This window comes from Lemur catta, chromosome 1 (genome assembly GCF_020740605.2).
Source record: "Lemur catta isolate mLemCat1 chromosome 1, mLemCat1.pri, whole genome shotgun sequence".
In the NCBI taxonomy this organism is placed as follows: Eukaryota; Metazoa; Chordata; class Mammalia; order Primates; family Lemuridae; genus Lemur; species Lemur catta.
The window spans coordinates 223,487,958-223,617,879 of NC_059128.1; the positions used below are offsets into that span (position 1 = coordinate 223,487,958).

The 129,922-nt window shown below is 40.1% G+C and overlaps 1 protein-coding gene across 2 annotated transcripts; it reads right to left on the reverse strand.

Annotated features, from left to right (window-relative positions):
• Positions 1-55,306: 55,306 nt before the first annotated feature.
• On the reverse strand, positions 55,307-119,839 carry CD86 (CD86 molecule). 2 transcript variants are annotated; one of them, XM_045540157.1, is made up of 8 exons: positions 119,720-119,839; positions 97,756-97,817; positions 84,751-84,803; positions 71,359-71,694; positions 68,719-69,027; positions 65,848-66,000; positions 58,277-58,322; positions 55,307-56,977 (listed from the first exon to the last, which is right to left on the reverse strand). In XM_045540157.1, the coding sequence occupies exons 1-8, from the start codon at positions 119,720-119,722 to the stop codon at positions 56,878-56,880; spliced, it is 1,062 nt and encodes a 353-aa protein (XP_045396113.1). In that variant the 5' UTR covers positions 119,723-119,839; the 3' UTR covers positions 55,307-56,877. The 2 variants fall into 2 exon arrangements, with proteins under 2 accessions (XP_045396113.1, XP_045396114.1); XM_045540158.1 differs by lacking the exon at positions 97,756-97,817.
• Between the last annotated feature and the right edge of the window lie 10,083 nt (positions 119,840-129,922).

A 129,922-nucleotide genomic window follows, 5' to 3' on the forward strand; every position in this document is an offset into this window, starting at 1 on the left:
TGTAGTCAGTTTACAATAAAATAAATAAATACTGTTGCAAATATAAGAATTCATCTCATAGAAAAGAGGAAGATAATGTCTTAGGAGAAGGCGTAAGGAAGGGTTGAGGAAGCTGCGTTAGGACAAAATGCCCGAAGATTAGGAAGGGCTGTGTAATATGCACTTCCAAAACAGAATATAAAGCCAAAGTGAGCCAAGAGGAAGAACTTGCAGTGGGTGAGTTGCATGAACAGAAATTCACAGCTTGCTGCATTCAGCTGTGTTAATGGACTCTGCAGTCAGCTGTTGCCCCTTGGTGGTACAGGACATTTATGTATTGGAAAAAAACCTTGTATGGACAATGTGACTTCCATGTATACTGACAGAATTCCCTTATTTACTGATTGTTTATGAACTAATGTGCATTACAGTTACACAAGTTTTAGCATAATGAACTGAACATATATATTTCATAAAACTATGAAGAAAGGGAATATGAAAGTCAAATTTGAGAGCAGTTGCCTCTTTGAAGAAAAGAGCAGGAAAGACTTGATTAGGGGCACACAGGGGCTCCAAAGAATTAATTTCCCTAAGCTGAATTATGGGTACATAGGCAGATATTTTATTACTATTCTTTAAGCCATACATATATATTACATATTATCTCTAGTATGAATGACGTATTTCATAATAAAAAGTCAAACAAATCAAGTGCTCAAGTATTTTCATAATAAAATGTTAGGAAGATATAAAATGAACAATCAAAAATTGAAGTTAATTGTCTAATTTACTAAGAAAAGAAACCAGGATTTTTTTTTTTGGTTTTAAAAACAATATTTGCTAACTGTAAAATATACAAGCGATATAAAAAAATAGCAAATAGCATTTCAGTTACCCTATTTTCAAATAGTTCTTTAACATTTGTCTGATTATGTCCTTAAGATTAATTCTGAGAGGTGGAAATGCTATGTCATGAACTCTATTTTGGGGATGGTCAGGGATAAGTTGCTCTTTATAAAAATAACTTCTTTTTTATTTAAACAATATTTGGGTTTTTAAATAGAAGAAATGCTAATTGATGCTTTGTTTCAGTATTTTATCTTCTGAGATTAAACTGTCCCCTCTATAATTGATCATGCCCTACAGAAAAAGGCCTGAGTCAGAAAGCTCTACACAACTCCCAGGAGTCAGAGTAGTAAGGCTTGCTTTTAAAAGGTCTGAAAAATGCTTCAGGGAAGGCCCAAATCAAAGGCTTAAATGATTAGACTCAGGATTACCAGATGGAGCTGCTAATGAAGAATATAAATAGATAAGGGACAGATACGTGGACTGTCTAGAAACAGAAATGGGGAATGAAAAGGGATCAATGGAGGAAGCCAGCAGGGAGACGATCAAAGCAGTGAGAGCAGACAGAAAAGCTGAAGGCACTTTTCAAAGACACCGTGAAACCAGAAAGAAGGGGAGTCAATGTGATGAGTACAGGAGATCGATACGAGTCTGCAGCACAAGGCAGTTGGGGGACGACCCAGTTAGGAAACCAAAGCACACCGGGTCCAAAGAGAAAAACAATGAATGTAAACCTGCACTAAATAAAAAAAAAAAAAAAGTTGCTGAAGAAACTCAAGAGATAGAACAGGATGTGTTTGTAGAGATGCTTGCTTTGTTATGGGGGAAATAATAAATATAAAATGAGAGCCCTGGTAAATGTGAACATTGATCAAAGATCTTGTAATTAAAAAAAGTGTAGAATTTCCTTCACAGTGTGAGTGAGGGTAAAGAAAGCTAGTTACTCCTCTGGAGGAAAAAAATAAGGTCTTCCGAGGTTCATAAAACCAGGTAGTGGAGGGAGGTGGAGAGGACATTTAGTTAGTTTAGATGAGGAAAAGGATTTTGATGAATTTCTGACCTGAGCCAAGAATACCACACAATGCCAAATAAGAGCTCAGGCCTTGTGCAAATATTTCCTGCACAGATGATTAGCTCTCAAGCTCAGCCCAGCGGTAGGTAGGCAAAAAGACCAGCCGAGGAGTCATTAGCACAAAAACACCAACAGAGGAAATGACCAAGATGGAGGTCTATAAAGGTCATATCTAAATGGGGAGATGTTGGTTAAAGGGTGCAAACTTTCAGTTATAAGATGAATGAATTCTGAGGCTCTAATGTGCAGCCTGGTGACTATAGTTAACAATACTGTATTTGTACATGAAATTTGCTGAGAGTAGATCTTAAATGTTTTCACCACACACATAAAAAAGGTAACTAAGGTGAGGTGATAGGTAAATAACTTGATTGTAGTAATTATTTCAAAATATTTACATATATCAAATCATCACATTATATACTTTAAACTTATGCAATTTTATTTGTTAATTATACCTCAGTAGACCTGGGGAGAGAAAAACAACATGCAGACATTTTTCCAATTAAAAGAATCCCCCAAACCAAAAAGTTTTTAAGAAAACCTACATGTAAATTAAAAAGTGATGATTACATAGTAAAAAATACAAAAGAAAATAAAAATAAGTTTTAATTTCAACCCCTTAATCTCACAACTCTTTACATGCTTTTAATATATGCTGCATATCTATGTCTTTAGCTCTATGTCATCTCTCTCTTTTTTTTTTTTTTTGAGACAGAGTGTCACTTTGTTGCCCTGGCTAGAGTGAGTGCTGTGGCGTTAGCCTAGCTCACAGCAACCTCAAACTCCTGGGCTTACGCAATCCTTCTGCTTCAGCCTCCTGAGTAGCTGGGACTACAGGCATGCACCACCATGCCCGGCTAATTTTTCCCATATATATTTTAGTTGGCCAGCTAATTTGTTTCTATTTTTAGTAGAGACGGGGTCTCGCTCTTGCTGAGGCTGGTCTCAAACTCCTGACCTTGAGCAATCCACCCGCCTCGGCCTCCCAGAGTGCTAGGATTACAGGCGTGAGCCACAGCGCCCGGCCTGTCATCTCTCTTTGAATCTATTTTGTACTGTTTTTACAAAAATGGTTGTAATCTGAATCCTATGGAATGTTAGTTACTATGTCATAAATACTTCCTGTTCTTTTTCCACGTAATTTATAATGACTACTTGGTATTGATTATGTACCACAGTTTATTTAGCCAATTCCCTTCTGCTGGACATGAAGCCTGTTGCAAATTTTTCATATTATAAATACTGCTGCCCTGAACTTCCTTAGGGTAAAATCTTTGCACATATTAATGATTATTTCCTTAGCATAAACTCAGGCATGGGAATTGTTAGATTAAAGGATAAGAACATTTTAAAAGCTTTTCATTTGTATTGCTAAATTGCCCTCCAGAAAGGGTATGTTCATTTATACTCTCATAGCAGAGAAGAGAGTACTATTGGAAAACTCATTATATTTTTCAAAGGAGAGGAAAAAAGATCCTAGAAACTACATTTTCAACTATGGACTTTGGAATTATATAAACTGAATTTGAATCTAAGCTATTCCACTTACTGGCCATGAGACCTCAGCAAGGTACTTAACCTCATTCAATCTGTTTCCTCATGTGTATTGGGATAACAACTACCTAAAGTTTTTTTTATAGAATTAAATAAAACAATGTATAAAATGCCTAGCACAATGCCTGACACATTGCTAGCACTAAAATAAGTAAATGGTATTCCTCAGAATAATTTTTTTCCCTAGGGTTCTACTATGAAAACTACCAAGAATAGCACGGAATTAGGCACCAAAGAGAAGGAATTCAGATCACAGGACCCACGAAAGGAAAGCATTGAGAGCACCACAAAGCTGGTTCGTACATACCGGTCAGAAAAAAGCCTTCTGGACAAGAAAATTAACTGAATCTAAATTATTCAACAGTGGTGGTGCGAGTGTAGCAGTGTAGCTGCGTGAAGCTGTAACACAAACACAACCAGCACTTTCATGCTAAATGGATGGGAGGAAATGAAAGCGCCACAGGAAATCTCACTCTTTTGCTGTGAGGCTCAGCTGCTCTGTAGACCTGTTACAAGCAAATAATGACAAGTTTTGGAAAAATTACAAAAGGAAGGTTGCAAGCCCTGGGATGTGTAAGCTGGGTGTTGTCACAGTGAGTTGATAACACTACCTAAGCAATAATAGGAGTGATGATCTCAAGAAGAAGGGGGAAGGCAGAGATGGGGGAAGAGGAAAGAGAGAGGGAAGAAGAAAAGGAGGAGGAGGAGGAGGAGGAGGAAGGAAGAAGAGAAAGGAGGAGGAAGAGGAAGGGAAGAAGCAGGGGAGAAAATATCCAAAGTGTACAGACCAAATGAATGTGTCCAGCGTGCTGGCCCCAATAGATCTCACTAGCGGGGAGCAGCACCACGGAGGTACAAGCTGCGAATGGGCAGACGAGAACTCCTGGCTTACACTCGGATGATGACAAGGATCTATAGTGAAAGTGGGAAGTACAGTAAGGAACATGGAATTTGAATAGACATGGAAGGATGGAAGGGGGTTCTAGAAACCCTCAAGAGGAACTAAGGATTATAAGACAGTGCTGGGACTTCTCTGCCAAGTGCAGAACAAGTTCCTTCTCATGACACTGTGGAACCACAAAACCACAAACCTAGAATGCAGAGAGGGAAATTAAGAAGGTTTAAACCTGGCCTCATTTTTGCCTTCTTGTCGGTGTGGCTTGATTTCACCAAGGTAGGAAGGGACAAGTGGCGGGGGTGGGACAGGAAGGAAGAAGAATAAGAAGTGTGGAGTGAAGGAGGCCACCAGTCCCCACCATGGCTGTTCCCAGGGTGACCCAGAGATGCATGAGATGAAACCTTCTTTCAAGGAACTCCAGATCCAGTTAGGAAGGCAAAATCTCCTGGTGTGAAAAAACAAACAAATGTGATAAATGGCCTAGAAGGAATAACAGATACGGTTGGATGTGGGCTATGGGCAGGCATAGCTGGAAAAGCTTCCAGGTGTAGGAAGCCCGGATTGGGGTCTGGACAGGTGATAAGGAGAGAGGAGATTCTAGATGGGGGAATCTGCAGGAACTAAGCAGGAGGCAGGAATGAGAAGGGAGGTAGACTGGGGACATGTACTACCACCATGTGCAATGGGCAGGACAGTCAAATGCAAAGAGCCGGGGCTTTGGGGTCAAGAGGACTTGTTTCCCCCACTCACAAACAGGTAGGGCTAGGACCTCAGTCTTCTCATCTCTTAAATGAGGATAATACCTCCCTTCCAGAGTTGTGGAAAGGATTTTTTTAAAAAAGAAAAAAAAAAAAAAGGACTGTACTAACACAGTTCCTGGCACATAGTGCTCAGAAAGTGATAGATAATTTTATTATATTACTACTTCTAGAAATAAAAGCATAGCATAGAAACGAGAGGATAGGAAACTGATAATATAAAAAACAAGTTGAAGATTTCCAGAATGAAAGGGTTCAAATCAAAAAGGTATAATTCAAGGGGGGATAAAAATTAAAGAAGGAGTGGATTAGAGCCAGGCTACTTACAGGTGGTCCACAGATCAGCATCACTTGGGAGCTTGTAGGAACTAGACATTGGCCCCGCCCCAGACCTCCTTAATTAGAATTTCTGGGGTGTGGAGCTCAGCAATCTATAAGTTAATAATATCCCTCACCTTGAAGTTTGAAAGTCCAGGGTTGGAGGATTTGGAAAAGTTTCTTGGCCATGAGATTAGTTCAAAATAGATATACTTGCTTTCCAGTTAGCTGTGACCTCAAAATTGATCTTTTCAAGAGGGTTATTAATTTTTAAAGAAAAGCTTGGAGATTCTGCAAGAAAAGTAAAACTATGGGAAAGGATTAAGGTTGATTATAAGCTGCCAATTCTAGTCACAGTAAATGGAATAAAGTAGATTTTTGTCAGTTCAATCATTGTTTTGCTGCTAATTAAGTTACAGAAAACCTTTAGGTTTTTAAGAGCTTTGATGATTTTGGAATTTGAGATCTATATGGACTCATTTAACCCACATAACAACCCTCTTTGGTAGATACTCTTACCATCTCCATCATACAGATGAGGAAAGTAGGGCATAGAGAGGTTTCCAGGGTTATAGGGCTAATAAATGGCAGAGACAGGATTTGAACCCAGGTGGTGAGACTCCAGAGTCCGTTATTTTAGCCACTAGTCTGTGCTGCCTCACACTCACCATAATATACTGAACCACTCCCTTATTATTGGACACAGGTTTTTCCTAATGTTTCAAAAAATACACACTGTGAAGAACATCTTTGGGCATAAGTCTTTAACCATATTTCTGATGATTCCTTTATGAGAGTCCCAGAAATGGAATTCTTTGGTCAAAGGCTGTGAAGTTTTAAGGCAATTGTTTTCTAGAAAATTTGTTATGAGGATAACCACTGTGTTTCACTCCACCAGCATTAAGTTTAAAGTATTCTTGATAAGGAAATTAATATATCATTTAAAAGATGCTTCTTTTATTCAAGTATAGTTAAAATACTTTTATTTTTCACCATCCATATGCTTTTGCTTATTTGAAAACCATTACATCCTTTGGCTACTTTTTTGAAACCATAGTCTTGATGATCTTCCTATTAAATTCTATGAGTGCTTTATATATGGAAAGTTTAAACCTTTGGCATATTTGTTGCAAATTTTTTGGAGTTTGTTTTCATTTTAATTTCATTATGACTTTAAGTATTTAAAATGTTTATATGATAAAATCTATCACTATTTTCCTTCACAATATCTGCTATTTTCATACTTAACAGCTTCCTTATTCTCATAAAATATCTACTGCTCCCCACTCCAAAAAAAAAAAAAAACCTTTCCAAACTTCAAGTTATAACTTGACTGAGCATATTTATAGTGAGAAGTTATTTCTCTGGAAAGCTAAATAAGCTATGTTTGTTCATTTTTGCTGTGAAACCTGTCTAAGCTGGAGAGGCAGCCGGACAGTGGGAAGAGCAAAGAGCCAGGGGTAAGTGGAGCAGGCAACCTTGACCTTGTCTGTCCTGCACAGCATCCCTTTCTTTGACAAGCCACTCTCCCTTCCAGTGCTCTGGTTGCCTGATTTGTAAGATGGAGATAATACCTTCCCTGCCCATCTCCCTCATTTATCTCCTGACGTGGTCTGAGAATCAAGTGAGTTAATGATAGGAGGGTGCTTTTGTTGATCACTGACTGCTGTACCAGTCTACATATTGAGATTTGCTCACTCATTAAGTCACTTATTTACTTGTTCATTCACTGATTGATCCATTAAGCTCCTCCAACGTACCAGGCACTTTGCTGGAGTCCAGGGTTTCAACGTTGCATAAGACATGCTGCCTGCACTTGATGAGCTCAAACAATGTGTATTAGTGCATATAAATCTTTTAACAATCAACAAGGTAGGTAATGTTAATAACCCCAGTTTATAGATAAGGGAAACGGGGCACAGAGAGGTTGAACAACCTGCCTAAGGTCACACAGCTAGTAAGCTGTCAAGCTGGGATACAGGCCTGGGCCATCTAACTCCAGAGCTCAGGCTTTTAACCACTGTACTGCTGTACTGCTTCTCAAAAGATGAGGGTGAAAATTGGCTGATAATTACAAAGAGTATGAACTTTATTTGGAATATTTTCATTTCTAAGAGTGTAAAAAGAAAATGCCACCCCACCTAGCCTCCTCATTACCTTTTCCCCCAATCTCTTTTTTTAAATTTCACAATATTATGGGGGTACAAACGTTTTGGTTACATGTACTGCTTTTGTATAGTTTGAGTCAGTTATAAGTGTGCATAGTACTCATTAGGTGTGAATTTACCCAACTCCTCCGGCCCCTTCCTCCCCCTGACCTGTTACTCGACAAACACTTAGCATACAGGCTATGGATGTAGGGATGAGCCCACCCAAATCCTGACTCAGAGGGGCTCATGATCTGATGGACTGGAGGCCTGAGGGTTCCCCCACCCCATCCTGGCTGTCTGAGATCAGTTGGCACCCCTCTTTGTCTTCCTACTCATCCTCTCCCACAAGGGCTACCAGACTGGAAATCTGGGCACCACGGCTGTCGTCTGCACAGTGCCAACTCAACGTCTGACACACAGTTGGAGCCTAATGGGTGAACTAAACTAAACTAAGGCTTATGTCAAATGACATAAGTTTTAGAAAGACTCTATGAAAGACATAATTCTTTCAACCATCAACTTCTATTAAGAGGAGAAAAACAAAACATTTTTCCTAAGGACAAAGAATTATTGAGGGGAACAATCACAATCTTTTTGAGTCTGCTTCTTTCTTTCTACATGAAAAACAACAAATAAACAAGAAACGTGCTTGTTAGGAACTCTCCTAACAGAAAATATGGGGAGAAGTCAAATTACTCCACTTTTCCATCTGTTAGTGATTTTGCTTGTGTATGTGTGTGTGTGTGTGAGAGAGAGAGAGAGAGAGAGAGAGAGAGAGAGAGAGAGAGAGAGAGAGAGACTTGTTGAAGGAAGGATAGCTAAAATTAGCTTTCTCTCTGCAGGTATCATATTACCTTTGCCCCCATCATCACCGATAAGCATTCACTGAGGATGGAGGAAAACAGGCTTCCACCCTGATTCCCAGGGAGGAAAAATCAATTATGGATGAGAAACACATAAAAACAAATTAATTCAGGTTACTTAACCTAAGAAATCTTTGCTCTTCCTGCTTTTTCAATGTAAGGAAAGACCTCAGGGACGAGCTGAGCCAAAGGATATCGGCCACTTAGGCACCTACCACGCACCAGGCACTGTGTTAAACACTTTCCACATACAGCTCATTGAAACCTCACAACCATGCTGTGAAGGAGACATTACCTTAGTTTTACAGATATCAAAGGAAATGTTCTGTAGTAAAAACTGAGGCTCAGATACACTAATGTCTTGCCCAAAGTCAGAGATGGAAAGTCCATTTTTAACCAACTGTCTATGGCAGAGGCTGACCTTTTTTCTGCTCATTTCACATTTGACTACCTCACTCATTTGGCTCTGCCTAATTATAATGTCTGTTCATTTCTGTGGCTTCAAGTAATAATACAGTTGTTTGAGCAACTGAATCCAAGAGTACACATTTAATCAGCATTTCCTAGTAGCAGCTGGAGTGGAAATTGGACTAAAGCTCTCTGCAACTTTTCAACAAACACTATCACACATGTCTGGGTTGTTTCCTGCCTGAAGAACAGGTGACGTGGTTACCAAGACTGCATTGCATTATGAAATAGGAACCACCTAAATCCTCTAATTCTCACTGACTTTAATAAAGTTCTTGTGGGCACCTCAATCAGTGCTTACTGGATTTGGAAGGACATGAGCAAAAAGGAGAAAAAAGTCTATCAGGCTGGTGTCAGGCAAGGGTTGAACCAAAACTTGGCATCACACATGAGTGAAGGTTATGACAAATAGGTAAAGTCTAATCTCTGTTCACCCTTAACTGAAAGGCTCCCGGAGATGAGAGAGAGGGAGAGAGAGAGAGAGAGAGAGAGAGAGAGAGAGAGAGAGAGAGAAATTATATTTGGTATGGATCAACTGAACCTTCCTGATCCTATTTTATATTATGCCACAGAAGTTGTCAAGGAGTCTTCTAAATCAGAGACAGCTATTTTGTCACCAATCATGAAGTTCCTGCACATAGTACTTCCCAGGTTACTGATACCCAGTCTTGGTTGATGCCCAGCTTCCTTTTGTCTATCTCAAGATCATTTGGATGATAGAGCCAAAGGATGACAGACCAGAATCCCAAGTCTCACCTCTCCATATCCTCTCCCTCACTGCCCACATCTAATGGGTAACTGAGTTCTGTGGTGGAGTCTACCTGGGAGATATCTCAAGAATGGAGCTGTTTTTCTCTATGGCCACTGCCACAGCCACCATGATTCAGGCCATCATCACCACCACCATAATTATAATATCTTTAAGTGGTCAGTCTGTTCCAAATGAACTCCCTTCAACCCAGCATCCACATGAAGCCAGAATGATTGCACTCTAAACAAAAATGCCACTAAGTCCCTCCTGTACATAAAACCCTCCAGCAGCTCCCTTTGCCCTAGGATAAATAATGAAAATAATAGCCAACAATTACTAAGTACATACTCTGTGCCTATCTTATCTCAATCTTTGCAGCAATCCTATGAGGGAGGTGCTGCCTTCATTACCGTTAATTACTGAGGCTAAGTTACTCGACTGAGGTCTCACAGCTAGAAAGTGATAGATCTACCACTGGGTCTGTATGACCTAGAGTGCATACTTTAACCACCTGGCTGGCCTGCCCACCTCTCCAGCCCCATCTCTCAATGAATGCCTCTTGATCCTTAGGCTTTAGTTTTCTGAAACACTTGCAGGTTCTAGAACTTGACATGCTGTTTCATGCCTCTGGTTTGTGGTTGTTTTTGCACACAAATCTCTCTCCTATTATGCCCTCTTCCTTTTGTTCATCTGCTGGAATGTCTCATCTTTCAAGATTCAACTCAAGTGTCACCTCATCCATGAACCTTTCCTTGACCCCTCTCCCTGTTGTGTATTACTGTTCCCTGCTTATGGTTCCATTATGACAAACACAATACTTTACAGCCTGTATGTGAATGAACATGACTCCCTCTCTTAGACATCTATGAATTCCTTAAATGTTGAGACTGTGTTTTAGCAATCCATTTTATCCGTAGTATTTAGCACAGTTCTGGGCACATAGAAGGTTTACTGTAAACATTGTTGAATGAATAAAAATATTTGTTTGAACATGAACTATGTTGGTTAGATAGAGGATCCCATGCAACTACGTTGTGAAATTTACATTTCTTTTACTTACAGCATCAATGATTGGTAATATATTTTTTCTTTACTAAGGATATATGAAGCTTTGAAGAGGTACTTTAGGGTAATTAAAAACGATTGACATCATCCCAATTAGAGCTGTGGATAGGGATGGAGGTAAGATATTACAGCCCACCTGCCACACCAGTTTTCACCTGGGACACTTTTCAGTGGTAACACTGACATGTCACTGGATAAGCCAAATTTGGTGTCAGGGTTATATACATATTTACCTTATCAGTGGGAGTATGGATGATTCACATTTGAACTGCAATGCACACATTTTCTTGTACACAATAAAATAAACTGAAAAGAATAAAGTTAATCAGAACATTTAATTTAAAAGCAAGAATACAGCAATGGAAGACCATGTCCAACTCATGCCAACACAAACAACGCTGTGATAACACAGCATTCTTTCCTAAAGTGCCGGAAATGCCAAATCTGCACCTGTGCACACATATGGCAAACACTATATGGCAAGCAGTCTTCCTGGTGATGAGCAGCCAGGTGCAATTCCTAATGGATACACCTGGGCCTACCTCAAAACCAAATATATCCTCAACACTCTCATACATCCTTGAATCTTGGCTCGAGGGAGGTCTCTTTGAGAAAGCCTTCGCTGGTCTCACAAACTGTAAACAACCTCAAAGAACTTTGTTTCCTTTAGCGAGCTTATCTTAGTTTGTAATTACATAGGCAATACTTAGTTATTTTAGTAACAGCTGCCTCTCCAAAGCATCTGTAAGCTCCAGGACCTTGTCTGATTTTATATACCATTTTGTGGCCAGTGACTGTCACGTAGCCAGGCACTCTATGTAAATATTTTGAATGAATGAATGATGATTTATTTTTTTACCTCTTACTCATTACCCTGTTCCCTTAAGAATCATACACTACTCCTCACCAGTCTCAAACTTGTAGTCAATTCATTCCTCTTCATCATCCCCCTACCCTATCACAAAGATCAGTCCTTATTTTCTAATCCTCTCCTCCCTGCTTCTCCCCGCCCCCATTCAAACAGTCTTCCTAGAAGCGGCAGCATCTAACCATCCTGAACTTTCTGACAGGGTTGGGATCCAGTTCAAGATTATGAAACATGAAAAAATGAACAAAATAAAGGAAAATGTGGTGACTGGAGTAGCTATTAGGTTATTTTAAATAATTTATGCAGCTCCTAAAGAACCTGTTAATTCAGTAAAAATTCCAACCACTCTGTTTTATCATATAGACAAAACCAGGTTGATTTGCTAATTTTTCACTTCTCAATATGTTTTGGCTTGGCACAGAAAAAGTCTTGGAGAAGAGCTGATTGTGCTGATAGTTGGCAGGAAGTAAGCCACATGTGTGGTCTCTTAGCAAAATCGTCAGGCAGTTGTTCCTAAGTGACAGGGGCCTGTGCTCCAGGATTCTTCTCCACTCGTGGGTCCTGCCCTGCTCCTTCCTTTCCACTTCCCCTCAGCTTCCTCTCCTACATCTTCCCCTCCCACCTTGTGTACCACAAAGCTATGTCCCTGAACCCCTTTACAGGGCCGCTGGGAGGCAGGTATAAAACATCCACTCTCCCAGGTTCCTACAGAGGAAAAATCCTAGGCATGCCATGCTGGGGGTCCTAGGGTAAAAGAGGGAAAGGCAATGCAAAGGTGTAACTGGCAAAGTTCTGCTTTAAGGAATAGGAACAAGTACGGTGTTAAATTCCGGAAATCTGCAGCATTGCAGGAACTAGTTCCCCTCAATACCAGACTCTACCTAGACTGCACTTGGAAAGTCCAGTTTAAGGGGAAAAAAACAGGTAAGTATAGTATTTGCCATGGGCTCTTTCCCAATGCGCCTTTTTTCAAATTCCCGGTAGAGTTAAGGCAAGTAAATGAGAGGTATTCTCGTTAGCAGGCTCCCTACCCTGAGGACCACGTCGGTGAGAGACATTTGAGGACCGGAGAGGTGTTGCTAGAAGGGAATATCCAAGATTGAGGGATGTGAGCAGTGGTGGTGACATTATTTTCTTCTGGTACCTTCATTAGGCAGGAGGTGGATAAAGAATTAAAAGGAGGGGACAGGACGAGTAGAGCAGGAAAGGATTGGGTAAAAAAGAAGAGAGGGATAAATAGACACGGATGCTAGTATAGGCATTGTCTCTAGAAGACAAATGCTTGTATCGTTTGATTTAAAAAGAAACCCACGTGCATTTATTATCTATTGAAAGCGATAATCTTAAAATAATAATAATAAAAGACTCCATCAATCTGGTACTCTTTCTTTTTGTCCCCAAGGAATATGGAGGCTGGTGACCACACCAGGGACTGACATCCTAGTTTGGTGCCACTGAGGCTAGGTCCCCAAGGCAGCTGGTAGCTTGGACCAGAAATCCTGCGAAGGGACTCACGGCCCCAGAGGACGGGGCGGACGCTGTGGCCCTCCCTTCCGTACACGTACGCTCTAGAGAGCTACCTGTCCCCTTGCGGACGCATGGAAAGACAGTTCTTTCAGACAGTAACGCAAGCAGAAACAAGGCGGCACAGGACACTACCCGCAGCCGGCTTGTTACTGTGCGCTCCCGCTTATCGGCATGGGCGACCTACTTCCCCTCCGGGGGTCGCTCAACAGTCCAGTCCTGCGCCGAGGAAACCCTTGATCCTGTAAACCTGGGTACTCACTTCCCCCACGACCTTCACTCAATGCTCCTAGACCCGAACTGCTCGGGCGTGCGCCCCCCCGCTTGGCCCCCGAACCCTTGACCCCCAGACCCCGCCACAGCCCCTCCCCGCTGGGGCGCTTCACCCCGCCCTCCTCGAGCCCCTCGGTCCTACCTGCGCCCCTGCCCGGGCTCCTTCGCACAGGGGCAGCTCCCGCACCTCGGTTGTGGGTCTCCACGAGGATGGGCTCGGGTCTGAGCCCAGGACGGCACCCGGGCCCTGCTCTCAACGCCACGGTCACGGTCTCGCAGAGGCTGGCGCGGCTCGCTGGCGCTCCAGCGCCCGCTCCCGGGTCCGGCCACGGCAGCCCCCGCAGACCCTCTGGGCGGCCGCGGCGCCCCCGCCCCGGAGCTCCGCCCCTCTCCCGCTCCCCGCCCGCCTGCCCCCTCGGGGTCCCCGACTGCGGCGTCCAGCTCCCCTCGGAGCCCACTCGCGGGCTGCTCTCCAAGCCCCGCCGCAGGCAGCACCGGCTCCCGCACGGTCTCCCTGGCCAGGACAGAGCTGAGCGGACTCCTCTGGAGCCGGGCGCTGAGGGCGCCTCTGCCCTTCCCCGAGGGCCACGCGCCCCGTCTGGTCCCCGGGAGAGGGCAGGCCCAGCCCTCAGGTCGTCTCCTGTCCTCTCCCGTGCCGCGCCAGGGGTTCCGGCTCCCAAATCCTGCTCCTGCTGTCGGGGAGATCTCCTTCCCCCAACTCCCACTCCTTGGAGGTGAAAGGAGGCTTAGGGGGCTTACGACGCCACCAACAACGATCTCTGTGCCGAGGGTGGGACAATTTTTTTCTGATGTAAGGCCAGAGAGTCACAATAAAATAAATAAAATAAACCCGGTGCCAAAACTCTTACTCATTGTGCAAGACTCAGGTCGAGCGTTGCCTTTGCCGCAAGACCTTTTCGGTGCGGGCAAACAGCCCCCTCCTCCCACTGTCAGGCGCCAAAGGGCACGGTCCCCCGTAGTCCTCCCTGGCCGCCGGCGCTTGTTGCCCGAGGTCTCTGCTACCCGGCCCCGCAGTGCGCTCCTAGGAGGCCGAGATCCGGCCTTGCTCATCTCTGTCCCCAGCCCCTGGCGCTGTGCCTACCACCCATCATCGCACTCGAATATTTTATGAATAAGTGGAAAATTAATTTCTTTTGCAGAAAACAAGTGTTTTACTGTTTACCCTCAAATAAAACATACTCCTTTGGGTGGGCAATTTGCCAGTCTCTATAAAGAACCACCAAAAATATTAGTATTATCCCCTTTAATGCAGTATTTTGCATTTGGGGAAATTTCCAGAACAAAATAATACTTTGTGCAGATGTTTGTAGCAGGATCATTTATTACAGAAAATAATTTTAAAGACCACAAAAAGCAAACAAAGCCAAACTGTCAGCAGTAGGAAATTGCTTAAATAAATTAGGGTGACTTAATGGGATATTATACAACTGTTAAGATGATAACCATCAAGACAGAAGTGCTTCAGATTCTTTTTAGAACAAGGAGGGAGTATGTATTTATAAATCAAAAAAAGAGAAAATTATGAAGTAACATGATGAAGCATTTACAAAATAATATTGAGCAAAAATGTAGAAAATTGCATCCTTCCTACACTTAATAACTTCAAATAAAAATGCAGGTTTCTTCTTTGCAAAATGGCCATAACACCTACCTCAAGGGGTCCTTGGAATGTTAAATGAGATGTTAAAGAAAAGTGTCTGATACACAGTGTATACTCAGCAAAAAGTTTCCATTTGCTTTCTTCAAAGGAACATGGACTCATATGTGTCAAATACATCTTCATCATGGCCCTGTTTCTGCCCATTTGGCTTCCTTCGACTCAAATGCAGGATAGGAGCTGAGCATTTGCTCAAGCACCAGGGTAAAGTGAAGAGGGAGAATCTAGTTAATAAGAATAAATGTCATACTCTCCCTCAGGCCCAAACACCAAGCAATACAAGTTGGCAATGGGGGATTTGGCTCAATAGCAGTACATGTCGAAGTGTGGTAGAGTTTTGTTGTTGCTGTTGTTGTTTTCCCCCAGGCTAGCCTCAAACTCCTGGTCTCAAGGCATCTTCCTGCCTCAGCCTCCCAAGAAGCTGGGACTGTAGGTCTACATCCTCGTACCTAGCTCTATCTTAGAGATTTCAGTTGGCGATAAGCACAGCCTGGTCAGCACCCAAAGGCTGAAATAATTTAGTCCAAAAGCTGAGTGAGGCCATAATGTTAGAGTGAACTAATCCTCTTCAATGGTCAGCTCACACCTGGGAATAATGTTCAAATCTGGGCACTGCCTTTAAGGAAGTGTCACTCTCAGAGCTATTATTGTTCCCATTTTAAAGATGTATTAATAGAAACTGATGCTTACAGAGTTTAAGGGATCTGGGATTGGGCAGCTGGGAGTTGGCAGAGCCAAGACCTGAACCTGATAAGCTTGACCTCAGTCCAGGTGTTTGGTCACTTCACCAGAGTGTCCCTGTGTGTGCACCTTCCATTAGGGATGGTTTTGAGTGGTACACAGACAATAACAGTAAATAACAGTGGATCACAAGGTGAAAAAGCTAAGTTCTTTTCAATTCTCTTTTTCCTGTGGAATATGTCAAGGAGGAAGTATCATTTTGTATAATAGTGTTTGTCTTCACACCCTTCTGACACTTGCTAATCTCCTGTTTTCACAAAGAGAGAGCTTGCCTCTTCCTTAGAACCTTTGCTAGGCAACAGCTCCTAAGTAGAATTTAATATCATCATTTTCTCTTCTGTCTATTATTCCTCCTGCTGTTAATTTCTAACTGATATAGTTTTCCACTTACAAGGCAGTGTAGTTTCCAATTAAGGTAAATTTTCTTACGTAAGAAAAATGACTAATTTCAAAGAAAGATATTAAAAAACTAATAGGACTGGTGATATTTGAAATTTGGAAAATACTGACCCACACTCTATTATGACCAGTGGCTGGAAGGTATAGCAGGTTTCAGTCCAAAATGAGTAAGAATTTCCTAACAATCAGAGCTGTCTGGGAGGACACTCAAGGGCTGCCTTCAGGCAGGGAGTATTAACCACATGCCTTTTAGAGGTCTGAAGAAGATTGGAGCAGAGGTTGTTAGATGCCTGTTTGTTAGGAATGATGCCATGGAAGCCCACACACTAGATAGGTTAGAAGCTTTAAACTTCCTGCCAACCAGGAGAATCTGGGATTCTTGACAGCAGATCTCCCAGGGATCTGACCTCTGAAAAGACAGATTTTGGAGTAAGTTATATTAGCTCCTTTTGAGGACAAATCCCAAAGGAGAGTTCCAAGCAGGCTTTGAGCAAGAGCAGCACCACTGTGACAATGGTATAACTGAAAGAGCACTAGCAGATTCTCTCCAAGGTAACTGTTCTGAAAGAGACACCATTTGGGGGATATAAAATGTTAGGTTGTTTGTTTACAATCCAATCATTTACTCCCTATTGATACCTTCTTCAGGTGTAGACTCTATTACTAACCATCCCTGAAGGTCAAGAGGATGAGGCTGTTCCTCTTTCCTTTCATATGTCTGCATCTCCCATGGCCAGGGTCTACTTTGTGTGGCATTTGTTCCCTACAAGGCAGCTGCCCCTGCTGTCCATTTAAACTGTTTGGACCAGTATAAAAACACATGTGTAGTTAAAAAAAAAAAAAAATAAAGGTACATAGCGTCTCCAGCAGTTAAAAAGTACCTTTGCTGTAGGAAATTTATTTTGCAACTATATAGTCTGAAAATCCGTAATGTTTGGAACTATGGTCTGATTGCCTTATGGTTCACGAATATTTGGTGCTTCGAGATCACCTGGGCCCCTGACTGCTAATAACAGAAATCCCCCCAGGAGCTTACTTGGCAGGTAAGCTAGAGGGAGAAGAATGTTCAGACAGCCCCACGGACGGACTAAATGCCTCCACTGGAATAACTGCACGGTAGGGAAACTTGTTCAATTGTTAGACAGCTCTTTGGCTTAGGAAGTCCTTTCCTAAGGCACCCCTGATGCTTCTCTTTCCCTCACACACCATAGCCAACCCATCTGCAAGTCCTACTGGCTCGACTTTCAAAATACACCCAGATTCAACATCTTTTCCTCACCTCCACCATTCTCTTAGAAAACTTTCTAGCTATTCTTTTTGCTTTCACCTTGCCTTCCCAAAGCAACTGAGATGACTTATTTAAAATTTAACACTGATTGGGTCATTTCTCTGCTCAAAGCCATGTAATGGCTTCCTGTAGCACTCAGAGTGAAATCCAATAAAATCCATAGCCTATTAAGGCCTCTGGCTATTTCTCTAATCTCATCCCCTACAATCTTCCTTGGCTTCACACACACTGGTTTCCTTGCTGGTCTTTGGATGTGCCCAGCATGTCCTGCTGTGGAGTCTTTGAGTTTCCTGCTCTCAGTCTGGAACACTCTCCTCCCTCCCTTCTTTTGCTGTCCATTCAGAGAGGCATTTCTTTGGGATTCCTATCCCATAATGATATAGCTCCACTTTCACCTGACTCCATCATTATTTCCTTACCCTGCTTTGCTACTTTTTTAGGGTGTTGTAAACTTTACTGATGGTTTGTGAACAATAAATTTGGGGGTGGGGATTGGGTCACAGAGAAATTAGAGCAAATTGCAGCACAGAAAACAACTTAAGAATGAATATTAAATACTAACATCTGGAAATCCAGCTACCATGAATTTCTCATTGGCTCTCTTTTCTCCTGGGTTTTCAGTCTCCTGTCTCATTACTGTAGGGTTTTCTCACCCTCTCACTACAGCCCTAACTCCTCTCAGATTACCCTAAGAAACTCAAATGGGGGCCTATCTTTTTGGTTTATTTTTGTTTTAATTGACTTATTTTATTGAAATATAGCATACATTTAGAAATTGGTACAACTTGAACAGCACTGTAGAAACTCTCCTTATACCCTTTCCATTCTGTAAAACCTGCAAAGAGTAATCACTAACCTGATTTATAACACCATAGATTATTTATACTTATATTAATGGAATCATTCAGTAAATACTCTTTTGTGTCTAGCTTCTTTCAACAACATTTGTTTCAACCATATTGTGCAGTTTTTCCCTTTCCATTGCTGTATAATATTCCATTGTATGACTACAGCACAATTTATTGATCCATTTTTCCATTGATGGACATTCAAGTTTCTTCTAGTTTTGAGCTAATGCTGCTATGAACATTCTTGTATGTGTTTATTGGTGTAAATGTGCTTACATTTCTGTTAGGCAATATATAGAAGTAGAATTACTGGGTCAAAAGGTACGTATGTTTAGCTTTAGAAGATATCGCCAAACAATTTTCCAAAGTGGTCATAGCAATTTATATTTCCACCAGTAGTAAATGAATATTCTTATTTATCCATCACCTTACCAACATTTGATATAATATTTTTAAAAAATAATTGCTTACTCTGTCAAGTGTAAAGTGGTATCTCTCTCACTATAGTTTAAATTTGTATTTCCTTGATGACCAGAGAAGGTGAGTAGCTTTTTGTATGTTTATTGACTATTTGGAGAGTCTCTCTCTTTTTTTTATTTATTTTATTTTTTTGAGACAGAGTCTCAAAAAGAGCGTAGTGGTATCATCATAGTTCACTGCAACCTTAAATCCCTGGGCTCAAGTGATCCTCCTGCTTCAGGCTCCTGAGTAGCTGGGACTACAGGCATGTGCCACCATGCCTGGCTAATTTAAAAAAAATTTTTGTAGAGATGGGGGTCTCACTTTTTCACCCAGGCTGGTCTTGAACTCCTGGCTTCAAGCAATCCTCCCACCTTGGCCTCCCAATGTGCTAGGATTATAAGCACGAGTTGTGACCAGAGGGATAGTCTCTTTAATGAAGAGCCTGTCTTTTTCCTCCTCCTTTACAAAATTGGGTTATCTCTCTTTTTCTTATCAATATGTAAATCTTATTATACTCTAGGTGTAGGTTCTTTGTCAAGTATAGATATTTTTATTGTAAATTAATAATTTATAATTATGTACATTTATGAGATACAAAGTGATGTTATAATTTATTAATACAATGTAGAATAATTAAATCAATTAAATCAAGCTAGTTAATATATCTATCACCTCAAACACTTAACATTTTTTGTGGGGAGAACATTTGAAATTTACTCTCTAATTGTTAAAACAATGATAGATATTACAAATACCTTTTCAAATTCTGTGGTTTGCCTTTTCATGAACAGAAGTGTTTATTTTTAATGTAGTCCAATTTATTCATCTTTTCCTTTATGGTTAGTGTGGTTTGGTCCTGCTTAAGAAAACTTTGCCTACATCAAGTCATGGCTATGTTCTCCAGTGTTATCTTCTGGAAGACTTCTTGTTTTGCCTTTTACATTAAGATCTACAATCCACTTGGAATTTATTTTTGTATGGGTTAAGTTTTGTTTTTTTTCCAATGAATATACAATTAACTCAGCATCATTTATTGAAAAGCATCCATCTTTCCCTACTGTTCTATGTCACCTTTGTTATAAATAAAGAACTCATATATGTGTGGATCTGTTTCTGTTCTCTCTGTTGTGTCCTGTGGGACTATTTGTCTATTCTCTTGCCAACATATCACTCTGTCTTTTTTACTGTGGCTTTAAATCTTCAAATCTTGTACAGTAAGTAATCTCACTTTATTTTTCTTTAGGATTATCTTGGCTCCTCTTGGCTGTCTGCATTATTTTCATGTATATTTTTAGAGTCATCTTGTCAACACAGACACAGAGACACACACACAACTAAATTTTGAGGGAATTACATTGAATCTATAGATCAGCTTTGGAGAAAATGGAAATCCTGATAATATTTAGACTTCCAATCTGCAAACATGCCCTATCCTTCTATTTATGTAAGCATTCTTTAATTTCTCTAACTAATGATTTATGGTTTCCTGTATAGAAGTCTTGCACATATTTTGCTAGATTTCTTCCTAGCAAGAAGAATCGTGATGCTTTTGATGCAATTGTACTTGGCATTTCTTAAAAATTTGTTCTTAATTGATTTTTGCTGGTACTTTGCTGTATTTTTCTTGCTGTGTTTGTCACCTCATCACATGACATATTACATATTTATATGTTATTGTCTATCTCTCTTGCAAGAATGTAAACTCAGTGAGAACAGAGCTTTTGTCCATTTTGGTTACTGCTTTATCACCAGTGCCCAAAACAGTTTCTGACACATAGTAGGTGCCATCAATATTTATTGAATCGAATTGACTTACATTGAACTGAAATTTGCTTCTTGTAACAACTCATGCTTCCTCCCTCTAGAACAATACAGAATAAGTCGTCTTCTTGCACATGTTGGCTCTTCAGTCTCTCCTGGCAGCATTCACTTCCCAAAGGCAAATACTCCAGTTCTTTCTGCAGTTCTTTCCTTATAAGGCAGGAACATCTCTCTCATCATATTGTCTGCTTCCCTTAGTATGTAAGTCTGGTTTGCCAATATTCACCTTCAAACTGAGCTGTCAGGACCAACTTGAGCAATGCATATGTTAAAGTTAGAATATTACCTGCCTAAGCTGGCTTATTTTTATTTTCTGTGTCACAATATTAATGCATGGTAAGGCTGTGGTCAAACGAAATTCCCGTTTTTTGTTTTTTTTTTTTTCACACAAGTCTCTCAAAGCCAGCCTTTCTTCATTCTGTATTTTAAAAAAGAAATTTAATCATTTTAACATAAATGCAGAACTTTTGCCAGAGGTAATTAAACTCTGATGCTAATAAAACTTAAGCTTCAGAGTTCTTCATTTGTGTGGCCCCTGTGAATGCTCAGAGAGGCTGGGAGTTGTAGAATGCTCTAGATGGGGAGTAAAAACCAGATTATAATCAAGAAATGTTTTAAAGTAAGCTTCTCTGAATAAAGGGACTTAATTCCAAGACTGTGGTGATTTCTTTCTCATGATAATAACATTTCAGTTTTGTATTTGACTTTTTCTGTTTTTCATAGGGTAGTATTTTTTTTGTTGTTAAAGAGAGGACTCCAAATTCTATAGGCTTCAAGCCCCACAAAACTTAAATCTGCCTCTGCTAAATTTTGGTGGGTTGTTTTGGTTTTCTTTCTTTTTAGAGACAAGCTCTTGCTATGTTGCCCATGCTAGAGTGCAAAGTCTATTCACAGGCATGATCATGGTGCACTATAGCCTCAAACTCCAGGGCTCAAGCCTCAAATCCTCCTGCCTCAGCCTCCCAAGTAGCTGGTACCACAGGTGTGTGCTACCGCATAACTTGCCCCTGCTAAATTTTAACCTAGCATTCTAGTTCATTGAGATTATTTTGAATCTTGATCATTGTTTTTTGCTGTATTGTGCTTTCAAGATACTGCTTTTTTTTTAGAAACTGAAGGTTTGTGGCAACTCTGTGTTGAGTAAGTCTATTGGCACCATTTTTCCAACAGCATGTGCTCACTTCATGATTCTGTGTCATGTTTTGGTAATTCTCATAATATTTCAAACTTTTTCATTATTGTCATATCTTCTATGGGGGTCTATGATCAGTGATCTTTGATGTTACTATTATAATTATTTTGGGGCACCATGAACTATGCTCATAGAAGATGCCAAACTTAATTGATAAATGTGTGTGTTCCGACTGCTCCACCAACTGGTCTTTCCCTGTCTGTCTCCCTCTCCTCAGGCCTCCCTATTCCTTGACACACCAATATTGAAATTAGGCCAATTAATAACCCTACTATGGCCTCCAAGTGTTTAAGGGAAAGGAAAAGCCACACATCAGTTACGTTAAATCATACAGTTAGAAATGACTAAGCTTAGTGAGGAAAACATGTTGAAAGCTGAGATAGGCTGAAAGCTAGGCCTCTTGTACCAGTTAGCCAAGTTGTGAATGCAAAATAAAAGTTCTTGAAGGAAATTAAAAGTGCTACTCCAGTGAACACATGGACGTTAAAGAAGCAAAACAGACTTACCGCTGATATGGAGAAAGTTTGAATGGTCTGGTTACAAGATCAAATCAGCCACAATATTGAGCCAAAGACTAATCCAGAGAAAGGCCCTAACTCTTTTTAATTCTCTGAAGGCTAAGAGAGGTGAGGAAGCTGCAGAAGAAAAGTTTGAAGCTAGCAGAGGTTGCTTTATGAGGTTTAAGGAAAGAAGCCATATTTATAACATGAAAGTGCAAGATGAAGCAGCAAGTGCTAATGTAGAAGCTGTAGCAAGTTATCCAGAAGATTTAGTGAAGGTCATTGATGAAGGTGGCTACACCGAGCAACATATTTTCAATATAGATCAAACAGGTTTCTATTGGAGGAAGATGCCATCTAGGACATTCATAACTAGAGAGGAGAAGTCAATGCCTGGCTTCAAAGCTTCAAAGGACAGGCTGACTCTTTTGTTAGGGGCTAATGCAGCTGGTGGCTTTAAGTGGAAGCCGATGCTCATTTATCATTCTAAAAATCCTAGGGCTTTTAAGAATTACTATGCTTATCTTCTATAAATGGGACAACAAAGCCTACATGACAGCACATCTGTTTATAGAATGGTTTGCTTAATATTTTAAGCCCACCATTGAGACCTACTGCTCAGAGGAAAAGATTGCATTCAAAATATTACTGCTCATTGACAATGCACTTCATTACCCAAGAACTCTGATGGAGATATTCTAGGAGATTAATATTGTTTTCATGCCTTCTAACACAATATTTGTTCTGCAGCCTGTGAATCATAGAGTAATTTTGACTTTCAAATATTATTATTTAAGAAATCTATTTTTTAAGGCTATAGCTGACATACATAATGATTCCTCTGGGCAAGTTCAACTGAAAATCTTCTGGAAAGAATTCACCATTCTAGGTGCTATTAAGAACATTCATGATTCATGGGAGAAGGTCAAAATATCAAGATTAATAGGAGTTTAGAAGAAATTGATGTCAATCCTCATGGATGACTTTAAGGGGTTCAAGAGACTTCAGTGGAAAGTAGCTGATGATGTAGTGGAAATAAAAAGAAACCTAGAATTAGAAGAGAAGCCTGAAGATATGACTGAATTGCTGAAATATCATGATGAAACTTGAACAGAGGAGGCGTTGCTTCTTATGGATAAGCAAAGTAGTTTCTTGAGATGGAAGCTATTTCTGGTGAAGATGCTGTGGATATTGTTGAAATGACAACAAAGGATTTAGAATATTATGTAACTTAGTTGATAAAGGAGCAGTAAGGTTTGAGAAGATTGACTCTAATTTTAAAAGACGTTTTACTGTAGGTAAAATGCTATCAAACAGCATCATGTGCTACAGAGAAATCTGTCATGAAAGAGAGAGTGAATCTATGCAGTAAATTTCACTGTTGTCCTATTTTAACAAATTGCTACAGCCACCCCAACCTTCAGGAACTAACATGTGATCTTGATCAGTCAGCAGCCATTAATCTCAGGCAAGACCATCCACCAGAAAAAAGATTAGATGGTTAACATCTTTTGGCAATAAACTATTTTTAAATTAAGGTATGTGCATTGCTTTTTTATGCACTATGCATTGCACACTTAATAAATTACAGTGTAGTGTAAGCATAACTTCTGTATGCACTGGGAAACCAACAAATTTGTGTGGTTCACCTTAGTCAGATATTCACTTTATTGGAGTGGTCAGGAACCGAATCCACAATATATCCCTGGTATGCCTGTATTTAGCCTGAGGTAGTAAAAACTAGCTATTAAAACATCAGAAATTCTTACAAATTTATTATATAGCTGTGTGCCTCTAATATGTCTTAAGTTAGGTCTTTGAAACCCAGGCATATACAACTCAAAAACTTTTAACTCTGATATTGGATTTTCTTTTCTTTTGTTTTTCTGTAGCAGTCTTCCTCCCGTGAGATATGAGTGATTCAAGGTCTAGTTTGAATGGAGGAAGAAGCACTAGGAAAAATGACATTACCAAGAACAAAAAGTACATAGCTAATATCCTAAAAATTACTCTGAAACACATAAAAGAAAATGTATTGGAAGTACAAAGATAATTGTCAAATTGACACTCATAGGGGGAGAATTAAGACATCTTTTTTAAAAGATTCAGAGATAAAGTAGATTTAAAAAATGAATAAGGACATAGAGTATATGAATAATACGATTAAGACTGATTACACATATACATATAAAACTTTGTATTCCACAGAGAATACTCATTCTTTTTATGACTTCTATAATATATTTTAAAAATTTGCCATGTATGAGACCACGAAGAAGATACCAACAAATTCTCCAAAACTGACCTCATAAAAACCACATTTCCTAGATACAATACCATATTATCAGCAAAGAGCAATAGTTTGACCTTTTCTGCCCCCATTTGGATACCGTTGATGTATTTCTCTTTCTTGTCTTATTGCTCTGGCAAAGACTTCCAACACTATGTTGCATAGAAGTGGAGATAGTGGACAACATTGTCTGGTTCCAGTTCTAAGAGGTAATGTCTTCCATTTCTCCCCATTTAGTAAGATGTTGGCTATGGGTTTGTCATATATAGCTTTAATAATTTTGAGGTATGTCCCATCTATGCCTATTTTTTTAAGAGTTCTTACCATAAAAGGGTGCTGAAGGAATTTTGTCAAATGCCTTTTCTGTGCCCCAGTGGTGGCAACAATAGACAGAGCATGCTTGTCCTTGGGCGCTAGGGCAGTGTATGCTGGCACTGGTGTTAGCAGGTCCAGGCAGGCTGATTTTTGGGCCTCCAGGTGGCTTGCTTGGGTGCCAGGAATAGTAACAGTGGGCTGGATGTGTGGGCAGGTTCTCAAGCCCTGGGCATTGGGTGTGGTGTGGGACATGGAAGTAGCAGTGGTGAGACAACCCTATGGGACTCAAGCAGTCCATGCTGGTGTTGGAGGTGGCTGCAGCAGGCTGGACATGTCAGTCCCCAGGCCTGCAGGCACGACTTGTGGATAGGTGTCAGTTGTGGTGGCAGCCGCAGATGGGGTGGGACTGATGTCAGATCCCAGGAGGAATGCTCAGGTGCCAAGAGTTGTGGACTGGGCTGGTCCCCCTCAGGCCCCCCAGTGGTGCATGCAGGCACTGGCTGTGGTAGACAGGGATAGGGTTATCACCAGGTTGCTTGTGGAATGCTTAGGTGGGGGTAGCAGTGGCTGTACTACAGCCCTGTTACTGGAGAAGGTGGGGTTGCTTTCCGTGAAAGCAGCTATAAGCAGGTAGTTGGGGGTGTGTACACACTTTGCTTGTGCAGCAGTCTGCAGTTGTGGCACTTGTGGGTAGTGGAGTTTGTGCTTGGGGTACATGAAGATGCACAGCCACCTCTCTGCTGGGGAGCAAAGTTGGTGGCAGTGGCTCCTGGGCATTGGCTCTGGTGGCAGTGGCTGCAGGTGGGGAATGTCAATGGGGCTCTAGAGATGTGAAGATGCAGGGGCTGTTGGGCCCCAGGGTGAGAAGCAGTCTGCTGGGGGCTGGGCTCTCAACATAGTGCCATGCTGCAGCTGTTCAGGACTCAGCATAAACTCCCTCTCTGGAGCAATGTCATTGTGAGCACTCTAAGCTGTATTAGTCTCAGGGCCCATGAAGGTTGAGGGGCTCTTCTGTGGCTAGGATTGTAGGAGTCCATGGTGGGAATCTGGACCATTGGGGGGTCTCTCACTGACCCTTCCCAAGATTTGGGAGCCTCTCCAGGCTCCTAGCCAGTCCAGACCAAGCAGGCTGCCTCATTTCCCTCTCCTTCCTTACTTTCAGTGCTTCTTATCATTTCTGTTAAATTCCAGTGTTCTCGCTAAGATGATCTATCTGAAGTGTGATTATCTATTCACTGTTTTGGTTCCTCTTCATGGAAGAGGCAAGTACCAGATGCATCTAGTTATCCATCTTGAAGCCCTTCCCTCCTGCTTTCATTGCCTCTATTCGACATTATTCTGAAGGCTCTAGCAAGGACAGTAAGGCAAGAAAAAGAAATAAAACTATCCAGGTTAGAAAGAAAGAAGCAAAACAATCTTCAAGACATGATCTTGTATATAGAAAATCCTAAGAAATCCACAAAAATATTATTAGAACAAATAAACGAGTTCATCAAGGTTTCAGAATACACAATGTAAAAACTTTAAGTGTATTTCTGTGCACAATGAACAATTTGAAAATGAAATCAAGAACAAATTCCATTTATAATAGTATCAAAAAATGAATTACTTAGCAATACATTTAATGAAACGAGTATAAGAATTATACCCTGACAATGACAAAACATAGTTGAAAGAAATTGAAGAAAGCTTAAATAAGTGGAAAGGCATTTCCTGTTCATGAGTCAGAAGAGTTCATATTGTTACTATGGCAATACTTGCCAAATTGGTCTACAGATTCAATGCAAACCCTATCAGAATCTCAGCTGACTTCATCATAGAAATTGAAGAGCTGATTCTAAAATTCATATGGTGTTGCAAGGCACTCAGAACAGTTAAAACAATCTTCAAAAAGAAGAACACAAAGTTGAAGACTTATACTTCTCAATTTCAAAACTTACCACAAAGCTATAGTCATGAAGATTATGTAGTGCTGTCATAAGGATAGTCATATAGATCAATACAATAGAATGGAGAGTTTAGAAATAAACCCATGTATCGATGGTCTACCGATTTTTGACATGGGTGCCAAGACCATTAAATGGAAGAAAGAATAGTCTTTTCAATGAGTGATGCTGGGAAAACAGGATGGCCACCTACAAAAGAATGACAGTGGATCCCTACCTCACACCATATACAAAATTAATATAGATTATAGACATAAATAAGAACTAAAACCATAAAGCTCTTAGAGGAAACATGGGAGTACACGGTTAAGCAGCACCTGAAAGATGCCTAAATCATTAGTCATTTGGGAAATGGAAATTAACACCACAATGAGACACAACCTTATATTCATTAAAATGGTATAATCAAAACAATAACAAATCTTGGTGAAAATGTGGAGAAATTGGGATCCTCATAAATTGCTGGGGAGAATGTAAAATAGTATAGCCACTTTGGACCTTTGGACAGTTTGGCAGTTCACAAAATTTTATAGAGTCATTGTATGACCCAGTAATTCCAGGTATAAATAGAAATAGATATACATATATCTCAAGAGAATTGAGAACATATGCTCCCCAAAAACTTGTACACCAATATTCATAGCAACATTATTCATAATAGCCAAAAGTGGAAACAACTCAAATGTCCATCAACTGAAGAATGGATAAACAAAATGTGGTATATTTATATAATGAAATATTATTTGGCTATAAAAAAGAGTGAAGTTCTAATAACATTCTACAACATAGATGAACACTGAAATCATTCTGCTAAGTGAAGGAAGCCAGATATAAATGGCCACATATTGTATGACTTCATTTACATAAAATGTCCAGGATAGACGAATTCATAGAGAAAGAAAACAGATTAGTAGTTGACAGGGGTTAGTGCAAGAGGGAATGGAGAATGACTGCTGATGGGTATATGGTTTCCATCTGAAGTAAGGAAAATGTGGAAGTAGACAGTGGTGATCAATGCACAACTCTATGAATATACAAAACACCACTGAATTAGACACTTTAAAAAGGTGAACTTTATAGTATGTTAATTACATCTCAATAAAGCTATTATTAAAAATTTAATCAATATAAGGTTGTTGCTTTTATTTGTGAGGCAAATTGCATTTATAGATTTGCATATGTTGAACCAGCCTTGCATCCCTGGAATAAAGTCCACCTGGTCATGGTGAATTATTTTTTTGATGTGTTGCTGAATTCGATTTGCTAAAATTTTGTTGAGGACTTTTGCGTCTATATTCATGAGGGATATGGGTCTGTAGTTTTCTTTTTTTGTTGTGTCCTTTCCTGGCTTTGGTATCAAGGTGATACTGGCTTTGTAGAATGGATTAGGAAGGATAGCATCTTTCTCAATGTTGTGGAATAATTTCTGTAGTATAGGTATGAGTTTTTCTTTGTATGTTTGGTAAAACTCTGAAGTGTAGCCATCTGGTCTGGGACTTTTCTGTTTTGGGAAATTTTAAATTGCTGCTCCAATTTCTGAGCTTGAGATTGGTCTATTCAGAAATTCTGTTACCTCCTGGGTGTACTTTGGGAGGTTGTATATTTCCAGGAATTTGTCCATTTCCTCCTCATTATGTAGTTTTTGGGCATATAGGTTTTTATAGTAATCAAAAATAATGTTTTGTATTTCCGTGGTGTCTGCTGTGACCTCTCCTTTTTCATTTCCAATTGAGTTTATTAGAGTCTTTTCCCTTTGAATTTTTTTTTTTTTTTTTTTGAGACAGAGTCTCACTTTGTTGCCCGGGCTAGAGTGAGTGCCGTGGCGTCAGCCTAGCTCACAGCAACCTCAAACTCCTGGGCTTAAGTGATCCTACTGCCTCAGCCTCCTGAGTAGCTGGGACTACAGGTATGCACCACCATGCCTGGCTAATTTTTTCTATGCATATTTTTAGTTGTCCAGATAATTTATTTCTATTTTGTTTTTAGTAGAGACAGGGTCTCCCTCAGGCTGGTCTCAAACTCCTGACCTCGAGTGATCCACCCATCTGGCCTCCCAGAGGGCTAGGATTACAGGCGTGAACCACCGTGCCCGGCCCCCTTTGAATTTTTGTCAATCTAGCAAGAGGGTTTTCAATTTTGTTTATCATTTTGAAAAACCAGCTTTTGGTTTTGTTGATCTTCCTTATAATTCTCTTTTTATCAATTTCATTTAGTCCTGCTTTGATCTTAGTTATTTCTTTTCTTCTACTAGGTTTAGAATTGGTTTGCTCTTCCTTTTCCAATTCCTTGAGACTATTTATTAGATTGTTGATTTTTGAGCTCTCTGTTTTTTTGATGTGAGCATTTATTGCTATTAGTTTTCCTCTCAGGTATGCTTTTGCTGTATCCCACAGGTTTTGATAACTTGTGTCTCTGTTATCATTTAGTTTGAAGAAACTCTTGATTTCCTTCTGTATTTCCTCCTTGACCCAATAATTATTCAACAATAGATTGTTTAATTTCCATGACTTTGTGAGATGGTGAGTATTTCTGTTGGAATTGAACTCTAATCTTATACCACTATGATCTGAGAAGATACACGGTATATAATGTCTATTTTTTGAATTTGTTGAGGATTTGTGGCCTCAATAGATTCAGAAAAAGTATTTGACAAAGTCCAGTACAACTTTATGATAAAAACTCTTAATAAAATATGCATGGACAGGTCATACTTTAAAATTATCAAGTCCATTTATGACAAACCCACGGCCAATATCATACTGAATAGGGAAAAATTGAAACCATTCCCACTTAGAACTGGAACCAGACAAGGTTGCCCACTATCCTCACTTCTATTCAACATAGTGCTGGAAGTCCTTGATAGAGCAATTACACAAGAGAGGGGTATTAAGAGCATCCAAATGGGGGCAGATGAGATCAAACTCTTGCTCTTTGCCAATGATATGATATTATATCTAGAAAACCCCAAGGGTTCAACTAACAGACTCCTAGAATTGATAAATGAAGTCAGTAATGTCTCAGAATACAAAATCAATACACACAAATCAGAGGCATTCATATATGCCAATAACAGTCAAGCCGAAATTCAAATCAAAAGCGCAATAGCTTTTACAAGAGCCTCAAAGAAAATTAAATATCTAGGAATATATTTAACGAAAGATGTGAGAGACATATACAGGGAGAACTATGAGACACTAAGAAAAGAAATTGTAGAAGATGTAAACAGAGGGAAAAATCTACCTTGCTCATGGATTGGTAGAATCAATATTGTTAAAATGTGCATACTACCTAAAGTGATCTACAGAATTAATGCAATCCTATCAAAGTACCATCATCATTATTTACAGATCTAGAAAAAATAATTCTACACTTCATATGGAACCAGAGAAGACCTCATACAGCCAAAGCAATCTTAAGCAAAAAGAACAAACTGAGAGGTATCAGTCTACCAGACTTCAAGTTGTACTACAAGGCTGTAGTAACTAAAACAGCATGGTACTGGCACAAGAACAGAGACATAGACCTTGGGAACAGAACTGAGAATCCAGAGATGAAACTATTTGCTTATGGTAATCTAATCTTTGACAAAGCAGACAAAAATATACACTGGAGAAAAGAATCTCTTTTCAATAAATGGTGCTGGGAAAACTGGATAACTACATGCAGAAGAATGAAACTGGATGCCCACCTCTCACCTCTCACAAAAATCAATTCAAGATGGATAACAGACTTAAAGCTAAGGCATGAAACCTTAAGAATTCTAGAAGAAGATGTTGGAAAGACTCTTTCAGACATTGGCCTAGGCAAAGAATTTTTTTTTTTTTTTTTGAGACAGAGTCTCGCTCTGTTGCCTGGGATAGAATGAGTGCCATGGCGCCAGCCTAGCTCACAGCAACCTCAAACTCCTGGGCTTAAGCAATCCTCCTGCCTCAGCCTCCCAAGTAGCTGGGACTACAAGTATGAGCCACCACGCCCGGCTAATTTTTTCTATATATATATTTTTAGTTGTCCAGATAATTTCTTTCTATTTTTAGTAGAGACGGGGTCTCACTCTTGCTCAGGCTGGTCTCGAACTCCTGACCTCGAGCGATCCACCTGCCTCGGCCTCCCAGAGTGCTAGGATTACAGGCGTGAGCCACCGCGCCTGGCCTGGCCTAGGCAAAGAATTTTTGAAGACCCCCAAAGCAATCACCGCAGCATCAAAAATAAATAAATGGGATCTGATCAAATTAAAAAGCTTTTGCACAGCCAAGGAAACTATCATTAGAGTGAATAGACAGCCTACAGATTGGGAGAAAATATTTGCTCTCTACACATCTGACAAAGAGGTGATAACAAGAAGCTATCTAGAACTTTAAAAAAATCAACAAGAAAAAATCAAACAACCCCATCAACAATTGGGCAAAGGAAATCAACAGAAACTTTTCAAAAGAAGACAGAATAATGGCCAGCAAACATATAAAAAAATGCTCCTGAGTTGAAAAAATCCAACAACCCTATCAAAAAGTGGGCAAACGACATGAATAGAAATTTTTCAAAAGAAGATGTAAGAATGGCTAACAAACATATGAAAAAATGCTCAACATCTCTAATCATCAGGGAAATGCAAATCAAAACCACAGTGAGATAGTACTTAACTCCAGTGAGAATGGCCTTTATCAAAAAGTCCCAAAACAATACATGTTGGCGTGGATGCGGAGAGACAGGAACACTCATACACTGGTGGTGGGACTGCCAACTAGTGCAACCTCTGTGGAAAGCAACATGGAGATACCTTAAACAGATTCAAGTAGACCTACCATTCGATCCAGCAATCCCACTATTGGGCATCTACCCAAAAGAACAAAAGACATTCTATGACAAAGATACCTGCACCTGAATGTTTATAGCAGCACCATTCACAATTGCAAAGATGTGGAAACAACCCAAATGCCCATCAATTCATGAGTGGATTAGTAAAATGTGGTATATGTATACCAGGGAGTATTACTCAGCTATAAGAAATAACGGTGATATAGAATCTCTTTTGTTCTCCTGGAGAGAGTTGGAACCCATTCTATTAAGTGAAGTATCTCAAGAATGGAAAAATAAGCACCACATGTACTCACCAGCAAATTGGTTTCCCTGATCATCACCTAAGTACACATTTGGGAATAACACCAATTGGGTATCAGACAGAGATGGGGGGTGGGGGGAGGGGATGGGAGCATACCTACATGGTGAGTGTGATGCGCACTGTCTGGGGAATGGACATGCTTGAAGCTCTGCCTCGGGTGGGTGGGGGGGCATGGGCAATATATTTAGCCCAAACTTTTGTACCCCTATAATAAGCTGAAATAAAAAAAATGCTCAACATCTCTAATCACTAGAGAAATGCAAATCAAAACGATAATGAGATATCACCTAACCCCAGTGAGATTGGGCTCTATCAAAAATCCCAAAACAACAAATGCTGGCGAGGATGTGGAGAGACAGGAACACTCTTACACTGCTGGTGGGACTGCAAATTAGTGCAACCTCTGTGGAAAAGAATTTGGAGATACCTCAAAGAGCTAAAAATACAAATACCATTCGATTCAGCAATAGCACTATTAGGCATCTACCCCAAAGAGCAAAAGACATTCTATAATAAAGACATCTGCACCCAAATGTTTATGGCAACACAATTCACTGTTGCAAGGGTGTGAAAACAACTCAAGTGCCCATCAATTCATGAGTGGATTATTAAAATTTGGTATATGTATACAATAGAATATTACTCAATTATAAGAAACGACAGTGATCCAGCACCTCCTATATTTTCCTGGATTGAGCCTGAGCCCATTATCTGCAGTGAAATATCACAAGATTGGAGGAATAGGCTCTACATGTACTCGCCATCAAATTGGCACTGACTGATCAACACTATGGTGCTCACATGGTAGTAATATTCTCCAAGGATTAGGGGGTTGGGGGGGTAGTAAACTCACAACTAATGGACACGGTGAGCATTGTAGAGAGGAAGGGCATGCCTCTAATCCTCGCTTGGGTGAGGCAAAGACATAAAATGTAACCAAAATGTCTGTATCCTCACAATATCCTGAAATTAAAAAAAAATAAAATAAAAAGACATATGCACTGGAAAAAAAATAGGTGAAAAACTTGAAGATATCAATAGAAACAGAAAAAATAGAAAAGTAGTCCAGTAAATAAATAAATGGAGAGTAATGCCATGTCTTGCACGGAAAGATTTAATATTAACACAAAGGTATCAATTAACCACAAATTAATATATAAATTCAGTATAATGACAATGAAAATTAAAATTAATTGGTTTGAAAAAATAATCCTCTTCAAGATGATTCTAGAGTTCATCTTTAGATTCCCATCTAAACACTGGGATTACAGGTGGCTCATGCCTATAATCCCAGTGTTTTGGGAGGTCAAGGCAGAAGGATCACTTGAAGCCAGGAGTTTGAGGTAAGCTTAAGCAACATAGTGAGACCTGCCCTATCTCTCAAAAGAAAAAAAAAAATTAGCTGGGTGTGGTGGCATGTGCCTATAGTCACAGCTACTTGGGAGGCTAAGGTGGGAGGATGCTTGAAACCAGGAGTTTGAGGCTGCAGTGAGCTATGATCATGCCTCTGCACTCTAGTCTGGGCAACAGAGTGGTAACCTGTCTCTTAAAAAAATAAATAAAAATAAAGTTCATCTGGAGAAGTAAATGCACAAGAATAACCAATAAAATTTTAAAACAAGAAAACTATGGAGTGCCTTGGTTCACCAGAACAAAATCTATTATGAAGTTAATGATTGGAGAGTGTAAAACTAGATCCAAGAAGACCATGAACTTTTTCGTGATAAGTGAGCAACTGAACAATTGCAAATCTTTTTTGGAAAAAAAAATGACTTCACAACATATACAAAGACAAACTTCATATGGATTAAATAGCTAAATATAAAAATAAAAACTATTAGAACAAAACTTTGGAGAATATTTTTCATAATCTTGGAATGGGTAGGAATTTCCACACAGGTACCAAAAGGGAAGGACAGATAGGTCTAAATATATACAAATTTAAATTTTCTGTATAATAAGAGGCATAAATATAAACAAAAAAGACAGGAAGGAAATATTCACAACATAAATGGCAGGAAATATATTTTGGTAATACAGGATTTCTACAAATCAGTAAGTAAAATACAATTAATCTAAGACAATAAAGGGCAAGGTATATGAACAGGAAATTCACAGGTGAAAGATACTAGTGGCTAATAATTTGAAAAGACATTTCCTTTAGCAATTGCAGAAATATAAATTCATAATAAGATACTTTTGACATCATATTGACCAAAAAAATTATTTTAAGTTTGATAAAACCCATGGTTGGTGACAGAGTCCATACATGGTTGATGGGACTTTAAATGATATAGCCTATTTGGATGGTAATTTGACATTATCTACCAACAGTTCAAATATACATACTTTTTGACTTAGCAATTTTACCTCTAAGAATATAGCCTCTATAAATACCTGTCAGTCTTAAGAACATATCCTTCCAGAGAACAAATGGTACTTAATAGAGAATTTTTCTTGTGCAGAGAAACTGGGATTCTCATCAGTACTGATGGAGGTGAAAGCCGCTTTATCAATATTTATCAAAAGTTCAAAAATTTCATACTATCTAACCCAGTAAATTTCATTGCTTATCATGAAACTTATTATGAGGAAATTATCCTAACTTTGATAAAAGCTTTCTGCCAAAAAAGATGTTCATAATATCATTATCCTTAATAGCTAAAATTTTGAATTCATTTAAAAGTCCAAGTCAGGGAAATGTTAAATAAACCATGGCAAATCTGCCCAATAGACCATTATGACAACCACAGAAAATGATATTTATGAAGATAATGTATTATTCACATTAGAAGTGCTTCTGAGATTATATTTAGCAAAAAAGTCAATGTATTAGATTATGCGTGAATTATCATTGCAGCTGTGTCGAGCAAATGCTAATTGAACTTCAAATGTCTACCACTTGGAAGCCCCTTCCTTGTAACAGCAGCCAGGCTGTCTACCCCCATCTAAGTGTTCCTCCATTCCCTGCTGCCATCAGCAAGGTTTCTCCTGTGTCTGCAGCTCCGAGTTCGCCCACCCTGAAGCCTGCCTCGGCCGTTTCCGGCTTCTACCATTTCTTTCAGCATCTGCAGCTGCTCTCCTGTCTGCACCACCCTCTGCCTTCATTCCCCAGGCCTTCAGGCATACGAGGGGGTTGTAACCAGACTCTTACTGAGCACGGAGGGATAATGGGTGTGTATGTGTGAAAACAGCACTGAAAAGAGCATCACAGTGGACGCCCGTTACCGTTGCTAGAACTCATTGTTCTCTTTCCTCAGTGGGGTTCTGGTGCCAACCGTCAAGATAGGAATGTATTTTCCCCTCCTGGTGAAAAAATCATACCCATCTTTGACCTGAGGAAATCTGTGGTGGTTTTAATCACTCATGCCCGCTGTAGCTGGCGGGGCTGCCCAGGGCCCTGCTCTCCGAGGTGGGGCCGGTTCCAGAGCGCAGGACTCGCCCTGCCTGCCCCGCGGGGACGGCCTCGCGCCGGCCATCTTGGGCGGGTTAGTGCGAACGTTTGGGGATCAAACAGGGCCACGGGCCGAGCCCATTTCCAGAGGCAAGAAAGGAAATCAAATTCTCCAGCCCCAGAATACGGACAGATGTGCTGTCTCAGAGGCACATTAGACAAAATAAAACCCAATTGTGCTTTCCTGGGAAACGGTGCTGGCCTCCCGTCCGTGTGCTGGAGGAAGGATGGGTCACGTGGCTGTGTGCCCTGGTCAGCCGTGTCCGGGGGCGGCGGCTGCGGGAGCGCGGGACGGGCAGGAGATGACCCTGCGCTGCCGCTGGAGGGGAAAGCCGCCAGTCTTCAGGATATTTAAAGGGGCTGCAATCTTATTAAGCTCCTCTTAATCAGCACGACTTCCTTATTTATCAGGATGATGGGATCTGGGATTAGAGAGCCTCGTCTTTAGTATCCAGGAAATAAACTATTTTTTTTCTCAATTATCCCACAGCTGTGAACCCAGGATTAACCATTTTACTGTCATGGTGTTGACCTTAACTGTGATGTACCAAGCTCATTTGAGTGTTTATTTCTGTCTCAATTCTTGATTTTTAAAATTGTTGATAGCTGATTATTAAGTCAGCCATAGTTAAAAAATACCGAACTTCCTTTCCAAATAGCGGCTCAGGTACTTTTGAGAAAAGACATTTTGGCCTTATTTTTCTTTGTGGTAGAAAGTGAATCTGCTTGGATTTTAGATATCTGTTGATTGAGTCCTTCAAATTTTCCAGTCCTTTGTAGGATGAAGCTTACCCTTTCAGGTAGAAAACCCCAAAATATCTGTCTCTTTCCCGGAGAACCTCTTCTTATTCCATGTCACAGACTATTCTGGGACTGACTGCAGTTCTGAGTGAGCCCCCTTCCACCCCAGTCTCTGTGAGCAGAGTGCACCAGCACAGCTTAGGTTGGCGTTAAATGCTCAGGGAAGTTGCCCGCGGTGGTGGCCCTGCAGGCAGGCCCCACTCCATCATCAGACAGTTTATAATTTGGGATTTTGCAGCTGGGGGAGGTAAAGTGGGTGACAGAATAAAAGAGATAGTTTCTGCTGCTCCATTGGGAGAGTCAAAATATGCGAGTTGACTCAAGACTGCCAGAGCATGAGCTAGAGCTCTGGTCGGGAAAGAGAGCTCCAGAGTCGGGTGGGGGGCTTGGCACCAGGCTGATGGCCTACTGGGTAAAGCTAATGCCATGCAACCTTGTGTGTTGAGCAGTGGGTTGGTGAAGGCTCTGTGACTAGCTGCATGATCCTGGCAGGTTGTTTACCTCACTCTCTCTGCCTTGGTTTCCTCATGCGTTAAATGTGAATAATAATAGGCCTCCTAGAGTTTTTTTGAATGCTTAATACACAATAGGCATTATAATTTCATAATGTATACTGTTTTCCTTTTTGCTGAATTTGACAAAGAAAATGCTCATAAGCATTATCCAATACTTTATTTATTTAAACAAAGAATATCCAAATTACTCTCCACCTAGGAAGGTGGAAGTCAACAGGTCTAGCAAGGAACTTGGGCCAGGTAAATGGAGGAACTCCTTTCCTTTCTGGGCTCAGAGGCCTTAGCTGGGCTCGGCTGTCTTAGAATTCTCCAGGTCCTGGGTCATTGTTTGCAGAACATATTGCCGAGCCTCTGTGGGGCCCTAGAGACCACTAACTCATTTCTCTGGAAGTTGCATCCTCACTACTTGAGGGGAAGCCCCATTATAAAACCACTGATAAATAATAAAACATTTTTTGGACACCTACTTTTGTGCTAAGAATTGAGCTAGGTTCTGATAAAAACTATAAATTATAAAATTATAGTGCCTGTCATTTATTAAGCATTCAGGAAGACTCTAGGAGTCCATTATTATTCACATATTACCCGTGAGGAAACTGAGGCAGAGAGAGTGAGGTAAACAACCTCCCCAAGATCATACAGCCAGTGGAACAGAGATTTGGCTGTAGATATAGGGCCCCGAGTGCAAGGAAGGCAGTGGGAGGCCTTTCTTGCTATTTTAGGGCTTCTTCTAAGATCCTGAAACCCTGAGTATATAATGGCTTATTTTCCAGATCATGGTGATAGGGGAAATGTGGGTTCATTGACTCCATGCTCTATCTTCTATTTTTCTCATAGTCCAAAGGTTTAGGTTTGGTTTTGTGAGAAGATCCCTATTGTTATTGTGAGGGACTTTCTCAAGGTATAGGAGGTGTTTACATGTCACTGTTTCAAACAAGTACTCCAAATGTACTTTTATTTATTTCACTATCTGTTTGTTCATCTAAGCATAGAATATTTTATCTGGATCAGGTTCATCTGACAACTCCAGAGAGATTTTTCCACCCCTACATGCTCCAAATCCCTTACGCTAGGAGTTTTATTTTTCTGTCACTTGTTTGTTGGCTCAGTTTTCTCAGAACTTTGTTTCTCAGAGCAAGACTGACTCATACCATGCTAAGTCAGCAGGGCAGTCCAGAGAGAAGGAGGCGTAGTTGAACCTGGAGTCTATCCCTGTTAGCGATGATGGCTCTGGGGGGAATGGTGTCAGACAAGGTGTTGGTGCCCAAGGTATAAAAGCCACAGGAATCAGAAAATTAGAATGCAGCACAACGAGAGCTGTCATGGAGGTAAGGTAGGCACAGGGGAAGTTCCAGCACCCATTCTCTCCCATAGCACCCTGTTCTTCTCTTCCATCATACCACAATATGCAATGAGTATGCATGTTTAATTACTTACTGTATCTTTTTTTTTTCATTAGACTGTGAGCTCCATGAGGGGAAGGGTCTTATCTGCTTATTCACAGCTGTATACCCAAGACCTAGCACCGTGCCTGGCACATGGTGAATACTCAGTAAGTATTAATTGAATAAATAAATGAATGGCAACCATTCCATCCTGTGAAGGTGCAAAGATTGCATCTCACAGGAGATGTGCTGAATGCTGTAGGGTGGTTAGTGATGATCAGGTAATGCTTAGGAGGAAAGAGAGAATCAGTAAGGGATTTATAGGCAAAGGAAGTCACACGTGGCTACTGATTTCTGTGCAATAAATTTATATTCTGTAGAGAACACCTTTTTCAATAAGACAGTACAAGGAAGCAAAGGAAAAGACTGATAAATTTAACTACATCAAAATGAAAAACCTTAGTTTATTACCTGGTGCCATAAACACAGCTAACAGATACAACAAATTTGAAGAAAGCAATTATAACATGTATAACAGGCAAATGATTCATATTGTGTATATATATATATATATAAAATAATTCTTATAAAAATAATTCTTACAAGTAAGTAAATAAAAGACAAACAGCTTACTAAATAATGGGTGGGAGAGGTAACATCCATGGTCACTGAAAATGAAATAAAGGTCCACTTCACTAATAATCAGGGAACTGCAAATTCAAGCAACAAGATACTATTTTCATCCTTTTGATTAAAAAATTGTTAAAATATTGATAATGTCCAGCATTGCTAAGGGGCTAAGGAAATGGGTCCTGTCATCCACTGCCTGGAGAAGTGTAAATTGGTGCAATCACTTTGGAGGGCAATTTGGCAGTACTCATTAAAAAATTAAAAGTTCGATCTAGCAATTCCACTTCTCAAAATCCACAGTAGAGAATCACTTGCTCCTGCACCAATGAGGCATATGCAAGGGGAGTAATTAACAATATTTGGATTAGTAAACAACCTACATGTTCATCAGTGGGGGAAGGAAATAGAATGAAGTGGATTTAGAGGTACTGACCTGGTTAGAAATTCAAAAAACACTGTCAAGTGGAGAAATAGAAACACTGTGCAATTTTTATGTAAAGAGCAATTGGTACAAAACAATATCATATATGTACTATATACTATATATTTTCTATACATAAATACATGCAAGTGCAAAGAAGTAATGAAAGAATACACCAAATTGCTAACTGTGATCATGTCTGAAGAGGAGAAGACTAGGAATGAGGACGATGATCAAAAGAGACTTTTACTTTCTCTACATTGTTTCAACTTTTCAAGAACAATGTCATGCATTACTTATGGTATTAAATGATTTTTAAAAAAAATATACTTACCAACCACAAGCTTTCCATTGGCCCATGTCCGTGTGGAGATGGGATATCCTTATATTAAAGCAAAGGTTTTGATCAGAGTTCTGAATTTTTTAGGAAGATGGCAACTTCACTCCTTTGGTTGAACATCAAAATACATTTCAGGTTCTTGTGAGAGCGTAGAACTTTAAGTTGTCCATCAGTCAATTCTTATTGAAAGTTTAATTTTGAGAGATAATAGTCATAGAACATTGCATAGAAGACATACAAGCCATCTATTTTTCAGATGGTTTATATTTTATCCTTAGCTTTAGTTTGACCATCAGAGCACTTAATTCCAAGATCACACTGTTTTTGCCTATGTAAAATTGCTTCAGTTTGTGTTATTGTTCTCTATCAAGGTCATGGAATTTATGATTGTATTTACCACTGAGATGTTATTATATTAAGGACACTATCTGATACACTTCATGATAATTCCATTTTAAAGCCTTGGGAAAATTTTTTTCGTGTCTCAGTATCAAAACCAGATTATGTACCCCCAGAATAGTTGGTTTATTTGTACTTTGTAGACATGGTAAATCTTTTACTTAATTGTGTTCTTGACTTTGTTTTTTCAGTTATGAAGCTCAGATTTAAATTACAGCCTTTCTCTAGCACCCAAAGTAATTCACACTTGCATGCATTTTGTGAATTATTTTTACCTTTGATTTAATTTTATTTTGCATGCTTTGATTTTCCTTGTATTCTAGTTTTCTCACTTATGGTAAGAGATTTTGTAAAACATTTTAGAAATGCATTTTTAAGCTACTTTAAAACTTTTGTGCTTTAAAAAATAAACAAAAGCACAAAAATGAGTAAAACAAAATCTGTGTCTTCTACTGGAACCTTAAAAATAATCTAGAAAATTGGCACGTTGCTGTTAGACAAAAGAACAATGTGAATAGAAACTGATATGATAAAATTTTACAGATATCACAATTTTGTCTTCACACACATATATGGGTCTTGGCTTCTATTAGAAATAGCACAAATTCAATAGATAGTCCTGTTCCTCAAAAACAAGCTTAAAGAAAAAAAGGAGGTCAATGACTAGAAAAGAAAAATGATAAGTGTAATGGGGTGAATGGTGGCTTCCAAAAAGATGTGTCCAAGTCCTAACCCCCAGAACTTGTGAATGTGACCTTATGTGGCAAACGAGTTTTTACAGATGTAATTAAATTAAAAGATGAGCAAGGTAATTAGGAGATGAGATCATTCTGGATTTTCTGGGTGGGACTTTAATGACAAGTGTCTTTATAAGTGACAGAGGAGAAGACAGACACAAAGGAAAAGCCTAGTGAAGACGGAGGGAGAGATTAGAGTTATGCAGCCACAGGCCAAGGGAAGCCTAGAGCCACCAGAAGTTGGAAGGGGCAAGGAAGGACTCTCCCCTAGAGCCTTCCAGGGAAATGTAGCTCTAGTGACAACTTGGCTTCCAGAACTGTGAAAAATTAAATTTCTGTTGGTTTAAGCTGTCCATTTTGTGGAAATTTGTTATGGCAACCCTAGGACACTAATATAGTGAGTGATCTGGCAAATGGGTCATTTCTATATACTAAAGAGATAAACTTACTTTTCAGGTTTAAATGAAGACATTGCCCTAACATAGACTGATTTTTTTCCCCAGAAGTCCTGAAGATTTTTCCTTATATGTATGAAGAAGTGAATTGAGACTTTTAGGAAGTTTCTCTGGAAGCCAAAAATAATACTGGATTTTATGTCCTCAGATGTTATATATCCTATTCAAAATTGTCACAGAAACTTTACTTTTTGAGTGATAGAGTGAGAGATAAGAATATATGGCTTTTCCAGGTTGCTTAAATCCTAAGAGATATAAATAGAGGCCAACTAATAACATCTTCAAAACATGTAGTTGAAGATTTCAAGAGCTATGTCCCCAGGTAAAAGGAGAACCAGAAATAATCAATCTCATGTGGATTTGCAGCTTGAGTTCATATCCCTTGGGTCATCCAGGGAACCTTTGGCAATCAATTTAATTAAAGGTATTCTTAGTAAGGGCATTTTCATTCCAGGCCATAACTATTTCTATAAATTCAAGAACAATGAGCAGCACAAAGTCAAAGATAACCATGTACAAAAAGGAAACAAGATATATAGAAACAAATACATACAGATTTTGTATATTGGCATTATCTGTCACAGTCTATAAAAGAACTATGCTTACTATGTTTTAAAAAATAAAATACATGCTTAAAAACATCTTCTATGGATTGAGTATTTGTAATCCTCTTCTCCAAATTCATATGTTGAAATGTAATCTCCAATATGTTGGTATTTAGAGGTGGAACTTTTGGGAGGTGATTAGGTCATGAGAGCAGAGCTCTCATGAATGGGATTAGTGCCCTTATAAAAGGGACCCCAGATAGCTCCCTCATCCTTCCTGCCATGTAAGGACACAGTGAGAAGATGGACATCTGTGAACTAGATGTCACTAGATACTGAATACCTCACCAGATACTGAATCTGTTGGCACCTTGATCTTGGATTTCCTAGCCTTTAGAACTGTGAGAAATAAATTTATGTTGTTTAAAAATACCTAGTTTATGGTATTGTGTTATAGTGTATCAAATGGGTTAAGACACATCTACAGGAAACAGGAAACTAAAAATATTTTTAAAAAACTATAGAACTAATACAAATCAAAATTAATAATTAAAATAAAAAAACTCAGTAGAAATGTTCAACAGAAGATTAGACATAGGTAAAGATAGTAAATTACAAGAAAGGATGGAAAAAAATGTCTAAAAATGCTGGGGAATACAGATGAAAAGTTGAGACAAGGAGAATAGTGTAGGAAGGTCTAAATCACTTAATTAGAGTTGCAGTAGGAAAGTAAAGAGAAACAATATGGAAGAGATAATGGGTGATAACTTACTGGATATGAAAAAGAGACACTAATACACTTGCTTAAGAAGCTTATTGAAACCCAAAAAAACATAAAGGAAAAGAAATCCATACCTAGAAGCATCACAATAAAAGTTTAGAACTCCAAAGACAGAAGAATTTAAAAGAAGCCAGAGAGAAAAAATTCAGATTGCTTTCAAAGAAATAACAATTTGTCAGTTGACTTCTCAACATAACAAGGAAAACTAAAAGCAGTGAAATAATATCTTCAATGCACTAAGAAAATAATTGTCAATATATACTTTTATATCTGTCAGGAAGAAGGGTAAATAAAAACTAAGAGAGTTTTCCAACAGCAGATCCTCACTGAAAGATTTTCTAATGTGTATACTTTAGACAGACAGAAAATAATCCTACAAGGAAGTTCTGCCATGTAAGAAGAAATAAAGAGCAGCAAAAGTAGTAAATTATGTGGGTAAATCTAAAAGAAAAATTGACTATATAAAACAATAATTATGCATTATGAAAAAAGATAATTACATGACAAAAATAATATATAATTTGGAAGGGGTTTAAATGATATTAAAGTGTTCTGTGGATCTTGTATTGTCCAAGACATAGTGAATAATGGGAGAATTGATGTTTGCATGTTGTAATTTCTATAGTAGCCTTTAAAATAATAGAAGCAGAATGTTTAATTTCATGCCTAGTGGAGGAAAAAACTAGAATGTTTAAAAACCATCTAAAAGAAGTCAAGAAAAAAAGAGAAAAATATACATGGAACAGGTGAGATGAATAAAAAGTACAAATTAAATGATAGATTTAAGCTGAACTGTATCAGTAATTACAATAAATATAATAATAATACTTGATAAACAGGTACTATGATTTGAATGTGTCCCCCAAAGTTCATATGTTGAAAACTTAATCCTAAATGAAACAAGTGTTGAGAGTTAGGGCCTTTAAGAGGTGATTAGGTCTTGAGGGCTCTGCCCTCATAAATGGATTAACATTGTTAATGCAAGAGTGGGTTCATTATCATGAGAGCAAGCTCACTTCCCCTTCTCTCCGCTTTCCATGTATGCCTGTGCCTGTGTGCTTGTGTGCTCTCTTGTCCTTCAGTTTCCATCATGGGATGATGTAGCAAGAAGGCCCTCGCCAGATATGGGCCCCTTGACCTTGGACTTCCCAGCCTCCAGAAGTGGAAGAAATAAATCTCTGTTTTTTTTATAAATTACCTGATCTCAAGTATTCTGTTATAGCAGCACAAAACAGACTAAGACACTTGTCATCTCATTGGTACTGTAAAGCTCATTTCTGTAAAAAGCATCTTATACTGTCAGTCCTGCCTACAGGTAAAAAGTATTACTGGATTTTCAACAATGCTTGTTCCCCTCTCACCAGCATGTTTCTCATCACCTTGGTTAATGAAGTATCTTTCAGGGCCTCCTGAGAAACATAGTGATGCATTTTCCAGTTTTATATAGTCGGCTCATTCTAGCACTTCAACTTCTCTAAGCCTTTTGGGCTTCTCTCTACCATAGTAGTTTTGGCATCTCTAATTGATTTACTATGGGCTGTACTTTTTTCAGTCTTCCAAGAGCCACCCCAGCCATGTATTAACACTGTCATCTAAGTGTTAAATCCCTTAGATTTTTATTCTGCCTCCCTTGATCCAGCACCCCAGGAGTCACTCCCAGGCATACTTTCCCAGTTCCTGCCAGTGCACGTGAGCTAGGTTTTACAGCTTCCTTTGGTATATTTTCTCTCTTTTCCCTTAGCAAGCCTCATACTTTCCCTATCAGGTTTTGCTGACACTTGATCTTAACAATATGTTTTGTGGCCAGATAGAAGGTGGGGGCAGAGCCTGAATAGGGTAAGCATTGGCTTATAAGTAGGGTTGCCAGATTTAGCAAATAAAAATACAGGATACAGGAGACTAGGGTACTAAATAGTTATACATTGTTTATCTGAAATTAAAATTTAACTGAGCATCTCACATTATATCTGGAAACTGTATTTGCAATGCAATGCCTCACTTGACATCTTTTTATAGGCTTCAAGCAATGGAAGAGGTCTATCTTCCAACAAGGGAGAGCTGGTCACTTCTGCAGACCCACAGATTTAGGCAATTAAAAAATTCTCATTAAATCCTCAGCCTGATCTTCAGTTGTGCCTGCTCTCCTGCTGCAGGAAATGAGTGTCTTTAAATGCTGTCAAGGAGACACTCTGACTTTCACACTTTGCTTAAAGTTGTTGATAGATCTGAGCCTGTGGTTTTTCTTTCTGCAGTGAATCCATAATGATTACCAGCAGCTATCCAATTCTACAATCCTTCCTTACAGGTACTATTGTCCCCATAACCCTCAACTGGCTGAGACAGTAGTTTCTAAACTTGTCAGTACATAAGAATAACCTGGGAGTTTCTAAAAATACTAGTGCCTATGTCTTACTGTAAGAGATTGTGATACAACATAACTAGTCTTGGGTGAGGTCTGAGCTTTGGAAGCTCAAGAGATTTCCCAGGGGACTTTAATGTGCAGCCCGTTGGAACTACTGGCCTAGGATATTGTGCCAGTTAGTGCATCCTCTTTGCACCTGTATCCAGTTATGGCTCACTACAGGTAAGTAATCCACTACCACAGTGTCTTAGTTCATCCCTGCAGCTACAACAAAATACCTAAGACTGAGAAATTATAAACAACAGAAATTTATTTCTCACAGTTCTGGAGACCGGGAAATCCAAAATCAAGGCACTGGCAGCTTCAGTGTCTGGTAAAGACCCACTCTCTGCTTCAAAGATGGTGCCTTGTTGCTGCATCCTCACATGGCAGAGGGTGGGAGGGCAAAAGGGACTAGGGCACTCCCTTCAATCTCTTTTATAATAGTACTAATCACATTCTTGAGCTCATGACTTAATCGCTTCTGAAAATGTCTCACCTCTTAATACTATCACATTGAGTATCATGTTTCAGCATCTGAATTTTAGAGGGACACATACATTCAAACCATCGCACACAGCTTCCAGGCAGTACCAACACCTAGCCCTATTGTCATCCAGCAGGTGAATAATCCAATTACAAAATCCTACCCTTAGTGTTTACCTTACGACCCTTCCTGGTATCAACTCTCTTAGGTAGGCTTCCCTTGAAGCAAAGCCTGAGACAGGGAATCTTATCCAGGTGGTATGTGTGGAATGCTCTCAGGAAGAGATTATGAGGAAGGCAGGATAGGGCAGGGATAAAAGCCAGGGAGAATGTGGCCTTAGCTGGAGACTAGCGTTAGAGCCTGATCCGGTGGGGAGCTCTAGAACGTGAATTCTTCCGCAGAATTAGCCCTACCTGGAGGCAAGGGGGTGACCTTTTGTACCCCTACATCAGTTAATCATTGGCTGAGGTCTGACCTTAGAGGGGGATGGAGGGCTGGACTGTAGCTTCTTAGCCAAGGCCAGGACTAGGGTGAGGTGAGCAGAGTAAGATTTGAGAGCTGCCAAAAAACTCAATAATCAAGATGAATACTATTTTAATGTTATATATTAAATAAATCAAAATTAATAAAAAATTCATGGTGAACAAGATCAAATTTTAAATAAAGATAGAATTAGGGGAGGTGGTTCCTCCTTGGCCAAGGGCAAGTCTCAGAGAGAGGGCACCTGTTTGGGTTGTTATTATCAGTCAACACTCACAGTATCTGGGGGATGGGTACATTGGCTAGGTAAAGGGGATCTGGGTGAGGAGCAAACAACATCCCTCATACTACCTTTCCCCCATTCTATTTAAGTTTGGGTAACTCCATTTCCCTAGGAGAGGTCAGGAGAGAACGATACTTGGGCCTTTTAATAAAGTCAAAAATCTCTGGCCGTGGTGATTGCTTGAGGGATGAACTTGTGACCCAAGTGAGTCCAATCAGTATCCTCTCAAGGCTATGTCTGCTCAAGCTAACAGATAAGACGCTCTGGACACCTTAAGTTGTGCTATCCGTGGCCGTCTTTCCCAGCTGCAGCTGCATGGAAGAATCTGCCTGTGGTAGGAGATGTCAACACAAAAAGAAAATCTGAGCCAAGAGCAAAGCTAGAGGGAGAAAGAGGAGTCGCCTGAAAATACTGATTGTGCTTTTGGACTCAGCTGGGCCAAGACGTTGCCATTCTGTGATGCATCAATTGGAATATTTTTGTTGTATGAACAGAAAGCCTGACAAGGAATAAAAACAACCTGAAGAATAAAAATGGGGCTGGAAAAGAGAAGGAGAGGAGAGCAAGAGGAAAACAATTTATTGGCTCACATCACTGAAGAGCCTAGGAGTTTCAGGTGTGGCTGGAAACAGGCTCTGCATGACATCACCACGATCTATCTCTTGAGTCTCCTTTCTTAGAACTGGATCCATCTTCAGCTTAAACATGAATCAGACAGTAAGTTGAGTGACAGATACTCTAGTTTTCTCAAAATCTACTTACCCGCTTTTGACAGCGGTTCCATGATTCCTGAATCAAACATCCATGCCTGCATTCTCTCTTTCTTTGCCATGAATTATTTCCTATTATCCTTCTTTTCCCCACTGATTCTCTCCCCATGATCACTTATATCTGAGTCTTAATGCAGGACAACTTGAGCTCAAATTGCACTTCTACTTTCTGCCTCAATACAACAAAACACTGGCTCACTATTCTCATGCTCTCATAATGTTTTTTCTTCTCTAAATTCTCAGAATATCTTATTACACTATGCTTTCTTTTGGTTCCCCCTTTCTCTTCTTAAACTTTTTTTTTTTTTTTTTTTGAGACAGAGTCTCACTCTGTCACCCAGTCTAGAGTGCAATGGTGTCATCATAGCTCAACCTCAAACTCCTGGGCTTAAGTGATCCTTCTGCCTCAGCCTCCCAAGTAGCTGGGACTACAGGCGTGTGCGACCATGTCTGGCTAATTTTTCTATTTTTAGTAGAGACTTGGTCTCACTTTTGTTCAGGCTGCTCTCAAACTCCTGAGCTCAAGCAATACTCATGTCTTGGCCTCCCAGAGTGCTAGGATTACAGGCTTGAGCCACCATGCCCAGCCTCTTCTTAAAACTTTCTAAACTTATACAAGATGATACAGTCTTTGTTCCTTCTTCCCAAGATTATGTATGTGGGTTATTTAACACAGTGTCTGACACATGGTGTGCTCAACAAACAGCACTGTTGATGATGATGAGGAGGAGGAGGAGGAGGGGGAGGAAGATAACAATGATGCACCTTACACAGGGTTGGGAACATTTAACAATTGTTTCCAATGCCTAAGACCCTGCTGATCAAGATTTTCCTTGTGTCTTACCTATATTTCCTGCTGCAAATAAACCATTTCTAGTAAATTCTGTATATAAGCAATTATTCAGGGAGAATGAAAACTCTTAAAATGCCCCGTGATCTGCCATCTTGTTTCTTTTTTTCCAGCTAGGGCTCTTTAAGCCCTCAGAACATTCGTACATGTTAATATGCATGGCTGATTTGGACACGGGAACAGGATTTATTTTTAACATTAAAAAGGTATTCCTTCTTTTTCCTTTCTTTTTAAATTGATAACAAGAGTCTCAAATATACTGTAAGACTGTGACTCCCAGAGAAATCAACAAATACATTGAAAATTGGAGGAAAATTAGTAAATCAGTAAAAAAAACCAAAATACAAAAGAACTGATTTGATTGTTTGGGTTGACTTTTTTTTTTTTTAACTTGATGTTTTCCCATCAAGTGGACACAGCCCAACTGTTCTTACAGAGATTGTGAGACCTGAAGCCTGAGGGCGAATACTTGATGTGTGCAGTTAAAAAGTGGCAGGTGGAAACAGCATGTAACTAGTCTGTGTTACCAGTCAGCACGGTAACTATACCCTGACGTGTTCTAATAATAAGCTTCAGGTGTATGCTCTGGGCTGCAAAATATGAATTTAAGAAAGAGGTTTAATTATTTGGCAGCCAGTGATCTGGAAGCAATCAGCTCCTGCTTCCTGGTCTGAGCTCTGTGCCTCGGGTCTCTCCTGCCAGAAATTAACCCCTGCCCTACGCCTGTGCAGGGTCTGTGATAGAGAAAAGGATCTTTTCACCTTGGTGACTAAATCAAAGACTATGCCCCTTTCCTAACTGGTTTTCCTGCCTCCAATTTGCTCATCCCTCCCCCACACAAACCATCCTCTGCATGGCTGCTGCCAAGACAATGGCCTTCCCAAGTCTTGGCTGGGAGGCCCCGGCCATTGAGAGACCCCATTGTTTTCTCAGCTTAACTGCTTACAATTTCATGTTATGTTTGATAAGGATAGAGCTTCCTGCCACCTCAACAGAGGGGTAGATATTACTGAATATCTGGAAATAATCTTGACAAAGGGAAGATAAAAGAGGTCCTAGGAAGACAGCTCTGGCCTCACAAGGTAAGGATGGAAAAGTCCCACATGCATAAGGTAAGGGCATGAATCATCCCAGTTCCCAAGCTGAGATGCTGAGAGTGGGAATTCACGTGAGGCTGATGCAGGAGGAGTCATAGGAGTGTTTCTGGCTTTCAGCAGGGTGTGGGGGGACTTCTGGGCTGAGTGTAATGTGAAAGAACCCATGCCCACGCCTGTGACTCCACGTGGTTTCCTATTGCCATTCTCCCACTGCTGCTGCTCATTCACCACCCCCACCTTGCTGAAACAAGGCACTTGTTTGCTGGGGGCTCCTTCTTTTCAATTTTTTTTTTTTTTAAGAGATGGTTGCTGGCTTTGTTGGCCAGGCTGTGGTATGATCACAGCTCCCTTCAGCTTCAAACTCCTGGGCTCAAATGGTCCTTTTTTTCCTCAGCCTCCAGAGCAGCTAGGACTACAGGTACATGCCATGGCGCCTGGCTAATTTGGAAAACTTTATTTTAGAGACAGGGTCTCGCTGTGTTGCCCAGGCTGGTCTCAAACTCCTGGCCTCAAGTGATCCTCCTGCCTTAGCCTTCCAGAGTGCTAGAATTACAGGCATGAACCACTGTGCCCAGCCTTCTTTTCTTTTATTTAACTGTATAATCCTCATATCTTTTGGATTGTCCTTGATCCCATAATGCAGAAAGGCATTATTAACCCCATTTCACAAATAAGGAAACTGAGAATCAGAGAGATTAAATAATCTTCTCAAGCTCACATAGCCAACTGTCATGGTGTTGGGTCTGCGTGACCTGAAGTCTGTGCTCTTGCTGCGTTGCACTCTGTCGATGCCCATTTCCCGCTCTTCTAGTTAGCAGGAAGCGTGGAGGGCACGGTCGGGTGGGAAGAGCCCTGGACTGAAGATCAGGGACTTGAGTTCTGGCCATGGCTTTCTTTGGTGTTAGGTGAATCACTGTCCTCTCTGCCCTCACCTGCCAGGTGAAATGGGAGGGCTCTCCTGGATGCTTTCTATGTTTCTGCCATTTCTAATAGACCATTAGGACAACTTAGTCATGTTTTACTCTGTGTTCTGTATATTTAAGAAACCTGTGAGTTCACAGTGTTTGAACTTGAAATCAACATTATACAATCAGATCGTGGGAATAGAAAGCACTTGGCCACATGCTATAGTGTTGAGCTGGCACTATTGAAAGGGCAGAGAGCCACTTTCTGAAATAAGGAGGAGGAAGACATCTTTAGTAGACACAGGGTCTGTGGTTCCCCCAACCTTATGGTTCTGATTTAGACCCTACTTGCGGAGGGCCCTACAAATACTGAGATGTGTTCTCCTTTCCTCATCCACTAAAGAGAATTAATTAACCACTGTAATCGAAAGTATATAGTAGGCAATAATTTGAGAAATGGGGATTCTTATGTGCTTCCTCATAAGATGTGAAAACTACTGATTCTAAGCTCTTTTCTGTCTCCTTCGTGATTCATGCCTTTTATCCTTAATGCTTGTTGATGCACTCTTTGCAGGAAAATATTTTCTTAAGAAATGTATAAGGAACAGACAGAGATGAATGCCTACATAAATGAGAAGTGTTTTGTTACATGCTGGCAAACAGAAAGTGTAGCAAGTTTCAGAAATTTTGCTGTCAACAAGTGTTTTCTTTTTCTGTTCCACTTTGACCTTGCCAGCACTCCACACATCCCTGTGCAGGCCCATCTCTGAGTGAGCCTTTGTTTTCTGTTTCCCATCTCTCCACACCCAGCTTCTCAATTCCTATGGTCCCCAGCCCCCACCTCTCCGGAGGGCCAAGGACTGTTTGACTTCTTTTAAGTTCTAAAAGTATATGATTTCATGAAACTAGAGGTTTTGCTTTAGTTAATAAGGATGTCTACTGAAATTGAGGGGTAGATACACGGTGCACCTTTACCTCCTGTGCACTCTGTGGTCCTGCTTCCTGCTGGCAGTGAAGAGCTGGTCTGGTGTGAACGCTCTGAAATAATGGGTCCTGGAGGCTGAGCTGGGTCGGGGAATGATTATCCTGGGTGGCTGGAGGCAGCCTTTTTAGGGAGTAAATCTAAGTCATATTTAGTGTGGGAAACCAAGGTCTGGAGCTGGGAGGAGGTGCTGATTGTCAAGACTAAGTGGTGTGGCAGGGGTAGGTGCAAGGATAGGAGGTAACAGAGTGATCAGAGCCAGCATGGCTTGGGACATGTTGGCATGTCTGACACAAAACTGCCCAGGCCAAGAGGTTTAGGATGAAGTCTGTGCACAATAGAAGAATATTTGCTTATTCAGTGGTTACAAGTTCCATGAGGAAACCTGGAGATCCTCCATATGTTGGCCAATGGCCAGGGTCATCGTGCTAGTCAGGGTAGGAGAGTGTTGGGACAGAAACTAATTATTGCTGAAAGGGGTATTCTGTGATCCAAGGGTATATTGTCAAGTATATGCAGTTTGGATAGTAGTGATGTATGTGGCCCAATAGAGGTAGTCATATTTCAACTGGACTTTAAAGATGATCAAGATTCCAGTCAACAGTGGGAGATAGGGAGAAATATTCCAGAGATACAGAGTAACATAAATGAAGGTAACCCAGATAAATGTAAGCTATATTTAGGGAATAATTAGTAGTTAAATCTTGCCAGATCATGGTTTTCCAATATATTAATACTGAGAGGAAAAAATACAGTTGGTAAATAGTTGAGTTAGTTTGTAGTTACATTGTTGATGACTTCGGATTATAGGCCAAAAGCAGTCAATGGTAGAATCCTTCACAACTTTAAATAGTGGAATTCCAATTAAGATGGCAGACTAGATACATGCATCTAATTCCATTACCTTCTGAAATTCCACTAAAACTAAAGAGAAATTATTTTTTAATTTTAAAGGCAAAAATTAACAAGTACAAGAATAGAAAAGGAGACAACAGTGACAATAGTCTGGCAAACCAGAACAGTCAAATCTTATTTGTCACTGAGAAACCCCAGGAAACAACACAATTTATGCTCCTGAATCCTCAAAAGCCTCAGGAAGTGGTAGGACTGATAACTAATTGAGGGTGAAGATTGGGGGAACAATGAAGGCCAAAACAGGGACTTAGAGTTCAGCTCCTCTTTCCCACCTACACTACTGGGCACCCTTTCTTTGCCACCCTGGCAGAAGTCTGTAGTCTTGTTCTCTGGAGACGATAAAGCAGAGAGTTTGAATTGGGAGACATCTCACACATTTCAGTTATACTGAATTAATCCATGGATTAAGTAAATTTATGCATATTGAATAAAGAATACAGAGACCCCTGCACTGCCCCCTATTCTCTCACTTGGCTTCCAAAATACTGGCAGCCACACCTCTACCTTCCAAGCAAGATAGTGAAAAACTACCAGCTCAAGAAGAAAGACCTAAAGATGATTTCTCAAAAAAGTCCTGCACCAGATGCCATTGCAGTAAAGCTGAAGTTGACAAGCCTATCCATAAACTCAGATTCCTCCAAACAAATATTTAGTTCCACACTCTTAATCATGAACAGGCAATCAATGATCATCGGCTATCTGAGGAATCTTGCGACACGGATGATATAGACCAAAGCAAGCAGGAAGAAAGAACTTGGAAGATATCACTTGAAAACAAACAAATAGACAACCTATCATTAACATCCTTAGAGAGTTAAGAGATCACATTGTAGCCATTAAAAATAGACTCCTTGCAAAAAGAACATTCAGAGAACAACAACAACAAAAGCTCTGGAAATAAAAGATGATCACAGAAATAAAAAATACAAAAGAGAGATTGGAAGATAAAACTGAGGAAAGCTTTAAGAAATGGAACAAAAGACAAAAAGGTCAACAATAGGAGAGAAAGATAAGAAAACAGGAGGATCAGTCTAGGAGGTCCAACATTCAGGATTCCAACATCCTAAAACGAGAGACTAGAGAAATAGAAGTGAGAAAATAATCAATGAAATAATTCAAGAAAATTTCCCTTGAGGGAAGGACATGAATTTCCAGATAGAAAAGGCCACCTGAGTGTTGATCACAGTGGACAAACAGGCATTTCATGAAAAAATTTCAGAACACTGAGGAGAAGATCCTAAAAATTTTCATATAAAAAGATAAGGAGTCAGAATATTTGTAGAGTTCTCAACAGCAACACTGGAAGCTCTATAGACAATGGAGATATTATATTTCCAATCCAAACTTCTATACCAAACCAAATTATTAATTAAGTAGGAAAGTAGGATAAAGACATTTTCAGATATACAAAATATCAATAAATTTATTCCCCATATATCCTTTCTCAGAAAACTACTTGAGGAAGCTACTGGAAGATATGTACCACCCAGATAAGAGAGTAACTCAAGAAAGACAAATATGTGGAGCACAGGAAATAGTAGATCCCATTCAGGGTGACTTGTTCACTAGATTTAGGGTGTAACTTGCCAGGATTGGAGCGGGTTTGAAAATTTGTGTCTAAGGACAGTGCAGCACTCCATGTCTATAAGTTAATTTTCTTCTGGAGTGAACGGGTAAACACAGTTAAAGCCACTTTCATTGTAAGATCCCCAATGATGCTAGCATATGGGTGAGACTGAAGATGTATGCAACAAAGATATGCATTTTTAATACGAAGGGTTACACTGAAGACTGGTGTTTCTCTTAATCATCCTAGCAAGAGTCTTCTGGTTTCCTTAGACTGTGGGGTAGAATAAAACCAAATCTGCCTGAGTAAGGGGAGCGTGTGTGTGTGTGTGTGTGTGTGTGTGTAGATGGGCATAACGTGTCTGTGGAAGGATACGTGGGAAGCTGGAGATCAGAGTTGCATGGCGAGGGAAAAGGAATGCGAGGGAGACCTTCTTTTCACCATTACCTCCATGTTCCTCCTGGTGTTTTGGATAGAATGCAGGGTAAGAGAAACAAGAGACTGGGATCAGTTGGGTGGTGACTGTCATGTTCTAGGAATGAGTAAGTAAGGGCCTGAATGAAAACAAAAGGAGTGGGCACTAAGGTGGGAGGAATGCTTGCCTGGCCTGGTGACAAGCGATGACCAAGCATGGCAGGAGAGCGGGGCTGGCAGTGTCAGGCAAGGTCAGGCAGGAGCAGTCGTCAGAGAGATGGCTCTCTGCCTTCAAGCCTGGGTTAACAAATGTGAGGACACTGAGTGAATGAAACTGGCTTTGGAATGGCAGAGGGAGTGGGGTGGATGGCAAAAGAATAGTAAGTTGCAGGGGTGGAGAGGAAGGAGCTGGAGGCAGCATGCACAGTGCACTTTCCCTCTGATTCAAGTCTCATTTCACTGGTCTTATCATGTGTCTTATAATCCACAGCATCTGGCCTTGTAAGATGATGGAGTGGTTGATGGAAAGCTCAGTGATGGGTCTGCTGGAAGCACCACCTTGGGGGCTGAGGGAATGTAGCACATGATGTGGGGTAGGCACTCAACTTGCAACCAACTCAAAGGCTGTCTTTTTTATAGCTAGAAAGGCTGGGAAATAAAAGGATACAGGGGGTGATGCTTTGCAAAATTCTCTCCAGCTTTGCCACTTACAAAGTTAACAATATTGAATAAATTATTTGACACATCTCTGTGCTTAGATTTCCTCATCAGCAAAATGGGCATAATATCCTATTACCTACATCACAAGGTCATTGTGAGCATTAAATAGGATAATGAGTTTAAAGGTCTAGATCAGTGCCTGGCACATGGTAAACATGCAGTAATGTTAGCTAGTACTGTTATTATACCTAATGCCTTCGTTCAACTTTTTTGTTTTGCTTTTTTTCCCTCCAGACTTGGAACACAGCAGGTCAGAGAATTTAATACACATAAGAGGGATGTTTTCACCAGAGGGCATGTTAATATTTTATTCAGTCTTTAAACAAATATGTTTTGGGAAGATGGGAGAAAGCTCTGGAAATGAGACATAATAGCAGAAATAAAAAAATACAGCAGAAAAGCTGGAAATCTTTAAGAAATGGAAGAAAAAGACAAAAAGATGGACAACAGGACAGACAACTATCTTAGGCACCTGGGGTCCACTGGTGGAGAAACTAGATGCATCCCTGCCTTCACAGGGTCTAGATGGTTTTCTGTTTCCCAGAATTTTTCTGGCTCTTCCCACATGCTGTATGCACATATGTGTGTATCCACTTATTTTACAATCAGTATTTTCAAGGAATAGTAAAACATTAAGCTTTTGTTTAATGTCCACCTAAGCACATAATTTAAAAATTACACAGTACAGGATGTCACAAACTCAAAAGGAAGTATGCCTTCCTTATTCTGAATTTCCTAATTGTCCTCAGACACAACCATTCTTACTTGATATTTTTATGTCTCATCACTGAGATAAACAGGTCAAAGCCGCCTTTCTTGTACAACGGTTGGGGAAAGGGAGGAGAGGATTTGGGATGAGTCAGAGGCTTCTAGCCATAAAGATGTCAAGAGAAAGGAAGTATATTCAGAGGACAGAGTGGGGAGTGTCAGATGACAAGGGGTGAGTAATATTGTTGAAGTGGAAGCAGAAAATATAGACATTTAAATACATTTAATAAACATTTATTGAGAACTGCTCTGTATAAAACATATCAGAAACCAGCAGGTGCTAAGGTCTAATGAAGGCAGGGGCAGGGCACACATGGGACAATTACAAGGATGAGCATGACTAGCACAGCAGTCTACAGCCCTCTAGGTCCCTTACGGAAAATAAAAAGAACTGTTTTTGTGGCTTGGGCCTCCCAAAGTTCTCTTTCGGTTTGGACTGAGGCTGTTCCATCCCTTACTGATCCTACCCTAGAGCCAGGTTTCCTCTTATCCCTCTCCTGTAACCAGTTTTCCTGTGGTTGCCTTGAGCATAAATAGTCCTCAAACACAAGTTTGCTAGCCCTACTCTGGGCCAGCCCATATTCCCTTAGGACATCTGCAGGCTAAGCAGCCATCTGGGTGATCTGCGTCCTGGTTTTCCTAGTTCCACTCCAGCTCTTCCTCTCTCAGCCAGGAGCTGAGAGTCCTAAGCCTCTTTCCATCCATCCCAGTATCCAGATGATGCTGTCCCGCCCCAGCTCGGCTTCCAGCCGGATGACATCACAATAACCCCTCCCCGACCACTGAGGAAATTGCTGTGTGTCTTAAGTCCATTTGGACAGACTGTCCATCTGTTGCTTGTTCCAAGACTCGTCGGAGGACTGGACAGGCCCGACATTCCATTTGTTTCTCTGTGAGCCGAGATCTCTCGTTTTTTTCTTCTTTTGAATACTGTGATCTCTCTACTGGTTCTTTCACAGCTGACCCCAGCCTTACCCCAGTCAGTTTTTCCAGAAGAGAAATAGGACTCACAAGATCCAGCACTTTCCTTTTATTCAGTGCTTTCAGCCAGGGATTTTTGGGCAGGAGATTCCCCCTCAATATTAGCAGCAGCCCAGATAGAAGTGGCTCCAGGATCCCAAGCTGGTTGCATCCCTGTCTCTCCTAACTTCCCCAAATTTACATTGGTCTGCTCATTGGTGACTGTACCCTAGGCCACTGTTTTCCTCCCTGACCTGGGCAGAGGGACAAGCGTTCCTTAGCAGGAGTAGACTTTTCTTTAGCATGTAGTAATTACATTATTATACAAGGCTTTATGTTTCAATATATTAACATTATCACATCATAAAATATATAACTCCCACCCAGACTGAAGAGGTAGTTGTTCAGTCACAGGTACACAAGATATAGTGAGGTACCACCTTAGAATTCTGGGCCGATAAAAGCCAGTATTCCAGGAACTGGGAGTTCTATATAAAAACACAATTTGTGGAATTAGGAGAGAAGTCAGATCTGAAGCAGAAGGCATTTGTCCTAAACATCATGCCCGGGCTAGGAACTACCAGGTGGGCTTGGCCCACAGGTGTGCTCTGAAGTGAACAGAAGTAGTGGGAGAATGAGAGTCTGCTCCTGGCTCAGGGCGCAGAGCTGGTGTTACCGGGGGGCTGTTTCACCTGCAGGGAGTCCAGGAGCCCCCACTATTACTAACAGTAATATTTTCTTGCCTTCTGAGAAATAAAAAAGGTTGCCCAAAAACTTGCAAAGGAAAAGGTATAAAAAAATGGCTACGTGTATGGACTTTACTTTTTAATTAAAAACGTGTAGCATTTCTGTCGCCTGAGGGTATCTCCGAACTGTTAACAACACACTGGAATTCTTCGTCAGAGCTTTTAGGTACACGGATTTTTACTCTGGAAAAACAGAAAAAAGCATTGAGTGAGATTTCATAGTACAGCACTTTCTTTTTCTAGATTTCAATGATATGGCAGAGTAGAGGAGGCCATTGCAACAGCAATGAGGAGAAACAAACTATTGAAGAGAGAGGTGGAGAAGGCAGGAGAAAAGAACCCTCCCTGGTCTACACTGTCATCCATGCTTCAACAACCACCTTTCATTTTTGTCTGGCCCCGCCCCCTCCCCATGCTGATTCCCTGCTGCCAGCCTTCTCCAGGCTCTTCCAGACCATTTCTGGAATAGAGTATGCTGGGGTAGGCAGGATCTCAGCACCCAGGCTCACCATCCAGGATGCTTGGAATTACTCTTGCTAGAATCACAGCGGCTGGTTTATTCAGATAAGTGCTGGGCACTCTGGTGATCTCTGCACCCTGGGGTCATGACCCTGTCTCTGCAACCAGCCTTGTGAATGAGGGTTACTTTGACCCATGACCATGTGGTCAGAGCCTTGATAATCTTGAGAGCTCAATTCCTCAGAAGGGATGGAGGTACAGATGACCTGACCATATCATGCTGTGAAAGGACTGATCACCCTGAAACTTCATACACCATTCATTCTTTCAACAAATATTTATTGAGCACCTACTATATTCCAAGCACTGTGCCAGGTGCTGGCAGCACAAAGATGAGCTTAACTGATACAGTCTCTTCTCTCCATAAAGCTTAGTTTAATCTATTTCATAGAGTTTCAGAAGATAATTACACAAATATGTAAGTATAATCTGGTGTTATGAAGAAAAAGCCCAGGGATCCACATGACACTGTGACAGGTGGACATGATCCAGTTTAGGGAAGGGTTTTAAAGAAAGCGCTGCTTGAGGTAAGAATGAGGTGGAGAAGTGGCAGAAGCACATTCTAAACAGGGCACCGCAGGTGCTAAGACGCTGAGGCTGAAGGGAACATGTTATCACTCTTCACTTATTCATTCCACACGTGTAGGATGCCCACTAGTCCAGGCACTGTGCTAGGTACTGGGGTTACTGTGGTGAATAAGATGCAGTCCATGCTCACCACATCAGAACCCTTTGGTATTGATTTTTACATGACAGAGCCTGCCATGCTTTTTGGGCATCCATTTACAGACAGGTTATTTCTCTCTAAGTCCTAACTAGTCTCACTTTTCTTTTGCTCCTCATTAGTTTGTGTTTGCTGAGGTCTTAATATGCCTCAGGCTCAAGCCTATTCAAGTTAGAGACACTGTAACTTGAAAGAGGGTATCATACCTCTTTCAACAATGTTGCAGGGTCAGGACTCACCTTTTCTTGGTCTGTTCACTCTCTCCCCTCTCCATTTTGATGGTTTCTGAAAGACACCAAAAACAACCTCTGAAAAGGTATTCCCTATAGATACTAAAAGAGGGAAAATCTGAAGAGGCTCCAAAGTCCTGGGACTCAGAGAGAAATTGTTGTGACTTTATATATGGAAAAGAGATTTACTTAAATGATGTAATTTCAGTGGAATTGGGAAGGAGTTCCTTGCATCCAAAAAGTAAATGCCTTTCCTTGCTCATAGTGCCTTAAATTCTAATGTTGGAATAGATTTTTCACTTACAGCCCTATCCTTGCTAAAATAAAAATACCACTGGGAAGGGTAATGCATTTAGTTTTAGCAATCATTTAGTGATTGGAAAAGAGTTTCCAATCCTCTGAAAGCAAAGTTTAGAAGGAGGAGGAAAAGAAATCTTGAAGATGCTGATGTCTAAATCGCCAGATGATGCTAAAAATACTACACAATGTTGCATGGATGGGCCTAAGTGGGAAATCTCTAGCCAGATAGATTTCCCAAAGCCTGAGTTGCTACTGATCCGGACTTACTACTGATGCAACTTGGGCTGTAAATTCCTGTAGGTTGACTATTATCATGGTGCTATTGTCCTGCTCAGAGCCTTACCGTAGGGGTTGTTAACTGGGTGCCCATAGAAATCCTCTCAACAACACCCTTGATGGTTTTGTGATTCAGTCTTTCTAAATAGAGTCTTCTTGAACACCTCCTATCATTGGCAGTTCTCTTTTATGTAGGAGTATATTTAAAAACAATCAGCATTATGGATGTATAATTAATAAACAATATTTTCAGCATAGTTTGGTGAGTTTGACAAACGTATACAGCCATGTAACTACCATCACAATCAAGATAGAGAACATTTACATAAGCTCAAAAAGTTCCCTCCTGTTCCATTTTTTTAAAATAGTGTTTAGTGGCAGTATATAAGTACCACTAAGAATTTACTTCCACTAGGGAAGGAAGTAAAATTTCTTTTTTTTCCACAAATGCTTTTCCCAGTTTATTGTTTGAATTTTGACATTGGTTATGGTAGTTTTGCTATGACATTAAATTTTTTTTTATTTCAGAATATTATGGGGGTACAAACATTTTGGTTACATGAATTACTTTTGTACAGTTTGAGTCAAAGTTATAAGTGTGTCCATCACCCAGATAGTGTGCATTGTACCCTTTAGGTGTGAATTTACCTATCCCTTCCTCCCCCTTCCCATGTTCCCATTCAATCAAATGCCCCCACTCCTTTCTGTGGTAACCGTTGATCTGCTTAATGTCACAATAGTTTTGTTTTTTTCAAATTTCATATAAACGGGATCATAAAATGTTTAGTGTTCTTGCATCTGTCTTCTTTCACTTAGCATAATGCTTTTGAAATTCATCTACGTTGTTGTGTATTTCCAGTAGTCCACTCCTTCCTATAGAATTGCAGTATTTCATTGTATGAATGTACCACCATTTGTTTATCCATTTACCAATTGATGAAAATTTAGGATACCAAGTTTGATATTATGAAGACAGGCATTACAGACATTTGTGTGTGAGTCTTTATATAGACATTAAAATTTTTTTTCCTTGGGTAAATGTCTAGGATTGGTGACTGTATAGCAGTGCATCAGAGTTTCAGTAGCTTCACGTCCTCTCCAACACTTGATATCATCAGTCCTTTTAATTGTAGCCATTCTAGTGGGCACATAGTGGTACCTTATTATAGTTTTAATTTGCATTTTCCTGATGACTAATGATGTTGTGACTGTGTGACTATCCTTATTGGCCATTTGTTTATCTTCTTTTGGAAGTGTCTTTTCAAGTCTTTTGCTTCCTGCCTTTTGTTAAATGGGTTATCTTATTATGGGGCAATAATATATAATTATATATTCTGTATACAAGTCCTTCATCATATATATTTTACAAACATTTTCTCCCAGTCTGTGGCTTGACTTTTCATTTTTTTTTTAACAGTCAAAGGGCAAACGTTTTCAATATTGATGAATTCCATTTTATCAATTTTATCTTTTTATGATATGGTTTGTGCTTTCTGTGTCTTATCTAAGAAGATTTGGCTAATCTAAGGTCACAAAGATTTTTTCCTATGTTTTCTTTCTGAAGTCTTTTAATTTGAGTTCTTATATTTAGGTCTATGATCTACTTTAAGTTATTTTGTGTGTGTCTAAGTTCATATTTTTCCATATCAATTGTTCCAACACCGTTTGTTAAAAAGAATATCCTTTCTGCATGGAATTACCTTGACACCTTTGTCAAAATCAGTTAACTATGTGAATTTAGTTTTTGACTCTCTATTTTGTCCCATTGATTGATATGTCTGTCATTTCACCAACATCATGCTATGTTGATTACTAACTGTATAGTAAATAACTATAACTGTGTAGTAAATCTTAAAATTAGGTAGTTTAAATCCATCTTTGTATCTTTGTTCTTATTTTTCAGAATTCTTTTGTCAATTGTAGGTTCTTTCATTTCCATTAACTTTTAGAGGCAGATTTTAAATTTCCACTAAAGAGCTTGCCAGGATTTTGACTGGAATTGCTTTGATCCATAAATCAATTTGGGGAGAATTGATATCTTAACAATATCTAGTCTTCTGATTCATGAACATGGCATAAATCTCCATTTATTTTGGTCTACTTTAATTTCTATCCATAGTATGTTATTTAGTTTTCAGTATACAGATCTTGTACTTGTTTTGTTAAATATATTCCCAAGCCTTTACTATTATTTGATGCTACTATTAGCATGCTATTAATGTGATTAAATTTTTTCAGTGTCTAATTGTTTGTTAGTATACATAAATATAATTGATTTTGTGTATTGACCTTGTATCCCATGACTTCGGACACTCATTTATTATTTCTAACAGCTTTTTTAAAAAATAGATTCCTTAGGATTTTCTACAAACATAATCATGTTATCTGTGAAAAAAGATAGTTTTACTTCTTTCTTTCCACTCTGAAAGCCTTTTATTTCATTTTCTAGCCTTGATGCATTGGCCATGACTTCCAGTAAAATGTTGAACAAATGTAAGGAGAGTGGACATCCTTGCCTTATTCCCAATCTTAGGGGGAAAGCAATCAGTCTTTCGTTGTTAAATAAGGTATGAACAGAAGGATTTTGATAGATGTTCTTTATCTCATTAAGGAAGTCCGTTTGTATTCCTATTTTTATATGAATTTTTCTTTCTTTTTAAAATTATAAATGGGTATTACTTTTGTCAAAAGCTTTTTCTGTATCCATTGACATGATCATATGGTTTTTGTTTTCAATCTGTTTATATGGTGAGATTAATTTCCTGCGTTTTGAATGTTGAACTTAACCTACGTTCCTGGAATAAACCCCACTTGGTCATGATGTATTGTACTTTTAATATATTGCTAGATTTTAGTTGCTAATTTTGTTAAGGATTTTGGCATCTATATTCACAAGGGATGTTTGTAGTTTTCTTCTCTTGTCATGTCTTTTTCTAGTTTTGGCGTCAAGGCTCCCCCTACCTTCAGAGAAGCCTGGACACCAACTCCAGGCAGTAAGTTGGGGCAATCACAGGGCTCATCTCATCTTCTTCTTTCTCTCAGGGACGACAGTTGTCCACTTGTTGTCCAATATCTGAAAACTGTTGTTTCATATATTTTGTCTCCTTATGGAAGGAGGGAAATTCCTGTAGCAGTTAATCCTTTATGGGAGGCAGCAGAAATTTATTTCTTCTGTACAGTTTTAAAAGAGCTTTAATTATTAGGAAAGTTTCTCTTATTTCCTTTTACCTTCTCATAACTTCCATTCATTGAGATGCCCTTTGGAACCACACTGTCAATCCAACCTTTCCACCCTATTGCTCTTCAGATGTTTGAAGGCAGCATTTTATGTCCCCCTCAGGGTTTCTTTCAGGTGAAGCAGCCTCAGTTAGTTGAGCTGTTTCTTATTTGAGCTCCCAGATACTTTATAAATCTGATTAGGTTATATATTTGTCAACGTTCTTCTTAAAAATAATGGTGCTTAGACTGAACACAGTATTTCGGATGTCTGTAGACTAACACAGAATAATTAAATTATCCTTTCATACCCATGACAAAATCATCATCATATTTTTTTTTAAAAACCCTCTTTTTAAAAATGAAAACAGACAATAAAAAAGCATCTTCTAAACTTTCAGATTTGATTACAAATTTAGCATTCTGATGGGCAAATGTGATGATATCACCAACTTTCAGTTTTTAAGCCCTATGAATGGTTGTTTCTGTTTAAATGTTGGTTAAAAGGCCAGGCGCGGTGGCTTACGCCTGTAATCCTAGCACTCTGGGAGGCCAAGGCAGGAGGATCGCTTGAGGTCAGGAATTCGAGACCAGCCTGAGCAAAAGCGAGACCCCATCTCTACTAAAAATAGAAAGAAACGATTTGGACAGCTAAAAATATATAGAGAAAAAAAAAATTAGCTGGGCATGGTGGCTCATTCCTGTAGTCCCAGCTTCTCGGGAGGCTGAGGCAGAAGGATTGCTTAAGCCCAGGAGTTTGAGGTTGCTGTGAGCTAGGCTGACACCACGGCACTCTAGCGTGGGCAACAGAGAGAGACTCTGTCTCAAAAAAAAAAAAAAAAAAAAAAAAAATGTTCATTAAAAATTATTTATTTTGGAAAAGATACTTGGCCTTTAAAAAATCATTCCTGAAAGAGTTGAGACTCTTTTAGGTTTGTTCTAGAGAGGCAAGCTGTAATAACTGTTGGTTTCTAGGGCATTATTATATACACATTTCAGTCATACAAGGCCCAAATGAGGAAGTAAAATTTCAGGAGGAGCTATTTTTGTCTTTCTCCCCAATGGGTAAACTTATAGTGTGACTTCTGATTTGGAGAAGACAGTAATTCATAGTTACAAATTGTCATGCCTTATCTACCCCATTTGGAAAAACAAAAAAGGAGAAGAGAGATTGGAAACCAGCTAGAAAAACCATAAATTTCCCTTTTATTCATTTAAGCAGCATGAGCAGGTTAAATATGTATAGTTGAGGCATAGAAAAACTATAATTAGTCAACAAACACTGGACAGGACCTCTGACCCCAGGTTAGTTAGTTTGAGGGCTGTCTCTTCTGAGAAAAAGATTAATGTTGGATTAGGAGGAAGCTCCATTTGGGGATAAATTCCTACTAGTTATCGCTAAGCTTGTGTCTCTGTGGATGGATTATGACTGCTTCAACATCTGTCCGTTGGCAAAATTCAGTTCCTCATGGTTGTAAAACTGAGATCTCATTTCCTTGCTGGCTGGCTGTCCCCTGAGAGCCACTTCCAGGTTCTAGAGACTCACCGCCCCCTTCCTCCATCTTCAAAGCCAGCAATGGTGCATTGAGCCTCTCTCAAGCTTCACATCTCTCCTCCTTCTTCTATAGCAGCTCATCTCTCCACCCTAGCTGGGAAAGGTTCACTGACTCATGTAATTAGATTAGGCCCACCTGGGTAGTCCAAGCTGCTCTCACCATCTCACGATTGGTACCTTAATCATCTATCTAAAGTCCCTTTTGGCATGTAAGAGAACATATTATAGGGTCTAGAGTATAGGAGGTGGACATCTTGTTGGGGGCATTATTCTGTCTATCACATAGCCAATGCCAGAAGTAACCACAAAGCAAGGGGTAGATATTGCTGAAATGACAGAACCCAAATTTACAAACATCTCATATCTACATGGCATGGTTGGTTATACATGGCAAATCCCTTACCTCCAGTGATATCAAGCCTCCTCTCTTTCACCAAACTCACTGGCACAGGCGACTGACCAAACAACTTTTTCCTACCAATATTCTTTATCACATTCTGGGGGGTCATATACGGACTGTTCCGTCTTGTCTTCTGCCCTTTGCCACTCATAGCACAATCTGACCATCTCGTCTGCACACACATAGCTTCTTCAACTCCCAACTTCTCTCATGTGTATACACACACCTTCTTTATCTCCCTCATCTAGTCTCCTAAAGTTTTCTGATTGCCTCATTCTTACTCTTTTTCCGCATCCCTTCTTTGTTTCATTTGAAAGCTGATCATTCCAATGTGAAAGAAAATTTAGGAAATAGCCTATTCCCAAACTGAAAGTTCCTTCTGCATATTGGCAAAATAGCAATGAGATTTAAAGAAAGAGAAGCTCAAAACTCTCACCTTGAAAAGTCAAAGCCTAGACAAGCATGATATGCCATCTACATCTGACTTCGTGATCTGAATTTTATGACTATGACTTTTATGTCATAGAAATCTCTCAGCATGCTCCATACTTTGGCAGTCTGAATGGCTCTGTCATATGCTTTGTATTAATTTATTTAAAATTTATAATTATTCCACAACTTCCTGTTTTTAAAATATAGGTGCAGTGATGCAATCAATGACTGCTAATGTCAATCTGTTTTCTAGATATATCTTAAAATCAGTACTCTGAAATCTGAAATAAGATGCTGGCCAGAACCATTACTCATCTTGTGCTTTCCACCATAAGAAGGTAAAAAGTTACCTTAATTATTAGCACCAACCAAATTAACTCCTATTGGAGGCAAATACTGAGATGAAGTCCAATCCAATATTATCTTAGAACCTTGCCCAAATCACAAATAGGCATGGGATTATTATGAATTCAGGAACCACTTTGTTCCCATTAAACACTTTTACAATAGAAGTCAGTGGGGAGGCTGTGTATAATAGCAAAACTTTCAGAACAACCCAAGTGTCCAACAAATGGGGTTGGTTAAAGAAATAAAGTAAGGTATATCCACATAATGGAATATCTTGCAGCCATTTCAAATGATGCTGTAGAATATTTATGACATTGAAAATTGTCTTGCTACATTTAATACAACAAAGTTGGGACACAGTACATATGATCTTATCAAAATTGTGAAAAATAGCCCTTATAATATTATGTCAATTATGGAAAATAACAGATTTATACATAGAAAAATCTGGAAGATATGCACCAAAAATGCTGTCTATGTAATCATTTTTTTTCTTACTAGTAGAATTATAGGTGATTTTTATTTTTGGTCTATTTGATAATGGATATGTATTACTTCATAATCAGTAAAAGTTAATATTATTTTTTACAAGTCAATTGGGAACAATTCATCTAACATATTTCACAGGAAACCTAGAGATGAAGAAGGTGAATCTTGCAGTCATCTAGCAAATATCCCTGCTTGAACACCACCAGGTCCATAATCTCTAACATTTAGAAGTGTTAATATTTTCATCATTGTATTTTATTGATTTGTCACAATAACCTCATGAAGTGAGGTAGAGAAAGGAAGTAATAATCAGCTTTGCCTGGAGACCAGAAGTACATTTGTGAACCTTAGGTTAGAAATGTTTCCTTTCTTTGAAGTTCTAGAGAAACATTATCAGCTGCTGAGTCCAGTCTACATAGCCTCCAAAGCCCGAGGGAAAACCTTTTCCTCCAACAACTTGCTGACTTTTGGCTAGTCCAGGCTCAGCCAACCAGCTCTAGAAGGCAGCTGACTGGGAAGTAACTACAAAGTGACAATCTGCAGGGATGACAAAGACTGACTCACCACGTTCATTAGAGACACCAGGTTGCTTCTTCTTCTTCCTCCTACATGGAATATAACGGAGTATCAGCGGAATTCCAATTGCCAATGTTAGAGGTATAGCTGTTGCAATCCAGACAGTGTAGTCTGGGGGCTGGAACGGGGGGACCTTAGGATCTAGAAATAACCACAAGTTTTCAATCAGCCAGGAAGGTTGTTTACAAAAAGTTTATATTAGCTGCTGTTCTCTTTATTTACCTGCCAGCATCTCCCCAGGGCTCTAGGGCAAGACGACCCTAAAATCCACAATATGAAGCCGTAGAAAGTCCCAGTTTCAGGGCCTCAGCAGCTAACTAAGAACTAGGCCTGTGCTTCTGGCCAAACGCATAGACTGAGCTGCCTTCCTTTCTTGGAGGTGGGAATGACACTGACCATAATCTGGAAGAAGAGGGTCAGCCTGGCCCATGATTCTGGAATCTGGGTAAGGCATCTGTGCTGAGGCTCTGAATGTGCAGCCATCTGTGCAGTGTCTGCTATCCAGCCCACCTGCAGTCAGTCCCCATGTCCTGAAGTTACCCTTGTGGTAAGTCCTTTGTCCACTACCATCTCCAGATCAGGTTCCACACACCTCTCACTTAAACAAATGGGACAGCTTCCTCACTGGCCCCTACGTCCAGTTTTTGCTTGTTTGTTTGTTTTTTCTACTGAGGTCACAGTAGGCTTCCTCCCCATGGCTTTCAGCATGTCTACCCTACTAGAAAAACCTTTGATATTTCTTCATGCCCTGAGGAAGCAAGGTCAAAATCAGCTCCCTGGAGGTCAGGACTTACTTGTTTGCATGGAAACTCCTAAATTTCTGGGAAGTTGAAAAATAGACTTTATGGAGAAAACTTAGAACTGAGTTTCCCATTTTATAGACACTTTTGGGAACAGTTCTGGAAGTTAATCCTAAATTATAGGAAAAATAGAACCAGGCAATCTCCTGTTAGCTTAGCTACAATTTGTGGACAAGTACCCTGATCCTGGGACATAAAGAAAAGGGGTTGTAGGTATTGCAGGCCATATTCAATCCCCTTTGAGTCTGTCCTAGTTTATCTCACTCGAGTCTGTTTGGCATTCCCAGTAAAAGGGGGTTATACCTGTTAACATGGCAACTGCTACCTTTTGACACCCCAAAAGCTTCCTTGACTCAGAATCTAACCTATCTCTTATCAAAGCCATACAATAGGGTTGCAAAGAGGCAAGCCCCTTCCTGAGGCAGCTAGAGCTGAAAATATTCTGAAGCTGGTGGTACCCGAGGAGTTTTGGCAGCACCGGAGTGGAGAAGCAGCAGAAAGGTGAGCCATGATGAGGCTAGAGTGGTGGCAAGCCCATGCTCATGTATAGACTGCGGGAGCCATAGCAGAGAGCACTGGGGCAAGTTATGTATGGTGATATCCATGGCTATAAGAAGGTACTGAGCTTCAGGTATAGCTTGGAGAGGCTTCTATCAGGCCAAGAGAGGCAACAATAGAAGCAACTGGGACAGGCTGGGTGGTTCCCCCATTTACTGGACTCCCAGAGGCTGAGATGTCTGAGTGGAAGGAAATCAGTTCCAGGAGAGCGGGCTGGCATAGTCTTAAAGTTGGTTCGTGGGGACTGGCCCCAGGGGCTGTCCATAGAGTATGTCCATAGGCCAAGTTATGTCTGAACGATGAGACACCAGGAGATGGAGCAAGGAATTGGATAGATGTCACTGGAATGGGCAAGCCAAGCAGTCAGGGCTGGAAAGGAGGCGAAGGCAAGTGGAAGGCAGATGCAGGGGTCAAGGTCAGCCACAAGCAGTGATGGGGCAGGGTGGGTGCAGAGCATTTTTATTCCAGGAGGGACTCTTGCAGTTATTGCTTCTCCAAAGGAAAGTCTCACATCTGGATATATGCCCTCTGGGGCAAAGCCAGGACTTTAAAATGTCAGGCTCCTACTAGTGGACACTGATTATTTTCCACCCTTTCCTCCACTCAACTGGTCCCTGCAGCACATTGTGAACATGCCACAAGCATTTCTGCCTTGGAGTCTTTCTTCGACACGCCTTCTGCACTTACATCAGATACAGCTATCCACTGTGGTCCTCTTACCTGCCAAGTCCAGATAGTGTCTCAACATTTTTCTGCTTAGGAAGTCACTGAAATTTGGGAAACTCGTCATCTAGAATGCCTTCCCCTCTTCTCACTTATCAAGCCCAACAATTTCTTCTGTGGTGTTATAAGGTCCCCCTTCCTTTAGGAAGCCTCCTCTGACCCTCAAGGATCTTGCCTGCCTCTGAATGCCCATAAAACTCTCAGTTGCTTTTGTTTTAAATTTAGTCAAATATTTCCATGGAATATAATTTAGATTCCAAGTCAACCTTTTTAAAATCCAGTTTTCCATCATGGAGTTCTGATTCTATAGGAAGGTTCTTAAGGGCAGAGAGGATGTTTTACACTTTTTACTTTTTATCCTTAAAACCAGTAATGTCTAGAATGGCTCCGTACTCGTAACAAGTACTGTATGCATGGTGCGCGTGCCTGTGTGTATGTGTTTTAATCAACGGAAGAATTCTAGCCTGGAAGAATCCTGCATTTCCTGACCAAAACTTCAGAATTCTCCATCCAACAGTAGCCTAAACTACTGAGTCAGTTTCAAGGGTAAGAACATGTTTCTTCAAGTACATCATAGGCTCATAGCCTCTTGGTCTCTACATTACTTGGGTGAAGCAGGAGCCCTCTAGCTGGGTCCATCCTAATAGCATCATAAAATGGCCCAGTTGGAGGTTTCCTAATAAGGGGGGGAGGGCAGCGGGGGAGGAATTAGATCACCTGCATGAAGCATTTGTGTATAATACCTGATGAAAGAAATAGTCTTGGGAAGCAGCTTTACCTATGTAGAAAGGTGAGGAGAAAAGCTCTGTCTTCATTGGCTCAGTTTGCAGGACACAGATGATGGTCATATTGCTTGTAACAGCAGGGAGTGAAACAGACAAGCTGATGGAAACGTTGTACAGTTCCGTGACATTATCTTGAGATTTTTGCATGACACCATCATACACAGTAGTTGAATTCTCAGTTTTAAGCCAAAAACTCATCTTCTTAGGTTCTGGGTAACCTTGTATAGATGAGCAGGTCAAATTTCTGCACAAATTTTCTGTTATATTAGAAATTTCTATTATTTCAGGTTGACTGAAGTTAGCTGAAAACAGAATAGAGATACAAAAAAAAATCAGTCTAAGTTTAGATATATCTAGAAGAGAACAGAAAATAACTAGGTGCTTGATCTAGGGCTCAGAGCCCCAGGGTATCTAAAATGTGGGCCTCACTCCAAGGTGAAAGGCACATAATGACCTCACATTTATTTTTAAAGAATAGAGTTTTGGGCCATGCTTGCTTCCTGCTTATTCCAAATCAAGGAAGTGCTCTCTGAGTGACAGAAAGGTTGAAACTGAGTCACCAAAGATTTATAATGAAGACACTATTCCAGGGAGTGGAGTCTTTGAAAGGAGAAGTGGACTGACTCTAGGGTCTAGGTTTCCACTGGGTATGTTCCGGTTCACCAGACTAAGAGAGCAGAAAGGGTTGAGCTAAAGTCTCACCAGGAACTAACCAAATTCATGATGTTGGCATGCCCTGGGTCATACCTTTCAGAAACCCACACAGGATGGTGGTAGGTGAGTGGGTGGGGATTTTGGATTTAGAAATTCAGAATACTGGTTTTTCACATGAGTGTCAAGGTGTCTTCATAACATACTATAAAATGAAGGCCAAATCCAGTCATTTTAGGGAAAAATACATGATCTTGATGAACACACTGCTTCCCTTGCCCTTGTTTACCATTCATATTTTCTGGCGGTTGAGGATAACTGGCACCTTGCCCCTAGACCTGGCTTATGTACTTTCTGCCAACTAAATCTCTTCCTCTTCTATAGTAACTAGGAAGTTTGCATGTACTACATACTAATTTATAATTTAGTATGTTGTTTCTAAAATATCAGTCATTGCATATATCTTTACAAGTTTTGCTATATCAACATATTATTTGAGCGTTCTTCTTATACTTCATGTGTGGTCTACAGAAGGTGGGTTGTCAAACCTTATTTAGCCTTATTAGCAATATCACAGGTTGGATAAGTTAGTTATAGTTTTTATAATATACATTAAAACAAACACAAAACTGTTAAAAATGTTTATCCATGTCCCACCTAAAACATACTATGTTCCTCCAATAGTACGTGGCCACATTTTGAAAACATTGATTTACCACTTGGTTAAATGTTCCAAAAGCCCTGCAGCCTAGTTTGAATCACACAGGGGTCAAAGGGAGCAGCTCTCCACTCCATTTCTCCTTTTGCCTGTGTTCTACACTGTGGCTTCAGAATAGACATGGACCTGCATTTTCCAGTTTCATCAGAAATTAACCTGGATGCAGTAACACCACACTGGTATCTACTCTAGAGAAATGGCAACTTGAATTCACACAAAAACTTGTACATGAATTTTCACAGCAGCTCTATTCATAATGGCCCCAAACTGGAAACAACCCAATGTCTTTCATTGAGTTGAATGGCTAAACAATAAAAGGCTACTCAGCATTAAAAAGAAACAAACTTTTGATACATGCAACAACTTGGATGAATCTCAAAGGCATACTGAATAAAAGAAGCCAGTCTTAAAAGGTTATATACTGTGTGGCTCCCTGTGACATTCTCAAAAAGATAAAACTATAGGATACAAAATAAGGGTTATGGATGCAGAGAGAGTATGACTCTATAAAGGAATAGCATGAAGGAATTTTTTCGGGTGATTGGAATGTTCTATATCCTGTTAATAATGGTAGTTACATAAAACTATATGTAATCTATAAAACTGATAGAACTGTGTACCAAAACAAAAAATTAATTTTACTGTTTAAAAAAATCTGTAGTGACAGTTAGACCTTTTAAAGTCTGGTGAAGCACAGGAGTTGGTTTGCCAGTTTGTGGGATTATGTTTGTTGGGTTATTTCCCTTCTGTCTACCAGGCCAATGGTTGTAGCAGCAGACAACTCATAAGCAATCTATAGGATGCTGCAGGGAAAACCCAAATCAGTCAGCTGTCACCCTTCCTAGGAGCTCCAGGCAAAGATTTAGAAGGTGAAAAATCTTGTACCAAAGGAGAAAATGAATGTAAAAGATTTGAGGTCCACATGGTTCTATAAACTTAGTAATGGCCAAATTACCCACGGTTTTCCCTCAGCCATATATATTACCTTTATTCACTTAGCTCTGTTTTGTCCCCAGAGCAGATTCTTACTGATCCTTCAGAAGCAGACTATAAAAAGCACAAAGGACTTTCAGTTCTCTACTCCCAGACCCTGAACTCCCTTCAAATGGACTTCCCCAGAAATGGCTGTTCTCTGCTTCTCTCTATAGGCCTCCTTCTCCCCTGGGCCCCTCAAACCTCTTCTCCCTCAACTCAAATGTTTCCCTATTTATTTGCAGTCTCATCTGAGAAGATCAAGAATCAGAACACACTATTGACCACATACCAAGCACTGACAAGTCAGAATTCATCTGGTAGATGAGAACCATTCCTTTGGGCTTTTTGTGATGGATGAAACATTGATATGAGCCCTGGTCCTTGATCTGAATGTTGTGAAGTCGCAGGGTCCAATTTTCCCAATCAAAACTTGTACGGCCCATATACTTGCGATTAACATTGTCAGGTTTCTCTTTGCCTAAGTATAGCTCATACAGAACCGATGCTTCCTGGTTCTGCCAAAACACCACCAGCTCACTCATGCTTAGATTTTGAGAGTTTGTAAATAGGCATGGCAGGTCTGCAGTATCGTTGAAATAAGCCTTAATCTTCAGGGGAGCAGCATCTAAAAAAGGAAAGGTAGGGATTAGGGAAGGAGAAACAAGAGGGGAGAAAAAAATAACTTCATTTCTCTTTACACAATACCTAGATGCTATCTTATCAGTAATGATACCGAAGGACTAGATAAGCTCTGGAACTGTGCATATATGCTAGGCACCTAGAGATAAGACTTCTGTCCTCACTTCACTGCTAACTGAATGTATGCTTGTGCAAACTGCAACCTTTATGAGACTCAGTTTCCTCATCTGTTAAATGAAGGGGCAGATTAAATGTTCTAAGGGTTTTTCTAGTACTAGGGTTCTATAAATTTAAATCCTAGAACTGGGAAAACCAGCAGAGTTAGACAACTCAATCACCACCTGCTGTGTTGAAAAGATTGCTGATAACGGTAATATAGTTGATAGCTCCCCTTTACTATGCCTCATTAATCAGGGGTCACATTGAGTAATATCTTTGAAATTCGAACATCCCCCATGGCTGCTGCTCCCACGGCCAGCACCTTTAAGGATGTCAGCTGGTTTGGAAATGACTCAAACAGTGAACCAAGGCCTCTAGTCTCAGTGACCTCTCTAAGCTCTCTCAGGGATCAGAAAGAGAACTGGGCAAACCTGATGGTTCTTTTGGGATTGTGGTGGTCAGAGATCATTTAAGGCACATGAATGAAATGCTGGAAGTGAATCGTAGGTGGGAAGGTGACGATGTGCTTTGGGAGTATTGGGAAAACCCCAGGCACCACAGGCTCACTGCTCCCAGTATACACTGCCCCTGGAAATTTTCACCACCCACAAGGAACACGCTGGAATAGTTCAGAGAAAGGCTTTGGTTCCTGAGAGCATATGGGAGTTTGTGGGAGGGATTTGGGCCTCCCAACTTCTTAAATATGATTGAACCCAGAAAATGTCTACAGTGACTCGAGGCTTGGCAAGAAAGTAAGTCGAGGTGGGAATGCTGTTTCTTAGTTAATATGAAGTTAGCTGCCACCTTAAGGAGGAAATTAGAGTCAGTTCTAAATAAAATTTCATCATTCAGGATTTCAGCTAAGGGATGTTAACACTAAGAGAGGGGATGGCCTGGTGAGAGAGATGAGAGGAATTTCCAAGTGTTTTTGATGGGGAAGAAATTAAATTGACCTGATTAATGGGTTTCCCTTCAAAGAGGGAATAGAAGGAAAAGCAACAGTGGCATGCACTTGTCAGAACTAAACTGTGTACAGAATGGTCCAATGAGAACACATAATCAAGGGGTTGTTGGTGGTCTTGAACTCTAAGGGAAGCAGACTACAGGCATCAGTGAAAGTTGGCATAAATTCAAATCACTGCTTATTGCATTACACTCACTAGAACTCCGTGAAGCACCTGAAGGATAGAACACACCATCTGTACAGGATGCATGCCTATGTTGGAGGGAGAAGGAAAAATCTATGTGCGTTCTCAGATAGTAAAGGGAGACCTAAGGAAGATTTACTATATTCTGTAATTACCTTACAAGGCAAACCTGAGGCTTCTACTGCTCCTTTGCTAAGCTCTTAATGTAATGCAAGAGTGCCACCTACTGTAATAGCTTCTAGCACTGTCTCTGGGAAAATACATTCTGGTTTTGTTCTAATTTGCCTTATGATACATGGCAGATGACCTAATGGAGAAACCAAATATATAGTTGAAAATTCTGCCAATTAACGGTCGATGTTAAGCTATTACTCAGCTGTCAGTTGTGCCATCTGGACCTAGAAATGACTTTGCCCTTTGCCTTCAGGCTTCTTGATTTACATTTTTTTTTTTTTTTTCTCTGCAGAGCCTCACAGTACCTTCTCTCTTTCCCACTCACTCTCTCTACTCACAGACCAACTTCTCTGAGCCAGGCCCATTCTCCCAAAGATTATAAGGGCTTTCTCTTCCACTCATCAAATTGCTCCCCTCTTTACCTACCAACTGCAACTATGACCTGTGGACCAATGGCATTGGCATCCCCTGTGAGCTGGTCTGAAATGCAGAATCTCTGGCTCCACCCAAGACCTACAGACTCAGAATCTGCATTTCAACAAGAGCTCCCGTATGAGCAACTGCTGTACAGAATCTCTGCTTCTGTCTCCCAAGTGTTTTGCAGATGACAGGACAAATTTGTTTCCATTGGTTCCTCCTAACACCCTTTGTACTCCTGGTGGGTTGGAAATCACTCTGAAACCCCTTCTGAGTGGAACTGAAAGTATTTCACAACTTATCCTCTGTAGCTCTTCACCAGCCAGTGGCTTCCATGATCTCACTCAGAGCTAGGCAATGGGGGATCCTGCTTATCCCCTCTCTGACCATATGGGGAAGATTTTGCTCAGGGTCTGTTTTCCCCCAGTAGCTTCAGGACTCCCCTATTATGACCCCAGAACTCAGGCCACCTAGCAACTGGATGTGCTGGGACTCCATGGATGGGTGACCATTGAGAATATCTCCCTTCTGCAGCAGTGGGGTAAGAGGAATGGTTGAAGTCTAGTTATAACTGATCACTATGATGATGGCAGAAGTGAGGCACTCACGAATCCAGCTAGACATCTCCCTAATCAGCTGAAAGAGTTTATCTCAAAGAGTACTCAAAGACTTCCTTAGCAATATACTGTACTGTTTGAATACCACACAAAACTTTAGTCTGCTAACCTTGTGAGGTCTCTGTTCACACCGGGACTTCAGTTTTCCCTGGCCACTACTCCAAATGCATGTCTTAACATATTCAAGAACCATCTCATCCTCATGTTACTTATCCATTAAGGAAGGAAGGAAGATACAAATCTTCTTTCTTTTACTAAACTTCCTTCAAGCTTTACTAGGCTCTCTGGAAGCCTCATTCCATTGTTTACTACAAGTACACTCTTCTGCAGCCTCGATCTTTCCCTTGAAGGTTTCTGCAAGGTAGTCCTTTCACTGACATCTCGCCTTACTCAAAGGAAGCCACCTGTCTCAGCTGCTCCTTGTTTTATCACACTTCCCAGGGAACTTAAGCAACACCTTCCCCCTTTGAGGTGCCTGCCTCTTTCATTGCTGTTAGCTACAAATCATTGATGACCCCTTTGCTCACTGAGGATTCTGGTATTAGATGCAGGTCTTTCTTTCTAACCAATTCTTGCCATCACTTGGGTGACTTCTTCATGGATGAGTCCACCAACAACCTTGCCTCAAAGTTCTTTGACCTTGTTAACCCCAAAGGTCTTCATCCACACATTATTTCAGCAGCATCCCTTCCATAGCATAACTCTGAACCTTATTACCTGGAACAGCTCAACCCCCAGAATTTTAATCTCAATATGCTCGTCTCTGTCCACCACCTGCTATTCCTTCAGGTTTTGCTTGTGTTTACTACCTCTACATCTGTTGTTCAGCTTCATCGAGACCTCAGCTTTATCTAGTCTAGACAGTGTTTTCCAAGATAACTCTTTGTGGCAATGTTCTTGATGGAAATGTTCTTTCGCTGTGTTGAACAACATGGTAGCCACCAGCCACTGTGGCTATTGAGCACTTGGTATGTATCTAGTATGACTGAGAAACTGAATTTTAAATCTTACTTAATTTTAATTAGTTGAAATTTAGTCATCTATGTCTAGTGGCTATAATATTGGACAACACAGCAAGACTATGTCATCTTAATTATTCCTTGCCACGACTTCAATAAACATGCCTCTCTTTCTCTGTGGAATTCATACTGAGGATACTCTACTTTTGATCTACATATCTGTCCTTACAAACTGATTAGTTGAGCACTCATGGAGGAAATTATCCATTTGTGCAGACTGGTGACATTACAAATCTGTAGTGTCCAAATCTTACTTAGCTAGGCCTTGGGCTGCTCGCCGGGCTGGCTGCCCTGACCCTTCCTCACAGCCGTCACTTCAAACACGTGCCCTCTGCTACTGCTTTTAGTTTCTCTTTCCCTTGGAGTCAAACTCCCAGAAAGAGTAAGCAGCAACTGTTGCCTTCACTCCCAGCCTCCCACCCACGCCTCTTCTCTGAAACCACCCTGACAAAGGTTGTCACGACTCCAACACTGCCAAGCCCGGGCTCTTTTCAGACCTCATGTGACCACTCTGTGGAATGTAACACTGTTGGCATCTCTCCTTTTGAAATGCTCTGCTCTTCCACAATCTCTGCTTTCCTGGCTGGTTTTCTCTGATCACTCCTTAAATGCTGCTGACCTTGAGTGCCTGTTCTTGGTTTTCTTACTTTCCATACTGTTTCTGCTTTTTCTCCTCTAAACCTACAAATTCAACTGCCAGGTATAAGCTAATAATGCACAGATGCTTACTGCCAGCCCATAACTTTCACTAGAATTCCAGATGACTGCTGGACACCTCCATCTAGATAGCAACCGATACTCTCTTCCTCCCCTTCCACCCTCCTCTTGTCTATTTCAATAAATGATTCCCTCATCTGTTGCTGTCTGTGATCATCTGAATCATCTGTAGAAAATACCCAAGAGAGGTTCTGTACAAGTGTGTCTGAGGAGATCTGAAACTACTACAGCCAGAGCTGAACTTTAATATGTTAAGAAAAGGGTGGGGGCAGAGGCAGTTATGGCACAAAGAGAAAGGGCGATGAGAGCAAAAGAATTTTGTATTTATCCAGAGACCTTCAGGACATTATCTTTTAGGTTACTAAAGAGAGATTTTCTGTTGTAGGGCAGATGGTCCTCTAGGAGTTTTCCTGGCTTGGATGGTGTTTCTGTTAAGATTACCTTTGCATCGATTTCATGCTCACCATGCATCCTATTATATAGTAAATATATGTATAATTATATACACTTTATACAGATACATAATATCTGTATTTTAGAAAATATACAACATATGCTATGTTACATGAAATATGATCTACTGAAATAGAGCAAGTATAATATAACATGTAGAACATGATTATATGTTTTAAAACCCAGCTCCTTTGAAACACAAGCCACTGTACTATAGCACCCACTTTCCCTCATTGCTGGTGTTATCCATCTTCCCCTCAGGTGCCCCCTTATTCGCTGGAGATCTGGGTACCTGGATGCTGCTGTCATCTTATCCACCGCTACTGTCATTACCCAGTCTCAAGTGCACAGTAACCTGGTCTCTTACTTTCTTGTCCTCCTCCTCCCCAGTGTCTGGTCGTCTCCTCCACCTCAGCCATCTCGTCCCTGAACCAGACCCCAGACCATATTTTTACCACTGCAACCCCTCAAACATCTCAATTCAAGCATCTCACCTCCTGTCATTTCATTTCATTCATTACTACCACCCCTCCGTCAATTGCCCCACCTCTCACCATTGATTATAAATTAGAACAATTGTCACTGCATCTGCAGAGCCTACCTTAAGCCAAGACCCCATTATCTCTTGATTGGATAATTGTAATTGCCTCCTAACTGATCTGCCTGCTTCCATCCTTGCCCCCAAACCTAGTTTCTCAAGTCAAAATGATCCTTTACAAATATCTTTGATCACTTAATTCCACCGTTCTAAAGCCACTAATGACTTCCCACCACACTGAAAACTATATCCAAAATTCTTTCCGTGGCCTACAAGGCCTCATGTAATCTGGTCCCGGGTACCTGTCAGACCTCGTTCCCTCACTTGCTCCGCCCTAGCCACACTGGCTTCCTTGCCATGCTTCCAGAAGGCCAGAGACACTCTCTCAAGACCTCTTATTGTTCCCTCTGTCTGGAAATTTCTTCCTTCAGACAGTCTCATGGTTACTCCTTCACTTCATGTAGGTGTCTCATCAAGTGCTACCTCCCAGGGAGATTTCTCTGACTGTCCCTTTTACCAACTTATTTTTTATTGTGTCACTTACTGTGACATGATGTGATGTAGTATGTCTGGTTATTGCCTGTCTCTCCTGAGGAGTCTGGCTCCTGGTTAAACACCTATGTGTGATTTTTCAGGCCTGACCATAGGTAATTACAGAGGCTTGATCTGACAACTCTCGTGGTGGAAGATGCCCTCCCTACACCAGGCTTGGTGCATGAGTGGCAGTCTCTGAAGACAGTTGCAGTCAAGGTCTCAGCCCCCTGGCCAGTCATGCTCTCTGACTTATTTGCAATCCCAGCCCAGGTACCTTCATCCCTAATTTTCTTTATCTGAGGCCTCTGGAACCTCTGCTGAAACCTCCTTATCAGACGGAGGAGGGTTAAGCCCGAAGACACTTTTCCCCACTCTGACTCAGTACCTACTACTTTTCCAGTCCCACCCCACCTCCCCCACCTTCCTCCCCTGGTTCTCCCTACCCTTGGATCCCTCCACCCCTGGATCCATAAAACTGCCAGAGCCTTTTGTTTTGAACTCCCCCCAGCGTCTGCACTGATCTGCCTTACTGGTGTTGTCATCCCGTGGGGGAAAATGGAAGAGGGGGAGTCCATCCTTACACCCATTTTCCTCTTGGTTATATCATCCTAGTAAGAGATTAAAAGCTGAACTCTTTCATTTTTGTCTTGCTGCTATCAGGCTCCTCTGACACCTGATAGCTCAGAGTTCTCTCTCCCAGCTCAGCTGAGCACCTGACATCTCCCATTAGACTATGTTCCATGACAGCAGGGGCTTTGTCACTTTCCCTCATTGTGAAATTTCCAGTTTCTGCAGCTGTCCCTTACAAATATTAAACACCCAGTAAATACTTATTGAAGAAATGAATGAAATGCTCTCAATAATAATCAGAGAAATGTAATTTAAACTTCAGTGAGATGCCATTCTTTTTGCCTATCTGACTGGCAGATATTAAAAAATACTAGTGATACCCTGTGTCTGAGAGAGTATGGGGAAATGGGTCCTCTTTTGTACTGTTGGTAAAATTCTAAATTGGCACAACCTTTTTAGAGGATAATCAGTAATATGTAAGAAAATTAATTATCGGCTTAATCTTTGACTTAGCAATTCAATTTCTAGGAATTCATTCTACAAAAAGATACATGTGTAAAAAATTGGATGTACACAGATATCCATTGTTCATAAGAACAACACACTGGAAATAAGTTAAATGGTTTAATGAATAATGATACATCCATACAATGGAATGCCATAGGGCAGTATACTATGGTAGTTAAGAGTATGGATTCTGGACAGCATGAGTTCAATCTCAGCTCAGCTACTAATACCTGTGTTACTGTGGGCAAATTACTTAACTTCCTCATGTCTCAGTTTCTTTTTGTGAAAAACAAGAATAATAATACCTACTTCTTAAGGTTATTGCGATGATTAAATGAGTTTATATTTGAGTTAGTATTTGAGTTAATACTGGCCTGTAGTAAGTATTCAAGTTACTTATTTTTAGTTTTTTATTTATTTTTAGCATTATTATTATTAATGATAGGTAACAATGTCAATAGACATAAATTCAATAATTTATGGATAAATTTACCCCCAAAAGACCTTAAAATAAATATATTTAGGATCCCTCAAAAAGATATTTGAAGGAATAATTTATTAAAAAGCATAAAAAATTACGAAATAAAAATAGGGAAAATTCAACAATAATATGATTGTGAATATGTTAGCAGTTTTTGAAATCAACAATAAAGATTAAGAAAAAAACTTCTTAGTGCAGTATCACAAGAATGGAAAAACAAACACCACATGTACTTCATACTGAGTTGGAACTAATCAATGAATACTTAAGTGCACATATGGAAGTAAAATTCAAGGGAAATCAAGTAGGTGGGAGGGGAGAGGAGGGGTTGTATAATCACATCTAATGGGTACAATGCACACTGACTGACCAAAGGACATATTTATAACTTTGACTCAAATTGTACAAAAGTAAATTATGTAACCACAATGTATGTACCTCCATAAAATTCTGAAATAAAAAAATTAAAAAAAAGAAAAAAAGGAAAAAAAAACCAGGTAGAATAAAATCTGGATTAAATATAGTTAAAGAGAGAATTATGAATTAGAAGACAGTACTGAGAAATTCACCTAGGGGTTAGCACAGAGAGAAAAAGAGATAAAAATAGAAAAACAGATTACAACTCATAGAGAATTAATCTGAGAAGCTCTAGTAGTTTCTAGAAGAAGAGAATGGAGAGAATGGTAGATAAACAATATCTGAAAAAAAAGAGGTTATGAATCTCCAAAATTGAAGAAAGACATGAATCCTCAGATCAAAAGTGCATTTAAAGTATTAAGCAAAATAAATGAAAATAAATCTACACCTAGAAATATTGTGGTGAAGATACTAAACATAAAGTATACATTTTTTCAAACTTATAAAGAAGAATCAAGTAGATTATTCCTCAAATAATGAAGAAAGAATACTTATAAAAAATGACAATTAGACTGAAAGCTCCTTAGCAACCATAAACCAAAGAAGACAATAGGACAATAATGTCCAAATGAATAAACCACACAAAAAAATAAAGCACATTATAATATTTTGACTCAAAGGACTATTACAATTTCAAAAATTATAAAATGGAAAGCATTTACAAACCTGAGAAAGTATGTATGATACAATGTTGAATAAAACATAGTCAGAGATTTGCATATACATTTCTCAATGATATATGACTATTTTTACATTCTTGTCTGTTTCTTTGAAGTAAAGACAAGAAAACTGATATTTAAATAGTAGGGGATAGTTGAATTTTTTTTCATTTTTTAAAAATTTCAGAATATTACAGGGGTACAAACATTTTTGTGACATAATTTGCTTTTGTACAGTTTGAGTCAATGTTACAAGTGTGCCCATCACCCAGATAGTGTGCATTGTACCCCTTAGGTGTGAATTTACCCATCCTCTCCTCTCCCTTCCCACCTGCTTGATTTCCATTGAGTTTTACTTCCATATATGCACATACATAGAGATATTTATTTATCTAGGGAGAGAGAATGAAAGAAAGGGTGAAAATGAAACCAAGAATGGGTAAATACTCTTTGAGGGTGTTAAAAGTGTTTTCCTGATTTTGACATCTTAGAACTTGGTCCTATGGCATGGTATTGTAAAAGGGGGTCACCTCTGTGGAATAGCTTAGCTCTAGAGGTAAAATCTTGGCTACAAAGGAAGGGCTATAAGTGTTTTTATTTCCATAAATCTCAACAATACTGAGGGGGCAAAATCCAAGGTTATACATTATGGCAATGGTATTAAGACTCCCTCTCTCACAAAAGAAAAATAAGCCACTGTCTTTCAAACTCTTGTTCCTGCCTAAAGGAGTCTGCTTGCCATTGGGGCCTTCCTCTTCTCTACCAATTTCGCTCTTGTTCCCAAACAAGCCCATATGCATCCTCTTCAGTGACTGTCTTCCACTAAATTAACTTGTGTGATTGTCCATTTTCTTTAGAACCTACTAAAAGCATTACTAAAATAATCAACTAATTTGGGGGCAAGATAATCCCTACTGAGTAACATATATGTATTTAAAAAGACCCTGAAATAGTACCTTAATCAAAGGAGTGTCTCCAGTGGAATTATTTAATATTAGGCTCCATGACAATTCTTTGGGAATGATAGGTCTAAACTGCTTATTCACCTCCAGGTGGTAATTTTAGTTAGCTATCAACAACAGTAGGAAGTGGGTGTCAAAAGTAACCATATAAACTTTATCCTCATGTACCATCCATGTAGGAACCTGCAAAAATGTGGGGAAAAACAGTGGACCTTGCCAGAGGATGTGGAATGTGGGTTTGAGTCAATTTTACATACATCTTAAAGTGAAGAAAGATTGCAACTACCACTCCAGGTACATTAATCGAATCAGAAGTGCACTTCGAGAGAAATGAGAAGCCCTAGGATCTGGAAAACCTCAGACAAAAAAGAGAGCAACTACCAAAAGTCAAACTACAAAGATACTTCCTCCTGATGTGGGGTGATTTTCCAAAAACCACTACTACCAATTTTCCAAAAACCACTATGGCTCTAGCCTAAAAGTGTTATGGAGGGGCCAGAATAGCAGCAAACAGAGCTTGACAGTTAGAGGTGCTTCTGCAAGTGCACTTAGAAATTCCTTTAGCTTTATAAATACAAAGCACAAATTGTACCCTATTTCTGCAAGGCCAAGGCTGCCCCTCCTGCCCATTTCAGTCTTAAACTCTCCAATGGTAGCCTCAAGAGCTAGGGTAGCAACTCCTACTATGTCTAATTTCCATGACAAAGGGAGGACACAAAGATAAGGGAGGAAAAGAAGAAACAGAATTGTTTCAGTGTACTGTTGTATCTACACCACCAAATGAATTATTCAGCCTTGCATTTTTGCTGTGAATTATCTGGGTCAATTGTATCTCCTTTCTCCCTTTGGATTCCTGCCCTACGGCTAGGTCACTATTCACCAGCCCAGTAAGCAGAGGTGCCCCTGAGAAGAAAGACAGATAAAATGCAAATAAATTCTTTTCATTTTTTAAAAAAGAATGACATCGTTTTGTTGTTGTTTTTAGTAGTGTATGAAGTATTGGCAATATTATTTTCTAATCTGGTGTCACAGGTTTTCTATCCCACTTTAAATTCGTGCTGCCAAAAATACAGTCACTTACTCTCTCATCACCATAAAACTTAAACAGTTACCATATGGGGGAGTTATTTTTAAGCTTTCAATATCAATAACTCTTTAGTTTCCAAGAAGTTTCAAAGCCAAGGTAAGGGCAAAGGTGACACTTGGACTCAGTTTTGATAGGATTTCTAGCCTTTATTTTTTCACTTTCAGTGTGCAGAGTCAGGAAGTTTTGGGTGAAATGGTGTTCCAGTTTAGCATTTTCTGAAAATTTGTTTCCAGGGCATTTTTCTTCCTTCTTTCCCAGGTCACAAGAGCTGGGCTGGCCACTGTGATGAGGAGGGCTGGGGATCAAGCCTTAGGGTCAGCTGAGGTGTCAGCTGCAGGCGAGACAGATGTGCTGCCGGGGCGCTTGTGAACAGGGATGAGGCAGAAGCTGTATTACCCACCAAAGCTGTTCAGGTCCCCAAGGAAGAAATCTTAACCACTTACGATGACTCACTAGCAAGAGTTGAGAAGCAGCACAATGTCACGGTTAAGTGAACAGATGCTAATCTACACTGCTGGGTGTGAATCCAAGCCCTGCCATTTATCATAGTAGCTATGTTGATCGTGGGTAAATTGTTTAATCTCTCTGGGCTTTACTGTCCACATCTTAAAATGGGGAATAATAATAAGACCTAAAGCAGAAAGTTATTGTGATGCTTAAATGAGTTAATATTTATAAAATGCTTAGAACAGTATCTGGCCCAAAGTAAGTGAGATATATATCATATATACATATATGATATATATATTTTTCAGTCATGCACTGCATAATAACCTTTCGGTCAAGACAGACTGCATGTACAATGGTAGACCCAATAAGATTATAATACCGTATTTTTACTGTACCATTTTCTATGTTTAGATATGTCTAGGTACACAAATATTTTAGCATTGTGTTAAAACTGCCTAGAGTATCCAAGACAGTAACATGCTGCACAGGTTTGTAGCCCAGGAGCAATAGGCTGTGCCATACAGCCTGGGTGTGTAGCAGGCTGTGCCATCTAGGTTTGTGTAAGTACACTCTGTGGTGTTTGCACAATGATTACATTATCTAACAACACATTTCTCTGAATGTATTTGTATCATTAAATGACTCATGACTGTGTATATATATGTATTTGTCACATAAATAAGAAGTGGGATGAGAAGGGAATCTTGCTGGATAATGACCTCCAGGGTCTTGTCTTCCCTGCTTTATTTCTCACTCACACACTCTCTTGCTCTTGTACACACACACACACACACACCTTCTACCTCCCCAAGAGCTAAGGTCGTGGCAGGTCGTGGGCCCTGGGAGGTGGAAGCTGCTGTTATTGCCTAAGTCAGTGAAGTGATCAGTTGCCACATCTACAGACCTCACTCACACTCAGGGACTCGACAAGCTCAAGGTGCTAAGCAGAAAACAAAAATCACAAAAGGCCTATCCCAGCCAGCATTGATCTGAAGGAGCACCGCTCCCTCGTACCCTGACTCCTTGTCACCCCCAGCAGGCCTGGGGGCGGTGGCCAACGGCCTGGTGTGTGGCCCTCTGGAGCAGGGGGATTCATGGCGGGCCGCTTAGTCAGGGTGGCAGCTCCCCGCCCTGTCTGCCTGGCTCCGTGGCTGGGCTGGCTCCCCTCTCAGGCTGCAGCAGGGAGGGGCACTGAGTCACAGGATGTATGGCAGGGACCCAGAGAACCGCAGTTCACAGATGAAACAGGGTACTGGGAGAGGAGCAGCAAACAGGGGAGATCTGAGTTTTGTGAGGCTTGGGGCTATTCATATTTTGAAGGGGGAGATTGGGTAAGAAAAAGAAGGTAGAATTCAGATACAATATACTTATGGTCACTACAACGCTGCCCACCATGATGGAGGGAAAAATGGCAGTGAAAAGAGACAGTGATTATAACTATTTGTTGTTAAAATATCTTATTCAAATTTTACCAAAACATAAGACATGTGACCACACTGCTAGAGCTCCTCAAGGGGTCCTGAGGGAGAGTTGGAAAGGGTTTGTGTGGGTGGGGGGCCCCGAAGTTTCAGCTTCATTAGCTTCGTGATAAACGGGCTGATGCAACTTGCCGAAGGTCCGCAGTTGTCAGTGACCAGTGGCAGCCGCGATCCCTGGGCGTGGCCACGTGGGGAAGGGAGTGGGGGCGGGGGGAGGGAAGGCAGGGAACATGGACACCAATGCCCCACATGGAAGGAGACCTTTGCCTTTGGAAGCCCGTCAGCTGTTTTCCTAAAGGCCCGAGAATGCCAGAAATGGGGATGGAGAAGATCAGAAGGGAGTATGTGTGGGGCCACAGTAGTCAAGTCTCAGGGGCCTCAGTGCAGCCGCCTTCCCCCAGTCCCCTGGGCACCGCAGGACAGGCCGGACTACCCTACTCTGTGCATCTGGGCTCACTGGTTGAGATGGCAGAGGAGGAGGTTGCAAACAAGGGCAGGGCTCCATCCTAGGCTGGGCCTGCCTGCCATCAGCTGAGATACCTGGTTTCAATCACAACACTTCCTTCTTCTCCAGGAAAGTCTTTTTTGCAGTGGTCAGACTCATCGGGAGACAGTGGAAGGATTATGGGACATTACAAAGCTAAAAGGTTCTTACCAGGGAGCAGGAAGAAGACCACCACAAAGAGAAAGCGACACAGTCCCATCATGCTAGAGTTAAAAAAGAAAAGATAAAACTTGATTAGAAAAGGAAATTAAAAAACAGAGTTCACCAAAACATAAACTAGAAGTAGAGTTGGGATTCACTTGGGTTGCTGGGTATGACAGAGACAATGCTATGTGCTTCCCAAAGCCATTTCCTTTTCCTCTTGGCTGCACAGACAGGCCATCTTTCCCAGCCTCTCCCGCAGCTAGACGGGCCATGTGACCGGGTCCCAACCAGTGGAATTGTGGGCGGAAAAGATGTTACTTCCACACCTGGCTGCTAAAACCTCCTCTTTCTTTCCTCTCTCTCCTGCCTTCTTAGATGCAGGGGACCCAGAGGGGAAAATCCCAGGGCCTAAAAGATGGCAAAGTCTTACAATGGAGGGGACCTGGTTTGCTGAATAACTTAATAAAGCAGCTCTCTTTACCCCTTCCCCACAATGGATCTACACTAGATTGTGACATTAGCAAAAATTAAACTTTTATTGTGTTAAGCTAATGAGATTTTTGGGAATGATTATTGCAGTAGCTGGCATTATTTATCTTCACCAACACAATAGGTATGATGGGGCAAATGGAGAGTACTGTATTTATTTTAAAAATCAACCTATCTTTGGTTTCTCTGTGGTTCTCAGACTTTAATGTGCATAAAAATCACCTGGAGGGCATATAAACCAGTTTTCTGGGCCCCATCCACAGAGTCTAATTTAATAGGTTGTGATGAAGCCCAGGGATTTTTGTGTCTAACAAACTCACAGGTGATGATGATGCTGGTCCAAGGACCACATTTTGAGAACCACTGCACTAGAGTATTCACTAATCTACATGATGGGGCCAAGGAAAATGATAAGCATTGCTTTGTAACCTCTATCCTCTCTTTCTTCTTCTCCCTCCCTCCCTCATTCTGCACCCACCCACCTACCCCAACTTAAACTAAAAAGGCTATAGAATGGCTTATAGGGAAGCATAGAATAAGAAAAGATGATCAACATTAGAAACATGAAAAAATAAACCAAATACAGGAGTATAATGTGGAGCCAGGGACACGGGCATTGCTAAATGCTTACCACAGAAACCTGCCCACCTTGCACTGGGAGGGGCATAAGTTTGGCTTATAGGTTTTTAACAGCCTCTCTGCAAAGGAAAACCTAACCGGTGAATTAATTCACAAGTCTGTACACTGATTCACAGGTCTGTTGATAGAAACAAATCAATGCTCAGGAAGAGATGCACAATTATTCTTGATCCAGTAGCAAAAATTTCTTCCTTGGAGAGTGTTGATTAGAAGCCATTTCTGATCCCTTTGGTCTGTTCTAGATACGGTTCCTCTCTGTGCCCATCACACCCAGCACAGGGCATTGGGCTAAAAGTGTCTGTTCTGTTTCTTCTCTTCTAGACTGTAACTTTTCTTTTTTTAATTAAATTTTTTTGAATAGGTCATACGTGTACATGGTATTAAATTTAAAAGGTAAAGGTGATAAATAGTTGAAAGCAAGTCTTTCTCCCAAATCTGTCCCCTGGTTGTCTAGTTTTCTTCTGTAGATGTAACTGGAGTGACCATTACCTGTTACCGGTTTCTTGCCTCTACTTGAAGTTATTTTTAGACAAAAGAAAACAAATAAAAACATAGACCCACATTCTCTTTTCATTTTATTTTTAAACACAAATGGTAGTATAGTATACACAGTTTTGCACACTTACCACCACCCTGGAGATTGTTTTGTATCAGCATGTAAAGAGTTGCATGCTAATGGCTGCATATTATTCTATTGTATTCTATTGGATGGCAATAGTATGTTTTGCCAGGCGACTATTGATGAACATTTAGGTTGTCTCCAATCTTTTGTGGCAATGAAAAACCTTGATTATATGCTATATCACACATGTAGGGGTAAGCTATATTCCTAGAAGTAGAATTGCTTGAACAAGGGTCAAAGAGTAATTGCAATTTTAGTTTTGGCAGATATTGAAAAATTGTTTTCCCCTAAGATTGTATGTTCATGCTCTGATCAACAAATCATTAAGAGTGCTTATTTTCACATACTTTTTGCCAACGTAATATGTTTTCTAATTTGTGATCTTTACTGACAAGGAAGGTTAAAAATGGCATCTCGAGGTTTAAAAATTATTTTCAGTTGTGGTAAAATACACATAAAATTTACCATCTTTACCATTTTTAAGTGCACAGTAGTATTAAATACGTTCACATTGGTGTGCAGCCATCACCCCATCCATCTCTGAACTCTTTTCGTCTTGCAAAACTGCAACTCTGTACTGATTAAACAGTAACTCCACATTCTCTCTTCCTCTACATCCCTGGCAACCACCATAACACCTTCTGTCTCTGTGAATTTGACTACTTAATGTATAAGCGGAATCATACAGTATTTGTCTTTTTTGATTATTTCATGTAGCATAATGTATTCAAGGTTTATCCACGTTGTAGCATATTCATAATTTCCTTTTTAAGATTGAATGATATCCTACTGTATACATATATCACATTTTGTTTATCTATTCATCTGTTGATGGACACTTGAGTTGTTTTTACCTTTTGGCTATTGTGAATAATGCTGTTATGAACACGAGTGTGCAAACATCTCTTCAAGACCCTGCTTTCACTTCTTTTGAGTATATACCCAGAAGTGGAATTGCTGGATCATGTGGTAATTCTATTTTTAAGTTTTTGAGGAACTTCTGTATTGTTTTTTATAGCAGTTACACCATTTTGCATTCCCACTAGAGTTCCAGTTTCTCCATGTCCCAACACTTACTTTCTGTTTTGTTTGTTTAATAGTAGTCATCCTAATGGGTGTGAAGTGGCTCTGTCATTTTAAAATGAATTTCTCTTATTTGGAGTATGAACATCTTTTCAAATGTATGAGAGACAGTATTCCCTGTTCCATGTAATATCTGTACATTTCTTTTGCCCACTTTTAATTTTGGTTTTTGGCCTTTTTCTTACTGATTTGTAGATGCTCTTTTATATATGGTAGTGCTTTGTGACTTGTTGCAAATATATTCAGTTGCTGAAATAAACAGTAGGTGTTCAGTGTATGAACTGAATGGCGGGTTCCTGATTGCTCTCTCCCTCACTTCCACCAATTTTAATAGATTTCAGAGTTTGGGCCTCATTTGTTGAGCCAAAGCCGATACCACTCAAATGTACAGCCTGGGAACAGAGTTCTCCATTTGATTCCCATGCACTTTCTCATACGAAATCACCAACAGCAACCTATTTATCATAGAATCTGGGAACTTGGGGGCCCTTTGTGTCTGAACTCCCACTTAATATAGAAATCTCTCGTGTGCAACCAAAAATCAGTATGCTTGACCTTATCCAAGCCTTTTTTTCCTGGGGTGACATGGTAAACAGGGACACAAAATCAAATTATATTTTGCTATAAATTTAATAAATCACCCTTAATTCAAATAATTACATGAAATCAGTGTGGCCCTGGGGAATCTTGGACAAATGGTCCCCGTAATGCACACAGTGGGAAGGAGCACTGGCCCTGACGAGGAAGTCAGTACCATTTTTGACTTCTCTATTTGGAAACTCTCTCTTCTCCTGGGTTAGCAGCTGCCTCTCTTTTGCTTCCTCTCATTGATACTGTTTTTGTCCTCTGAAGTTACCCAGAGTAAGCCTAACACTCTTCTGCCAAAGCCCTTCAAGGATTTGGGGACAGCAGTTACATTCCTCCTCAAAATCCTGGCCTAGCCCAGCAGAGACAATCCTTCCTGTAAACTTCACTAACATTAATTTGGAAACCACACATCATTTGGAAAACACTTTGGACATTTAGTTTGTCAGCGGCTCTATTAAAATATAAAGCTAAAATACTCAAGATTGACATGATCCTTTTTATAATGTATAAATACCCCATGTGAAGAATTCGTCTCAACTACAGCCATGGTACGTGTCTCTCTCTGTGTGTGTGTGTGTGTGTGTGTGTGTGTGTGTGTGTGTGTGTGTGAGGGTGGAGCTGGGTTAGGAAGCCAGTTTTCCCACCGTTGTTGGCCGTGAAGAGCAGAAATGTCATCGCTGCCTCAAGAATGCGCCCCCAACCACAACTACAAGTCATAGTTGTCACAGAGGGCCTGCCAAGTAGAAGAGGGCCTTGCGTTTGGAGGGAGAGAGCAAAAAGGGGAATGGGAGAGGAAAGAACCTAAGAATTCATGTGGGGATTCTCTGAGAGGAGATTTCTGTCATCCGTGAGCAGAACAAGGTCTGTGAGGTGGGTGAACTGGTCAGAAACCTAAAAAGAGGAGCCTCCGTGTAACTGGAGGTTCACTCACAAAACCAAAGTTGAGCACCTGCCATACACCACTTTCACTTACTTTGCATGCCGGCCCGTCACAGAGCATGAGTAAGCGTTGGGTAAATGATTAATTATACTGTTACTCCTCAGAACCAGGGGAGATTACTTGCCCCCATGTTACAGATGAAGAAAGGGAGTCTCAGAGAGGTTAAGGCACTTGCCCTAGGCCACCCAGCAAGTAAACAATAGAGATTTAAACCCACGCAGTTTCATTGTGTTCTCTTTCATGCTGGTGTGGCTCCTTTAACAACGCCAGCCAGCCTCTGAGAGTGGGGCAGCAGGGGAGAAGTGTAGCCCCAGGGCCAGGTGTGGTGGTGGCTTCTGGAATCAGAGAGGACACTCTGGGGGACAGACTGGGATGGAAGTAAGAGGGGGCCAAAGGTGTCCCTTTGCATCAGGGGAGTTTCTGTCCTGAGCTGCCATTGGTTCCACAATGTGCCACTATGTGCCAGGCAGAGAGAGTTCTTCTCTGCTCTAACCCTGGACAGGTTAAGAGTTTCTCTATATGGGTTTAGCTTCAGGCGCACTCTACTGTGTTCCACCTAAGCAACACCAAGAAGAGCTCTGGGGAAATACAACTATTTGGGCGAAAAACAGGGGCCAAAGGAGGGGTGTGTTTGTGTCCTAAGGCTTAAGGAGCATGTGGGATCTAGTTCAGGCAAAAGGCGGTATGAGGGGCTGTGGGGAGGTAGCCAGAGTGGGGAGGGACATGGGAGCGCAGATATGATGAAACAGGAAGTGAGAAAAGGGCTCCAAAGAGGAAGTTGAATAGCAACAAAGAAAAAGATTTCCTATTTGACAACTTTGTCTAGAATGTTAGTGGTAATCAGGGCACCAGGAAAAGTGGTGGTAAGTTTGTTGGTGTCTCCGGAAGTTTATTCATCGAGATAGTCTTTCGGGCAAACATTTACTGCATTTACTTAGCGTCAGGCTTGTTCTAGAGGTTGGGGGGATGTAAAGATGTGCAGGCCTTCGTCCCTAAAATGAAAAATAGAGTGGCCTCAAATAACTGCAATTCAGGCTCCAGGGCCAGGGTGGAGGGCAGTAATGCTCAGCTCTGCCTGATGTGTGTGAGGGTCCTTGTGCCAAGCAAAGCTGGAGATGCCACAGCCTCCGTGGAGGAAGGACTGGGGCTGCCTCAGCCCAGCAGCACTCAGGGCCCAGCCCATTGCCCTCTGCCAGTTCATCCTTGCTGGACTGGCCCCTCAGCTGGGTGAGAGGAGAGTGGAGCTCAGGAGGAACGCCAGCTGCCTGGGGTCTTGGCTGACCCTGGGTGTGACATGCTACACTGAATTGCTTTACAGAGCACCAGAAGCTGATGCTGTATGTTTAGAGCAGCCACTACTACCTTTGAGGTACTGAGAGGAATAGGGTAAGCTTATTTCCTTTTTTTATAGTTTCTGAACGGCAAGATAAGAAAGTTGCATCTGAATTTTAACATAGCCTCTGACAGCATCTCATGAAACGCTTGAGAGCAATATGGACAAATGTGGGATCAATATTAATAATTGATAATTCATTCATTCATTCAACAAACATTTATTGAACCAGGCATTATGCTCGGTACTGGGAATATAATGACAAGGAAAACCAGAAACAGCCCCTCTTTATGTGGTTGCTTACAGTTTAGTAGAGGAGCAAGATAATTATAAAACAATCACACAAATAAATGTAAAATTATAACCATGATAGGTGCTACAAAAGAGAGGTTCATGGTACTTTGAGAGCCTATAATAGGACTATACTAAACTGAGATTTGAAGAATGATGTGGTAGATTAAGATGGACACATATTCTTTGCTACTTCTCCTCCCAGGAAGAGGTGGAGTCTAATCTCCCCTACTTGAATCCAGGCTGCCTTAGTGACTTGTTTGAACAATAGAAATGCAGGGAAAGGGATGTTCTGGGACTTCTGAAGCTAGGTCATCAGAAACCTTGCAGCTTCTAGTTGTCTCTCTTGGAACACTTTTCTGCAGTTCTGAGCTACCATATGAGATGTCTCACTGCCCTGAGACCACCATGCCAGAAAGGCCATGTGCAGGTGTTTGGATCAACAGTCCCAGCTAGGCCCAGCCTCCCAGCCATCTCTGCCAAGCCACCAGACATATGAATAAATCGTCTAGATCTGGGGTTTGCAAATTATAGCCTGCCAACCAAATCTGCTATCACCTATTTTTATAAATAGTTTTATTGAACGTAGCCATACCCACATATTTAATTGCTACTTTCATACCACAATGGCAGATTCGTATCTGTGACAGGGACCATATGACCTGCAACCTGAAAACACTTTCTATCTAGCTTTTTATAGAAAAAGCTGCTTGAGCCCTGCTCTAGATCAGCACTGTCCAATAGGAACATAATGCAAGCCACAACTGCAAGCCACATATGTAATTTTGAAAATTTCTAGTAGTCACATTAACAAGAAATGTGACAGTAATTTTAATAATATTTTTATTTACTATATCTAAAATATTGTAATCTCAACATGTAATCAGTATAAAAATTATTAATGGATTTTTAAGTTCCATTTTTTGTACCAAATCTTCCCAAATATTGTGGGCATTTTATATGTACAGCACATCTCAATTAGGACTAGCCACACCACAAGTGATCAGTGGCTCCTGAATTGGACAGTAAATCTCTAGACCAGCCCGTCCATCATCCATTATAATATCATCAAGTGACCCCAGTTGATGGTAGGAGGAACAGAAGAATCAGCCAAGGCCCACTCACATTTCTGACCCACAACATTGTAAGAGAGAAAAAAATGTTTATTGTTTTTAGCTGCTAAGTTTGGGGGCAGTGTGTAATGCACCAATAGGTAAACAAAACACATTGAACAGGTGCCAAGTAGGTGAAGGGTCGAGGAGTGGATAGGAAGATGTCTAGGCAAAGGGAATAGCATATGCAAAAGGCACCGAGGCAGGAGGGCACATGAGAGAAGGTACAAGAAGGTCAATGTGGCTAAAATAAAGAGAGGGGGGAAGACAAGGCTGATGAGGTCAGCAGGGGAAGACCACATTTGTTTTATGGGTCAGCTAAGGATTTTGGTCTTTATTATGACAGCAATGTGAACCACTGAAGAAACTAAAACAGAGGAGTGAAACAATCGGGTTTGCATTTTGAAAAGATGTGTCTGGTTCCCAAACAGCAAATGGTAGTAGGGAAGCCAGAGCAGATGCGGGAGGGCCAATCAGTTGGCTACTGCAGTTGTTTGAGTGAAAGAAGATGGCTGTTTGGTCTAGGATGGTAGCAGCAGAAGTGGAGAGAAACAGATAGATCAAGAAATATTTAGGATTATAATTAACAGGATATGGTGATGGATTAAATAAGGGAGATGGGCACAAACTATTGATAGATTCATTCATTCACTCAACAACTGCGTGTCAAGAATCATTCTTGTTCATCAGACTGATCCCATAGTGGGTGCTATAGGACTCCGTTTTTTACTTTTTTGCTTTCACATATTTGGTAACACCATGAATGAAAGCAATAGAAATCATACTTCTGCTATGCAGATGGCACAAAATAAGACAGATAGCTCAAAAGTTGGTCACCTGAATTAACATTCATAATGCCTGAAAAGAGAAACTAATACTAACGTGGTGAATCTCATGAGGTTAAGTATAAAGATCTGTTCTTATGTTTTAAAATAACAACTGTGTAAGCAGAATAAGTGGGCACTAGAGAAATAGCTTATCCATAGTAAATATAAAAATCACATAAATGTCAGTTGGCATGGCTAACCAAAATCTGATTCAATCCTAGCATAGAATTCATTCGCTGAACTCTGTGCTAATCAGACCACATCACTTGTGGTATCACATGCAGTGAGGTCAGTTATACTTGAATGACATTGGCAAATTAGAGTCTATCAAGAGAAAAGGCAGCATGGTTCACTAGTGAATAATGAAATTATGTCAGATGAGGAACAATGAAAAGGACTGGGGGTAATGAACCTGAGGAAGAGAAGATTGCAAGTACATGCTAGCTGTCTGCAAATATTTAAGGGCAGTCCCATGGGAGGACACATACACTGTCACCTGAAGAGCGAGTAGTTCCAACATCTGGAAGTTATAGGCAGCCAGATTTCAGCTCTAGATGACGGAAAACTTTTAATAGAGACCCACAACCAAGGACTGGACTTTCTTGTGAGGTTATGGACTCCCCACCACTAGTTACTGCTTTAGCAAAAGTGGGATAATAATACTGAAGAGACATTTTAGGAGAAATTCTTGAATTGGGTGGGTGGTTGAATTCTATAATTTTTACATTCACCTCTAATATTCTCATAACATTCCCAGAAAGGAGAAAAAAATAAACAAGGACACCTGCATACTCCATCTCTCTCTCTTCCCCACCGTGAGCCCCTTCCCCTCATTTTAACATACTATAGAGTATGGTGCATTTAAAGGATCCTCTGTCTGAGAAGAGTTTACTCAGCTGACTACCAATGATGCAGGGCTTTAGAAGACATGGAGAGTAGCAAGCACTCCTATAGCTTGGAAGGGTGGAGTGAAGGAGGTAATATTTGAACTGAGCCTTGACGGTAGGCCAGACTTGATCTCAGAACTGTACCCTGTGGGCAGAAACAAAGGGAGCCAGGCATGTTAGTACTTGCCCAAGTCAGTTTCTGTTAGAGCAAATGAGGCTCCACCCAGTATTGGTTCTAAGTCCACTCATTCTGATACTCCCACCCAAGAGGGTTGTCAGCCTGGGTCACTGCATTGCTTAACAGTCTTCCTCTGAGAATTGCTATCTTCTTTTAACATTAACAATTGTTAATTTCCTAGAACTCAAGGTGGTGGGCGTCTGCCTCTGTCCTTAAAAGGCTTTGCAAGCTTCTAACAATTCTTCCCAAGACAGCCCATGAAACAGATTTCTGATAATATACAACCCTGCCAGCCTAGTCATCTGCTTAATGAGTCTCAAAGAGCTGCTGCCTCTTGATGAACCAATTTTAAACATTGATTGAGTTTAACTGGATAAATATTTCAGCCATAGTTTTGATACAAATGTGTACACACATAAAGAACATCAAGCATAACCCAATATTCAATGCTTTCTATTCGTATAAAATTGCCATTCTTTTGCAACTCTCTGAGACACAATCAAATATAATAGGTTTTTTTGTTTGTTTGTTTGTTTGAGACAGAGTCTCACTCTGTCACCCGGGCTAGAATGCTATGGCATCAGCTTAGCTCACAGCAACCTCAAACTCCTGAGCTCAAGTGATCCTCCTGCTTAAGCCTCCCGAGTAACTAGGACTACAGGCATGCACCACCACACCTGGCTACTTTTTTCTATTTTTTTTTTTTTTTTTTTTTTAGTAGAGACGGGGTCTTGCTCTTGCTCAGGCTGGTCTCGAACTCCTGACCTCAAGCAGTCCTCCTGCCTTGGCCTCCCAGAGTGCTAGGATTACAGGTGTGAGCCACCAGGCAGGAGCCACTGTGCCCGGCCCCGAATATAATAGTTTTTAAGGGTGTGTGGAAATAGGGGAATGATGATGTCTTTTTATAGGACAATAAGAAAAGTTTACTAGATTGGAAGAAAAGTTGACTTTGGACAAATAATGGGAACTTAGTTTCTGTAAGCAGAGCAGGATAGCTTAATGGGGCCAGGAAAGTTGGATAAGGAGTTTATATTTAATAGGAAATTGAGAGTTTGGGATCAATAGTTTGGGAACAGAAAAATGATGATATGAAAATTTAAAGAAAATAGCCTGTCAGTGGCCTGAGGAAAAGGCTGGTATCAGGGGGAGTAAGAATAAATGCTCGCAGAGCCCCAGCATAGGGGCAGGCATGGCAAGGACGAGATGAGTGTGAGCAATGCCATGACGGACACATGGACACTTCCTGGTGTCTGGTGGACACAGGAGATGACTGGCTGTGGAGACATGTCACACAGCCTGAGCTCCACCTTTCTCAAACTTCCGCACCAGCCACGTCTCCTTCTAGCTCAGGCAGTGTCACATGTCTCATTTGGCTTCCAATCTCTCCTTGGAGCAAATCCCCCTGGGTCCCCATTCGTGGAGAATATTCTGACCTTTCATTAGGTATTCTTTCCCTCTCCCATTTGGGAGCACAGTGTTTCCACACAGGCACAAGGAGAGCAGCAGCGAGGATGCATCGGCACAGAGAAGAAATGTCTATGCAGATGTATAGGGAGCAGAGGAGGCTTTTATTCACCCTCCAATATTGTAGGTAATTAAAGGATTAAAATGAAGAGTGCGCTCCCTCCCTGGCCTGGAAGAAGGAGCATAGCATGGCAATAGCATTTAGCTTTCCAGTCCCCAAGAGCAAGTTCGTGTATAAGACATATACCCAGTTCTTCCAGTTCTATCTAGAATCAGAACTTTCTGAGTCAAGGAGCACTCTTTCTTCAAACTAGTCATGGTTTTGGAAACCACTTTTTTCCTTTTTGCCAAAAAGCACCTAAAGTTACACATTGTACAGTGTTTTACAGGTGCCTCTCCTAGTACGTGCACGTTAATAAAGGGTTCTGACTGCCAGGAACGAGGCCCATAGAACTCACTAAAAAGTAGCCATGTCTATCCTGGCCCCCTAAGGGAGCTTATTCCTTGTTTTTTCACAACTGGAGTCATGGTGGAAGAGAGAAAGCCAACGTTTCAAGGCCACAATTTGAGGGACGGTCCCTCTCCGTATTCTGTATACCAGCCCTACCCTGGCGCTTGGAATTCCCACATTACTCATTCCTTGGGTAAAGGCATTTTTTGAAAGCCCCTGTTAAAATGCAAATGCTAGCTGGAAGGGCGAATTGTGGGCTTTTTAGCCATTAGGAGTTAAGTTCAAGTTAAATTTATCAAAGTAGGAAATGGAACTCAGAAAGGAATCTATGAATGGAGGAGGATGGATAGGGAACGGGACACTTTTCAGTGTTGAGGTCTCAAGGCCTTGACTGGGAGATGGAAAGTGCTGAAGACACATGTTTCTTCCTCTACACAGATTCAAAATGGTGTCATTTCCCAAGCCTCAGCCCGAGTGTTCTCCAGTATACAGTTCAGAAGCAACTCTCTATAGGAGATTAGAGATGAGGATGAAAGTCCAATAAAGGATTGTGTCAGCTTATGGCCCTGTGCTCCAGCCCCCTAAATACTCTTACCTGGTGTGGCCATGAAAGGTGGATTGCCAGCATTTGCCTGGACTCTGGAAAACGGCCCGGGAGCCTCCCCACCACCCTCCTTGCTTGTTTCAGATGTACTTTTACTCTAGTTCTAAGTCTTCACAGCTTCAATCCCCTCGCCCAGAGACTCTTAACCCCGACTCCCACCTGTATCTGACTTTTGAAACATGGTGTTTGATCCTTGATTTCTCTCCTCAAGAATCTGGCTTGGTTAGCCTTCTCACCTTCTGTGTTTTCTCCCCTCCCACCCTGGCCTCAACTCCATAAAATCCGATCCTCACCTCTACCCAGGAAGGGACGTATGAAATCCAGGGATAATGGGGCAACCAAAATATCAAACGCAAAGACATAGCAATTAATCATTTGGCATAGTCACGTAGAAGCATTTCCTTCCCTTCAAAGCACCATTGCTATATAGTCCTGTTTAATGTGATTATTTCACCAATACGATTTTCTCACTAGGCTACAAACTTCAAGAGCATGGCTTTGCTTTACATCTTTTATGCTCCCTGCTGGAACATAGCAGGTACTCGATAAATATATTAGGAATACATAAATAAGCAGAGATTCATAAAAGCTTTCTATTATACAGAGGATAGCTCACATAAATAACATTAATGGTATCTGCAGCAGCAAACAGCAGACAGAACATAGACCTATGAATTTGAGCACGTAAATAGACTAATTTTATTCAGAGCCTTGGTCCCAAGATTGAGGTTATGTGTGCAAAGAACAGGCCATCTCCTTAGTTATTATAATTGAGAGGAGTGGGAAGTTCCCTTGCCCCCAAATTATTTTCACCTGTCTCTCCAGAACCTTAAATTACTATTAATGGAGGTGATATTTTAAGCCTATTTGCAAATGCAAATATGTTCGCAGTATGTGAAATATGTTAAACCACTGCCTGGGCTCTTTTTTGAACTAAGAATATTTCTTTCCAAACGAGCTCTTGGTCTCTGGTGCCAAGAGGGGCTAATGTTGGGACGGGGTACTTGGATAAGAATAAGTAATGGGGAAGAGTTTCTGGACCAGAGAAGGGAAAGGCCAAACAGAAAAACAGAGACCACTGCAGAGAAGCTGCGGGTTTTGCCCCACTCCTTTGGATTTCCCACCGGCACGAGGGGCTCAGGCAGGGCCAGCAGGCATCCTTGGACAGCTTCCTCTAGAGCAGAGATGCTTGGAGCCCCCAGCATCCCAAGGCCAAGAGCGGCTGCCAGTTATTTGGTAAGTGGCACCTTCTATATCCTGCCTGTCCTGTCTCTTAGCTCACAAAAACAGATGAAAGGATCTGGCAGGAAGAGACATATTTTTGTAATGTCCCAGCATCCACATAGCCAGTCTGAGAATCAAGCCCGATGGTCAAAAGTTTTAAGCATGTTCTCTGCACTCCTCCTGCCCCTTCCCTTCAGCCATGAGCACATCAGCACCGCTACCCCAGATACAGCTTCATTTCACACCACTCCCCAGGCATCTGAGCCTCTGAGAACCTACCTGTCACAGATGCCCATCCACCTCGGCTCCCAGAGACCAGACGCACAAGCACAGCAGCATTCCTGAGGCAAACAGAAGCCAGGTACTAAGAATAAACCAGAAGGAGCTTTTGCACTCTCCCCATGCCTCCTAAAACTCCTTGTAGAGAGAAAAACAGCCTCAGGGCTGAGGCTAGAGCTCGCAGACAGAAAGGGGAACTGACTAAAGAGAAACACCACCACTGACAGCGACAGTGTTCTCGTTTGGTTCCAGATAACTTCTGCTGGCAGGTGGGCATTTCCACTGATGAAGATGACTACAAATGCACCCTTGGAGAGTGAGTGTAAAGCCCTGAGGAAACCCCCAAACACAGCCCCATCCACAAACATGACAAAGACACCTTCTCTAACAGATTGACAGAGATCTGGGAGCACAGCGTTTAGAGCCCGTAGGTAAAGACCGGGCTCAGTTCAACAAAGGTTTTCACTCAGCAGCCATGTGGCAAGTCCTGGGTCTAGCTCCACAGAGCTGCAGAAGACAGTCCTCAACCAGAGAGATCAGAGAGACCAGGAGCTTCCGCTCTTGCCCTCCCCTCAAACCATTCATTAAGTTCCTCTCCACGGATCCTGCTAGAAGGCAATTAACATATGCAACTCCCATTTTCAGATTATCGTAATCCAATCCTAGTTGTTTGGATCTAGAATGTTTGTGTTACCTTGGTCCACTGTTCCTGGAAGTGGGTGGTACTCTTGAGTTTGGGGACAGGTCACAAGCAGAAGCCGGAAACTGTGTGAATGCCCATGAGTACATTTCTATGCACCCAGTGTGTCAGCAGGGACAGGCTGCACAGAGATTAAATCCTGCCCCAGGCGCGTGCAGCTCCTGCCACTGCAAAGCCCTCTGCTCAGGGGAGAGGGGCGAGTTATGTGCCTCCGCGGCCTGCTGCATTGAGCTCTGAAGGAGAAAGGCAGCCCTCCCTGAGCACGCTCCTCTCCTCTCTTGGAGGCTGGCTGTGTCCTGCAGGGCAGGAGAACTGAGAAGTGACAAGGTGAAAGTTGTTGACTGGGTCGAGGAGGCTCATCCAAAGGCATGTGGTGCGGGGGAAGAAGGTGGGTTTGGAACTGGTGGTCCGAGGTTCAATCCTGGCTTGACCACTGGGCCCTGGGCACTCTGTGAGTGTCAGTCTTCTCACATGAAATGTGGCTCATAAGAGTTTCCTGGCTGCATTGTTGTGAAACACAAATGAGATCTTTTCTGTAAATCACCTGGTGCAGAGCATGCCACGTGACTATTCAGCCTTCATTCTTCCTTTCCTATTTTCTTTTCAGACTTTCCCAGTTCTCACTTTGACCTTTCCGCAAAGATCTTCCTTCGGTCACTGAGGAAGTCCGTAAACAGGTCTGTAAAGCCCTTCACCTTCCATCCAGGGCCTCTCAAACCCACAGGGCTCCTGCCTGGGTCCTGAACCCTGGTTCACAGGTCACTTCCCCTCGGCCATTTTATGTGCAGCCCTTGGAATCTTCATCCTTTCCACAGAGAGGTCCCACCTGGGGTTTTCCTCTGGATTTCACAATCACAATTTTTTGTTTTTGTTGTTTGAAAGGATCCATTTTGTTTTCTTATTGTGAAATTACCTACTTATCAAAGCACAGGAGAATTAATAATCTCCTTAATTTTCACATTTCCTTCTTTTCCTGTGCTCAGAAGTCAAAATATAAGATAGGCTAAATTCAAAGTCCAGCTCTCAAAATTCTGGGAGCAGTATTTCTCAAACTTCTGTCATTCTAGCTACTAGTACCACTTTGTTTCCATGCACAATCTATCCTATTATTTACGTGGTATTTTTCTCCTACTTTAAGTAAATTTATTTTAAAAGGAATCTTTATGTCAATACTAAAAATTTTAGAAAGCAATATTATTTGCCATAAATAAAAGGTGAGTGAAAATAACACACCATACTGGACTTTGGAATCACAAAGACCTGTGTTCAAACCCTGGCTCTAGTACTTAATACCCGTGTATTCTTGGGGCAGCTACTTAACCTCTCTGAGCCTTGGTTTCCTCACAGAATACTAAATATCTCACAGGCTTGTCATGAGGATTAAATAAGATGGCAGAGGTCCTGGCATATAGTAGGTTTTTTTTCAAAAAAGTTTTTTTTCATTGTTTTTCCTTTTCCATATCCTTTCTCCCATCTGTCTACTTATCCCAGTTCCTGCTTCGAGCAGCCTCCTCCACTGCTGTGACACAGGAGTAAGTTAAAGGCAGTGAAGGGAGATGAGTGGTGAAACAAGTGACAGAAACAAGGGGTGACGTGGTGTCATGGAATTGTCTTACTCTATGACTTAACTAGAATTACCAGGCTGTGAGGGACCTCAGAAGTCAACCCTTCAGTCTCTCACTCAAGCAAGGACCCCCTTCAATGTCCTTACACATGCATGTCTAGCCTTTGCTTTCTTACTTGTCATGCTGGGAAACTCAAATACCTAATAGAGAAATTGTAAGAAAAATGTCTTTTTTATAATAATCCCAAACTACTACCCTGTTAACTCCCTAGCTCCATAAGTAACACCTAGTTGTCCCTGTCCCGTTTTCTAGAACTACTGCAATACATTCTTTTACCCTTTTCCGTAAACCCCTCCAAAAAGCTGAAAGCAGATATTATAAATTTCCCTCATAACCTCTCAGTGTCCTCAACTGCTCCTCATGTGATAAGGTCTCTGGGACCCTAAGCAGCCTGGCAGCCCCGCCACCAGTACCCTTCTCCTGAGTCAGTCAACATACCTCCTAGCAGAGAGGGCTTGCAGAACGCGGAACAGGCAGTGACGAGATCACTTTCGCTAATGAGTCAAGAGATCAAATTAGCCTTTCAACCGTTGCAAGAGTTTGCTGACCATATTTTTTTTTCACATATCAAGTCAGATTGCAACCCTGACGCCCTGCTGTGTTTGTGTGCCAGGCCAGCGTTCAGCCAGTCAAAATCACTCCAGCCCACACACGTGTCATCAGAGCCAAAGGCAGGGAGGGTCCAACAGAGATGGCAGTGTCGACTGCTGAAAGGAGGACAAGCAAGGTGAAGTTCCTTGTGTTTGGTGAGGAGGAAGTTGCTGGTAACCTCAGAAAGCTGCTTTCGGTGTGAGGCTGCTTCCTCCATGCCTCTTCTCGGATGTTCTAAGGTCTGAAGAGGCCAGGACTCCGAGGAAAAGCAGCCAGAAGGGGAGAGAGTACAGGTGGCAGCTGGGGGGGGGGGGGCCGGGGCAGATACCTTACTGATGCCCTCGTCCAGCTTCGCCCAAGAGATATTCCCCTGAGGACCCCCAGTCAGGATCTACCCTGTGCCAAAGCCAGAAACTTATTGGCATCTGGAAACATCCAAATACTTAGGTAAACTTTTCAATTTCAGTCCTGTGTTTGTTGCTACATGGAAATGGCCTCCTGGGGCCAGTGGTCAAGGTGCCATCTATAAGTATTCTGGGCAGTGGTGGTGGTGGTGGTGGTAGTTCCAATGTAGAATAGTTTCCACAAGCAATTATAGCAGCATTATTTATTGAAATGTTAATTAGTGTTTGTTTTCTGAGCTTTCTTGATACAGAGGTTTGTGCGTGGGGTGGAGTTGGGGGGTGAGAGGAGCAGAAGAGATCCAAAGTTAAAGGCTCTTCTAGACTTTTGTGAAAGCCCATGGGGGGGATGATGCACATGTCCTACAGGGTGAGAGGAGAGGGAGAGAGTGCTTTTGAGATGCAAGAGGATGGGAGAGCAGGGGATGGATGTGTGGGTCCTGTGAGCTATGGGAACCCAAGCACCCCTCCATCAGTGCTCCTGAGTGGGCAGCAACCTCGGGGGTGATGGCTCACCCCTACCAAGTACATATTCTCATTCCCACTGTGGCACGGGGGCAAGGAGATGCCATGCTTCCCAGCCCACTGTGGGCTCAAATAGTGAAGATACAATGGTAGCCAAGACAGACCTGTGGATCTGTGGCCCAGGCACCAGGTGAACTTCTTGGATTCTGTCTGGGCTGTAGGAGAGGAGGGGACCCTGAAATGATCAAGATGGAATCTCTTGTTCAACTGGCAGAAAGGAGGCTCAGAGGTGGGATTAGGTTGAGTTAAAGGAAATAAAGAAAGTGTTACTTCTTACGTACTTGGACTCATGGACAGAAATTCATATCCTATGCATAGTATAACCTATGTGAGGGGGGCTGGGATTCCACTGTAAACACAATTCCTGAATTGTTCTTAATTTAGAAGTGATGCAGCTCAGGGCTGGGTTGTCCTCTTTTTCCCAGCCCTGCTGCACAATTGCTAATAAAGTAGGGTAGTCAGCCACAGGCCCCAGGACTTGACACTCGCCTTTTAATGAAACTCTGCTGGGTCCACAGTTCCCTAACATCAGCTGAGAGAGTGCATAAGACATTTGTGATGAATTTTTCTTTTTACTGCTGCTGTAAAATTGTGTTTTTAGAACCCCTCCTCCTTAAAGCATAAGCACACACTAACCATTAGAAGAGTAAAAGGATGAGCCACAGAGATGGAAGAAAACATTTTCAAAAGATGTATCTGATAAAGGACTGGTTTCCAAAACATACAAAGAACTCTTAAATCTCAAAGATAAACCTCCCTCCAAAAAAGCCCAATTGAAAAAGGGACAAAAGATCTGAACATACATCTCCCCAAAGAAGGCATACAGATGGCAAATCAGCATATGAAAAGATAGCATCACATGCCATTAGAGGATTGCAAATTAAAACAACAAGATACTACTACACATCATTTAGAATGGCTAAAATCCAAAAACCTGACAACACCAAATACTGCCAAGGATGTGGAGCAACAGGAACTCCCATTCATCGCTGGCAGGAAGGCAAAATGGTAAAACCACTCTGGAAGAGAGTTTGGCAGTTTCTTACAAAACTAAACATACTCTCACCAGACAATCCAGCAATCACACTTCTAGGTATATTAACTGAATTGAGTTGAAAACTTACGCCCACACAAAAACCTACATGTGAATATTTATAGCAACTTTATTCATAATTGCCAAAAACTAGAAGCAACTAAGATGCTCTTCAATAGGTGAAGGGACAAACTATGGTACATCCAGACAATGGAATATTATGCAAAGATAAAAGGAAAAGAGCTACCAGGACATGAAAAGACATGGAGAAAACTTAAATGCATATTACTTAATGAAAGAAGCCAATATAAATAGGCTACATACTGGATGATTCCAATGACATGATATTCTGGAAAAGGCAAAACCATGGAGATGGAAGAAAGATGAGTGGTTCCCAGGGGCTCAGGGAGAGGTAGGGAGGGGTGAATAGGCAGAGCACAGGGAACTTTTAGGGCAGTGAAACCATTCTGTATGATACCGTAATGGTGGCTACAGGACATTACACATTTGTCAAAACCCATAGAACTACACAACACAAAGAAGGTAACAATGTAAATTATAGGCTTTAGTTAATAATAATGTATCAATAGTGGCTTGTTAATTGTAAAAAATATACTATACTAATGCAAGACAGTAGTAATAGGGGAAATTGTGTACCAGGTAGATGGGAATTCTCTGTACTATCTGCTCAATTTTTTGTAAATCTAAAACTGTTCTAAAAATAATGTCTATTAATTTTTTTTAAAAAAAACACACTAACCACATGCACTTATTCCTGGTAAAGTAACTAAATTGATGATGTGACAGTTTAGAGGGCTTCTAGACTAGTGGGAAAGAAAATCAGCATCAATTTCACAGTCCAAAGGTCCACTTCCCCATGCTGCACACTTGGAATCAAATACTATGCACATAATATTGTTGCAACAAATCTCAGTGTTGTATTTCTGCCCTATATTTTGACATTTTCTGCATCTTTCTGGTGCAGAACCATAGATTTTTATGTTAATTCCTTAGGTAAATTAAAGAAAAAGCCCCACTGTTTTCTTAGGGCCAGATCAATAAAAAATAGCTTTCAGTTCCATGTTTCTGGAGGAACATTCTTAGAAATGTAGTGGGTTTCTTGTTTCTTTGAAGGGGGATACAATTTTAGCCTGCACTTAAAAGCAAATCTTGCATAGTTAAGCATTAGAAGTTGAATCTTTTTCTTTGAGCTACAATTTTGCAGCCTCAGTATTTATGTCATGCCAGTGTGTCCCGAGGTAGCCTGTGACCCTCACTTTCACAACCTCTGATATAGACGTCACTCTTGTCCTAGGCTGGTTTCTTCTGTCTCCCTAGCGCCCTAGGGTACCTTCTTTTATTCACTTTCTCATGATGCAAATTCATGCCTATCATTCATGCGTGCTGAGAAAGAGGCAATGTGTATTGTTTCTTAACTTGTATTCGATCAATTTCTCATCACGGAAACTAGGGCCCAGTGACACAATTTTACCTAGATGTCCTCAAGGGAGAAGTCAGAAAGGCAAGGGACGCCAAAAGATATTTTCAGGATTCTATCAAGTAAATGCAAAAGACTATCGGCACTTTCTCTCAAAATCACGTGGTGACTTTGGCAGCAATATACCTTGATTTGGATTGCACTTGCTTATATTAAAATGTAGGTTAAGGAAAAAAATTGTCCAAAGAGTCAGCATTTTTGAAAATTTTTGTGCCAGTATGAGTGTGGCCTTCAGATGTGCATTAGCTTTAGTAGTCTGGGCAAGGGGGAAGAGGGGCCTGGGTAAAGCTCAGGTTAATGACAACAACTGCAGCAGGTGGGGAGCCAGGGACTCCAGACACAGGGTCTGAGTTAGGTCTGTGGTCTGGTGGAGACATGGCAGAGTGGAGTAGGGGTGTCCTGGGGCATGCCCAGATCAGGAATTTCTGGGAAGTGTGTGGAGCAAGGCCCATCCCTGTGGCCAGGCCACAGGGGCTGTTGGGGAACCAGACTGCAGGTCAGGGAGGCAAGGCTAAGCCAGAGAAAGACTGCAGTGTAGGGAACCAAAGGGCTCGCAACTCAGCCCACGGACACTTGAGATCAGGATCTAGCAGCAAGACCACATCCAGAGCACCCCTCCCGCCTTGCCTACCTGCTGTGGATCCAGACACCTCATAGGGGCTGGGAAAGGCATCGTGCCAGGGTTGCATGGAAACTAGTCATAGGTACATAGACTCTAGTGACATACAAAGACACACATTTTTATGCTTTACCTTTGTTCCTACCCATCTCTGAATCTCAGTAATATTTCCCATTTTCCAATAAAACCTTAAAATCCGCAGATGTAATTGCACCATTTGGAATTTCAGCTTTTCAATTTGCCTTCATTTATTCAACAAATGCCTTTCTAGCCCAGACTGAATGCAGGCCCTGGGCTAGTCCTGAGATCCAAGGTGAGCTAAGGAAGGTCCTTGCCCTCCTAGAGCCTGTAGTTGAGGAGACCTACAGTCCCGGCTCAATAAAGTCGGAGTACTTGCCACCAAGCAATTTTCAAGTCGGTTAGGTATGATGTCCTCATGATTAAATACCATCTTAAGAGCGTGAGGTAGATTCTAACTAGGTTGTGTAGGTCACAACCAAGAAAAATTTCCCCCAGACCTCTGTTTCAGGAATAGGTTTCTCCCAGGAGATAGTAGGTCTCCTTCACATCATATTTTACGTGGTCAGGGTGTCTGCATGATCATTAGTCATGGACAGAATGGTAGAGAGAACCTCCTGGAAGAAGGGTAGATGAAGTGATTTAACTTCCTTTCCAACTTAATAATTCTACAGTTATTTAACTTCCCTTCCAATTAATAATAGCTATATTCTAGCTATTCGATAGAATTTACAATACAATCTTACAGTCTCAGGACTTTCTCTGAGAGTTTCCACAAAAGATGGCCTATTATTTAACAAATAACGTAACTGTGTAAAATCTTTCCAAGATGAAGGAAATACATAAAACAACATATTTAAAAATTGGTACCAATAAACTACCAACATCTGTGATATCACTTTTCAGAACTCAGAATAAATAGCTGATTCCAAACCTTTCATCTTTTCAATCTTTAGTGTTACTTAGGAACATTAAGCCAATATTCAGAAGACTGTGGTTCTGAATTTAAAGTGGCCCATTTGCTTAGGGGCATGCACTTACTTATTCAGAGAAACCATCATTTCTTTCACAAAACATCTGACATTTGTCATTTCCTTTATAACCTCAGTTAGAAGAACTAAAACGAGATAATATACTAAATGTTGCTTAAAGAGTTAAGTTCATATTTTTTCCCCTATGTGTGCAGAGGAGGGGGTATAATGCATAACAAAACTAACACATTTTAACAAATTGCAGCATATTTAAAATTTAGGGAAGCAAGAGGGTATGTGAAAGCACCTTTTTATGTAAAATATTTGTTTAATAATATAAATAAAATGTGCACTACAAAGTAAAATAAGATAGATTGGGGCATACAGAACAGCAGATATGACTAAGCTTGTTAAGGGAAAAAAAACCCTCTGGATTTTTTTTAAAGCTTCCATTTTATAATGAGGGTGGCACTGCACAAAGACTCACTTCCCTGTGACATCTTTGTGACCAAAAGCAATATACATAATAAGACTTCTGTGAACCTTTAAAATGTGCATTTATCAACCTGGATTTACAGTTTCAAGTTGGTGGTGTAGAACCACAGAGATATAATTTTTACAGCTAGCTATTACTCCCCTCACGAGCCTTTATCTGGAAGATTCTGAAGATCCACCACCACTCAGAGGTGTTGCTCCTTGAGAGAAATTTTCCAGTAAAACAAGATGTCGCTCTTCTTACTTCAGCCATGTAAGGGATGGCCTCTTTGGAAAAGTGCCTTAATTTGAGCTTTACCGAAATCTTATTTAAGATTGCAAGCAATCTTAAACAAGCCTTGCACTGGTTGGCTACAATTTTAAGGTGAGGAGTTGCAATTTTTCAGAAGGACAACATTTATAATAAACCAATTTGATCTTTGCGTTTCATGGCTTGGAAACAAAATATTGCTTTTGAGTTGCATTTTCACTGTACATGGCCTATTTGCATACAAACAAAAGAGACTATTTTTATAAGAGGTGTTTTGTTTTTGTTTTGGTCCCTCGGGATGACTGTGGTAAGGAAGAAGGGACCAGGACATTTTCATACTGTGGATTTCACACATTGTGTTTATGTCCCCATGCACTCCCCTTTCTGCCTCTCCACCCACTTCCAACCCGGTGGTGGCCGGTTTCAGAGCCTTGTCACCTCCTGTTGGACCACTGAATGCAATATAGTCTCCTAGCCGGTTCCCTTCATTATCTTTCATCAAAAAGAGTCTGACTATGAAACTTCCTTGCTTTAAAGACCTCCTCCTTCCTCCTCACGAGCTAGTGTTCATACTTCCTGACAAGACACGTAAGGCCTTTCACAGCCTGAGTCCAAATTTTCCCTTCTGTTTTAATTATCCAACCGGTACCACTTCTTGCCAAGTCACACCTGAACCGTTCACTGTTCCCTGACCCCCTCGGACCCTTCAAAGACTTTTTGCCTTCTTTACCTTTGCACAAGCTGTTCCTTCTGCCTGGAATGCCTTTCCACCTTCTCCACTGGGAAACCCTACTCTTCCTCTGAAATCCACGTCACTCCGCAGTTGGAGCCTTTCCTGCACCCTACCCTTCCCTTTTCACCATATCTGTATCTTCCTTCCTCCCAAATCACACTATTCTTCCACTATAACAATTTCCTCATTGTGTTAAAATTTCACTTCTCATATGGCTGTCCTCTCCTGAGTTCCACCAGGGCAGGGAACAGGTTGAATTTGCCTTTGCATTCCTGGCACTTAGCATAGAAACAGGTCCAGAGTGGGGGCTCAGTGAAGTGTCTGTTTATTAAAGTTAACGTCTGTTAATTGGTTGCTGTAAGCTAGGTACTCTGATAGTACTCTAAGACACTCGAAGTATTTTAAATGCATGACTTCACCAAATCTTCACAATAAATGTAAAAAAATTTACAGGCGAGGAAACTGAGTTTCAGAGAGGCTAGGCCACCTGCCCAGGGCCAGACAGCTACTGATCTCAAGTTTTTAGCAGAATATAGAATTGAATGTGTTTTAATTTCTAGCTGACAATGCTATATGACTGTTAGAATGTCAGATGTCATCATACTTTTTTTTCCTCAATGCTAAATGGTTTGGCACTTTTTGAGTAATTCTCTCCACTCTGCCCCTTACTAATTGTGTAATCTTAGTTACTAAACCTCTCTGAACCTCAATTTCCTCATTTTTTTCAATTGTGAAGATAATATCTAACTCATGTGGTTACTGTCAGGAATTAGGGACAACACCAGCTATGGAGTGTGTCCACCAGAAATCATGTGTTGGAAATCTGACTGCTGTGGCAGTGTTGAAAGACGGGGGTTTTTAAGAAGTGATTAGGTTGTTAAGAAGGATTAATGCCACTCTGGCAGAACTCGGTTAATTCTCGGGGGAGTGAGTTCTCATTTGCGGGACTGGATTAGTTCTCTAGAGCTCCGGTGGTTATAAAGTGAAGCTGCCCCTCATGTTTTGCCCCTTTTGCATGTGCTCGCTTTGCTTCTGCGTCCACTTCCCTGGCACGCCACGATGCTGTGCCAGGTCCTCACCAGAAGTGGCTGCCTGATCGTGGACTTCCCAGTCTCTAGAACTGTGAGACAAATAAACCCCCTGTCTTTACATAATAAATTATGCAGTCTGAGGTATCCTGTTATAGCAACAGAAAATGGATCAAGACAGCACCCACCTAGCATTCTTAGCCCTGTGCCTGGTCATCACAGAAGTCATTTGTTCCTTTCTGCTCTGAGCCATGCACTTGATATCCCTCCATCTGACCACTTAATCCTTGCCCTCTGAAAGTTTGGAATTATTCAACCTTGAATTATTCAACCTTCTAGAAGACAAACAGACTGAGGCTCAAAGAAGTTAGTAACCTGCCCAAAGTTCCTTTAATTTAAGGCCCCCTGGAACTGAATGGGACCCTTCCATCAATACCTGAATAGTGTGTAAAGGGATCACTCTACCTGTTCATGTGCAAATACAACTAGAGACATTTAAGAGGCTGGGGTTTGGTTTGCTTCCCTTTTTCTCTAACTTTTTTTTTCTAGCAACTACGAACACTTAACAAGCCAGGGAAGTCTCCTGGAAACAGAATCTTGGGTTAACCACAGAATGGGCACATTAACTTTTTTACTCCCTGTTGTCTAAATTTTTCATTTCCTTCAAATTTACATCTCTCCATCAAGCCCCCTGGTCAGGTTTTTCCCACTCTCCTTATTCACTTCCTTCCCACCCCCAGGCAGAGATCTGGGAGTGGGGAAGGTAGATGGCCTTTGCCTTAGGATCTGACTTCCTCAAGGAAGTGGGCTGGCTGGGTCCAGATTTTCAAATAACCTTCTCTTCTGGACTCCCAGATCTTATCTGCTTTGATCCATAGGTTATTCCTTCCCACTTGTTGCTGTCTCATTTTCTAAACCAAGGCTCTCAGATGCAAGCCCCTGCAGGGTCCAAGCAGGTTATATAAATGAGGCAAGCAGGTCGCATGGGAAGAGGAGAGATTACGTCCTTGGAAGTTGAGCAACCTCTGCCGGATTCACCAGCTGTAACCACGTGGGAATGCGGGCCCACTGTTAGCAGGTTTTCTGATTCCCCAGAGGAGCTAGAAAGCAAAACTTATGTGAATTCTCCAGATTTTTGAAATATTGGCAATGAATTATAATTTAATATTTTGTTTTGTTTTGTTATTTTGACTACTCTCTGTCGTGGACCATTTCTAGTCCACCAGCCTTTAGTTTTCAACCTCCGCCCCAGATTTTGTGCCTGTCCCAGACCACTGGCTCCCTGGCTCTTCCCTTTACCATTTGCCTGCCAGAGCTTGTTTTGGACCTGACCCAACACAGCTCTCTCCAAGCTCAAATCTTTTCATCCACAAATCTTTCTTGCTGCTGGGAGTAATCTCTCCCTCCCCTGATCTCCCACAACATACAGCATGGTTGTTCAGAGCTTGGGTCTGGAGTCAGATTTGGAATCACAGCTCTGTTACCAGCGATGTGACTGGGCAAGACTCAGTTTTCACTTGTGGAAAATTGGGGATAATAATGGTACCAACCTCCTGTAGTCGTAAGAATTAAATGAGATAATTTAGGATGTAACATAGTGCACCATAATTCCAGCCAGATGGTAAACAGTGTTAACTATAGTAATACATCCTCCTGTAATAGCTTCTAAACAGGATCTCTGTCTGATTCATCTTCATTCCCCCAACATTAAATAAAACTTCATTGAATAAATTAATAAACAAATAGTCCCAGACCCCTCCTTTCTGGCTCTGATTCACTACAGCCTGAGCTATAATATACTATATTCCTAAACCACTCCGTTCACAAGTTTTTCACTCTCCTCTGAACCTCTGTTGCATTAACAGAAGTCAGTGGTAAAACTGGTGGTCTACACCCAACCAGTTCCTCCAGACATTGAGCCATTAAGAATTAGGATTTCACCAATAAGTTTGCCTTTCTGACTTCTCTTGAAATATAAGACTTGGCTGTCCAGACCATATCCCTACCTACAGGACAACAGAGCAGTGACAAGAAGCATGCCTTAAGATGGGGCTTTCCTGTGGGTGTAATGCTGCTTCTGCCATTTGTACGTCATGGAGCTGTACATAAACCACAGGCCTGCATCACTCACTTCTGTCATGGGAGGATCTATGTTGGCCATTCCTGGTGTAGAGGCTGTACATCACCACTACATTACTTTTTAACTTGATTTTATCCTGTTCAGCAGAGCAATGTAAGTTCACCGAGGATTTGGCAATTTTAAAATGTCAAAGAAAGAACCCTATTTCCGCAATTAGAGGTAACCACTGTGGTTTTTCTGACATGTTTGCTTGCTATCTTATTTCTATGCATTGTCTGTTTGATTTTACCTCTTGGGCTCCCCTTTCTCCAGCATTCCCTTCTTAGGAGGAGCTGCCCTTCCTTTTCCTGCTTTGTCAACCTGCAGCTGTGGACACAGAGGCTGCCTCCCCTTCCCCGACTGTCTGGGCTGAATGGTGGAGAGGCATGACTTACGCCCTCCTTCCAAGCCTGCCTGTGAGCCACGCTTTCCCTTCCCCTTTCCCATCCGTCTTGTTTGGCTGATTCATCTGATTTCAAATGGTTTTGTACAAGCTGACTTTTTGGAATTATTGTGTTTCTTTGCTTTGTTTTGTAAACCAATGTTTATGCCAAGATTTCTCTGTGCAAATATATTCTCAACTAAAACACTAGCTTCTCAACTCCTGATTTGGGGCTTTTCTTTTCTTTCTAAAATTCTTCTCATGTACTTATTTAGTTTTTAGGAAGAATTTACCAAAAATAACACACATTCTATGCATTATTTTCTTTGTGATTCTGTAGTCTTATGTTGTCTTCTGTCATTAAAGTGTCACTATCAACTTCATTTTTAATTTACTATTTACCTACTTATTTAGGTTGATTCTTATTTTTCATTATATTAAATAATGCTATAATAAGCATTTTTGTGCACACATATATCTCCATATCTCATTATTTAACTAGCTAGCTCCTGAGAGGTGAAATTATTAGAGCAAGATAAAGAAGAATTTTTTATGATAAAGAAAAGGGTAGTTTATGTATCTTCTTAGAATTAGAAGTGTAAATTTGAATATAGTTATTCATGATTGCCAATGAGCAAAAAAGTCTTTGTAAATTAAAAACAAACTTAAAATATTTCAATTCTAGAGGCTAAAATGTGGGCTTTTGTAGACAACTTCATAAAGATACTCACATGGTTACCATTATTGAATAGGATTTTATTTTAATGCTCTTGGCATCCTCTCTTACATAAAATATATTTTAGTTGGCTTTGTTGTTTGACTTACACCTTATTCACTTGCATTTGGTCTGCCCCTTTCTTATCTAATTAGGAAGTAGGTTACAGGTAAGACTCCGTTTGCTAAAACTCAATCAGAAAAGGCAGAGCTAAAGATATCTAAGGCTTAATTAAAAACATAGGAAATAATAGATATTAAAGAAAAGAATGTAAGTCATAAAATATTGTATTTCCATAGATCTCTACATCCATTATAAATCCTTACATCTTTCATGGCGTTTGTAAGTACTAACCTAATTTTATAGAGGACAACACTGAAGTTTAGGGAGCTGATAGCTTCCCCAAGTGATAGCACTAATAAGTAGAGAACGATTTATTAACTACTTGTTATTTGACAGCAGCTCAACTGACTCAAAACCCTGGCCTTTATCTAACGTAAATGGAAAAGACAAATAAATGGAAAACAGCCACCTTCATACTCCTGTGGAAACTTGCATACTTCACTATTATAAAAAACATCACCTTTGATATATTTACCACTTAAACTTAAGATCTTGAGGACAGAAATAATGTTTACTCATCTTTGGTATTAATATATTTCTAATGTGTGGCACAGTTCCTGGAACAAAGATGCCGAATGAACTAAAAAAATTACTAAGAACATAGAGAAATTGGCAGTGCCAAGAATGGGTGTCTGCTTGTACAAGCATTTTTAAGACTCTTGATATACGCTGACAAACTGCTTTCCGAAAAGGTTCTACCTATTCATATTCCCACAATCAGTAATATATGAAAGTACCTCTTATGTATGCTCTTTAACATTATTACTCTTAACCACCCCCCAACCAAAAAAACACATAAATTGTTAATTTGGTAAGTGAAAATATCTTGTATTTGAATTGGAATTTCTTTAATATCTAGTGAAGATGAATATTTTTTAATTACTTTTTTAAACCTTTTATTTTTAAATAATTATAGATTCAAAGAAAGTTGAAAAAATGTATAGGGGAGTCCTGTGTACCCCTCATCCAGTTTCCCTCAAGGGTAACATCTTGCAAAACTATTGCAAATATCAAAACCAGGAAATTCACACTGATATAGTCCATAGGCTTATTCAGATTTCACCAGTTTTACATGCCCTCATCTGTGTGTATGTGTGTAGTTCTATGCAATGTTGTCATGTCTGTAGAGTCACCTAATGACTGCCATTATCAAGATACAGAACTGTTCATCACCACCTCCTCCCTTGTGCTAGCCCTTTGCAGCCGTGCAGCCCCCACAACCTCCAGCCATGGCAACTACCAATTTGTTCTCTGTCTCTAGGATTTTGTAACTTTAAGAATGTCATATAAATGGAATCATACAGTAGGTAATCTTTTGGGATGGGCATTTTTACTTAGCATAATTCCCTGGAGATTTATCCAAATTTTTGTGTGCATAAATAGTTCTTTCCTTTTTATTGCTGAGTATTATTCATGGTATGTATGTACCACAGTTTGTTTAACTAGTTGCCCACTGAAGAACATTTTTTTCCAGTTTTTGACTATTGTGAATAAAGCTGGTATGAACATTTGTGTACTGGTTTTTGTGTGAAGATAGGCTTTTATTTCTCTGGGACTAATGCCCAAGAATTTAATTGTTAGATCATATAGTAAATGCATGTTTAGTTTTGTAAGAAACTGCCCAACTGTTTTCCAGAGTGGCTATACCATTATACACTTCCAACAGCAACGTATGTGTGATCCAGTTTCTCTGCATCCTGCCAGCCTTTGGTATTGTCACTTTTTTATTATTATTTTTAACTATTCTGATAGGTATATAGTGATATCTCACTGTGGGTTTGATTTTCTTTTCCACAATGGCTAATGATGTTGACCATCTTTTTATGTGGTGTTCATCATCTACATATCCTCTTTGGGAAAATGTCTTTTTATATCTTTTGCCCATTTTTCTAATTGGATTGTTTGTTTTACTGTTTAATTTGGTAAATGAAAATATCTCACTGGTGTTTGAATTGGCATTTCTTTACTATTTAGCAAGAATGAATTTTTTGTCATTTATATTTCTTTTTAAAAAATCACTGAATTACTAACTGAATTGAATTGCTTTTGTCATTTTATGAATTGCTTTTGTTGGTTTCTACTTCCAATTAAACTTAAAGAATAACATATCAGCTATTTCATCTGTATTCTTCACAGTGCCTTAAAACTATCAGGTTCTTGATAAAGATTTATTGTTGGTTGAAAATAGTTGTAAGATGGTGATGATGATCTAGGTTGACACTTCTAATAGTTGTGTATTTCAGGTTTACCCAGTTTTACTAGTTTCTGGCTGGTATTCACTATTTGGTTTACTTACCTAAATGTTCATTCCTTGTATTTTTATTTGATCTCTTAGTACAGTAATATCTGATTAATTTGAGCCCAGTAATATAGAGCTGTGACATTTGAATTATTTGGCCTATCATATTCCTGACACTACAGAAAGCAAATTTTAGATTCATTGTGACTCAAAGGATTTCTAAGAAAATATTTTAATACTTCTCTATTCCAATTCTCCCGTGTTTTTTCCCCTCCTTCTATTATGTAAATTATAAATGATCCCTGAAATTCCACTTGGGCTTGTCTTCTTCTTCTTCACACCACCAAATTCACCAGAGGCTTTATCTCTGAGAAGCTTTAACCATCAACTTTCTCTTGACTTAAAAATACAGAATGGGAGCTATGTCAGTACTGAAACTCCAACATGGAAAATGACAGCTGCAAAAATTCTTTTCTTTCTCAACTCCTTCCCAAACCAGTTTTGGGTGGAAAAAGAAGTATTGACTCTTCTCTCCTTTGTTTAGCTTTTAAAGTTGAAGAGGGAAGATGCCAGGTCTGGCTGACTGGACTCCAGGTTATTTCCACGTGGCTCTCTCTGGACAACAGCAGTGGGTTCGCTCCAGTGAAGAGGTCTCGATTCATCACCACCACAGACTTTTTGCCAGAGTTGTCCATCTGTGTGCTGCCTCTGTGCTCTCAGCTCTCTGACTAGCACGCAACTGGAAGTACTCTGCAAAGGTCACCAAGGGCCTGTGGACTGGCATTTTCAGTCATTCTCCTACTTCACCTTTCTGCAGAATTTGAGTCTGTGACTACCCTCTGCTTCGTGAAATATTTTTCTAATCTTAAGTGACCTAATCCTCTTAGGTTTCCTTCCCTCCTCTCCGATACACTTATTCACCATTGCTTTCTCTGGCTATATGCACTCTCACCAAGTATATTACTTTTCCAAGGCTGTGGAAACAAAGACCACAAACTGGGGGGCTTACACAACAGACATTTATTTGTTTCTGGAGGCCAGAGTCCAAATGAAGGTACCGGCAGGGTTGGTTCCTTCTGAGGGCTGTAAGGAAAGAATCTGTTCTAGGCCCTCCACTTTGGCTTACACATGGTCATCGTCTCCTTGTATCTTCACATTATCTGCTCTCTACACATGTTTCTCGGTCCAAATTTCTTCTTCTCACAAGCACACCAGTCGTCTTGGATTAGGACCCACCCTAATGACCTCATTTTAATTTTATTATCTCTGTAACAATGCTATCTCCAAATATAGTCAAATCTTGGGGTACTGAGAGTTAGGAATTCAACATGTGAACATGGGGACAGTCACAACTCAACCCTTAATACTTAGTCACTACAGTTGCATTTTATGTCATATCTCATGTACTCAGTGTAGAGGTTTGGTGAATATGCTTTGTCTTTCAGCAGACATGTCCTCCTCTTTCTTGCATCTCTCTCCTCCCTTGGTTTCTATGACACCACTTTTCTCTTGGATTGTTCCAATCTCACTAGCCCCTCCTTGGTCACTATTGTACATTCTTCTTCATTATTTCCCTGCTTAAATGCCAAGGTTTTCTGGATTCTGTCCTTGGCTTCTTCTCAATCCATAATCCCCTCTCCCTAGGGAACTCACCCACAATGAGAATTTCAACTATCAACTGTATTTGTGCTGGAGACTCTTAATGTCCACTCTAGGCCATCCCTCATTCTTGAGCTTGCACCTGAATATCTACTTGTCCACTTGGACATCTCTACCCAGCTGCTCCACAGGCACTCAAATACTCAAATTCAGTATGTTAGAAAAGGAACTCACCATGTGTCCTCTCTCTCTTTGGCCCCAACCCAGTCCACATCCTATACCTCCTATTTTATAAAGGATGCCACTGTGCACTTACATCTCTCCTTCTCCCCAAGTCTCCACATCTATCAAAAACTAAATCCTGTCAATTCTAGTGCTTAAACATCTCTGAAATGCATCCTCTCTTCTCTAATCCTACCATAACTGACTGGTTTCATGCCCTTATCACTTCTTCAATTGTTCTAATAGTTTCCTAGTGATCTCCTTGTCGCTACAAATTATTTTTCATTCTGCTGCCAGGGGAATTTTTTTAAAGCAAATTTTATCATGTCTCTTCCTATTTGCGATTCTTCAAACTTAGGCTGTGCCTTCAGGATAATCAACATTGGATGTTTGGGCTCTGGGCTCCATATACTAGCGCAGCTTAGCTTTACTTACAATTCCCCCAGGCATGTAGACTTCATTTGTCTATTTGATCACGCAGGTCTTGGATCTTTAAACCACATTAACTTGCCATGAAGTCCACAGCTGGTTGCCTAAAAGCCCCAGCAGGGTCTGAGTTATCTCTTCTCTCTTGCGCTAGCTCTTTGCAGGCTTCATCCCTGCACATAAGTTGGCTCTCAGCTCCCTTAGCTTCACCCTTCTTTCTAGCATTTGGCTTCCTATTGTGATTAGAGTCACTCCCTGGAGGCTAGCTTGTGCCAAGAGTTAGCTAGTCTCCCAATAAAACAGGTCCCAGACAGGATCATTGCAAGAGATTTGGAAATAATAGAGACAAAGAAATAACAGAGACAGAGACAAAGTGCAGTTTAAAGTGATGGGGGAGATAGGGTTCCTCCAGCATTCCCATGAGCTGTGAGGCCCCAAGTGAAATCCCACATCAGTATTTATTGCTACAGCAAATAGTTGTCCTTGGTTAAAGAATTATGTGTACAGCTCATTCATTGAGGTTTCCAGGGGACCCTTACCTAATTTTGTCTACAAGAATAGATGGTTACAAAATTTTTCTAAGATAAACATGTTAAGCCCTAAATTAGAAACAGACCTAGCTGAGCATACAAATTAAAGATAAAAACGTATAATGTGAGAACACCGAGTCTGTGTACTAATCTAATCTACCTCTCTAAATACAGAGACATATGGTCAGGAGTAAAGCAGGAATAGCCTTGAAGTTTAAGATAGTTCAAGCTGCATGTTATCTGCTGGGCAGGTATTTTAATCAGCTTCTCCACCAAGGACCCAAACCGAGCTTCTGCTCTGCAAAAAAGCTCAAGGCGATGGCCGGCAGCATCAAAGAAACGTTGCTTTGCAGACGTCCTGACAATGTCTCCATTGTTGGGAGCAGTTTCTAGTCTGTGAACTAACACACTCACAGATTCCTTCAAGGCAAAGCCCTGCAAAACTCCTGAAACATTTCACATCTCTTAGCTTATTTTCCCCACAGGCTTTGTCATTGGATACTGCCTGTTGCAGGTCAGCTCCCCTAAGAGCACAGCCTGGAGCTATCCTGCCAGACTTGGAAGTTACTGAACATTTCTGCTGGAAATAACCTTCTTTCATTCTAGTCCTAGCAAGGCCATTAAGTGATTGCACAATCTTGGGCAAATCACCTCCCCTCTGTTTCTTAATCCTAACAGTAACAGCAATAAAAACAACCAATAATTCCCAACTATTTACCAGGACAAATTTCTAAACACCTTAAATGGATTATCTCATTAAAATCTCACAACCACCATATGACATATCACTATACTCCTATTTTACAGACAAGAAACTGAGGATTACAGTGGCTAAGCAACTTGTCCAAGGTCACACAGCTATAAAGTGGGGGAGTGGTATTCAAACCCCAGTAATCTGGATAACCACTGCACTGCCCTCCCTCTCAATATGCAGCTCACTCTAGAGCCATGCAATCACATCTGTAAAAGGAGAAGAGAGTTCTAATTTCTTCCAAATGTAAAATTCTATCATTGGATCTAATGAATTATGGGTGGAGTGAGTGTATTTTGAAGATGAGTCAAGAGATGAAAAAGTTAAACACAAAAAGGGCTAAAGCTCTAACCATGGAATCCCATGAATTGTGTGACCACACACCACTAGATAGTTGTTTGCTTTTTCTGAGAAAAGCCAGCCTTTGTTTTCTTTTTTTACTTAAATATATAGTTTTATTTTATGCCTGCAGATGTGATTCAAGTTCAAAAGCACATGGTAGAAATAAAGACCAGCTATATTTCTGATTAACATTGTATATCATGTATAAAAGTGGCAGTATTGTTCATTCTGCTTTTTTTTCCTCTTAAGCTAAACACATTATGAGTTATTCTAAGATAGAATTGTGAACGATTGCATGGCATTCCATTAGGGATGTTCCATAATTAACCAATCACTTATTTTTAGACATTTGTTTCTAAGATGTTGCCCATTAGAAACAATGGCAAGAAAATATCTATGTCACTAAAACTTTACGAATATAAATGATTATATTCTTAGAATAAATTCCTACCTAGTAAACTGCTTGATTAAAGAGCATATATATTTTAAGCTTTTGATATGTATCACCAGATTATTGTCCAGAAAAATTTTATCACTATCAGTGGGTAACAAGGATATTAATATTCCTCCCTCCTTAGCAATATGGGGGATTCTTGCTTGCTTACTTTTTAAAAAATTTAATATTTGCCACTTTGATAGAGAAAAATCAATACTTCACTGTTTTAATTTGCATTGATTTTATTTCTTACTGCTTATTGGCTATTTATTGGTTCATGACCAATTTTCAGGCACTGTGAAACAAAGAGAGAATCTTAACGAGAACAACATAGACAATAGTCTATGGGTCTATAGACCTCTGCAGGCAGTGCTAGCATAATGAAGTAGTATCTACTCTATGGTTCCACAAAAATTACAAATTCTGAAATCCTTTTTTCCCATACATGTATAATATTTCAAAATTCCATTGGAGGGAAAAGGAATCTTTACTTGGAAATTAAATTATGATTTTCTGAAATAAAAGCATCAAAGCTGTTTCTGAAACCAGCAAACACTGGGTACATGAAAGTTTCTTAGCTTTTTAAAGAACAGTAATAACAAGTACGTAGTAGTGACTGGCCCCAGCCGCCACCATCCAAGAGTGTGACTCCTTCTAGGAAGAAGTGTGTCCCTGTCATGGGGACCAGCCACAGTGTGGAGACATTTGTGGTGCACAGCAAAGTGGGAAAGACAGATTTTTTAGCTCTACCCTTTATGAGCAGCGTGACCTTGGGCAAGTTATTTAGCCTGTGTAAGCCACAGTTACCTCTTCTGTAAAACGGAATGATGATATCTGTTGAAAGTCATGGTAAAAAAATAAAATTCAGTGAAATAACACTAGTAAAGTACATAGCACATGATGTATGTTCAATACACGATAGCTAACTGATTTGCCCTCCCTCTTTCCACTACTCCACCCTGCCCAGAATCTCCCAGGGCCTGTTTCTGATTCATTATCTGAGTTGTGCATTTTCTTGTTATACCTCTTTTTCCCCTTTCTTTTCCTTGGCCTCTCTCCATCTACTTTCTCTATCTCATCCCCCAACTTTTAGGCCAAACTGACCCTAATATACAAAACATTTACTCTCTGTCATTTGTGTGCATACGGACACTTAAGAGTTTCCTGATTCTTAACTGAAAATAAAGGACTATAATGTTTGATATTTGAAAAACCAAAATTAGTCACTTAAAGAAAATACAACTATCACCAATAAACTACTTTTTGGCACCTCAAATAATTCAGACCTTCATGTGGCCAAGATGTTCTGTAGAAAAAAAAGTTTCCCCACATGGGAGCTATAGAAGCAACCTAGAGCGGATCTTCTAAGAAGGGAGAATGGCTTCCAGGCTTTGGCTAACCTCTCCCTCCCAAGGCTATAGACTCGTCTCTCTCCCAAAGGTTTCCACTTTTGGTCTCTGAATAGACATGCCCTTAGTACACATCAGCGTTCTCACACAGGAAGGACACACATCAGAGTACCATCCTAGATGTCAGCCTCCCACTGAGGTCACAACTCATAATTGCCTTGAAAAAGTAAGAATTATTACTCACCATGTAGGATCCATCTTGGCTGCTTCTGCTGTCCCTAATGTCTGGAAATGACCCCACTTGTCTGTCTGCTTGTGCTAGTCTGCGTTACAGCAGCAGAAGAGCAACCCTTCCACGCCTGTGTGAGCCTTTTCCACAGTGACTGTATACTTACTCAGTCAACTTTCTTCAATAGAAGTGGTTCCTCTTTTCTCTACAGATTTTTGCCCACACTTGAGGAAGAAATTTAACCCTTTCTTTGCATTTTGAATTTATTGACCTGGGTCTAAATATATTTTAAAAAAATAATTCAGTGGTTTGAGTTCCAGACATGACGTTAAGATGAGGCTAACTAAAAATCTCCATAGGGTTTTTGAAATTCCCTCAAAAAACCTAGAAAATAAAATAATTTAAAAAGAGGGAAAAAAAAATCTCTGCATCTACAAAACAGAATAAAAGAACATTTTACAGATTTTGGTAAGACAATAAAAAGTGATTTATCATGGGTGTGGATTGGGAGTGAGCAGCGTCCCCGCCAAGATGACAGAGAATTTCACTGAGCTTGGGGCTGGGGGACATGTTCTCTTGTGAGGACTGCACAACTTAGGACGGCAAATACAAACTACTGCTTTTATGATTTCATTCCTGCTATAGCCACAGATTAAATTAGTGAAAGAGAATATTCTGAAATAGAAATCTTTTTTTAAAAAGCAGCATTTTAAAATTAATAGTTGTGTCTGAGAAAGAAACATAAGAGCCACCAAGCAGAAACTATACCAGAAGAAATTTCCTCGTACGAACTTAAAAGGGCACCATCTAGAAACTCATGTCAAAGCAAAATTTGTGAAAATGGATTCACATCCAGACAAATCATTGTGAGCATTTTAAATTCCAAAGACAAAGAAAGCTAAAAACAAATGAAAAAGTGGGATGAGTGCAGAGAAATACAAACCAGCTTGGCCTGTAACTCAAGCTTAAATGGCAGAAAACATGAGAACAATATCTACAGAGTTTTGAGTTAGCATTCTCTACCTAGAGAACATGCCAGTTACATGTGATGTCAATGGAAATATATCACCAAGCAGACAAGAAAATAACAGCAACAAAAATACCACTACAAAGATACCCTTCCTAAATAAATTACTTAAAGATATGTTCAAGAATAATAAGAAATGAATTAAAATTGGAAAGCCTAAGAATGGAATAGAATGCAGAAGCCATGGCTAAAAAATACCAGTGGTGAGTGCTGAGCTGTAAAGCAAGTTAAACATATAGAAATAAGACTAAATAATTGCAAATTAGTTTATACCAGAATATAAATTTAAAAAATTATTAGAAGTAGATAATATATATTATTTTAAGGAAGTATAAAAATAACAGATGATGTCACTGCTAATTGGAGGAAGGAAGCAAAATCAACAAATTGTTACTCTGCAAATAAAAAGACAGCACAATTATTATTTTGTCAACTTTGAGAATTTCATCTAGTTTTGAGAATTTTTAACAAAAATGAAGATAGCCCCCAGGCAATGTGAACCATGGGGCATTCCTGATCCATTACAACTCTAAGTCTCATAAATACACATAGTATAAACCCTCTACCCTCTGTAACAAGAAAATGCCTGAAAAAATAAGCAATGGTATTAGAAATTCCTCTAATTTGTGATGATATTAATTTAATGCATTCAGGAGAGAGAACAATCAATAAATTGGTGTATCAAAAGTAGCAACGTGTAAATAGAGCAGATTCTATATTTGAGATCTGCTAGCAAAGTATAGAGTTCTATGTGAATGTCTGTGAACCAAATTCTTCTGTGGAAGGCTCATTTTGTGTGTGGTTTCTGTGTCACATTTAAAAACACCAAGGTTTGTGGAAAATGTAAGTCAGCTTCATAGCTGTATTGATTTTTTATTCTTTCTGAATTGAATGTGAATATAAATAAAACCTTGACCTTTATATTAAAAAAATTAAGATAGCAATAATACAATTAAAAATAGATTATTCATCTTACAAATTATTGCAGGAGGCAAATAAAATAGTATTTAAAATAAATGTCACATTAGAAATAAGATGAGATAAAAAACCAAAAATAAATCCATGTAAACCCACTTTATAAATATTAAAGGTATGGAATGTCATCTTTCAGTTTCTTGGTATCAATGTATATATTCTAATTTTTAATTAAGATAGCATAATCACATTCTCATGTTATAAAATTTTTAGTAGTTATTAAATAGCACATTAATAATATGTCAAGTAGATACATTGTATTATAATTATCTCCCTTATATAAGATAATATTTAGTTTTTGGTATTTTTATATCACCATTTTGTAATTAATATATTTGCAACATAAGTTTTTAGTATTCATTATTTATCCATTACTGCATAACAAATTATACCAAAACTTAGTTGCTCAAAACAACAAATATTTAGATATTATCTAGAATATGTAAAGAATTCCTACAACTCAACAACAACCAATTAAAAAATGGGTAAAGGACTTGAATAAACATTGGTTAAGGATGATATACAAATGTCAATAAGCACATGAAAAGACACTCAAAACCACTAATCATTGGGGAAATGCAAATCAAAACCACAATGAACGTCAGCAAGATGGCAGAATAGGAAATGGCCCTCTTCTCTCCCACAGAAATACTGATTCAACAAAAACTCACAAACTAATTCTCTTTGAGAAAAATCCAGAAGCCAGTTAAGAGGCTCCATCATAGTAGGTGAGCACAAAACCAGCTGCACCAAAGCCAGTAGGAAAATTGGTGGTATCCTCTCACCATAGTCCCTCCCCTTGCCACAGTGCCACATGATCAGGAGGAAATTCCCAATTCCTGGCTCCTCCCTGAGAAACAGAAGGGAAGACTGGACCATACATCCAAAGTTATGACTTTTTGAGGAGGCTAACTGAGGGAATGGCTTCCGTCTTGCCCATCTTGTAGAGCTGATAGCAACCCAGCTCTAGATGCTGTAGGGACACTGAGAACAAAAGGATCTCAGTGATGTGCTGCTGCTCTAGAGGGCCCTTGGTACAGCAGACACAGGCTGATACAGCTTGGTGGCTTCTCCCTCAGGGGCATGGAGAAGAGTGGAGTATACATCGAACATTCTATCTTTTTAGGCAGATGAGGAGACGACCAACAGATAGGTTCTTTCTTGCTTGTCTTGGAGCATTGGCATACTTTAGATACCTCAGGGCCCCTGAAAAGATTAAAAGAGATGGAGAGCATACTGCCACTCCACGTGACGCATGATATTGCAGAGGCCAACATAGCTCAGTGCCCTCTACTTTAGGGTGGATAACAGAAAAGTGGAGCATGTGCCCAACATTCTGGCTTTTCAAGGACCTGCCCAAGGGACTGATTTCTGTGTAGCCCAACTTGGGACACAGATAAGACCTGACAAACTTTAGGAGACTGAGGGCTGCCAAGGACAAAAGAGAGTAGGATAATGTGCTGCTACTTCAGTGGAAACATAGTATAGAAGAGAGACACCAGAGGGGGAAAGAGATTATGAGCTCCTTAAAAAAAGAAACCAGAAAATCCTTCTAATTAAGAATCTACATACCCAAGTGTAGAGAAAACACATTCACAGAAAATGTTTGAGGGGTCCCTAAAATCTTTAGCTAGGCTGATAGGTCTTTCACAGTACAAAGTCAGTTGGTAAAGCCCGGAAGAAGTGGCTATTTTTTCAAATGTGCAGACATCAACGCAAAGTTATAAGGAGCATGAGGAAATCAGGAAATGGTTTCATCAAAGAAACAAATCAATCTCCAGAAACAGACCCTAAAGAAACACAGAAGTATATGGATTATCTGACAAAAAACTCTAACTACCCATCATAATGATGCTCAATTAGTTCAGGAAAGTGATACATGAACAAAATGAGAATTTCAATAAAGATAGAAAACATTAAAAAGAACCAAACAAAAATTTGGGAGCTGAAGAATGAAATAACTGAACTAAAAAAATTCACTAGAAAGGTTCAACAGCAGACTTGATCAAGCTGAAGAAGTAATCAGTGATTCGATGAGAGGTTGTTTGAAATTATCAAGTCAGAGGAACAAAATGGAAAAAAACAATGAAAATGAGTGAAGAAAGCCTAAGGGACAACTGGAACACTATCTAACAGACTAATATACGTATTATGGCAGTCCAAGAAGAAAAGGGGGATGGAAAGCTTATTTAAGGAAATAATGAATTGAAAACTTCCCAAATCTGGGGAAGAAAATGGACATTCAAGGCCAATTGACCCAAATAAGATGAACTCAAAGAAATCAACACCAAGACACATTATAATCAAATTGTCAAAAGTCAAAAATAGAATTTTGAAAGCAACAAGAGAAAAACATCTCATCACATACAACCCTCCCCCCCCATAAGACTATTAATACATTTCTCAGCAGAAACCTTGCAGGGCAGAAAGGAGTGGGATGATATATTCAAAGTGCTGAAGGGGAAAAAAAAACACCCAACCAAGACCAAGAATACTCTGTCTGAAAAAAATGTCATTCAACAATGATGGAGAGACAAAGACTTTCCCAAATAAACAAGAACTGAGGGAGATCATCACCACTATACCTGCCTTACAAGAAATGCTAAAGGGATTTCTTCAAGTTAAAATGAAAAGATGCTTAATAGCAACACAAAAGTATATGAAAGTATAAAGCTCACTGGTAAAGGTAAATATATGGACAAATACAGAATACTGTAATATTGTAATGATATTGTGTAAATCATTTAATTCTGGTATAGAAGTTAAAATATGAAAGTATAAATAACAACTACAACTATGAAAATATATTAATGGTTATATAATATTTTAAAATGTAACATGACTTATATTTTCTAGATGTGCAAAAAATGATGTTGGTATTTTAACAGGAATTACATTGAATCTGTAGATCATTTCGGGTAGTGTAGACATTTTAGCAATGTTGATTCTGACAACCCATAAGCACGGTATGGTTTTCCACCTGTTTATGTCCTCTGCTATTTCCTTCCTCAGTGTTTCATAGTTTTCCCTATAGAGGTCTTTTACCTCCTTAGTTAAATATATTCCTTGGTATTTTATTTTCTTTGTTGCTGTTGTGAAGGGTATTGAGTCTTTGATTTGGTTCTCAGTTTGACTGTTGTTGGCGTATAAGAATGCTACTGATTTCTGTACATTGATTTTGTAACCTGAGACTTTGCTGAATTTATCAATTCCAGTAGTCTCAAAGCAGAATTTTTGGGGTTTCTTAGATATAAGATCATATCATCAGTAAAGAGTGATAGTTTTACCTCTTCTGCCCCCATTTGGATGCCCTTGATTTCCTTCTCTTGTCTGATTGCTCTGGCTAGGATTTCCAGCATTATGTTGAATAGAAGCAGTGATAGAGGGCAATTCTAAGTGGTTCCAGTTCTAAGTGGGAATGCTTTCAATTTTTCCCCATTCAATATGATGTTGGCTGTGGGTTTGTTGTATATGGCTTGTATCATTTTTAGGTAAGTCCTGTCTATGCCTATTTTGTCAAGTGTTCTTGTCATAAAAGGGTGTTAAATTTTGCCGAATGCTTTTTCTGCATCTATTAAGAGGATAATATGGTCTTTTTACTTCTATTTATGTGGTGAATGACAATTTATAGATTTGCTTATGTTGAACCATCCCTGCATCTCTGGAATGAAGCCCACTTGATTGTGATGGATTATTTTTTTGATTAGCAGCTGAATTTAGCTTGCTAGGTTTTTATTGAGATTATTTGCATCTATATTCATAAGGGACATTGGTCTGTGCTTTTCTTTTTTTGTTGGGTCCTTTCCTGGTTTTGGTATCAGGGCGATGTTGGCTTCATAAAATGTGTTGGGGAGGACTCCTTCCTTTTCGATGTTGTGGAATAATTTCTGCCCACACCAGTCCTTTGTCTGGTAGAATTCAGGTATGAAATCATTTGGTCTGGGACTTTTTTTTGTTGGAAGGTTTTTTATTACTGCTTCAATTTCAGTACTTGATATTGGTACATTCAGGAATTCTATTATCTTCCTGACTGAGTGTAGGGAGGGTGTGTATTTCTAAGAATTTGTCAATTTCCTCTGTGTTTTCAAGGTTATGTGCATAGAGATTTTTATAGTATTCAGAGATGATATTTTGTATTTCTGTGGTATAAGTTGCAATTTCTTCTTTTTTATATCTAATTGAGCTAGGTAGAGTCCTTTCTTTTCTGTTTCTGGTTAATCTAGTTAGAGTCATGTCAATTTTGTTTATCTATTCAAAGAACCAACTTTTTGTTTTATTAATCTTTCATATAATTCCCTTGTTATTGATTTCATTTAGTTCTACTATGATCTTGGTTGTTTCTTTTCTTCTGCTGTGTTTGGGATTGGTTTGTTCATCCTTTTCCAGATTTTTGAGATGATTCATTAGATTGTTGATTTGTGATCTTTCTGTCTTTTGGATGTAGGTATTTATGGCTATGAATTTTCCACTCAGGACTGCTTTAGCTGTATCCCACAGATATTTTTTTGATAACTTGTGTCCCAATTATCATTTAGTCCAGAGAATCTTTTGATTTCCATCTTAGTTTTCTCCTTGACCCAACTATTATTCAGCAGTAGGTGGTTTAGTTTCCATGACTTTTTGTAGAGATGAGTGTTTCTGTTGGAGTTGATTTTTAATTTTATTCCACTGTGGTCTGAAAAGATGTATGGTATAAATACAGCAGAAAACTTCAAACAGTGGGCTAGTCTAAGCAGAAGAAATAATCTCAGAGCTTGATGACCAGGTTTTTGAACTAACCCAGTCAGTCAAAGATGCAGAAAAAACAATAAAGAAGAATGAGCAACCACTCAGAGAAATATGGGACTATGCAAAACAAGCCAATATACAATTTATAGGTATCTCTGAGTAAGAAGAAGAAAAAGCAAAAAGCATGGAAAAACATATTCACAGGAATTATTGAGAAAAATTTTCCTGGTATCACCAGAGATTCAGATATCCAGATATGCACATGACAGTCACCAAACACTGGGAAGATTCATAACAAATAGGACATCTCCAAGACCCATAATCATCAATCTGATCAAAGTCAAAATTAAGAAGAAAATTCTGCAAGGTATAAGACAAAAGCAACAACTAACTTACAAAGGAAAATCCATTAGGATAACAGCAGACTTCTCAACAGAGACCTTACAAGCCAGAAAGGATCGAGTTCCCATTTTTAATCTTCCTAAACAGAACAATTGCCAGCCAAGAGTTTTGTATCCTAAAAAATTAAGTTTTATGAATGATGGAGAAATACTTTTCCAAACAAGCAAACAATAAGGGAATTTGTCACTACTAGGCCTGCTCTAAAGGAAATACTCCAAAGTGCATTATACATGGGACAGCATAATTGCTACCCAGTAGTATGAAAACATCCCAAAGTTAAAGCTCACAGTTCTTATAAAACAACAGCACAAGAGAGAAAATAAAATGTCAAGGTAATACAACATGATGAACAAAACAGTATCCCACATATCAATACTAACACTGAAATTAAACAGTCTTGATGCCTCACTTAAAAGATACAGACTGGCTGAATGGATGGAAAAACATAAGCTAAGTATATGCTGTCTCTAAAAAACACATCTAACTTGCAAATACCTTCACAGATTCAAGGTAAAGGGATGGAAAAAGTATTCCACACAAATGGGAACCAAAAGTAAGCAGGTATAGTCATTCTCATAACAGATAAGATAGACTTTAAATCAACAATGGTTAAAAAAGACAAAGATGGTCATTATATAAAGGTAAATAGAGCAATTCAAAAAGAAGACATAACCATCCCAAATATACATGCACTTAACACAGGAGTTCCCAGATTCATAAAGCAAATACTACTAGAGCTAAGCAAAGAAATAAACAGTAGCATCATAATTTCTGGGGACTTCACCACTCCACTGACAGAACTGGACAGAACATCAAAGCAGAAAATCAATAAAGAAACATTGGACTTAAATGGGACTCTAGAACAAATGGATCTAACAGACATTTATAGAACATTCTACCCCAAAACTGCTGAATATATATTCTTCTCCTTAGCATATGGGACATTTTCCAATATTGATAATATCTTAGGCCACAAAGCCAGTCTCAGCAAGTTAAAAAAAAAAAAACCAGTCATACCATGTATCTTCTGAGGCCATAGTGGAATAAAACTAGAAATTAATTCCAAGAGAAACACTCAAATCTACACAAAGTCATGGAAATTAAAAAACTACTGCTGAGTGATCCTTGATGAAATTAAGATGGAAATCAAAAGATTCCTCAAACTGAATGATGAAGGGGACAGAAGCTTTCAAAATCTTTCAGATACAGATAAAGCAGTCCTAAGGGGAAAATTCATAGCCTTAAATGTCTATATCAGAAAGACAGAATGATCACAAATTAATAACCTAAGGTCACATCCCAAGGAACTAGAAAAAGAAGAGCAAACCAAACCCAAAACCAGCAGAAGAAAAGAAATAACAAAGCTCAGAGCAGAACTAAATGAAATGGAAACCAATTATATATATAAATGTGTGTGTATGTATATGTGTGTGTATACATATATTTTTTAAAGGATTGATGAAACAGAAGGTTGAATATTTAAAAAGATCAATAAAATCAATAGACCAAAATAGAAGAGAAAGGACTAAAATAAGCTTCATCAGAAATGAAAAAGGAGACATGACAACTGATACCACAGAAATATAAAATATCATTCATGAATACTGTAAAAACCTCTATGCACACAAACTAGAAAACATAGAGGAAAGGAATAAATTTCTGGAAATGCACACCCTTTGAAGACTGATTCAGGAAGATATAAAAATCTTGAACAGGCCATTAATGAGCAGTGAGATTAAAGCAGTAATAAAAAAATCTCCAAACAAAAAAAGCCCCAGACCAGATGGATTCATAGCTGAATTCCACCAGACCTAAAAGAAAGAACTGGTATCTATCCTATAGAAATTTTTCCATAACATCGAGAAGGAAGGAATCCTTCCTAATTCATTCTATGAAGCCAGCATCACCTCAATACCAAAGCCACAAAAGAACACAACCAAAAAAGAAAACTATAGGCCAATATTCCTTATGAAGATATTAATAAGTACAAAAATCCTCAATAAAATACTATCAAACCAAATTCAACAGCACATCAAAAAGATAATTCACCATGATAGAGTGGGTTTCATCCAGAGTTGCATGGCTGGTTCAACACACAAATCAATACATGTGATTCACCACATAAACAGAAGCAAAAACAAAGACCAAATAATCATCTCAGTAGATGCAGAAAAGGCATTCTATAAAATCCAGCACCCTTTTACGATAAAAATTCTCAACAAGTAGGCGTGGAAGGAACATACCTCAAAACTATAAAAACCATATATAACAAACCCATAGCCAACATCATGAATGGGGAACAGTTAAAAACATTCCCCCAAAGAACCGGAACAAGACAAGGGTTCCCACTGTCACCAGTTCTATTCAACATAGTGCTGGAAGTCCTAGCCAGAGAAATCAGGCAATAGAAAGAAATAAAGCATATCCAAACCAGGAAAGAGGCAGTCAAATTATCCTTATTTGCTAACAATATGATCTTTCATCAAGAAAACCCAATGACTCCACCAAAAGACTCATAGAATTGATAAATAAATTCAGCAAAGTCTCAGATTATACAGCTGATATACACAAATCAGTAGCATTTCTATATACTAATAATAGTCAAGCTAAGAGTGAAATCAAGGACTTAATACCATTTATAATAGCTACAAAGGAAATAAAATACCTAGGAATATACTTAACCAATGAGGTGAAAGATCTCTACAAGGACAACTAAAAATACTGATGAAAGGAATTACATATGAAACAGACAAATGGAAAAACATCCCATACTCATGGACTGGTAGAATCAACATCATTAAAATATCCATACTGCGCAAAGTGATTTACAGATTCAATGCAACCCCCATCAAAATATTTAATGTCATATTTCACAGATCTAGAAAAAATAATTCTAGGCTTCATTTGGAACCAAAATGAGCCCAAATAGCCAAAGCAAACTTAAGCAAAAAGAACAAATCTGGAAGCATCATATTACCTGACTTCAAATTATACTACAAGGCTATGGTAACCCAAACATCATGGTACTGGTATAAAAGTAGGGACATAGACCAGTGGAACAGAATAGAGAATCCAGAAATAAAACC

Excerpts from the sequence above, each read along its gene's own strand:
- CD86 (XM_045540157.1), bottom strand. Across the intron at positions 69,028-71,358 it reads TTCTGACTTGTCAGTGCTTG|CTAACTTCAGTCAACCTGAA; the intron begins GTATGTGGTCAA and ends TTCTGTTTTCAG. Across the intron at positions 66,001-68,718 it reads CTCCTCACCTTTCTACATAG|ATCCTAAGGTCCCCCCGTTC; the intron begins GTAAAGCTGCTT and ends GGTTATTTCTAG.